The following is a 121,896-nucleotide window of genomic DNA, read 5'->3' as shown; positions in this document are numbered from 1 at the left end:
ACAGAAACTGTTCCAGAAGTAATGGCAGAAACTATTCCAGAACTAATGATAGAAACTATTCCAGAATTAATGATAGAAACAATATTCCAGAAGTAAAATGACGGGAACTATTCCAGAATGGATGAAAATTCAGAATTTATGATAGAAACTATATTCCAGAAGTAATGACAGAAATTCTTTCACAATGGCTGAAAATTCAGAATTTATGAAAGAAATAACCCCATAATTAATGACAGAAACTATTCTGGAATTAATGACAGAAACTATTCTGGAATTAATGACAGGAAATATTCCAGAATTAATGACAGGAAATATTCCAAAATTACTGACAGGAAATATTCCAAAATTACTGACAGGAAATATTCCAAAATTAATGACAAGAAATATTCCAGAATTAATGACAGGAAATATTCCAGAATTAATGATAAAAACTATTCCAAAATTAAAGACAGAAACTATTTAAGAACTGATGAAAACTATGAAATTATGAAAAAAGTAATTAATAAGAATAATAATTCTATAGTGGAAGCTGAGACACCTTGTTTACTACAAAAAACGTGATTGTGAGTGATACACACTGTATATTTTTGTGCGGGGCTCCCTCCCAAAATGTGGGGGCCTGGTGGACCGCACCTGCCACACATCTGTAAGGACAGCCCTGTTGGCTCGTGGGCTACTCGAAATTTTTAATTTGATCCGCAATGTCAGTAACGTTGCAAAACTGCGTACTTCAAGGAAACTTTCTCACACTATGCATAAAAATGTCCATCTGCAAAGAAAAAGGATTTCAATTCCAGAGGGAAAGAGTTTATAGAAATGATAAAATAGTATTGCAATATTTGTTTGTATTCGTGTGCTTTGGGAGTGTTTGCTCATTTATCGATATTATCAGCTCCAAATAACAATAATAAGTAAATAAACAGATAAAAGCTATTTTTATATTCTTGCAAAACGTCTCTACCTCAGCAAGCACTTATATCGCGTGTTGTTTCTCTGCAAAAATCATATCGTTCACACATTTTCGGGTTTTCTGAGATTCAAATTTATTTATTTTTCTTGAATGGTGTCTGAAAATGTGCGGTAAATAAAAAAAAACCCCTTCAGTGGTTTCCTCACGATGAAGGGAGAAAAAATATTCTGGTGTGCGGTGCTTTATCTGGTTTTTGGATTTTGTGTTTCTGGTACAAAATTTTTTTCTTATACTTTCTAATGTGATTTTTACGCAAGTTGAATGATTTGACAATTGATGAATCAACCCTCTTTTTTAACCATTTGACTGCTCAAACAGTTGGAGAGATGTTTCATTCTCTTCGCAAGCCCAAAAATATGCCATTTTTTTCAGCAAAAGTTTTATTTCAAAAGGTTCATCAGCGAAATCATTTTTCCACCAATTCTGAAATTATTCCTCATTGACTCCAAAATTATTCCTCATTGACTCCAAAATTATTCCTCATTGACTCCAAAATTATTTCTCATTGATTCTGAAATTATTCCTCATTGACTCCAAAATTATTCCTCATTGACTCTGAAATTATTTCTCATTGATTCTGAAATTATTTCTCATTGATTCTGAAATTATTTCTCATTGATTCTGAAATTATTTCTCATTGATTCTGAAATTATTTCTCATTGATTCTGAAATTATTTCTCATTGATTCTGAAATTATTTCTCTCATTAGTTTTGAAATGTTTTTTTTGGATGTAAATTTGAAATAACTTCTTATAAAAATTCTAGAAAATTCATTTTTTCTTTAAATTTTTTTAATCATTTCTATAAATTCTGTAACTATGTAAGCCTTTTTTGTTGGCGGGCCACTGCTCAAAGCTTAGAAGACCGCATGTAACCCGCTGGTCATGCGTTCAAGGCCCCTGGTTTAGAGCTTCCGAAGAACATGGTATCCATAAAAGTGGAAAAATAGAAGAATGAAAAGATAAATGAAATAAAGAGAAAAAAAATTATTTAAACTGATCCTAAAAAAAAAAGCAAATGAAGTTTCAAAACTCATAATAAGAAACTGCAATGTATAGAAATATTATTTAAAAAAGTGATTTGATAGTAAAAAAACATAAGTTTAGCAGAGGAATGCGAACGAGGTGTATGTGTTGTTTAGTAGCAGAAACCCATCGCCCCCACATCCTGAAGCAGGGCCCCTAGGCTGGGATCTTTCACGGGCCCCTTTATGATGAATTTATAGCGTGAAAAACAAAAAAAAAAAAAGATTAAAATCACCCCGGGCCCCAGGGCTGGAGCCTTGTCAGCCCACCTCTTGTGGGGGCCATGCAGAAACCATAGGAAAAAATGCAAAAACAATCTTTGTTAACAACCCATTCTTGAACTGCTTCCACCTAAAATAAAATTTTCCTCCATGAAACTGAAATTGCCCGTGTGGGGCGTAGACCTCACGCTTGGGAACCAGGATTTAGATGATCCTAGGTATCCCGTAAAGCACGTAAATTCTGCAATTCATAAATCCTCACTTCTAGTGGATAAAAAATTTCTAAAAACATCATTTTTACAACTTATTTTTCTCCTTATGATTCGGAAAGTGACGAAAATTCTGGTATTATAAAGAAATTAGTGTTTTTTTTTAATTTGTCGTTTTCGAGTTTGAAAAACTTTGCAGGTTTGGTAATGTTCTGCCTTCTGTAGAAATTCAAAATTCAAATGAACTATTCTAAGATATTTTTTCTCTAATGTGTCTTTTCAATGAGGAGTTTCAATATTTTGTGCACAGATAAGATCGAGGAATCTGTGTGTGTGTGTGTTTTTAACGCATTTGCTTATACCGGAGAAGGGGGGGGGGACTGGGATGCATAAGAGGGATTTATGATCCGGCAGAGCAGTATGATTTTCAAGCGAAAGTATATAAACTGGTAGGCTGTGAATTTCAACCAGATGGGGACACCTGAATATCGCTTGGCCGGGATGCTCATGATGCTCTCAAGGTGGCCATCAAATCGACGCGCAGCCACGAGGTTGAAGCCTCGTGAGCATATTGGGAGGCATACTCACGAATCAAGAGCTTTAATTGTAACCATCACCAGAAGAAAAGTATCCGTACAAGAACTCTGACTGAAGCTGAAATAATCATGACGCGAATCATTGAATAACAGGGTGTTAATCTGAGTCGTCGGTGAATATCTTCCGCGTGCGAAATCAAGCATCCATCCTCAATGGTTTAAGTGAGCACCATGATTCCCCCCAGGGCCGTCTTAAGAGCATCATGGGTCCCCGGGCCAAGTGGTTTTTCTGAGACCATACCTTGCAAATTCTAGAAAATTTCAACCGAATCTTATTTTTGTGAGGCCCCCGGGCCGTGCCCGGATGGGCCCATGCGTTAAGACGGCACTGTTCCCCAGCAACTGTTAAAATTTTGAAGCAAACATGGCAGTTTAACTAGGCTGACCATATTTGCTCGAGAAAAATATGGAAATTGAGCATCGAAATACGGGAAAATACGGACATTGCCAATTATCACCAAAATGATGCCAAAAGTAAGCAAAGTTGCCAACTCGTGCTAAAATCACACAAAAGTCGCCAATCGCGGAAATGAAGAACCACTTCTAATTTTAGTGAATTAAAAAAAAGATAAATATATGAGATGAATATTCTTCTTGCCTGTAATCGTAATTATCGTAATATAATTGGAGTTGGAAAGATAATTTTAATCATTTATTTGAAGTATAAAAAGTCAAGTTGGCTTCGTTGAAAATACGTGAAAAACAGGGACATTTTTGCAAAAATGTCGGGACAGCCAAAAAAAACCAGAAAAAACTGGAGACAGCCCCGGTTTTTAACTAATATTTTATTGCTCATAAAATATTTATTAATACCATATTGACTTTGTCTTTGCGGCATATTAATCGAAAATCTATCACCAATTTCAATAAAAGAATCACAACAGTTGTATTTTTTATCTCATAGGTGACAGCAGTGATTCCATTTCAATGATGTTTCTTACATGCATTATAATACTGTACTGTCTAGTTACTTTCAATACTTTCTAGAAGGCATATTTTTACTGATGAAATTATATTTTCACCCGTCTATATTGGTTATGGACAAAGAAAAATTCTCTGAGAAAAGAAAAATGGAAAAGAGAAAAATTCAAATTAAAAAAAAAAATGCATTCAGGAATGCTCATATTCATTAAATAATAATTTGTCACATTCTAAATTCCTACATTGGGGTGCGGAATTTTTATAGAAACTATTTATATCTTCGTGAATATGAGTGCTATTCTCACGAAAATACAAACAAGTATTGCGCAAAATTAGTAAAATACTTTGGGAAGGTTACAAATCATTTACAGTCTTTTATCCCGCAGGGCTGATCAAAAACCTTTTTTTCGTATTTACTGTTTCGCGGTCCCCCAAATGCACTCTGGACTAAATTTTCCACTGAACATTGTGAGTACAAACATAGGGTTTACATGATCGAAATTTCAGAACGATTAGTCCAGCATTTTTCTAGAAATTCTAGAAAAAAATGTCGAAACTTCAAAAAGGAATCAGACTTTTGGAAATATAGTGTATGCCATTTTAAGCGTTTCATCGAAACAAATCATTAGGGAGGGATGTTTGAACAAGCGCCATTAAAGGCATCATCTGAAAGCGATGGGAGCAGTTCAAGGGTTAAAGATGGCAACTGGTGGGGGAAAAATAGAATTTTATTTGCCCCACTAGTTAAGAGTGGTCACTGGTGGGGAAAGACTCGATCTTATTTTTTCCTATCGTTCATAATTTTTCATCCTTTTTTCTCAGATTTCTTTATGTAACCCTACTTATACTGGCTGGCTGTCTATCCCAAACTGTTTGCACAGCAGATATCTTTGCAACCGTCCACGTTAGAAACATGCTTCCGGTTACAGAAGCTTTTCAAAAATGACGTGCAGTTACTTAAAATCTCAAAATTTGTTCACAGTTGTCGTGCACATAAGAAAGTTTTATACAGTTCCCGTGTGCTAAAACGTCCAATTATTGAAATGCAGATCCCGCTCTGAAAAGTCATTTGCAAAAAATTAGACATTTTTAAATGCATCTGTCGAGATATTAAATATATAAAACCACTATGTTTTAGTGACTAATCACTGTGGTGGAAAGTTTCCGTTGGCTCTAAAGTTTCCGCATTAACATTTCACTAATTGAAAGTATTAGCACACGGGGTCAACATAAAAACTAATTTATGTATACGACCCCTTGGAAAATTTAAGACACTTTGAGTGTCCGCACGTTATTTCCATACTTTTTGTAATTGAAAGGATGTCAGCGGTTGCAGAGATATCCGCTGTTCAAAGAGTTTGGGACAGCCTGTGTACAGAGTTATATGATATTTATATAGGAAATAAGACCTGTGACTTCGAAGCCGCTGATATTTGTGCCTTCGAACTTCATTCACCGGATGGAATAACTTGGAAAAGAACTCGAGCTTCAGAAGTACTAATAGGTTCATTGCGGGATAAATCGTATGGAACAGGATTTGGTACGTGCCATTTTTTCATTATCTCATTTTTCCTCAACTGTTTGTTTAAAAATTAGCAGCTTTTAAAGAAATTTTCAAATAACTGTTTTTTGTAGAGAATATGTTTTTATATTACTTACTATAAAAAACTATGAAGTGTATGTTTTTTTGTGTGATTTTAATACAAGGTGGGCGACAAGGTCCTTGAGAGACATTTTAAAAATAAAAATCAACCAATCGCCATTAAAAGGTACGGTTTGCACTAAAATACTCATCATGGCGTAGAGTTTATTTTTTGATGAATAAATAATAAAATAATAATTTAATAATTAATAATAATGAAATAATTTAATTTTAATCAAACTGCTAATTATAATTTTCCATGAGGTTGAAGTGGGAAAAGAAGTCATCAAGTTATAAATCACCTCGCTTATAGAATTATAATACATTTACGGGACCGAACTTGAGTCTGTTAGGATACGCTGCCAGAACATCCGCCGAGAAACCAGGAATTAACGCAAATTTACTGATATAATAAAAAAACCGGGACATCTTGAAATTTTTTTTTTCTTCGAATTGTAAAATTGTAAGATATTCCGTTTGTTGTCGAATTGTAAAATTACCAATTGGCAATTAAAGCCTGGGCCTCGTAACGGTTTAGTTTAGTGTTCAACTTTCTTATCACTGCATACCACTGAAATAAAGTCACAATTTTCACGGACCGGCATAAATGGGAGAAGTAATTATTTCTTTCATTTATGCCGGTTTAAAATTTGCCAAATTATACAGGGTGGGCAAAAAGTCCGTAGAAACTTTAAAAATTCATAAAAACCGGAAAAATAACCAAAATAAAAAACGGTTTGCAGGGTTAGCATCTCTAGGTCACGGGGATTTCTTTGAGACAGGAAAAACAACCTCAAAAAACAGCGAAAGAAAGTCAAAGAAAAGATACGCAAATAACGAACAGAATGCCTCCAAATCGTTTATTACAGCAGTTCCACATGAACACCACCACAGAGGATAACACATTGCAAGCTAGTCCCAAATCCAGCAACGGCAGAGTGCAGCAGGTCCGGATGTATACATGACACCTCTTTTTCGGTGGATCGCATCTTTCAATTCCTACAGATTGGATGGGCCGGATCGATACATCCGGGATTTCAAATATCCCCATATACAACCAGAAGTCTGCCGGTGTCAAATCTGGAGACCGAGGAGGCCATGGGAACCTGCAACGCCTGCTAATGATTTTGTCTTCCCCCAACGTCTGTATCAGGAATGCCTTGACCGGAGCAGCAGTGTGACTAGTTGCTCCATCTTGCATAAACGTGAAAAACACGCTTAGTCGTTTTAACGACCACTTTTCTTATTCCCCAGATAATTTTACATAGGAACAATGCAAAGACCTGGAATTCCTTTATAACGAAATTCCGTTATAACGAAGTGATTTTTTCCGGTCTCTTGGAGTTTGTTATAACGAGATTCGACTGTATATGATTCCATTTTCATCCCAGTTTAGTATTTGTGGGCCCATGACCCCACCAGGCTGTACTACGACCGTGAAAACAAGTCGAAATACGTTGACTACACATAATAACTGCCAAAGAAAGTATTTTTTTGTGGTATGTATACACTTTAATGATCACCGATAAAAAAAAAAAGAACGAAAATTGGCCGTATGTATACAAAATTTCTTTTCCCCTTTTTTCTATATGCACGTGGTGGAAAAAAATACATGCCCCCGTCGAAATTTTTACATGCTCCGGACATGTCGGCCCAGGCGAGTGGTACTTGCTGATTTTTTGGCGCTTGATGGTTATACAATGGTACAAGACTAGAGTAACTGGATTCTTTCGGAACTCAATGATGTTTTTTATGTATGAAAAATTAATTTTCAAACTGTACAGGTCACTACATGATGGTCAGGCCATCGGCCAATGCTCGTGTTCCTGGTGAAAATGCTGCGTGGCTTATCATTCCGAACCTGCCGAGCACTGGCAATCCGATGAGCTGTGTGAAATTCTCGTACCAGATAGTTGGAGAGCACGTAAGATCGCTAAAAATTTACAAAAGAGCACCTGGTGGAGAGTTACCCGAACATCCTCTATGGAAACAGTCAACGCAACATGCCGGTGGTATGTGGCGAATTGGAATGAGCACTGTTGATGCACAGCATGTTCATGATTTTGATGTAAGTTGGACTTCTCTATTTGATCTTTATACTTCAATATATAAAATATCATGATATGAATGTATAATTTCTGAGTTTTAGATAATTTTTTAAATGCAACGACTTTTGTTTGACTTAACTCGAATTGAATATGAATGTACCGTGTTTGATTACGTACGAGAGAAATCTAATATAAATCGAAATTATTTTATAACAATTTTCCAAAAGAATAAAAAGGTACAAGAATGGAATATCACTTTTCTAAATAATCTCCAGATTTGGAAATAATTTTCTTTGAACGAATTGGCAGTTTTTAATCCCTTTCTCTAAGAAAGAAGAGGACTTGCGAAAGAGGATGGTCACTCCGGCATTGTCGTTGAATTGCAGTCCTCCCAATGCCTCCCACCTCAAGCCAACACCTTCTAGACCTTCTGCTTTAGAAGGTATTGCTCAAGCGGACTTAACAAATTCACAGCCACGTCTCAGCCAATGTGGAGACGAGCAGCAGCAAACATCAAGACGTTGCCCGACAGGCTTTCTTCACAGCAAAAGCTAATAATAATAATAATAATACTAAAAATCTGAGGTAGTGGCGGCATTTTATTAGTCGTAAAATTAAATTTTAATGATTTCCAGAAACCATTAAACTTAAAAATCGCCGATCTTGACAGAATTTTCTTAATTCATACACGCACTCACTTATACACATACATTACTCTGTTGTCTTTCCCTTCACACGGGGTCCCCAGTCCCGTCATTTAGGGGGGGGGGGCAGGGGGGGGGGGCCGTTGCCCTCCTCCCCCCCCCGGCTTTCGAAAATACACTAAAAATGGTATATATATATATATATACCATCGGCGGGGCTGAGGGGGGATTGCGCCCGCGGTGCTGTCCTGGCTTGTCGAGCGGTGATGTGTCCTGGTATTGGGGGTTTGGGTGTGGGGATGTGGATGTTGGTTCCGGCTGGCTTGAGTTTTTTCCCTTCACGCCCACGATCTCACGATCAATGAGCTTATATCGCAAATATATATATATATACTGTATATATATATAAATATATATACATACATTGAGTACATGTGCTTTGCCCCCCCCCCGGAAAATGTTGAAATTACGGCCCTGGGGGCCCCCAAGGGACCGCAGCTCTTATGGCCCGAAATAGAGCCAGGCATCACCTTTAAACTTCTGGTTCTGGTTCTGTCTTAACAAATGATAGTCGCAGGGGCTTAAACACGGACTGTAATGGGGGGGGGGGGTGTTCCAAAGTGAACAGCCTTCAGCTTTTCAGCTGTTAATGTTGTGGTTATCGGATTTCGAGGCACGAATGTGAACTGTGATCTACAATTTAAAAAAGTCTCTTCACAGAGAACAATCAGTCTGTACCACCACGAACGTAGCCTCAAGAAATTATTAATGATCAGAACCTAATGATAATAACGTTTACTTATCAGACTTCAAAAGTTACTACTAATCCGGCTTTTGGTAGCTCTTCGGTAACAATTAATTTATCAAACGTTAGGCACCAGAACATATGCACGTGGTGCATTCCAACATTTGCCATTTCGTTAGAACTTCCTCGGGTAATAGGAATATTTACTAGATGCATGTGTGGTTTAGCACCATTATTTCTGAATGTAGCAGTATGGTTCCTTGCATTATCTCGTAGACGAATGGCACGTGGAATGCACCTAGAAGACACTTTTGGGTACTGCAGGGTCCAGGCTCCTTGAACCCCACCCCCCCAGGCTGACTAGTCCACCACCCTTAAGCACTAAGGTGACTTCAGTATAATCACTATAGCCAATCGCTGTTCCTCTATCCTGCTTTTTTAGCGATTTGACGTCACTTGGACCCGTTTTTCATTCAAAGACGGGCACCGCTGTTCTTTCTAGGCTTCTTACAATTGGCTAAAGTGATAAAACTGGCGTCATACTTATGATCAGAGATGACAGGGATAACTGAGTTGGCCTTGTATTTCCAAGAACTCCCGGTTAACTCATCAACTTTTGGTTTTAAGTATGCCATAAATTCAATTTCGAGCAGCTGTGTTAACATGCCCTTTATTGGAATTTGAATCAGGCCAGTGAAAGTCAGTGACAGGTGGTGCACGAATCTCTCAGCTGGCCAGGCACCGATTACTATGATCCACTGATAACCATTGTGAAAGCCTCAAATTATTTTGCATTTTTAGATCGTATTCATGGCAGTATTGTCCAGAGGAGATAATGGTTTTGTAGCACTTGATGATCTACAAGTTTCTGACGGTAGATGTCCACCACCCGGTAGCTGTGATTTCGAGAAAGATATGTGTTCGTGGCAAAATGCTGTCAACGGCACCGAAATTGAATGGATGAGACGTACAGACTCCACACCTACTAATAGCACTGGTCCAGAGTTTGATCATACCACCGGTACTTCGTCAGGTATAACAATAAAAATTCTTAACACGTAATAAATTATACGTAATTGTGATGTAAATGTGTATTACATATATAAATGTGATTACATAAATCCGGTTATTAAGCATAATAGCCGACCGTTTTGGTAAGTTTGATAAATTTCACCAAATTCATCACTTTTACCGGTAATTATGAGTAATACCTAAACATCGTTGATGAATTTGATAAATGCTGAAAAAATTATCGCTTTTACCGGTTATTAGGCATAATACCCAAGTGTCGTTGGTAATGATAAATCGTACTGAATTCATCACATTTACCGGTTATTATGCGCAATCGACATTTGACATGGGCAAATATGATTAATCGGTCCTATTGACGCGATAAGATTTTTATTTGGATGACCGTACACTTGTGAGGTAGAGCATTACTTCAGCATTACTGAAAGAGGTAATTTTTGAATTTTTGGAAAAAATAATAATTTCAGAATTAGTGAAAATAACTTTTAAATCAGTAAGAGAAATAATTTCATAATTTCTGATAGAAATTATTTTATAATCAATAAAAGAATAGCTGCATAATTATTTGAATACTTTTTATAATTGGAATTTGGTTGATCATTGGAGTGAAACGGTATATAGTATCTAGCTTCCACCTATATGGCAGGGGTGCACATCCTTCGGCTCTCGGGCCAAATGCGGCCCGCGGCAGGTGTTCCTGTAGAAAAGTATCAGTAGTAGAAGCATACCATAACATATTTCCTTCGTAAAAATACGGAAGATCCATATGGGGCATCGCGATATGATGAAGGGGGAGGGACGATGCAAGGTTATGGTGTCGCAGGGAATTTTTCTCTAATAGGGTTGTTAATAAATGGAATAGCTTACCCCCGGAGGTAGTAAATTGTAACACAATTGACACGTTTAAAAAGAAATACGATAAATACGATATACATGTTGGGGTAGATCGAGAAGCTATCCATACTTAGAATAAGACAATCATAATATTCTTTATGGGCGTTGTATAATATTTTATCATGTGTATATATTGTTTATAATTTGTGTTAATTGCATTTTTAATTGGGTTGCTGTATTTTTGAAATATATAACATCCATATTTATTATGGACATCTTTTTCTCAGCCACCTCGTTGGCATTTTGCCTGTTGTGGCGTTGTATTTGTATTTGTAAGTCAAGTTGCTAAAAAATGGCCAAAGGTGGGAAATGTAGAGTATATAGAAATAAAAAATAATATACTTCAAACACGGCAATACATTAAAATGTAATTCACCAAAAAAATATAAGTTTGTATAGTTTGTTCAATAAAAACAAATATGTGACATGATCATATTTATTTATATCTGTACTACAGAACCATACTATCGTATGTCTATTTTTGTCAATTTTGAGACATTAATTCTTGTAGTTCTCATTCTGTAGTTTAGGGCCATAGTATTGTATTTTAGATAAAATAATTTTTAAATTTTAGAAATCACTTTCGCGAAAATAAACAATACTATGGCCCTAAACTACAGAATGAGAATTACAAGGATACAGTAATATCTCAAAATTGACAAAAATGAACATACGATAGCATGGTTCTGAGGGTTCTGAGGTACAGATATATATGACTATGATTATTTTTATTATAATTATTCTTAATTACCATAATATAATTTATGTGATGAAAATAACCGCAATCCTTAATTTTAGTAAAGAATAATTATTCAAGCTTCGTTGAAAATATGTAAAAATAGTACATTTTAGAAAAATACCCAAACTGCCAAAATTACGAGGATATCCTGCAAATACGGATAGTCACCCTACACAGTAGTATCCGGAACCGCGAGCTGCAGAAATACTTCATGTCTGACCCACCGACTGAGAAGGTTGTGTAACCCTGCTGTATGGGCCCTATAAATAAAAATATATATTTTTTAATTTTTGCAGGATCATATGCATATCTCCAAGGATCTGAATCAAAAAGAAACCTCGTTGGAATATTGGAATCAGAATACTTCACCTTAGTATCGAGTCGTTGTCTCATGTTTTGGACTCACATGTATGGCGATGACATGGGATCGTTGCTCGTTAACATCAGCTATTTTGAGGGTTATCAAAGAAAAACTTTAAACGATGCAAAGTGGAATTTTCAGGGAAATCAACATTCAAACTGGTTCAAACGTCAATTGACTATCAATGTCGATGATCGTTCCATTAATGATGAATACCAGATCTTATTTATTGGAAAAACAAGACATATTATAGCAATAGATGACATTGAGGTGACTACAGGAATATGCCATGATGAATATGAAACATTTGATTGTCCGAATGGCACTCGTGTAGCAAAATCAAAAGTTTGCGATTTCGAGAATGATTGTCCTCACGGTGAAGATGAAATAGACTGCGGGTCTTGCGATTTTGAACATGGAGACTGTGGTTGGAAAGATGCCGGCTCAAAATTCTACCAGTGGAAATGGGCTAAAGGTGAAGAGAACGGTACAAAAATAGGCCCAGGTTACGATCACACATTCAACCAGAGTCACGGTTCTTTCATGGTATTAGAGATAACCTTTAACTTCAACCAGCTATCAACCTTACAAAGTGAAGGAGGTGAGAAGCGGTTCAAGAAATCATGTGCTTCATGTGTCGTAAAGTTTTACTATAACCATAGGCGTTTAGCAACGGCAATTTTTCACGTTCGCAAGATTCTCGGCAACTCAACTATTGGCACCGTGTGGGAACAATATAATCAAACGATTGAAGGTTGGCAACTTGGTGAAGCTGAGCTTGGCGCTACGGAGGAACCATTTTATGTTGATTTCGGAATACGAGTCGCATACGCACAAACTTTCGTCGTGATTGATGACATAGTTTTTGAGAATTGTGGTCTTCCAGAAAAGAAAGAAAAGTGTTCTCTGAATGAGTACAGGTGCAATAATGGTCGCTGCATTCCCAAAGATTTTATCTGTGATCTGACTGATGATTGTGGTGATAAAAGTGATGAATCGTATGATAAATGTCATCCCTACGCTACTAGCTGTACCTTCGATGGTTTTGATGATTGTGGATGGATAGCCAGAGGAAAACGGTAATCATTTCCGTATTTAACATAAAATCTGTACAAGAAAATGCATTCAACACTTTATGCTACAAATACGAAAGCTCAACGAGGTGACTGAAAAAAAATGGGCTTGAAAATATGGATGTCAAATAAAATGGAAAACTTCAGGAATAGAAAGAAACGCCTATTTCATGAGCAAAAACTATTAGAAAAATAAGGAAAAAACTATTAGAAAAATAAGGAAAAACTATTAGAAAAATAGAGAAAAAACTACTAGAAAAATAAGGAAAAAACTATTAGAAAAACTATTAAAAAAAACTAAAAACTATTAGAAAAATTCAAAAACATTGCTCATAAGAAATTATGTTTGTCTTCAAATGGATAGCTTCTCGATTCATCCCATTATAAACTTCGTATTTCTTTCGAAACGATTCAATTGTGGTAGAATTCACGTCACCTACGAGGTGAGGTAAACTATTAAATTTATTCACAATCCTTTTAAAAAAATTGTGTCCCCTTGTAAAAGCACTCGATTGAAGGTGCCTTAATAACTCATGGTCCATCCCATCCTTCGGGAACGCTTCGATATCTCTCTGAGATGGGAAGCGGGGTGTATCCGGTCTTCAAAGGTCCATCCCATCTTTTCTCGTTAAAATAATTTGTTAAATACCTCGTTAAATAAACAACAAACCGTGATATCCACCTGTTAGGAATATTTCTTTTGCACGCCCGCCTACTTTAGTTCACCGAAACGAAGAGATTCGAACTCGACGTTTACTAACGCCCCAACCAACGAGAAGGTAGTGGGCGGACGATTTTGGGCCAAGGGACACCATTAAGTGTCGATGGTAGTGACCACTAACGGCCACCAGCCATATCACCCATGCTTTAGAAAGCATACGCAACACAAGCGATGTCAGTCTGTAGTTACTCTGTCACTTATACTATTCTGGAATTTTCCACGATCAGTCTGCCATAACAGTCGTCCAGCGTTGAGCTTTCGACTCCCATCTCCCATGGGTTCCCAGAACGAGATTGGCCACGGGAGAGCGAATCGACTGTCCTCCTACAGGTCGATTCGATCTATCTTCCGATTCCTTAGAACTCGCGGGCGTAATAACAAAATTCCAAAGAACGTGGTCGAGACTACTTGCTCCTGGAAAAGGTTGGCATTCTAGTCGTTACTTAGCATTCACCATTCTCCCACTGAGCACTGCTGGAAACTCCAACATTTCGTAGTGACCAGAGCCTACATGTTTGCCCTAGACCCTAACAGTTGGCCGACCAAAATTGAATCGGACCAACTTGGGGCATATTTCTATGCCATCAGAAACCCACCAACGGATTTCTGATGATGTGGCCGACCAATGATTCCCAGTCTTATATAAACGAGAATCTGCATCTTTTCCATTGTTGTGGGAATCCGTTCTATAAGCGAAGACTTTCAAAAGACGAATTTTCAAGAAACATTCCATTGTTGTCACCATTGTTGATGACAAACCCAAAACTTCTGGCATGCGTGCAGTGTTCACGAAAATGCACACAGATTGATAACAGCATGTAAAATGTTTTGTGAAAGGTACAAATCAATCTCTCTCTCTCTTTCTCTCTTTCTCTCTCTCTCACACACACACACACTGAACTCCACTGTTCACGGACTTAAGGATTTACACTTAACAGTATGTTTAGAATGCATGTATTTTATTATTCCGAATGTGTACCTAATTGCTACTAGACTCTGCTGCGAAGCTACATCTCGGGCAACGGGATAACTCGGGTGTCAGAGTTCTGTTAGAGACGCTCATTCATTCAGCCAATCGCTACTATGTTTTTAATTAGGTGATCACTCATAAGGTGCTCAGACGGAATTATCTTTTTTAATTGCCTTCTAAAAAAAAAATTCAGTAATTAAATATTAATCTTTTGTGAAGATCCCTCTGCGTCCCTCCTCCTCTTTAAATCCAATAATGTGTATGCATGTCCTTAAAGGTATCCCCCCTCGTATGCCCTTGGAGGTAGTCAAGTATAGTAGGTATATGTTCGAATGCCGCTAACATGAGCGAAAGCATATAAACTCGGAATAGGCATAAAACCAGAGTTCTGTAATCTTTTAACAACTGCTGAGCAGTTGAAATAATGGAAATAATTGGCGGGCCAGCAAAAAAAGAGAAAAGGTAGGGAGAAATAGATTGTGGACCAGTAAAACATAAATATGTATGAGAAAAGAATAATTTGAAGACCAACAAAAAATAAATTAATAAAAGAAATAATTTGCAGACTGGGAAAACGTGAATGTTTGGTGAATGAAAGTGAATAATTTGAGGTACTGGAAAAGATAAATAAAAAAGATGAGTGGTTCGCGAACCGACGGAAAGTAAAGGGTGTCCCATAAATTCGTAAATAATTTAAAAAATTTTCTAAACATTAAAGGAATTTGTATTTTCTAATGTGGTTTGCAAAAACTTATTCTAACAAAGGGGGATTTCTTTTGGCAAAGAAAAAAAAATTGGTTCAGGTTTTTGTCGATAGAAAGCGCTGCACGGGAGAAAATCACTGGAAATACGCAAATCAGAGTCCTGTAAGATGAAAAGCGTACGATTAAGCGCATTTCTGAACTTTCCTGTTATACTGGCGCTTCATAACGTTTTCATTGTGATGTGGGCATTGGTGGATAGAGCACTCACACTATTGGTGAAGTTGTTTTACTTCAGCCACGAATCGCCGGCTGGAACTTTACGAACGTTTCGGTTACAGAAAACATTGAAGAAAGGATTTAGTCCAATCACTCCAGCCGGACTTTTCTACAGTGCCTTCTATCGGCAAGAATTCGAAAAAGTTTTTTTTCTTCTGCACCAAAAGAAATCTACTTCCGTGAAAATAACTTTTTCGGAAACTGCATTCGAACACACCAATTTCTTAGCATTTTTATGAATTTTTTAAACTATTTACGAATTTATGGGACACCCTGTAAATACTATAAATAGGGAAAAATAATTCGTAGACCGACTTGCTGACGGCTAAGGGAGAAATAGAAACCAATATGGAGGCAGTATAATATTTACATTTAATCTAAAATTATGTATAAGCTGTATGAGTTAGAGAAAATTTCTAGCGGACATTCACCGGTTCGAGGACAAGCAGTTGAAGAAAACTGTTTGAAATAACTTTTTAAAAGACTATATTTTTTCTTCCAGGCAAAACTGGACTGTGGTAGTATCAAGATCTACAAGAGGAAAATCAAATACAGGACCAATAGTTGATCACACAAAAGGGATAAATAGTGCTGGGAAATATCTTCTCTTGAAAAAGAAATCACTTAAATATACAAAATACAATCAATCATTGTATATTAGCCCTAATTATCAAATACGCGCAGGGCACTCATGTGATTTTCGATTCTACTACTACATGTATGGCAAGGATGTAGAAACTCTAAAAATATATTCAGAGTTTGAAGAATACGGATGGACTTGGATAAAACTCTGGGAGAAAAGCGGTAGCCAGGGTCAGTCCTGGAACCGGGGTGTGGTTAGAATGTGGGACAAGAGACCTTTCCATTTAATTATAGAAGGTGTTAGTGGCAATGGAACTGATTCTGATATAGCCTTGGATGACTTTTCATTGACTCGTGGCTGCTTGAAGTATTCAGGAGAACTACCGACACCCAAACCGACTGCGCTACCTGTCAAAAAATGCGGAACAAATCAATTCCAATGCGATAATGACATGTGTATTTCTTCAAATCAGAAATGTGATTTTAATCCGGATTGCAGTGATGGTTCTGATGAATCAAATTGTGGACCATGCAATTTTGAGATAAATATGTGTGGATGGACTGACGGCAGTCATGGTAGCTACTTGTGGAGTCGAAAGAATGGTACATCCGATGATCTGTATGGACCCAAAACAGGAAATGGGTATTTTGCATATGTAGAAAGGGGTCCTAAATCTAACAAATCATATGCATTTTTATTGAGTTCGATGTTACCTCCAACATCTACTCATTGCGTGATGAGTTTTTGGTATTACCTCGACGGGGATAACAGTGGAATCTTGGAGGTATCGTATAGAAAGAATCGTGGTTATACTCTGATCTGGACAGAAAGGAAACCTCAAGGTCCACAATGGAAACTGAAACAAGTCAGACTACCAGCTAATATTAAATTTGGAGGTAGAATAAGATTTGGCAGTTCGGCTCACTGGAACTACACTGATGAAGTTCGTGATGTTGCTATCGATGAGATAACATTCTTGAATTGCAAGCCAAAGACATTGCTGTCAGACTGTAATTTTGACGATGATTCTCTCCACGATGGGTTCTGTTTCTGGGTTCAAAGCGGTGAAATTATGTGGCAGAGAGGCAAAGGATCAGCTGGAATAAATTTCACTGGTCCTTCTTCTGATCACACAACAGGTCATGGATATTATCTTTTCCTCAATCAGACCGTGAAGTTTGCTAACAAAAGCGCCCGTTTGGAAAGTCCTACTCTTTCAATGAATTACCCTGACGGAAGCTGTTTCTCTTTCTGGTATCATATGTTTGGTACTCATATTGGAACACTCAGAGTAATTATGCAAACAAAATATTCCAACACCACGCAATGGTCAAGAAAAAGAAATCAAGGGAATAAATGGCTTCATGGGGTGACATTCGTTGAATCAATCAATGATTTCAAAATACTAATCGAAGCAACGTTTCATTGGGGACCTCAAGGTAACATAGCAATTGACGATTTCAAATTAGCAGATGGCCCTTGCTCTGGAACAACAACCTGTGACTTTTCTGATGGTTTCTGTGGATGGAAAACTTCATTCGATGGACTGGTTGGTTGGATTCGATCTCAAGGTAGTAAGAATCTCACCTTAGAAAAACCTACAGTCGATCACACCACAAATACACCTCATGGCTATTTCATATATATGCCAGGGAAAAGGCCTAATGATCTTGCTCGCTTAGAAAGCCCATTGTATAACAATTTTGGTGACATTTGTGTGAAATTCTGGTATAATATGTTTGGAGATGAAATTGGAACATTAGCTGTTTATCAGAGAACAAAGGCTGAAGGTCGAATGGAAAATTTGCGAAGTCTTTGGATGCGCACTGGCAACCATAATTTTATATGGAAACAGGGACGAGTGACAATGAAAGCATTAAAGACTTTTTACGTAGCGATCGAAGCTCGAGTTGGTTTACGGAGCACTTCGGGCTACATTGCACTTGATGACATCAACATTTTTCATGGTTCATGCTCAGTTCCAGCAACATGCAATTTTGAAATCGATACATGTGGCTGGAGTACTAACAATACGTATACTGACTTCAACTGGGTACGACGCGCTGGCAGTGATGAAAATGTGGGAGCAGGTCCAAAATTAGATCATTCAACTTTCACTGTGCAAGGACATTATATGTATGCTAATCTCTCGGGTCAACCTGCAAATTCAAGCACCTCTTTGATAAGTGAAGATCTTCCTGTCCATCCAACATATTGTTTCTCCATTTGGTACAACATGTATAATGCTATCAATGCATCACTTTATCTGAAGCAAATATCAGTTGGGGGTGGTGGTGGGATTCGAACCGAACAATTCAGAAATGCGGACTCGTATAATCAATGGTACAATGATGAAGTTAATATCACAGTGGAAAACTCTGGTGAGTTCTTCTTTTTGGTTCTTACTGTGAAGACATTACATGATATCAGTAACAGTTCTGATTCAGGCATTGCAGTAGATGACATATTGCTTCGAAAAGACAGTTGTAGTATTGATATATTGCCTACTACTGTACCACCTATCCCTACTACAACACCATACCCACAGACAAAGTTCGACTGCGATTTCGAAAATGGTTTCTGTGAGGGTTTCTGGATAAATGATGACAGCTTTCAAGGAAAGTGGATCATTGTTACAGGCCATTCAGATAAGAAACTCACACGGCCAAGAACTGACCATACAACAAGATCGACCAAAGGTCACTACATTACTCTGACTGACAAAGCAAAATTAAGTTTTCAATACGCCAAAGCTAGGCTCGTAGCTTATGATGGTATTCAACCATCTACAGATGGCATCTGTTTCAAGTTCTGGTACCATATGTACGGCAACAACCCGGGTAAACTTTCCCTCCGATTACAACACTATGAAGACGACGGTAAGTATCTCACAGTTTGGAGCAGATTTGGCTCCAAGGGGCCTTCTTGGATATATGAACAAGTACATATCAAAAGCACTTTCACATACAAAATCGTTTTGGAAATAGCTGGTACATCTATTGGTGACATATCATTAGACGATTTCTCGATGAATCCTAAAAGGTGTCCGCCGAGAGACTACTGTAACGTGGAAACTGATAACTGTGGCTTCTTAAATTACCCAAAAGCTACCGTACTATGGCGGAGAGGAAACCGTTCCTCCTTCTCTTCAGGACCAAAATCTGATCACACTTACGGTACAAAATATGGAACATATTTTTTTGTGAATACCAAGGCAAATATCGCTGCTGGAGACACTGCTGTATTGGAATCTCCATTTTACCAACCTGATAAAAAATGTTTAAGATTCTGGTATTACCTAAATGGTAGCGGAACAGGTTCATTAGAGGTTTTTACCAGACGTGGAGACACCGAAAATATTCTTTGGAAAAGGGTAGCTGATAACATAACTGAGTGGCAAGGATCTGAAGTGATCTTGAAGGATAGAACAGATCTACCATTCACTTATACTTTCAAATTTACTGCTGGGAAATCAGTAAAAAAAGGAACAATAGCAATCGATGACATAGTGGTCAAGGATAACTGTCCGCATTTGGGATCATGTGATTTTGAAGAGGACATGTGCATGTGGACCAATGTTAGAAGTTTGAAAAGGGAACTGAGCTGGATACGAGGTTCTGGTGAAGTAGTAGGTGTTGGACCCGATGAAGATCACACATTTGACTCACAATTTGGAACTTATGCCCATATTGGTTTCTGGACATTCAAAAGATCTGAAAACAGTTTGCCCGCAGAACTCAAGTCACCAGCGTTTCCACCGGCGAAATTCCGATGCATCAACTTTTGGTATTTCCGTAATGGTACCAATCAGCCAACTCTCTCTGTTGTCATGCATGATGCCCTAGAGCGCAAAAGAACCACATTATTGCAGTTGCGGTACGAAAAAATGGGTCGATGGATGAATGATCAGGTTCAAGTTGATCAAGATAACTCATCAAATCACTACCATATCATGTTCTTAGCTGATTTGTGGGAAAAGTAAGAGATTTTTTTTTTTTTTATTGAACTAAGAATTTTATTAGTACATATTATGCCGTTTCATTCGGAATATTTTGAAATTATTTCACAATGAATATTAATGCTCTTCGTCCATATACAAGGTGGATACTATCGACAGCCCAATAATTACACACGTTATTCTTTGTGAAAAACTAAGATGGAAACGTGTTTTCAGTTTTTTGATTCGACCAAAAATTATGGAGTTATATTGCATTAAAAATTGATGACGTCACTTTCGAATCCTGCTAAATTCACCAAACTTGCACCAAACGTTTAACTTGACATTCAACTTTAGCATTGATTGAAATGCTATAACCCTGATAGTAATCAAGAAAGCTAAAGCTAAACTGTGAAGTCGCTTTCAGGTGCTATTCCAACACGCCATTTATGGTTTTTCACTGCGCCGATCACTTAGCAATGCATAAAAGTGAGTGTTGCCATTTGAATCTTTTGAAGTTTTGTTGCTGTGACCGTAACAGTGAGAGGTAGGCTTTAGATTTTCTCTTCATTCTGAAGCGCATACTTTGAAACACCTATAACTCGAATTCCATCTGCAATTTCGTTTAGTTTTGCTGCCGCTAGGGTCTTGGTAAAGGTATTTTATGACTACCATGTACAAACCCTCAGAAGCCAAACCATTTGCTATTGTGAATGTTTATTTAATCCCTTAATCCTTCACCGCAACGTTCAAGGGTATAAGAATCTGACATAACGCATCTTTAAATTTCTTTTGAATTCTACACGTTTGTTTCGATTTGTTTCTTCTTTTTATTAAGTTGTAATTGCTTGTTTATACTTTTTTGCAGACAGAACCAGTTCATAGCATTAGATGACATCACAGTGACTGATGACAAATGTTCAACAATTTCACCGGAAATACCTACATTTAGTTGCGACAATGACGAGACACACATACCTGATGAGCTACGCTGCGATTTTTACCCCGACTGTAATGATGTCGCAGACGAAAGTCAATGCGGTCAAGAATGTGATTTCGAAACAGATGAGCAGAATCAATGTTTTTGGCAAAGTACGAACGCCCGTAACATATCTTGGAACAGAATGAAATCCGCAGAGAACATGAAGCCGAATATGGATCATACAACCAGACAAGGTTATTTTATGAAACTCGTTAACAAGCGAGGTTACACCTACTATGAATCATACGCTGAATTTTACAGCCCTCTACAAGTGCAGTCCTCACAAACTTGCCGTTTATACTTTTGGTATTACATGAGCTCAAAGAATATCGGTGTCCGTCTTTATGTGTACATAGATACTGTCGATCAAAACAGAAAAACTATCGTTTTTGAGTTGAATGGCAATCGCGGTGAAGTATGGCAACTTGCTGAAGCTGTCATCGGAAGAGTTGTTAATCGATTCAGGGTTGGTATCGCTGGATCTCAAATTCGTTATTGTTCTCCAGTTATCGCCATAGATGACTTGAAATTTGATGATTGTCCCATACCAAGGACAACGTCTTCTGATGTTCAATGTGATAAAAATGAATTCAAATGTAAAAATAGCAACTGCATTCCTTTAGATAAAGTTTGTGATTTCACTGATGACTGCGGTGATTATTCCGATGAGAATTCCGTGTATGCTAAATGTGATATGTACCCTGCTAGATGTGATTTCGAGAAAAGTTATTGTGACTGGAAGCGTGGAGAAAAGACCGATTACATTTGGGACAGAACCAGCTCAAAACAGACAAGTCACTATAAGATATTAGTTAGCCGTGACCACACCAAGAATTCAGCTGATGGATATTTTGTGCATTTTTCAAATGGTGACCGCCGTTCAGCTGGTAAAGTTGCCCGTCTTGTCAGTCCCGTCATGAAAGCCAATGACAAGTCTTGCAAACTGAGATTCTTTTACAACTATGGGAAAGCATTTAGTCTAAAGAAATATGATAACAGCAACTTTGTTGATCTGAATGTGTATGTTCGCTATGATGAAACTAATGCGTGGGATACTCTGATGAATATCAAAGCTGCATCTGACCAACATTATAAGCCTGTATCAATAGACCTGGGGTATATATCACATTTTTTTGAGATTATCATTCAGTCAAGGATTCGAGTCGAGCTCGAACCGGAACGTGGTTGGGCTATCGATGATGTATCTTTCACACCTGGCTGTTCAATAATAAATGAATCCCTGCCATACAGCTACATAAACTACACTACAGTTCCACCACCTGTAAGTTGTCGCGATAAGTTTGCATGCAAAGATAGTAGCGCATGCGTAGAACTGGGAAAAGTGTGTGATTTCGCTGTTCAGTGCAGAGATGGTTCAGATGAATCGAACTGTGGAAGCTGTTCATTTGATGATGGTTCAAGCCCAGTCTGCGGATGGCAGAATGAAATATATCACAGATGGGTGAGGCAGAAAGGTTGGCATGATACGTATGGTCCTAAAAGTGACACTAACGGGAATGGATATTATCTATATGCTATAAAGAATAATACGGGCTTTTTAACAAGTAAGGCTGTTTTAAAATCTGTCTCATTCCAGGCAGTAACATCGATTTGTAAAGTAACTTTTTATTACTGGATGAATGGGGTTAAAGGTAATGATGCCGCACTTGAAATTGAGGTTAAGAAACCAACAGGACACATTTTTAGTCTGTGGAGAGAAAGCAACGATCAGGGTTATGCATGGAAGGCTGTATCTGTTACTGTTGGATTACAAGACAAAGGATGGCAGATGTCATTCATTGCCACACATGTTGAAAGCAAAATCGATATAGCCATCGATGACATCAAGTTCACTGACTGCGCTCCAGTTCACGTCCGTGACTGTGCCAATAAAAATGATTTCTCTTGTGGAGGTGAAAAATGCATCGACAGGTCCTTGATATGTGACTTCAGTGTAGACTGCCCTGATGGCTCGGATGAAGCGAAGTGCGATTACCTTGAGAGATGCGACTTTGAGGAAGGCAACATGTGCGGATGGACTCCAGGCAAGAATAATTACCACAAATGGAAAATTGTTACCGGCAAAGAAGTCGCTGCGGGTGAAGGACCCAATCGTGATCATACTGCCGGTGATGAAACGGGACATTTCTTGATCACTAATTTGACGCATTCTTCTCGCTCTCGCACCGCTAAAATTGTTAGCGTGCTTTTCAAAGCAGACACATCTGGTGATTGCAAGATTAGACTTTACTATCATATGACGAAGGAGAGCGGTGGCTCTCTAAGCGTAATCGTTCAAGACGAGGGAGACATAAAGACAAAGTCTGAATTTAAAATTAACAGTACTTTTGGTGACCAATGGGCGAGAGAAGAAACAGTTCTCAGGAATATATTGAACTTCCAAGTCACCATTGCAGGCACTGTCAAATCCAAGTCTAAAGAAGAAATCGCCATCGATGATATATCATTCACTTCTCAATGTGTTCCCGTGTATAAAATATCCTCTATTCAGCCATTCACTGGCTGAACGTGGTCGCATTTGTGAGAAGAGTGGTGAATGAGTCACAACATACGGCAGCACGATTTCAGAAATTTGTAGAAAATTCATTTAAATCTATGTTAACATTAAAAAAATATTTTTTCTCACCATTTAAAAAAAAAAGTCAGTTTGATCTCTCGTATTTTAAATTATTTGAATTTGTGAAAAATAATAAATTTCTAAGATCACGTGTAATAGAGCCACTGCTAGTGGAGGGGGCGGCAGGCGAGTTTGGTGTACCAGGCGCTAAGAGCAGAGGTTCTTAACTTATGGGTCGCGACCCAAACTTGATTCACAGGGACTTTTTTCTGACATGGTTCGTACAAATCCACTTACAGTCCTGTTATAAATGCACTTATTGGAATAGTTACACTAATTTCGAAAAATTAACAGTCCCATGGGTCGCGAAGCTGATCTTGTTGATTTGGGGTCAAGACGAATTTACCGTGCTTGGGTAAACCTCCAAAAGTTTACATGCTCGACCGGGCATGTAGTTAAAATTGATAGATGCCTGAACCAATATTTTACATGCCCGAAAAAATCACTGGATTTAATTACTTTAAAGTGATATAATTTTTTTGCATTGAAATTTTGAAAGAAATACGAATATTTTAAACGAATATGGTCACCAATTAAGAATTTAAAATTTGTCAAACCGCTCGTTTTCCGGGCTGGGTGTCGGAAAAGAAGTCACCGCTACTAAACCACACATGCACGTCACGTCGTCCATATTCCTCTGCAAAACATCTAACGAATTGGTACATGTTGGAATGTGCGTGTTGTGAACCAAATATTAAATTTATTTCTGTGTAATGCTTGTTATAGCGCTGTCATCTGGCATCAATGTTTTTTCCGAACTATGGTGAAGCGTTGGGATTGAGTTTTGTACCGTTGTAGGCCTGATGCTCTCCGTGGCGAGATTTTTTAACGCGAATATCGACTCCCATTCTCGCCTCGAATTTGGGAACTACAGGAAAACCACTTCAGCCTACCACCACTGTGGCACCGTGGTGTTTGAATCCGGGTTCTATATATGTATGTTTATATATCTCTCTTATACATATGTGCCTATAGTTATTCGCTGGGTGGGGGGGGGGGGCGTGTCTCCGTCCATGAATCCCATTACTATTTTTACCGAAAGAGTTAAATTTACTAAAGAGGTAAAATTAACCGAGAAACTTTAGAGACAGGCCCGTACGAAATACTGGCCTGGGGGACTCGCCGAAGATTCTAGCCCTATGAACTCAGTTGTAGTATATGAGGAGGAAAGACGTTGACAACAAATTTGTATTATGATTGCCAAAGAAATTCTGTAGAATTTTACGCATTGTGTAGGAACACTTTATCATCGTCGATGAAAAATTTTAAAAAACGAAAGTGTTTTAATTTTTTTTTTATATGTCCGCGTCGGGTATGTTGTCGGGAAAAAAAATGTGTGTCCGGTCGAAATTTTTACATTCTCCGGGATGCGAGGCAATATATTTGCCCAGCACTGGTACTGAGTAATAATTAATGGGATAATGTACGGATCATGAGTGGCTGGTATACATCTGTAAAGCTGCCGTAAAGTAAGTAATACACAAACCCAGAAAGAAGTACAGGGCCTGACTTTGACAAGAGGGGGAACTCTGGGCAAAACGGGACTTGTTGAATCTGGCCACTAGGGTAAAGTGGGTTTGGTTTTAGTCAGAAGAATTTATACTCATTCTCCTTGAATATTTAAAAAATCTGGGTACGGTCCATGTCCCCACTCTCACTCCCCATATTGGAACAAGGCTCCATAAGCTGAGATCTTGAGCTGGCCCCCAGGACAGAAATTCACGATCTACAGCGAATTTATGGTGTAGAAAAACAAAATTGCGGCAACATTTGTCCCGTCCCGGGATTCCGTGGTGGAGCCCTACCCTTGGTGGGGGGGGGGGGGGGAAAGCAGAAAACGAACAACAGAGAAAAATACCCGGATATAAGAATCAACCACTTAAGAATTAAAATGGTTGAACTAAACATGGTTCTTAAAGCGACGGATAGCGATGGGTACTGTAATGGAAGATTTGCGACACACTTTTTTTGTCACAAAAAGATGCCAGCTTTAAATCGCCAGTTATTGCTAAAATTGTCAAAGAAATTAGAGGAAAACAAATCGACATCGATGGATGTCAAACTCAAGAAAGCTTCCGGGTATGACTTGTTTCTTTCAAACCGAGCATAACTCCGGTCTACCGGAATGGGCACTTTACTGCCGGAAGTGTGCATGTGCACCTAGCAGTTTTAATGGTGCTTCCTGGGGTAAAAATAAGACTTATGTTTTTGCCGTCGTTAAGTATCTCATAATCGAGTCTGTCATCATCCCGCTCTCCGAGACACTCCATCCCTTCGGGAACGTAAAATCCTAAGATGATCTCATCTCTCTGGGCATTCAGGGGTCTTGTATTCTATCTATTTTTTTCTTCTATTTTTTATTGTTTATTGTTTTAATTTTTTACATAAATACAAGATTAAACAAAAAAAATCAGCCAAGGGGTCTACAGACCCATACTGTATGATACATTGCAAATTTATAATGAATAATAAGGAACACAGTTACTTATTAGTAAACAACATCAACAAACTAAAACGGAAAAACGAAATATTAGAAAAACACATACACACGCACACACAAAATGGGAAGGGGGTTTCAAAAAAAAAAATAAATAAATAAATCAAATGTCAAAACAAAACTTTCACATAATTTGTAGTATTTTTGGCAACAGCAAGGAGTGCAATTTTATGAAATACGCATTGCATTATTTTCAGGTAAGTATATGCAAATATAAATCAATATAATGTTGCAATGCTTAAGATCAAATAGATTCATAATTTAACTGATTGAGGAGCATAGGCAAATCAAAAGAAACTCTCGATGTCACTGATTGAAAAAAGATATTGCTTCACGTGTCTTTTGAAAGGTAATAAGTTAGTAATGTTAAGGATAGCAGGTGGTAAAGCGTTGCAAAATTTCGGGATGAGGTAAGTAAAATGCTTCTTCAGAAGAGTTTTGTGGGTAAGTGGTAGAGAGAGTATATATTGTTCAATCTATTTGAGAAACGGGAACTGTTCAGAGGTGAAGCAAATTGTCGTTTAAAAATAATTATAGTAGATTTGTAGAAATAAAGCTGACGTAGGGGAAGGATTCCAAGACTGAAAAAGTTGTTTTGAAGGAGTCAAATAGTCACTTGTGATAAGTCTTATTGCTCTTTTTTGGAGTTTTATTATTGGTGTAAGATTTGAAATGAAGTCGCCACCCCAGATAGCTAAACCATATAACAGAAGGGAATGAAATAATGAGTAATAAAGTGTTAACATGAACGAGTGATCAATATATGGTTTCAGGTAATATAGTTTGTAAATTACATAGCGAAGTTTACTTTGCAGATATTTTACATGAGTTTTCCATCTGAGGTTATGATCAATATGAATACCTAAGTATTTAATCGTGGAAACCTGTTCGAGACTCTGGCAGTTACAAGTTGAAATGTTTTGGCAATTACTATTGTGGAATATCAGATTATGGTTGAAGTTTATATTAGTCGTAGAAGAGAAGTACATAAACTTCGTTTTTGTTACATTTATTTGTAAGTCGTTACTGATAAACCAATTACGAATTATTAATAAATCGGCGCTTATCGAATTTTCAAGTGAATGGTCGTCATCAGTTGAATAAAGCACTACTGTGTCATCTGCAAATGTTATGATTTTACCAGTTAATTCAATGTTGCAAAGATCATTTATGAATATGTTAAATAATAATGGTCCCAGAACAGAGCCCTGAGGTACGCCTTTGATTGTTTCTAATGGATTACTAAGATTATATCCAACTTTAACTATTTGAGATCTTTGACTAAGATAAGAAGCAATTAATTTATGTGCATTACCTCTGATACCAAAAATATGTAATTTATTGAGTAAGATACGACGGTCGACACTATCAAATGCTTTTTATATGTCCAGGAAAATGGCAATAGTCTTTTTGGATGTATCAATTTTTTCTACAATATACTTAGTGAATGTTAAAAGGGCAGTCTCTGTGTTTCTGTTTGGAAGAAAACCATATTGATTGATAGAAAAAAAAATTATATGCGAGAGGAAAGAAAACATTCCATTCTTAATGATAATTTCAAAAAGCTTTGAAAGTGACGACAAAACTGAAATCGATCTAAAGTTGTTGAGATCATTCGGATCACCATTTTTAGGAATTGGGGTTACAACTGCTAATTTTAATGATTCGGGAAATTCGCCATTTGTAATACAATTATTTATTAAGTCGGAGAGTACGTTTAAGATGTTACTAGGAAGTATTTTTAGAACTTTCGAGTTCAACTTATCTGAGGAAGACCCGGTAGCAGGTAAAGTCTTAATAATTTTTGAAATTTCTTCCGGAAAAGTTGGAGTGAGGTATATTGAGTTGACTATGTGTGACTGGATATAGTGTTTATAATCATCATTTATATTAATATTGAGTGGTGAAATGTTAACGAAGTGGTCATTGAAATTTTGGGCGAGGGTGTTGTTGTCACAGTTTGTTGGTAATGAATTTTGATTATTATCTTTGAATATTATTTCATCCAATAACTTCCAGCGTTTAATTTTCGATGTGTTACATTTCGAAAATTGTTCGGAGTAATAATTATTTTTAGCAATTCTAATTTGGGACTTCACCATACGAGCAACATTTTTATAAGCTATATTTATAGAAACATCAAAAGGGTATTTTCGAGATTTTTTGTATAGATTTTATTTTTATAAGATGTTTTAGTTCGTGTGAGATCCAAGGTTTCTGCTTGATTTTATATCTTGTGTGGTTGACGTTTCTAGTATGGTTTTGGACAATCGTTTGAAGTTTGGATACGAATTCTTCGAACAAGTCACGGGGGTCAGTAGCATTTGATGAAAATGTATAGTTTTGCAAATATCTAATTAGCTTGTTGTAGTCAATTATTTTAGCAGAACATTTTAGTTTGCGACCATTACTAATTACATTAATATTACTGAATAACAATTTACAGAGTATAGGGTTATGATCTGTGATATCAGTGGAAAATATAGATGAATAAATATTAGTAATTATTGGGGAATGACGCAAGAAAATATGATCATGTATTTTCATACATGTTCCGGACTGACGTCTGGTTATATTTCGAATCAAAGGTTGAAAACCCGAACTACATAGATAATCCATGTATTCAATACAAATATTCGATTCGGTATTCAAGAGGTCAATATTTATATCACCAATGATCATAATATTTTTACATTTGGTATTATTTAAAATAGGTTTCAATTCATTGAAAAATTCTGTTACTGGGAATAAGTGGGATCTGTAGATAGAGAAAAAATGGTAATGTTTAAAGATGGTTCAACTAGGGCTATTATTTCAGCAGTATGCATAGTTATAGAAGATATTTGTACCTTAAGTTTGAGTGTCTATCCACTGCTGTGTGTGAAACTTTTTTAATGCTGCCATCTATTTTTCAAACTAAGAGAGGGGTATAATGATTGAATATTTGTACCGTTGTAGGCCTGACGCTCTTTGTGGCGAGATTTTTATCACGGGGATATATGGCCTCGCATTCGCGTCTCGAATTTGGAAAAAAGCCAACACAAAAACCAACTTCAGCCCACCACTTCCATGTGTATGCTATAATTAGATACAGAAAGATTAATGTCTGATGAAAGGGCGGGGACCACAATCGGAATTGGATACGAGCTTCCCGAACGGGGGGGGGGGTGCGAATCACCGAGCGTATGCGTAGTGAATGGAGGAGAGGGCGAATGTTCATCTCTGCCCTCTTGTTTATGTCAATATAAGGCAATTTCACTACTGAAAGTTAATTCTCCCCCCCCCCCTTTCCACCTATGGCCAGAACAGACAGCAATCTTGAGAAGGCGGTAAATTTTAAGGAGGAAACAAAAATCTTTTCATAAAATCATCGATTTTTACTGTAGGGAAAAATTATGTTCTCCCTCCTCCCCATGAACAAGGGGACCCTTACTCGGTGTTGTCTTACCGTGGGGGGGGGGGGGTGCAATAGGATACGACCCGGGCCTCAAGAGAAGGGGGAGGAGCTCACAAATATCACATCTGGTAGAAATTTTCGAGAATAAGCATGTTAATTTCTCTCATCGGACCTTAGTACATCTACTTGGCCCGGGGGCCCAATGATGCTCTTAAGACCGCCCTGCCTTTACTCCTAGTTACAACAATGTCTGATGCCCATTTGTTGATCTGCCCGAAGGACTCTGCAGCCAAAGATGCGGCCCCAATCTGAGCTAGCACTTTCATTTTCACAATTACGAAAAAAATTATTTCATATGTTGAGCGTGCGTGGCGGTGAAAGAGAGAAGTGAAATTCGTTTAGGGCTGCGTTCATCAACTCATTACCATATTAGACATTACAAGGGTGATGCTCCCGAAAAAATTCGGTTGAAAAACACTAAATTATTCGCAGGGCCAAGATTGGAAGAGAAAAATTAAAGAGCGAACAGAAAAGACCTCGCTCTCAATAACCCTACATGTCACTGTCCATCTGAGGCCTTCAGTCTTTTTTTTGTTTTCGCTTATCCGACCGCCTCTTTTATTTCAACGTAACAGCGAGAGCATAAAAGGTTCTTGAATTTCACCCATTTCCAAGTAGAACACCACCATCATGAAAGACTGGGGAAAGGGATCAAATAATGCTAGGGTGAACTTGTATTCATTTTTATTTATGGCCACTATCATGACAGGATGAAATAAATTGGATTTTTTCTTACCCGTCTCCTTTACAGATTTTCGCGATGAAGTGTGTTTACAAGCCGTTTTTTTAATATGATAAAAAGTGAGAAGAGTTGACCGAAAACTCATCTAGAGCAGTGTTTCATGACCTTTCTTTTGGCCCATGGCCCCCTTTGCACCATATTTTCCTTTCGTCCTTCCCCCCCCCCCTCCCACCCAGGAGCAAGACCCTTTCCACTTATTGAATTGAGTTCAGTAAAAACTAAATTCCCATAATGAACAGAAATTATATAAATAAGTTCGATCTGGAAAGCTGGGTCAGGTGCGGAAAGGGGAATGTGATCATCCCTCCCAACAGCCGAACTGAATATAAAAAATTTTTGTCTCGTAAAGTATGAGGCGATCCAAATTAACCTACATAATAAATAACCCCTCCCAATATATCACCCTGGATTCGTGCCTATCCTCAGCTAGAATTCAGTGAGCTTCCTTCTTGTGGGGGTTCCATGCAGGACCGTCTCACCATCAGGGGGGGGGGGGGCAGGGGCGTCGGAACTGTTTCGAACCTGTGGGTGCCCGTCTTGAGATTCATATAGGAAATTTCGATTTTTGAATCAATTCTGTGGGTGCTCGAACCCGCTCTACAAACTTCCGTGGGTGCTCGAGCACCCACAGCACCCCCGGCTCCGACGCCACTGGGGGGGGGGGGGGGTCATCGGGCAAACTGATGTTCTGAGGGTCCCATACTTAGCTGGGAGTATCAGTTTCTATAGATTATAGTTCTATACTTACTCGACAAGATCATTACACGCGACCTCATCATGTACGTCTTTTATGGGCATAAGGCCCCCCGGAGCATGCCTTGATGGGCCATGAATTAAGATGGTCCTCGTTTTAATGGGCAGCTCTGTTGAATTCTGATTGTAGTCATATTTTTGTCCACCCCATACTTAACTTCATACACCTATTTCTTCACAGATCTCTGTGGCCCCCATAACCACATTTACAGCTCCCCTTTTATCTGATTTTCACCCGCGTGCCCACCTTATAATATCCCAGGGCAACAAGGGGGCCATATGGTCCTAGGTTGAGAACCACTGATCTAGAGTAGGGGTGGAGAATAGCTGGCCCGAGAGGTGATTTTGTGCGGCCTGCGACGAGGTGAAAAATTACTGTGTATTAAATTTATTTTTTTAATCATTTTATTTAGGCCATCACCTTCCAGAGCAGACCAGGGGTTAATAGAATAGTTACATTTATTATTTCTAGTGACGATAGTAATTGATTTTTGTGAATTTTCCGTCTCAAATTTTTATTTCGATAATGTTTTATGTTTATTCGAGAGACCTTATTCGGTAGAACATAGAGAGAATTTCAAAAGATTTTTTTTTCTTCAAATTTTCAATTCTTTGTACTAACCACTTGCCAGATGGGTTTCTAATTTTTTCTGCACAAAAAATGCCAGGTTTTTTCATTCTATTCATATGTCTATGACTATGAATAATAGACAATTATAGAAAATCCTACTTAATTTTTTATTTTAAAACTTTATAAAATTTTGATTTATTTATCTTTTTTTTTAAATTAATTTTTTTTTTTGGAAAAGTTGTTTGAATATGTTTTTGCATGTAATATAAATAATTTAGTTTTTAGATAGATTATGTGTAACACTGAACTACATTATGTATCTATGTGTAATTAGATTACAAGATTATATATCTAGATATCAGGCACGACATTTAGAGGGTCGGGGTGGGAGGGAGTGATTGCCCACCCCCGCTTTTAGGAAATACACAATATCGGTTGATATAATTTTAAATTTTTATTTTGTGGACAGATTTGTTTCGAGTCAGTTTTCTACGTGCGCCTAAATAAATTAATTTCGTTCCTAGCGTCATCTATCTTTGACACTGAATATTACCATCTAATTTTGACCGAAAACATTTTGGTCATATTTTCCCACTCTACCGTTTTTTTTTATATCTGAGAAATCAATTTTTCAATACTTCATAGAGTAATTGATAATTTTGATAAGTCGCGCCCACTTACGAAATAATCGTACACACTGAAATACCTGAACCATTCAAATAACGTTAAAAAACTTTATATATGTCCATTGTAATGCATTTCTAGTGTTTATTATGCTTCGAATGAAGAAACAGGGCTGGACAAATGGCCCAACATGCCCAGGGCATGTAAAAATTTTGACCGGGCATACATTTCTTTCGGTCGCTCGTTCGAGATCAATTTTCCACATACTGTATATTCCCAATCTCTAACACTGATATTTTCGGAATGACGAGAAGCGCACTGCTTTCTACTTGGATTATCTTCAGAGGCGGATTTAATGGCGCACGCACAGGGCCCCAAAAAATCCAAACTTCACACTTTTTCTAATTTAAGGGGACCCAATATTTTCTTTTGCGCCCGGGGCCTCGACCGACTTTAATCCGTCACTGATTTTTATAAAAGACTTCTCATCGCTTGTTTTTCGGCGTCATTGTATACAGTGCATCCCTCTTATATTTTCAGGGTTCCGAATTTCCCATTAGAAACATTTCCCACTTACGTTTTTTCATGGTTTTTTGAAAAAACATTTTAAGCCGGACCGACTGCGTTATTTGTCTCGAGATTATCTTTCGGCTCGTCATAATGAACTTAATGATTCCGAATTGTAAATTTTTTGTACCATTTTCATCGGCGTGGACTCTATACTATTTTCCTACATACTGTATTTTCTATACTTTTTCCTATTTCCGAGCCAATTTTTACAATCTATTATTGAAACAATAGATTCAATGAGCGCAGTCAGGTTTCAGACAGGACCCTTAATGTTGTAGGTTTTAGTTACTTTTCCCTTAATTATAAATGCCCCTTTTTTAATGCCTATTTTTTAAGGCATTTTAACCATTTTCAGTGCTTAAACTTCCGGGATCTAGTAATTAGCCATGTTCTCATCATGTTGCCTTTTCATACACACGTATTACTCTTAAAGTTTGTTATGGATATTTTTAGTCCATATCTTTCCACCACCTCGTTGGGAAAGTTGCCTTTTTGTGATTTGTATTTGTAGCTGAATGTATATTTGTAATATTCACTCCCCCTCGTAATGTTCACAGTGACAAAACTTTTTCCGAAGAGGATGCCAACTCACAGTGACACTTCGAAATTACAACCGATTATATATAGGCTATGCAGACCCCAATAATTCCAAAGAGCAAAAATGTGTCACATGGGATGGTCGGGTTCATATTGGCCATTGAACAAGAGTTCCACACCCAGACACAATTTTTTTTGTGTGTGTCGAAAACAGAGAAGCAGTCATCTCTAAATTAGAGGTAGACTAACACTCTCAAATCAAAACACCGATATTATATTTCAAGAAGGTAACTCACATAATAAGAATACATGTATCGCAAATCTGGTCCCGTGTAATAACATGGACATAAGGGGGGTACCAAGTAAGGGTGCTTGTGCGCATCCTTTCACATCTACATGTCGTCTGCTTGATTCCTGTGAAGCTAGTCCCTTTTATCTTGGTATCATCACGGGTTTACCCATGATAGTCAATACCAAAGCTGCATTAAGAGTCTTTCTGCATTAAGAGTCTTTCAAGCGGCTTTGGTCAATACTATCTACACTAATCGCTTTTAGCACGATTTTCATCCCAGTAATAAAACTCCTCTTGAAGTCTACCGGTGCGTGAATCAATTCAGTGAGCATCTATTCCACCGGTGCGGCTTCACTGGTTGCCGAATCAGGAGTAAGGGACAAAAATAATTGCGGAAAACATGTTTTGTCTGTATAAACTATTGATGTAATTGAATGGACTGATTTGCAAAAGAAACAGTATACATTAGGGTGGATTGAAAAATCGAAATGTGGATAAAAGAATCGGCTTGGGGTGCAAAAGTTGTCTTTTAAGCATGCTAGCATAAATGCAAAATTTTTTCAACTTCAATTAATTTCTTTCAGTGCCCCAAGACACTTAAATTTTTGCCAAAAATTGATTTTTATCCAAATTTTGAATAAAAAATAAACAAATGAGTTAAATAATCGATTTCACAAGGAAAATAGTATAGGCAGAGAATGAAAAACCATATTTTATCATAAAAATTAGAACTTTGCCAGGTTTCAATTTATACAAAAATTTATACGTTTTTAAGACAAATAAAATTTAACTGGTCGAATGGTAGACGCGTTTCGGCTATACAATGGAAAGGTGTCATCCGGACCTCGTGGTCAGAATTCACACAAATGAGTCTTGGAGGGGTGATGTTTACGTCTGGTCGTCCGGAGAGTTCTCCTTTGTATTTCCTGCGTCCGAGTGGCCTTTGGATGCGAATCGGGGCGCCAAATGTTGCAAAGTGTTGAAAATTCTGTCTCGACTGAGGCTAATAAAGCCTGTCCAAGCTGACGAAATAGGTGGCGTATTCCTTCCATTATTAACGAGGAAATCCTGGCATGTTCTGATGAAGTATCCCTCGAGCAAATTTAGCTCGGAATTGTGTTGATTTCTTAAAAACAGACTCTTTGTGTGAATTCTGACCACGAGATCCCGATGACGGCTCTCCATTGTAGAGCCGAAACGCGTCGACCATTCGACCAATTAAATTTTATTTGTCTTAAAAATATGCCAATTTTTGTATAAAAAAAATCATTTATTGTTTATTATCAAATGTATAAAACTATTTAGTATAGTAAAAGTTGGAAGCCATGGTAAAAGTTAAAAGGAATGGTGAAGATATTCATGTCATACCTGAATACTCTGCAAAATTTATAAACATTTTTCATTAATTTACAATTTTTTAAACATTTTCATAAAAGTATGAATTTTTAACTATTTTTGGGGCACTTGGCCACCACAAGATATGAGTAGATTTGAATAAAAAAATTATGCAACATCTATATATCCAAGACACAACTTTCCCACACCATAAGTAATTTCGAAAAAAATTCTTTTTTTATAAATTTTCATCAAAATGTCAATTTTTAACTATTTTTGGGGCGCTTAGGGCACCAGAAGATACGAATGGATTTCAATAAAAAAATTAAGTAAACTAATACATCCAAGACAACTTTCCAACCCCAAGCCAAAAGTAATTTTGAAAAAAAAATGCCCCTATACTTTTCGATTCACCCTAGTACACATAGTACCATTGATGTACAGCATGAAAATGAACCTATACATGGTAGTATGAAACTGGTTTTTTCGGCCCAATAGCCTTCCTATTTAGCCCACCAGTAAAGAGAAAAAAGTTTACTCATGGGATATGACATAATGTTTTTCTTGAATGTCATTATGACACCCGCCACACGGTCGAATGCCCTTTCGTCAAAGTGGTCCACAAGAATTTTGAATTTCTTATAGAATGGTATGCAAAGCTCTGACCCTTTTGGTACTTGGATTTAAAAAAAAAAACCATGTGGAAAACAAGACAATTCACTATAGCCAAGCAAATCATTAGACACGTATCACCATAGCATATTTCAAGGTATTCATTTCAAAACAAGCAATACAGATTACAGAAATGATTCCGTTATTTTGAATACAACCAAAAACCATAAAAATTTAGACATTGATTCGTCTCATAAAGAAAAAATATTTTCAGCTTTCAAAGATGAGCCCATTAATGTCATTTGCTGCTCATCCACCACACTTTCAAAGGTTATTAAAATGTTAACATCAGTCAATCAATATTGCATAAGAAATACTGAAGGTGAAGAAAACACCCATGATAAAATTTTTGGAAAAAAAAACCCTCAAGGTTTTGTACAACTCCAGCTGAACCTCATTAAGACAAAGTTAAAAAAACACTGACATTATTTATTAAGCATCGACAAAACTTTGTGTTTTTCAAAAACAGCGATTTGATACTAATAATAACCTAAAACAGAATATGTGTAGTTTAAGGGTCTTCAAACTTTTGCATGTGAGGGCATAATAAATAAATTCGCCACACTTCCGTCAAATAAATAGGGTACAGTATCTTTAAACAGAAGGGGGGGAGGGGGGTTCGGGACCCAACCTTTCACTGATGATCAAGCAATTAGGAAAATAGGGGAGGATATGGTTACGTTTGTGAATTTATTTCACAAAAAAACCACTGAATGAATGAACGCCAGCGGCTCTGCCACTGGACTTATCCCGTTGCCGAGATCTCTTCCAGCCCAGCTTCGCGGCAGAATCTGGAACAAAGTGAGAGCACCTAACACTCTGAGTGTGTAGCTAGTGTTGTGCTTGATATTTCAGTGCTGCCATCTATACTTCCAATTGTGAGTGAAGTGTAATGATTGCATATTTGTTACGTTGTAGGCCTGTTCTTCTCTGTGGCGAGACTTTTTAACGGGCAGATAGGCTCGCATTTGCACCTTGAAGTAGGAAACCACAGAAAACTAACTTCAGCCGACCACCACTGTGGCGCCGGTGGGGTTCGAACCCGGATCCTCGTGGTGCAAGTCTGTCACTATGACCACTCGACCACCACAGCAACAAACAAAAAAAAAAACCACTGAATAATACTAATTAAAATTATCAAGCAATTATTTATTAATTTGAGAAATTTAGAGCTCGCTCACACATACTCCGAGGATTTTGAACAATAACACCCAGGATGAATCAGACTGATGCTAAGAAAAAAACATAGATTTTAGTAATTCCTCAGCTTTGCATCAAGGTTTAACCACCTGACCAATACTGCCAAAAAAAAAATTCTGATGCGCTCATGAAACAACTAAAAAAGTTACTCAAATGTTCTGTGACCAATTACAAAGCCATCAAGTGGCCAGTTTTCACAAAAAGGTTGGGCATTCTAGATCCAAAACAACTGCCGTACCCCCTACACTACTATACATTTCACTATGCATGCACCTCTGTACACATTTCTTTGCGGAATTTCTAGCGCCACCCTGCAGTAAAATAATGACTGCGAAACAGAAAATAAAGATGATTTATATAAAGTTCAAGAGCATTGTCAGTTTATTATGGATCAAAAACAAGAAGACAACCTCATTGGCCATTAAGAAGTAACATAACAGATTTGTTTTCACCTTCTTTGATTTGTTTCTAAGGAAAAAAAAATTGAAGAGAAGAATCGGGTATCTGTCATATGAGGCGAAATTGCCATTTTGCCTTTAACACAGGGCATGACAAACCGAGAAAAAAATCCAGGCACCAACCAAATATTTTAGGAGGCATTCATATTTCTTTTGCCTGAGCTAACAAACATACATACAAAATTTTAAGGTGCCAATATTGATTTTTTTTAGTCAGCACAGTAACCTGGTGCCTGAGATTTACAAGCCCTGTTTTAATGCAGGGCTTAACAAATCCAAGAAATGCTTAGGTGCCAGCTAAAATTCTTAGGAGCCAGGCATGGTTCTTTTGGCCAAAAAAAAACCATTAAATAATTTTTTTTAACTTTTCTGGGACTTGATTATTCCTTTCCCGCGTTGAAAGACGTAATGTGATGAGATCAAATTTTGTGCCATCTTTTTTTATGCTCTAATTCAGCAATCACTTACAGAAAATTTTATACACCGATTTTTTGATCGCCATGGCGCCTGGGATTTGTCAAGCCCTGCTTTCACGAGTATTAGCTTTTGAATGTTTGTATTGCCCAAAGATATTACTATTTTTCAAAATTAATCTGTTGAAAATATTTAATACATATTTTGCCAGTACGTCTTAATGATGTTCGCTAGTTTGAGATAGATTGATCAACCTTGATATTTTTGTAAACCAGGGAACCAAAAAGAAGTTTCTTTAGAAGACTGTTCATCCACCCAAACCAATCCCTCTCTGACTAGATCCTGTACAGCCTTTTCAGCACGAGTTTCGTTCCAACCATATGCTTTAACAAGTCCCCCAATGGTCACGAAACCAACTTCACCACCATTCTGGATCACTTTAGTATGATCCACATTCAATTCAGCTGGTACAGACTGGACAATAAACTGATTTCCACTGGATATGACACGGAAACCTTCTCCCAGAACTTTTAATTTATCAATAGCTCTCAACATGTCATCGAAACTTATGTCTTCTTGGCGAACAGCGGTTCGTCTCGACTTGGTAACCTCTTTCCTGAGGTCTTCAAGGCTCATGATACCACCGTTGCGATGTCTCAATGCCAAACACACTTCAACAATTTGAACACCAAGTTCATAATAGAAGTTCCCTACTCCCAGCATGTCCGCCCAGAATCCTTTACTCGAAGCCAATGGATCGACTCCGACTGCGGCACACATCTCTTGGAACTGTTGTCGAAACTCTGGTTTTTTACGGATGTCTTTCTTATATTTTGTAGCAAATTCCTCGAGATTGTCTCGGAACATCCCCATTTGCTTGGTCATTTGCTGAAGTTGGTCCTCTGCAAGTTCCGATCCTTTATCTTTGAATCTTGCTTGAGCGAGTTGATGCTTTTGAATGGCGCCAACACCTCCTCCTACACGTCTCCTCATTATCACAAGTTTTTGAAAGGTTCCTATGTACGAAAAATTCATAATTTTAGTATGATCCACCAACAATCCTATAAGTAGGAGGAACAATACTCATGATTTAGTGATATTTTAATATACAGTAAAACAGCCAATGTGAAATGGACCTACCTAGGAAAACCCAAAACTCAGATTATTCAGACCTTACTGAATTTTGGGATTAGACTTAATAAATTAAATCATAAATGGCAGAAATCACACTGATGTAAAAAAATAAGTTATTTTTAATTACTGTGTCATTATCTCATTTTGATTTGTGCAATAAAACCATTAAATGAATATCGTATAAAGTTACAGTACATGAAATACTGTAACATATTTAGCCAACAGTTTGCAGTATTTCAAAGATTACACACAGTACTTTGAAAAATAGTCTTTCAATGTCTTCTGTCAATGAGAGCTCTTAAATAATTCGGGGAACATTGCTTACGAGCATTAGGCTTATGATGTTTGCCTTGTCACACAAAAATGCTCTAAACTTATTTTTCTAATCGACCTCCTTCTCAGAAAAAAATATATTCCTATCGCCCTTTAATCTTTCCCTTGGTTGAGATAACCCATAAAAATTCATTTTGTATCTGCAGCTTCTAGCATTCCCTTGATCTGTTCCATCGCCCTACTATCCCTTTAAAGGGTGATATCACACATTTTTGGAATTACTACTACACCAGACACCGACTCTCGCCATATTGCAATTGACCACCATTAATGAATTGGGTTGGAAATGAAGGCACCATCTATCTATCGTTGCCTTAAGCTTTTTCAGGGAAAAATCTTATCTACATTCTTCCCCAGGTAGAAATTTAAAAAAAATTACATAGAATGGTGACCCACTCTATTGTGACTCTTGCTGTATAGATTGGACTTCCCAAAACTGAGAATCACTGTTAGTGGAACCTCATGTAAACTGAATTTTAAGAGCCAGTGTGTGTGTGTGGAACTTGACTCCAATTTAATTTGCTGTATACTAATGAACAACTACTTTTTAGCGAACAAATATATCAGTCTAATACACTCATGTGCAAAATTAGTGTACATGTGCTATGGGCGGAGCTGTGACCATGGAAGGGATGATAAGGGCACGAGGCGTTTGCAACAATTCATGTGCTCGTACTCCTCTATACAGCACATTCCCTATGTTTCTCGCAAGAGTTTGGTATATTTTATAAGCTATCAGATAAAATGATTAGCCACAAACGTATGAATGATGGAATGCGATGGAGAATCATTGGTAGATTGGAGGAAGGGCAATCACAAGCACAGTTGGCTATAGAGCTGGATGTTACGCCCAATGTCATCTGCAATTTGTGGAAAGTTTCAGGACACTGGATCTATATCGAGAAGGCCTGTACAACATTGTCGAAGAGCCTTGATACCAATGAGGACTGTTATTTGGCACTTTCATCTTATATCTCACCATCCCGGAACTGAAAACTGTGTTGCTGCAGGAGTGGGACTGATTGTCACAGGGACTCCTCAACTGCGTCGTATCCAGTATGCTGTCGAGCTGTGTGACCTGTCTAACTGTAAGACAGGATCATACTCCATATTAGACTCATTTTTGGTTCGATCTTGCAACATGGATTTTGGACATTCCTGCAATGGAATGTCCAAATAGCTTTACTAACAATCATGCGTGCACACTATGAATTTTGTATGGTACATCTCTTTCTTTGTTATATCTGTGTATTCGTATCAAATTTCATTAAAATCTGTCCACTAGTTTTTCCGAAATTCGACATAATATGCTAATTCTCTAAATTTTGCACGTGAGTGTCAAAAGGTACCACAGTATATTATAAAATATTCTGATGACGGAAACTTCTCTTATGTGACACTTGAATTGTGGATAAGTGGCAGCAGGAAGTAATCACAGAATAGCGGTACAAATAGTGATCCGTGTATTTTCCTAACCAACATCATTCTTCCCCAAAACTTGATTTAGTGATATATATTCAACCAACGCTGCACTCGAATCATGCCTCAACTGTCAGCCCCACCTACAGGGTCCCAGCCCTGGGGCCGTGAAAAGTCTGGTCTGGGGGTCATCAAAGGTCCCTCCCCACATCTTGGATCCGGGCCCTTCGAGAGGGTTACCCTCCCGGGGGGCCAAGTACAATTATGAATTTCATTTCGCACAAGAATTTATCTATACAGGGGCTCGTAAAATGTTTGACAGAGGCTCGCCAATGATCCCACCCCTATTGGTTCCGGATCCAAGATGTGGATGCCATAACTCGAATATATTCTGTTTGTCAAAATAACTATTGCATTTCAAATACTTATAATGATTACAACAATTACTTTATGGTGTTATAATACTAATATTACAAACATATTCAACTATAAACTTTTACTTTTCCGTATTAACGATGAATGCTGTCAACGGTAGGCGACAAAGCCCAAATCTTCAGTGGAAGTAAACATAGACGGCTTTGACCTCAACAATTTTCTAACCTTCATATTTTTTGAAAATAAGTTGCTTGTTCATTTTCAAGTAATAAATAAACTAAATACCAAGTGCAATCAAAATGCCGTAGTAACTTGCCTTTTTATATGATTTGATTATGAATCAGACTAATGATAGACTTATTAATTCTTTTTTTTTGAAGAAGGAAACAACTCTTCACTCAACATAAGAAGACTGCAATGTTTGTTTTTGTTTACATTCACTCAAGATGGAGATCTCTGTTCATGTGTCTTGACGAACTTCCCCTCATTTTAGAGAAATGTTTCATGTCACTCGATGTTGGCCAACTTGTACGAGATTCAAGTTTTTTATTCAGCATTCCTCGACACATATCAGTGGTCTTTTAAAGACTAATGTCTTGGTCAATAATGAATTTCCCAGCAGAACTATTTATACAAATCTACTTTGTGGACAAAAGCACATTGTAATTACATTTGTTTTTATGATTTGTTAATGTAAATACAGTTTAACATGAAGCGATTACATTTTAGTGTAAAGAGTTCAATTTCTTACTTTCACATGTTTTAATATTATTGTGTGATGCCGGAGAATTCAAATTCTTATTTCTGATTATTCCTATGTCTAATAAGCAGGCGCAGTTCGAGGGCGATGTGTTGAATTGATTCGTTGGATCATCCCCTATTTTACATTCCCTTTTTTCATATTATTCGGCTTTTGGGAGGGACGATTGCCTTCATCCCATGAATCCTCTCCTGAGCTAGGAGTCTTTGGCTGTGAGGCAGATATATTCAACTTCGGATAGAGTAGAGGCAGATATATTCAGTTGCTAAGAGAATAGAGTCCGACTCCTTCAGCTGTAAAGGCTGCCTCTTCTTCAATGAAGCATATCTCCAGCAGCAAATGAAGCCAAGGCATCTTCAGCTACTTCACCAAACACCAACTCTGGCCATATCGCTATACTGCAATTCATTGCCATTAATGAGATGGGTTGGAAATGAATGCACTATAGATCCGTGGTCGCCTCAAGCTCAGTAGGGAAAATATCTATATCCTCCCTCTGGCTTGAACATGGGACCCTTGACATTGCCGTCATACCTTCATGGTGGTAGACGAGCATCTTACCATCACGTTACTTGGGCAGATCTTCAGCTGTGAATGAAACAGGTATATATCGTCAGCTGTGAATGAAACAGGTATATATCGTCAGCTGTGAATGAAGCCTTTTTGTAATCCTAATGAGTGCACTGAACCAGGGTTTGACAAATCCCAAGCACCAGGTTGCCATTGCAACTAAAAATTTTATATTTGCACCTAAAATTTTTTGTGATTATTAGCTTGGGCAAAAGAAACATTCTTGAACCTAGATTTTTCTCAATTTGTTAAGTCTTGTGCTAAACCATTATACTGTAAAAGCAATAGTTAGGTCTGACTGTCCATTCTGTGGTCCAGTTCACTGTATATATGCTGTAAGGCTGTGGTTCTCAAACTTTTGTCTTCTACAGCTCTTTTGCCCTAGTGGGCACATATCCAAAGCTCTCCAGAATTGTCTAGCAAAGAACTGATTCATGGTATTGAGTAGCCACACATTAATAAGGACAGCTTCTTGTGACACCCCTGACAATGGTTGAGGACACCCCAATAATGTTAATAAGCCAGTAGATTTGTTTTTGCCGTCTTCTTGATGTTCTAGTCTAACTGTCTTGCCCATGAATTCCCTAAATTTGCCACACATCCAAACCTATTAGTTTGGTTTAAAATTTGTGTATCACCACTTATAAATATGTATCTGAATGCAATATTTGGCTGAAGTTAGATACTGTATGGTTACCATAGTGAATGTGAGGTGGCCTCTCATTTAAGAAGTTTCTCTGCAAAGAGCGATCAGACTAACAACATTTAAATTCAATTCATACATTGGATTTTAATATTGTTAGTCTATATATAATAGTACCCAGAGTGGTGCAGTGGTGAGAGGCTTGTCTACCTCCATGAATATTACAGTCAGGCCTGCAGGTTTGATCCTGGGTAAGAACATAAATAAGTTCTTTACCCTAATGAGCCAGAGGCACGGATAGATGTCCCCTTCATGTCTAGCCCAACTCGTTCGTCAGTGAATTTGCTGTATGGTGACATGACCGCAGTTGGCGTGTGGTAAAGTAGTAGTCTGCACTTAATCTTACCAGTTTTATTTCCAATTCACTGCAGACATATGAGAAATAAACTTGCTTATATGTGCCACTTCTAGACTTGGAAGACAGATGGCAGCACTTGTTGTGCACATCTCAAAAGCAATTATTTTTATGTTTATTACACAGCATTTTTTAGATTGTGCTAGTTTGTTGGGATAGTACATGGAAAAAAACATAGTAGCATTTGGTTAATCAAGTTTGAACACCCACCCCCCACAAATTGTGATTTTTACACTCCATTAGAGAAACAGTTAATGTTGTTCTTCCTGTTTGTAATTGATTTGCATGAATATCAGTGTTGCACGCTATTTTGTAACATTAACTAAATTGCGTGTATTATAACAATAAGCTGTATGTATATATTTGTTCTTTCATCTTAGGACGATTCCTGTTTGGAAGGTCGAGTTGAAAGGAAAAGTAAGAACCTTGTTTTTGTAAATTCCCGACTCTATGTTATACTGCTGTTTGGCAATTTTTTTTTTTTATTGCCAGGCCTGATTTGGTGCTAAGGTTACAGGCAAGACAGAACACCTAAAACGTCTATGTTTTAGCACCAGGGAGGATGATGTTGGCAACATATCTCTGTTTTGGCATAGTCAAAAATGTGGCGATGAAAGGGTATAGGTTACCTGCTGTATGGACCTATTGGGAATTAACTGTATAACCTTCATGTACAGTACAGTCCCGGTACTCCTGAATGAAACAATTTATAACCCAATTATACTGATTATTATGTTTCCATGATGTTTATGATAAAAAAGAAACTTTTTCTTATTTGATGAAATAATTCTTCAAAGTTATTTTGTTTCGACTTTTATAAATAATTTTATTGGATGTCTTTCAATTAACTGCACACTGAAACTGCTGAGTGTCTTTTTTTTTCAGATTGAAATAATTCACATTCGAGGGGGGGATTTTTATTCTCTCTTGGGATATGGGTACAATGTAGAAGTGGTCTTTTGTGTGCACTGGGGTATTCAACTTCCGATTTCTTCCCTCTAATTACTCTCTATGGAATTTATTTGTTTGGCCATAACTAATAATCAATTAGATTGATTTTTTTATATTGCAGTCAAAATCTGTTATAACTAGAGTTCATAAGAAATATTGTCGTTGTAACTGACTTCTCGTTTTAAGCAGATGTCAATTTTTTACCCTGTCAGGCTATAAGTTGATGAAAATTGCAGCTTTATCTGCATCAAAGCTATCTAAAAGGAGTTTCATTGCAGATAAAGTGGCAACATAAATTATTTCATCTGCAAATGAACAGAATTCCAGTCATGAAAATAATGTTTTTCAATTCTCTTAGCATAGAATTTTAGCATTATCAAAGCAGTTTAGCGGTTGTTCTCAGCTATTATATCACTGGTCACTTCTATAGCTGTATGGATTCATTAATATTTTTTCAGCTAATTGGGGTAAGATTTTTAGCATGATTTGTTCAGCCATCTGGAAACTATTTTATACTGAAGATCCAGTCAGATAAGCTCTGGGCATGATCGTGATCACTTGGTGACTGGGATGGACAATAGAATGAAATAGCATATCTCATGTGCATGGAGGGAAAGCATAAAAATAGGAAGAGTAGGTAAAAAATGTGACCATTCTGTGCCCAATCTTTGTTAGAAATACCTCAAATTAATGTTTACAAGAAATCTATGTGATGAGATATAAGTGTCATCTTTAGTTTAATTTTTTAAGAAACAGCAAGAAAATTGTATTTTGAAAATAGTATTATGTCATAGGTGAAGCTTACCAATTTTCAGCTCACTATAACCAAATATTTTTTGTATCTTTAACATTAACATAATGTGACATTATTCGTCTCCTGTCGTTAAAATAAAATTACACAAGTAAAAATTTACAATTAAATTACAAATTTTACAATGTGCATAAGAAAATAAAAAGAAAAGAAAAAATGATATTTGGATAGACACTGTAGAACAGTTATCTATAACGAGATGAAGAAAGCTGGGACAGGGAGGAGAGCCATAACTGAACGGTTGTAAAATGCTCTCCACCCTATGATGACATCTCTATAATGCACATACATCTTACTTCTTTTGATCTGAAAGAAAGATAAAAAGAACAGGAGTACGTGAGTGGGAAGGCATGTAGGAATTGCCCTTCCCCCCCCCCCCACATCAAATGTGGAGCTGACTGATCTAATGTATATGCATGTATATGAACCGACATCATTATCATCATGCCCTCCAGCAATCATCATTGTGCCCTATCCCCCAGACTTTCAAGTCTATCACCGCCTATGCAGAAGTATTGGTCCAATGGGAATAAATATACTTACTATAACAACCAAAAGCTGGTAAGAAAAAGTTTTATGCTACTGATTTTTTTTTTCTGTTAATTCAATGACAAATTGTTAATAATAAGAAAAATGAATTAAATTAAAAATCAATGAATTAAATAAAAGTAGATTTCATACTGAAAAGATTTAATTTTCTTTAAAATGGATAAATAATTCTTCAAATCTTTTTATTCTGAAATAAACTTACTTTTGTTTCACTAACTGCATTTAGTAAGCAATAGCAGTGCCACTATAACATGGTACAACAATAATGAATGGAAATACTAAAAAATTCAAGCGTTTGCTTAAAAAAATCAAATTCAAACAAATATTATGAAATGAAAAATTAATTTGATCTAATACTAAATTGATAATTATTAATAAATAAAACAACAGGTGCATTCGAATGGAAATGAAAACTAATTTTTTTGTGCAGTAAGTTAATACCAAGTGTCGATTAGTTCGTTGGCAATCACTTGCAAATCACTCATTGTCATGAGATTCTCATTATAAGCCATACTCATTATATCAGACTTTTACTGTACTTATATCTGGAATTTTGAAGAAAGTGCGTAGATATGAGTTAATGAATGTTCCTTTATAGTTCGATTTCAATCTCTAAACTGTGAAGAAAAGTGTTCTTTGGAAGGACTTTCATTTTGTATTTCTCTGGATGCAGGTGTGAGCAATCCTTACCCATCAGCATATAATCCTAAAGAGGTTGAGGAAGGATGGTTCGAATATTGGGAGAAATCTGGTATTTTTAAACCTGAATATGGTGCCATAAAAAGCCAACAGGTACATCTTTATTAGAATATGTTTCTCATGATATCCACTAGCAGTTTAAAATGCATACTTTTCATTTTTAATGATTTTCCTTTTTAATAGCCAACTTGGTTTTTAGAAATATGCATCAGATCTTATTGAAAGAAGAAAAAAAAAAACAAAAGATAACTTTCAAAATAATGCAACAGCGAGTTGTTTGAAAGTGGATTCTCCCTTTGCTTGCTTGGCAAAGTGTGATTTATATTTGATATGCCATTAATTCCATTGTTCTATCATTTTTAGTTTTGGTTTTTTAGTACGGGTTTAAGTGAAGTAGGTGGTAGTACTTCATCATTCTCTGGCTATTTGCATGTGAAAGAAAACAGATCCAATTGCCAGTATAATGAGTGGATAAATCTTGTCCCATGTTAACATGTGGTGGTTGTTTTTGTGAATTTCATGTTTCTCTATTATTTGACAGAAAAAATATGATTTGAATATATTTAAATTTCAGAATGATTCTCAATCGAACTTTTCTATAGTTTTACCACCACCCAATGTGACAGGAAATCTCCATTTAGGTCATACTTTGACTGTAGCTATTGAGGATGCTCTCTGTAGATGGTAAGTTGACATTTTTTTATGATTGGATGTCTCTTCTATTTATACCAACGGCACAAAAATGATGTGGGTGAAAAAGAAAATTCAGAGACATTGTACTATAAAGAGGTAGATGAAAAAATTGTAGAACTTGGGTACTCCCCCTCTTTGCTTAAATACTGCAGTTTCAAGCAGTGCTTCTATGCACCCGTGTATTCATCGTGCTGCATTCTCATAGTGAGGATCCAAGTTTGAATCCTGTTGGCAGCAGAAAACAAAGTTGGCTTCCTGTGGTTTTCCAACTTTTAGGAGTGAATGAGAGCCAGTATTTTATTTGAAGAAGTCTCTCCACAGAGGAGAGGCAGATCTACTACTACTACAACGTAACCGAACATGCACCTCGTACACATTCCTCTATGGCAGTGTTTCTCAACTGCTGGGCCGTGACATCAATCGTACTGGGCCGGAGAATATATTCAATACCCTTTCATTTTTCAAAGCATTTCCATGAATAATTAATTGGGTTATTTCACTATTATGGTACATATTTTAATTTTTCAGTCTAAAACTCAAACTCTCCTAGAGTTCCAGAACAAAGGCTTCCATCCGCAATTGTAAATAATAAGAATTTGGAGTATCCCTCTTCCCCCTTATCGCACTGAAAATCCTTCGTTTTGTTGCAAGGCCCAAAGGAAGGGAAACAGGTCTCTGGTACTCTCCCTCGAAACTACTACTTTTAATTACATTTTTTTCCTTTTCATATTTTTGAGTATCCGTCTTCGTGAGACCCAACAATACAGTAAGGGTGGGGAATGTTTTTCTATACTCTCCATCCCTTTTCCCCAAAAATATACTACTGCTTCAGGGCTCTCTTTTAACAACCAGATGACCCTCTTGTTTGCATGTTCACAGTTTGCCATTGTCAACACCACAGAAATGTCCTGAACACAATAATGCCATTAGAAAACTCAGTATCCCACGTTATTTGGAGACTGGAAAAAAAATCTGTGCTACTCGCCAAGCTGCATAACTTCAAAGGGGAATAATTGTGAGTGATTAGGAATTTCTGGGCAATAGAAAACCACCTTCGACCTGTGGACTCATTATTTATGGCCAGTGGTAAAAACCTCTGGCAGTCTCATTATAACGATTTAGTATGTGTTCTCAAAAACAAACAAAGCATTTTATATATGTGTGGCAAATGTCAGCGACTAATCAGTGAAGCACCTGCTGTATACAGAAAATAGTGTGTTTTGAATCGGTCATCAAGGTGCACATAACTAGGGATAAAGAATACTGTTTTCTTTGCAAAAACGCAGTGAATTATGTTGCGAGAGTTTTCGTTTTGATTTTTTTTCCAGTTTCATATTTTTCATCACTCTGCAAGATGATAATGGATTCAATTCATTAAACGGGTTTTAATTAAAATGGTTTAAATTTATAACTCAATTAAAGAAGGGTTAATTAATTAACTGATTAAATGGGTTTTTAATTAATTAATTAAATAATTCGCTAAATTTAGATTTAGCTAGTATATATCGGTACCATTGAAAACTGAAGGAATCAATGTCAAATAAGAAAATATACTATTGAATTTTGATCATCATTGTTGTTTATTAAATTTCATGCACTTTCAAATGATTTCTTCAACTATTGAAGTTTGAGAGTTTTGTAATTTTTTTTTCTGCTGTTTGTGTTTTTTAACAAAACTCGAGTCTTCCAAAAAAAAGTGAAATAAAAATCAGTAAAACTGAAAAAAGACCATGTTATTTTTGCTGATTTAGTGCTTTCAGAAAGTTCTCACTTTCACACCCTACTGGGCTTGAAATTAGTGATAAGGATACGAGAATAGATGTTGATAAACACCACTTCTTGTCCCTCACATTTCCAGCCTCTGATCCGCTTGACTGAAGAATTCACTTTCACAAAGTAAATTATAGGCATGTAAAAAGATAACCCCCCAGATCTATAGAATAATAAAAAAAAAACACTATCATGGTCAAGGTAAAATTCATGCAATGGCAAAAAAGGTGTCAATATGGTTCGATTAAAAACTCAATCTGTGTGTGAGTGAGCTTAGTTAACAGAAATGGTTTATTCTATTGCATGTCCTCTTATGGCTTTGTCACCTACAGACTATTCAAATGTTGTCACCCTTTTCACGTTATTAAATTATTATTCTTGACCACCGAAATATTAAATTTGCTGCCCCTTCAAACTTATTGCCCTGAGCTACAGGCCGCTTAGGCCCCTGTAAATACACCACTGTCGTTTGCTCTGTCGGAAGTATTTGATTTTTTGGAAGTGAATGAAAATGTACTTATGTCCCACACCCTTAGCTCATTAGCTCATGTTGAATCCAATTTTCTCCAGTTCGGATTGGAATAATATTATTTTCAAATTTCATATTTTGGTGCATTGGTTGCTCTGAAATAATCATTATTCAATCCTCCACCCCACTCACCATGTCATTAAAAGTAGGGAAAAGCAATACAAATCTTCCCACCCCTTTTTTTTGCCTACGTATTATTTTGAATGAATACAAAACAAAAGCCTGCTTTTTGAAAGGAGTGATCCAAATCGAGACTCACTATATACATATAAATTGATCTTTTTCCCAAAAAATTACCTCTGTCGCAATTGCTGAAGTTTTGGGGTGCATGATATGATAGAACAGTGTTCTGTTTCCATTTGTGTTTACTGAATTGCGATAGAATTTATTTATTTATTTCATTTTTATATATTCATGATACATTCCATGAACAACATCACATAATTTGTGGTTACCTTTTGTTTCTGATATATTATACACACAAAAAAAGCTAAACACAAAAGTTACAGTCTTACTGGATTGAATATTAAAATTTGTGTGTGTGAGACATCTATAAAAAACAAACATTGGCGCGCAGTTGGCGAAATCATATCAAGGCTAAGGGTGATAGATGACTACTTGTAGGACAATGGGACGAAATTGCTACTGTACATATACTTACTGACACAGTAGACCCTCTCACACAATAGAGCTATATGGATCACACCTTGCACTCGCACACATGTATACCAGTCTTTTCATTTATAGAAAAATAAGGGTACTCAATGTATTTTATAAAGAGATAATACTGTGGGGAGAGGGGGGTGTTTTCAGTAGACAAATTATCTCCCGAAAATTCACTGAAATGAAAGGGTGAACATCAATTCTAAAGATAGTATGAATAGAAACTCATGGAGAAAGAGTGGGGAGAGGGAAAGTGGTCGGAATTTTTACAAGTCCACTTCAAACACAAAAACTAGGTATTTTCATGAACCTCCCAGGTCTTCTATCTGTGCATTTAAGAGTTAACATGAAGGCAACTTACTTAACATAAAAATTTGAAAATTTACCTTCTTCACTTCAAAATGTGGAGACAGATGACAGCATCAGCAAAACCATGAAACAAAGCATAACTCTGACAACATAAATGTATTAGGGGCCAAACACACATGCATTCAGAACATATATCCTGGCTTGTACAGATTAGTTGGAAATTCCTCAGAGAAATGAGTATGCATAGGTAAGTAGTAGTAGTAGTCCGAAGCAGTGGTAGATGTTTCCACTTGCCTTATGTTCCCACTTTTTTGATAAAATTTTACATTTTTGAATTCACCCTAGGCAATGAAAAAAAAAATCTATAGTGATATCCCAACTTACATCAGTAATTCATTTCAAGACTGACATCTAAATCAAGTTACCAAGATACACTTTTCCAATTGTAATTCCCCTCTCTCTCCTCTGGAGAAGGTAATTCTGCAGATTTTACTTGTTCTTCCTTATCTATTAGTCTTTTTTATGTGACTCTCTTTTGGAAACAATTCTTTGTAAGAATGCGATGTGAAAAGCCTTCCAAGCTTTGTTCGAAATATGTCTGATTTAGACATCATCATTCTTAGGATGAGGCAACGTAAATGCAGGTTGACGTAAGTTGAAGTGTTACTGTATATAAAATGGGATGTCACTCTCTCTGTATATGCTCATTACAAATCTTCAATTTTCATGAAATTTTGTATGCACACTAAACAGGACACAATTTGAGCAATGGGCTACTTGAATTTTTGGAAAATGCCAAGTTTATTAATTCTGAAAATGTCAAAATATGTTGAAGATTGGTAGAAACATTGTTTTTGTATGTGTTACAGAGGTGACAGAAATTCAGTTTCTTCTAACTAGCAAAAAAAAAGTTTTTAAGATGAAACTAATGCTTAGAAAATTGCTTCCTGCAGGAAGAAAATATGTTTTTTTCAATGCTTTTGGGGAGACGGACTCTCTCTCTGTTGATCATGATCAACTCTGAACTTTTTCTTTCTGCCGATTTTGCTTTGAACATCCTCAGAATAAAAATTCGTTAACACATAAATTGTTAAGATATTGGCATTTAGTACTCAAGACATTAATTGCAATCCCATAACAAAGCAGGACATTGAGTAATTTTTGGTTTCTTGCATTTAGTGATGATACAGTGAAACCTTATTGTCACAAAATTTGAGGGACAGAAAATTTAATTTTTCTCTAATAAGACTTTGTATTATGGGAGGGGGGACAATTATTATAACCTAGATTCATTATAACAAAATGTAGGATTGTGAAATAGCAGACGGTTGCACCACACATTAGACTACAGAGTCGATCTTTGGTTAACAGAAGAAGTACCTCGTCAATTTAATTTTGTTGCAGACTTATACGATTGATTGATTTTATAGTTGCATTTGTTTTATGTAGGCATAGGATGAAAGGAAAAGTTGTTATTTGGGTTCCTGGTTATGACCATGGAGGAATCGCCACTCAAGCAGTAGTAGAGAAGAAAATATTTAAAGAAAAGAAGTTGAACAGACATCAAATCAGCGAAGACCTTTTGTACAAAGAATCATCAGAATGGAGAATCAGGTTGATTGAGTTATACTCTTCGTACAGACAGTTTTATTTTTCATAATTCATTTCAATGTGCTGTATTTTCAGAAATTTGATGTTATATTGATCTTGCTTTGAATCAGCTATTTGATATGATCAAATTATTTGTAAAGAGCTGCTCATATTTTAGTTCCAGCATGTTTTTGATTCATTCTTCAGACTTGTGGAGATGGAATTCATGTCTACTTCTAGCTAAAACAATTGAATGTTCGTTTTTTCTTTAGGACTGAAAAAATAATTGAAGAACAATTGAAAAGATTGGGTGCCTCACTTGATTTTACTCGCTCATCATTCACGATGGATTCTGTAAGTGATAGTTATTTTGTCTATTATTAAATGATCAAATATACAGTAATATGTAATGCTATAATCAGACAAGTACCACTTGGCTTTTCTAGAAAAATTAATTTCCTAGCAGTATAACCACAAATACTAAACCATACTGCCACCTCTTGTTTGATCCGTGAAATAGTTGTTTTAAGGAGTTCTTCAGCTCTGTCTATGTTTTCATTTGAACAACTTCTAAGAAGACTTCAAAAGCTATGATTTCTTTATGCCACATTTTTCAGTTAAGGTTCTTATTTTCTGTGTTTGCTTCTTATTATTCACTGTTTAAAATAGCTGTGCAATCAAATTTGCTTCCAAATATCAGAACTAGTTTAACGCCACCTCACTTAAACTCATAATTTTATCTGATCGTAATGATGAATTGAACATGTGAATAATTGGTTGTTCCATTATTTCCTATTCCTAATCTTTTTTATGGCATTATTATGTATATAAAAGGATTTCTAAGATGTTATTGTTGTTGAATTAGAAAAAAGCATTGTTTCTTCTTCTTTGCGAAATTTTTTTTCCATTGCAGTTTCTATTTATAGCATACATCAAATGCTGTTGTAAATACTTTCATCAAATTGTTTGACGAGAATCTCATATACAGGAAAAAAAAGATGGTCAACTGGTCATGTGCCATGCGTTCAGTAATTTCTGACATTGAAGTAAGTGAAGTAAATATTTGTATTCCATCTGTGTTTGTGAATTTTTATTAATTTTTCTTCTAGACCCTCTTTTAGAGAAACCTGCGATTATTGAAAATTCGTCCTATAAAATTTCAATTTAGCTTGTGAAGACAGTATGACCTGTCATTATAACAAACATTCAGATTGCTATGCATAAGCTTACATACCATTTACTAAAACCACTGTCAAAAATGTAACTAACCTTAGAACTTAAACTCATCGGCCATACAGTTGATGTTCGTTATATATATACTATATTATATTCTATATTCTCTACTTATATTCTATACCTTATTGTCATCATTCCATTATAACAATCGGTATGATAAGTCACAAAGTTTTTTCTATTTACTCCATGTTATCTTTCATCCAATATAATGAGCTTAAAGGTCCATTCAGTCATATAAAATGTCCAAACTTAGCTTTGTCCCTCCTCTTTTCTTTTGCATAGGAATGTATAAAGTCCATGATTTTTTATTTGCCTAAATCGTGTGTGTGAACTTGACTCTTCATATTGGAAAACTTGGTGAATGAATGCATGAGTGTAACTAATTATTAGTTTTATTATTGTGTTCTAACCTGATGCATTTTTACTGCAATCTGTTCACATGAAAAATATAGTTTTTTAATTTTGCCCAAATATGAATTCTGATAAGAAGCTGATTTTTTTTTCAGATGTTCACTATAATGACCTCCCAATATACCGTCCATTTTTGGGGAATGAGAGTGGGGGGGGGGGGGGGTGAATGCATATCAATGGTATCAAGCTTTTTTTTTGCCTTCCAACACATGAGATATACTGTATTTCTTCGTACAAATTGAGATGATTGAATATAGGAAGTGTATAAACAAAGGACACTTAGAACTCAGTCACATATGGGTCCTTTTTAAAATTTGTTTTTTGTTATACTGTATAAATCAACCAACATTTGTTAATGCATTGATTGCATTCAAAATGTGTAGAAGAAGTATGGATGTCATAGCTGCTGATTGTGAGAGTGTGATTTAGGGATTATCATTGCCCTTCTACAACAAATTACGTTCATAGATAGGAGCTAGTCACTCTGATGAATCACTAGACATGGTGGTGTAAGTGATGACGCAATCACACATAGCTGTTACTAGTGGTTCTAACAGATGTGCATAAAAATTGTCAGCATAGCAACAGGGGTAGGATGATTAATGCTTGCTAGGATCATGGTATAATGGGAGCTGCATTGTATCAGCTATATGCATAAGTATACATATTTTTCTGAGATATATTTTTCATCTTATTTGTTCTAGTTCAGCACTGTATTTTTTATTCTCACATACTTATTCATATCTCAAATTTTTATAAGGTCAATCATGTGGAAGTTGGTAGCAACAAACTGAATGTACCAGGTCTTTCTGAACCTCTTGATGTTGGCTTCCTAGACTTCTTCTTGTACCCACTGTGGGATTCCGGTGTGTTGATGCTTTAATTTTTTTTATTTATACAGTGATACTTCCAACTCTGAGTGATCTAAGTTGAATGCAAAAAGTAATTGCCAGACTTCATCAGTTAATACGCGCAGAATCATGCAAGGGAAAATTAATTTAACACATAAAACTTTGGCGAGCCAACAGCTTCATTTGACTTTACTGTGTACTGCATTCATCTTACACACAAAACTACTTTTATTCTATACATAGAATACAATGGACTAAGCCAAGCTAATTGATTTCCATACAAGTATTCTTTTTAGAGAGCATAAAAAAATACAGGATATTCATTATTGCACATGGGAAAATTTGATTCAAGATTCAAATAACTCTCAGGAATCAATTAACAATACTAGTCAAGGTACTATTTTATTAGAGCAGTGCTTCAAAATGGAAAATATCCGGACCCCCCCTCGCGGGTAGGGGGGGAGGGAGGGCAATTAAAATGATCTAGTGAAGGAGGCTGTAGGAGGTTATGGATATCCATAACCATGAGTTAACTTAAGTTGAGAGGCAATGGGGAAATTTTTTATGAAGAAGGGGGCAGTAGAACAAAAAGGCTTGGGGAAACTTTGTATTAGGGTTTTGATGCTGATGCCAGTATTAGTTTTTTATTCGATGCATTATTCTATTGAATGAATAAGATTAATATGAAAAATTATCTTCAGAAAGTTTTGAAAAGAAAGGCAAGGACGTTATGTGTATAGAACATTTTAGTTTGATCAATGTTAATACAGTAAAAATCCTGATGATACTCTCTATAAAGATTTCAATCTCTGGTCCCCATACATTTTTCATAATGTTGATATATTCCAATCTATAACAATAAATCCTTTATAACGATATGTTTTTCCTGTCCCTTGAGTATTTTTTTATGTACAAAATTCACTGTATCAATCAAAAGATATACACACATTCACCATGAAATGTAGCAACAATTTCAATAAGGCACTAACAGACAGATTTAAGCCAAACAATCAAAAATATAATTTTGATTCACTGATATGAATAAAATTTGGTATTTTTTTCATATTCAGATATTGATTTGTAAATGATTGCGATTATATATTTATGTTCAGATGAAAAAGTTTGTGTGGCAACCACACGACTGGAAACTATGCTTGGAGATTCAGCATTGGCAGTTCATCCATCCGATGATAGACATAAGAAATTCATTGGAAAGTTTGTCAGACACCCATTTAGTGGTGAAAAAATTCCTATTTTGAGTGACGAGAGTGTTAACAAATCATTTGGAACTGGTAAGATCTAGTTAGTAATTCAGAACTCATCATATCACATAACATAATTCATTGCTCTTCTAGTTTTTAAATGAGTATTGAAGTATTGTGTACTATATATATTTTATGTGTGATGTATAACAAGGACTTTACAATCTCTTTAAAAATGTTTCACACCAAACGTTTTGTGTGGTAGTAATGAAATTATGTATAACAAGGACTTTACAATCTCTTTAAAAATGTTTCACACCAAACGTTTTGTGTGGTAGTAATGAAATTTGATTATATACAGGGCGTCCATAATTGAAAGACCCAATATTAAAGTAGCCTACAGGCAAAATCAGTCATCAGAAAAGTGTGAAATTGTGGAGGACTTCACATGAAAAGTGATGGGAATTTGTTTCAGGGGGAGAAAAAATTAGATGCACATTTCGCCACCAGGGGTCGTTTCACTTTGAGCACCTGTAGTAAACATGTAAATTTATACAATGTCACGCAGCAGCTGTTATAAAACCAAGAAACATTCGCGGAGATCTTGTTTCTCAATGTGTTTGCTGCTACAATGTCGATAAGTTTACCAGATCATGCTTTTTTGGTCAAATTGTTTTACCAAAACAGCAGTTCCGCAGTAACTGCTCTTCAAAAATATCAGACTTGGAAGAGGATTCGAAAAGGTTCAATGAATGTTAAACCACAGGATCATTGGCTGTTTGTCCTGGAAGAGAAAAAACTCATTTCTATAGATGCAGTACAGGAGGTTTCGTTTCAGGTGGAAGGTGACAGAGCTTCAAATTCTCGTGGTAGTGTCAGGCTTGTAGCACAGACGTTGTATAGGCCATGCTCAACTGTCCATAAGATCATGCGGAATATGCTCCGATATTATCCGTACAAACTTTCATTTGTGCAGCAGATGCTTCTACATAATTATGACACTTGACTTGGGTTCTTACTGCAGTTTCTAGCTCACGTTGAGGTCGTTTCAGAATGGCCTTGGAATATCCTCTGAACAGATGAAGCACGTTTTCATTTCGATGGTGCAATATTCACAACTGCTGAATTTTGGAACCAGAAAATCTGCACGCTATCTTAGAGGTTCTGTTGCATTCACCAAAAGTGACGGTATGGTGTGGATTTACTGCATCATTTATTCTCAGTCCCTACTTCTACGAGGAATTACATTCTACAGGTCCAGTGACATGTTCCATCACCGGGAAACAATATGCATTGCTGTTACAGAACGAAATTGTTCCTGCTCTGCAAGCACGTCACTGGCTTGCAGACACAATATTTATGTAAGACAAAGCTCCACCACACATTGCAGTGTGTGTTAATAATGTTCTTAAAACACATGTTACAGAAGAATGTGTCATCAGCCTGCACTTCTCTAATCTATGACCTCCCTGATCCCCGGACAATAATCCATGCAATTTTTGGCTTTGGGGCATTTGAAATGTCTGGTAAGTTGCGACAGTCCAAGAACTTTACCTGACCTTAAAGGCAGCATTTCACGCCACGTGCTGATCATTTCCGCGCACTCACTTTGGTCAGTTGTAGAACATGCCACAAGTAACAATTGTTAAAATTGTAAACTTTTGCCTAAATGTGTCGTTTCTTAATAAAAGGCCTTCTGGTGGCAACATTTGCAACTAATTTTTGTTCCCCTGAAACAAATTCTCTTCACTTCATGAAGTCCTCTACAAAATTTCACAATTTTCTGATGACTGGTTTTTTGCTGTAGGCTATTTTAAAATAGAATTTTTTAATTATGGATTCCCTGTATATGGACTTTATTTTGATAAATGTGAATTCCCATATGTTGAAATGCTTTTATAACTAGTTTATGTTTTTCAATTATTATTTTTTAACTTAAATTTTGTATCTTATCATGATGATATGACTATGTTCTTGAATATGGATCTTTAGTGTTCAAGTTGTATATTTTTGGCAATGCCATCAATTTGTGATATTTGAAACTTTTGAAGGAGTGAAATTTCTATCCAGGAAAAGTTTGTCTGAGAGTTAACTAATTTATTTTCTCTCAAAAACTTGTTGCTGTTTAATCAGGCCTAATTTCATCTGTTTTCAGACTTTTGCTTTCTAACGATCTAAAAAATGATTGAATTTTTTTTTTCATGTTAAAAAATATACTTTTCTTTCTCCCTCTCCCTTTAAGGAATAGTCAAGGTCACTCCAGCTCATGACTTCAATGATTATGAACTGGGACACAGGCATAATCTATCTGCCATAGATGTATTTAATGATGATGGGTTAATCAGAGATGGTATAGAGAATTTTGGTGTAAGTAATTGTTAACATAATATGTAATTTTTATGTGAGTAATTATGAGACGTGCATTTCATAAAGTGAAGCAAAACTGTAACAATTTCTTGCGATTCTAACTAATTATTAACTCTAGAATGACAGAAATTTTGAACTACCTGAAATGGCGAAAAGCAGCCATTTTGACTGCTATATGAAACATTCAATATAAATTATTGGTCTTTACCAAAACATAAATTGGCATCTGTTAATTTTCTTTGACATATTTTTGCAATAAATCCTTTCCTATGCTCATTTTTATTTTGAATTTCGGACAAAATATCCAGTTGCATGACACATACTTTTGTGTTTTGTTACTGCAAAAAGAGTTTCTGATTGTAATTCTTTTTGTGCTCTTTCACTGTTTCATTTTTACGTGGCAGTTCACTGACAAGGTTTAGAGTATAATATAGTGAAAAATTTACAAAGACACTACACATACGTGAAATGAAAAGCCCTGAATAGCTGCATAATATTCAAAATTCTAAAGTGTGTACCTAAGGCAGCTGTTTAATGCCAATCTCATTATGCTTAGGAAAATATCTATGGTATATATAATAGAGTTATAAAATATCTTAAGAGTTTCTGGCAGTAATTTCTAGATTTTCCCACAATTTTTCAACTTGTTTGTGCATGGTAATCAAGACTTAGATTTTATTTGCTTACCAACTGTAGATCTAGGGAGTGATTTGTCCATTCATCACTATCTTCAAGGAGAAGAGTTCTTTGGTCCACAGAGTATCGTTATATCATGATTTCACTATATCCTGAGAAAAAAAAAGTTAATTCTATTTTTTTTTAAAATCTTTTATTGGGAAAAAATATTAAATTGCATGGTCTTATTTTATCTCATTTGTGTTTTCAGATAACAATTTTTTTTATAGGGCATGCATAGGTATGAAGCTCGGAAAAAGATGAAAGATAAGCTTTCAGACCTCGGTCTCTATGTGGAAAGAAAGGCACATCCGATGACCTTGCCAATATGTAGCAGAACAGGAGATATCATAGAGCCTAGATTGAAATCACAGTGGTATCTTGACTGCAAAGTAATGGGTATAAAAGCCACGAGGGTAATTAATAACTTAAATTAATATTTTTAATTAAAATTGCAGAAAACTTACAAAAAAAAAAAAAAAAAAAACAGAAGACAGTACGAATTCATTAAAACCTATAGTGTTCATTTCTTTGATTTTTAACTGTAGAACTTTTGTTAAATTTCTAAAGCAGCCTGCTAGAACATAGTTTTTCATTATTAGTTCCAATTTCTTGTGTCACATCTATTGATTAAAAGAGAGAATTTCAATAACAAAAAGTAGATACGTTACCCAATGGTACACAGGTGTACACTTACATTTACTATCAGAATCTCGTTCTTTAAACCTTTGGCACAACCTTGGCCATATTTGGCATTTTAATGCATCCCTATGGACCACCAAGCTATATGTTCTCAAAGAGGCTAAGCATTGAAGACGCCTGATCAATATAAACCTAATTAAAAAAAAAATTATTCAAATACACATTCTCCAAGTTCAAAAAAGTGTTACTTATCTATATATATAAAATTGATTTTCTGTATGTCTGCCTGTCTGTCTGAATGCATGTTCTCTATACAAATCTATTTCGACCAGTCTCTGTAAAATTTTCTGACACACAAAACTGGGCCCGACTTGAACAATACTTTACAAGTTTGTCAGAGCTGAGTGAATGCTCGAAATAGGTGAAAAGCTATCAGGCATCAATGGTTTTTGGGCCTCAACAATGACTTTCGGAATGTTTACTTTGGCTACTTAACGATGCCTTTTGGACATACATATGCCTCCACAGTGTTTTGCTCCTTCTTTAATGCTGCCAGTACATGGAGAAAATCCATACACTGGCGTGAAACATAAATAAAACTGGGTACTGTAGCTAGTAAAGAATATTATCTGAAGTTGGTTCCAGCCGTGTCTCTTTTGGTTATTATGCATTCATCTTTTATAGAAGATAATCTTCAATTAATGATTAGAATCACATGACAAAGCAGAGAAGGCAGAAATTGACCATTCTTAGTAGAATTGATTAAAATCTAGTGAATATTATCAATGCTCAATCAGTATAGAACCCCATCCTAAAAAAAGCATCTTTTTCTTATGAGCATGGGAAAATTATGGATAAGCCTGTAGAAATTAGCTGGACTGCAAAAATATTATAAATCCTGTATTGTAGAGCATTTAGTTATACAGATTTGTGACAGTAAACATCTTTTAAACTGTTAAAAAACAAAAAAAACGAAATAGCTGTTATGGGTATGGGAAGGTTTTTTTTTTTTATGGCCAAAAATCCTCGAATCATTCTATAAAAAAAGGAAAGTTTTTGTAAATTCCCCCACTCGTTTTCTGAATGTCCTTGACTTAATAACGAGCCCTATGACAATTGTTAAATCCAAGTTTTACTGTGTGTATCTGTATCTTTTATAGTAATTCTGAACATGCTTATGTATTCATTCTAAATATTTCTTTAAGAGCTCATGACAGGGTATCTCATAAATTTGTAAAAATTTCTAAAAATTTAAGGAATTGGTAAATTTAAATACGGATTGCAGAAAAGTTACTCTCACAAAGGGGGTCATTGTTTTTGGTACAGGAAAAAAAATCAGTTCACATTTTTATTGAATGAGAATAGTACTGCACAAAAGCAAGTCACTGGAAATATGAAAATCATAGTCCTATAAAATGCAGGGTGTACGATTAACAGATCATTTCTGGATTTTTCTGTTAGTAGCACTTACAGAAGGTTTTTATTGTGATGGTAACATTGGTGGAATCGCTGACTGAAGCTGTACGAACATTTCGGACACAGAAGTGATTGAAGAAAGGTTCAGGCCGAATCACTCCTGACAGACTTTCATGCAATGCCCTCTATCAACAAAAAAAATTTTTTTTAACATATTTTTATAGTATTTTTTCTTTATCAAAAGCAATCCTCCTTTATTAGAACTTTTTTGCAAACTGCATTCAAATATACTAATTCCTTCAATTTTTATGAATTTTTAAACTATTTACAAATTTATGGGATGCCCTGTAAAGAAAAAAAACATTGTATCCACGCTTCATTTTTCAAACATTTTAATGTTATTCTAAAGGCGGTAAAAGAAGGAAGGCTTGATATTGTTCCAGACTATCACAAGAAGCTTTGGTTCGATTGGTTCAATAAATTACAGTGAGTTTTTTTGTTTTTTACATTTTTTTGTTTGTTTGTTTTTTTGATAATTTCTATTTCAACTGTTAAATTTTTTCTTTCCCATATTGCCATTATATGCATTAAAATTTTTTTAAAAATATGTTTTTGTGCTTTTAATATAACAGGGATTGGTGTGTATCGAGGCAGTTATGGTGGGGCCACCAAATTCCCGTTTACAGGATAAATCATTCCAGTTTATCACAGGTAAATGTCATTAAAAATTTTTTCTTTTACCTTTTTGTAGTTGAATTGTAAGTCTGATTGTTTATGTCATATATTATTACCTGTGTGATATGTTACATAATTTTTTTTATGTGGTAGATTGTTTAAAAACAGTTTGTATTATAAAAAATTTGTTTCAAAAGTATTGTGTATGAATACTTTTGATGTATGTTTTGAAACAAACACATGTATATAATATACAGGGTGATTCAGAAAGAATCATCTAACTCTAAAATTATATATTAAAAAAAAATATTATCACAGAATGATTAGTAATATATGAATATAGTGGGAAAATATGTCTAAGTTTCAGTATATAAACAATTACTGATGCTGGCATGTCTTTTAATGAAACTCTTTTTATGAACAGGAACATAAATGCAAGGATATACAGCAGGCAAAATGCCCAACAAGGTGGCTGGGAAAAAGATGCCCATAACAAATACGGACGTGATATATTTCTAAAATACAGCATCCCAATCAAAAATTTGATTATAAAAACTATATATGATAAAATACTACATAATGCCCATAAAAAATATTTACGGTTACCTTAGCTAATGCTGTTTTACTGGCAGGAAGGCTTCTTTTCTTTGATGGCATTACCCTTTTGAAAGTTTCTAAGCTTATCGTTTGGCGAGGGTTGAGAAAAAGGGTGTTACAAACTGTAAAAATTACATAACTTATAAGTGCTGAAGCGTAGTGATGAGCCAAAATGACTGAAATTCTGCCTTCACATACAAGAGTCTATGGAAGCAGACATATTTTGCAAGATTTTTCGTATTGCTTTGACATAATACATGTGACTAAAAAAAGTCATATTTGAACATTAGTAAAAAAAAAACTCAGACATTTTCCCTTTATAATCATGTATTACTTATTATTCTGCATTGTTGATTTAGGAAAATATATCATTTTGAAATTGGATGAATCATCCTGTGTAATAATTTTTATTTCAGTGCGTTTTTTGTAAAACTTTGAATAGGGTAAAGAAATGTGGGTGGCTGCAGGTAACAAGGAAGAAGCTACAGAGAAAGCCGCACATAGACTTAACGTATTGTCTAACGAAATATCTGCTGAACAAGGTGATTTTATTTTTTAATAGTTCCTTAAATCCTGTTATTAAAAAAACTGTGTTAAAAAAAGAAAACACACCTCAGTGAGCATTTATGAATTCCAATCAGTCCCTGTATTTTGCTGTTACTCATAAGGGGTCATTCAAGTATTACGTCAGCATCGGGGGGGGGGAGAGTTTCGGATTTGCTGACTTTTGATGACAAGGGGGGAAGAGGGATTTGAAGGTTGCTTACGTCATCAACCACCCCTTTTTGAAGATATGAAATATTCTAAGCTGCTGACGGGGGGAGCTGTTTTGCTGACTTTTGCTGACAAGGGGGGGGGGGTCAAAAATGACTGAAAATCTGCTTACGTAATACTTGAATGGCCCCTAAATACTTACTATATAAATACTATATAAAGATACTCTCGCCTATACAAGGTGCATAGGTAACAGGGCGTATGGGGCGTTTTACTGGCAAACCGTTAACCCTACAGGCATAATTTTCCAATTAGGAAAAAGTGTCATTCATGTTGCAAGGGGTTGTATAGTTATTAAAATAAAAAATCAACTTTTCTATACAGTCCCTGTGTGTACAAAAACCCATAAAAAAGTTGTTGCCCTGTCTTTCCTGATGCCGGCTAAAAAAAAATCCATGTTTCTAAGTGTAATAAAGCAGTGTATGAGAACTCCCTTCTCCATCAACTACCAACATCTCCTCGAACAAAAGTAACTCCACTCATATTTGTGAAAACAAACAATATCTTTAATTACCAACGGAGAGAACAAGAAAACCACATTCTCTCTCTCTCGAGCACACACATCATATATATCAGAAAAACCCCCCGGCCTTCGTCAACAGAGATGCACCCCCCTACGTCTCTTCTTCTTTTTCTCTTCCTCCGGGCCCCCCAACAAGAATTCACTCCCCCGCAGTCTCTTTTTTCTCGATCAGTTCTTTCTTGTAAGACCCCTAGGCATGACACCTCCCCTCCAGTTTACAATTACTGGACAATTGTCCATAATTCGTAAACTCATCCACCAAAATAACCAAGGTTCATTCATTATGTTACTCTGAGCCATGATCGGAATTCAAAAAAAAATACACTATATGCAGATAATACATAATACGCAGATAACATATAAATACTTCACATGCCAACATAAATACTTCACATGCCAACATAAATACTTCACATGCCAACATAAATACTTCACATGCCAACATAAATACATGAAATGCAAATGACATAGAGAAATCCATAAAATGCAAATGACACAGAAATACATGAAATGCAAATAACACACAGCACAACGTACGTCTTTTTTTTTCCTTCGCTTGATATACAATTCACATTTTTTTTTTTTTCCCAACATCCACATTCAATCACATATAAGGTGGATCATACTGGTAAATATAATTTGCTATGACATTTTTCCCCTTTTCGTGCAACATCATTAGTAGAGCCTGGATAGAGCATCCGCATCTGTATTTTGGCTTCCGGCTTTGTGACTTATAGATAGTTGAAACTTTGAAAGAGCCAGAGCCCATCTCTGCAACTTTGCATTTCTGGGCACCCCTTCGCATAGAAATTTGAGCGGATTGTGGTCCGTGTACAGGTGGGTCATCCTACCTAAAATCCAGTGCTCAAATTTTCCCAAAGCCCAAACGACCGCATAAGCCTCTCGTTCTATTGTACTCCATTTACTCTGAGTGGGAGTCAGTTTCTGGCTCACGAAGGTGATCGGTCTGACTTTGCCATCGACACCTCGCTGCGCTAAACAAGCACCAACTGCTGTTTCTGATGCGTCGGTATGGATTTCGAATGGTTTCTCTAAATCGGGCGTGAATAAAGAAACCACACTGCACAATGCTCCTTTTAGTTTCTGAAAAGCGGTGTCTGCCTCTTCCGTCCACGGAACATCATTCGGTATTGACTTCTTCGTTAGATTGATTTGGTGTTCCTTGAGCACACAGTCTTTAATTTTAGTATAGTTATCCAACTCATCACCAGTCAACATAGTACTCAATCCCTTTATCCTTCCCTTTAGAGTGTACAACATAATCTTACCCTGATAAGATTCCGGGACTTCATACAATTTGAACATGGTCTCTACCTGGTGAAAGAAAAATGGCCATTCCTCAGACCGCTCTGGTGGCTCCAGTAGGACTCCCTTGATAACCTTAAACAAATCCATAAAGTTATTGCCAGCCCTATTCACACCGTTACCAGACGCTGAAACCAAATTTTCTTCTCCCCTTTGAGCACCATTCTGAATTTCCAGTTGTCTTAATCTCATCTCATTTTCTTGCCTTTTCAACTCAAACTCCCGTTCTTCTCTTTTCGATTTTTCCTCACTTTCCTGCTTTTGCAACTCATACTCCCGTTTTTCCTTTCCTAGCCTTTCATCGACTATCGCCTTCGCTAACTCTCTCACCGCCTCTTCGTCAAATTTGTCAGACCTCAATATCATTTCTTTAATATCATACACCTTTGTATTTGGTGGTACCGCCACTCCTATCTCTTCCGCCAAAACAAGTAAATCTTCCTTCCTTGCCTTACCGAAACACGACATGATTTATTTATTTATTCTTTTTATCTTCTTATAATTATGCAATAATAATAACTATGCATACATAATTCATACAAAAAAAAAAAAAAAATTCTATATATAATATATATGCATACGTAAAACTGCTATTACTCCTGAATACACTACAAATGGCTCAGAGAACACAAGTATAGGGATTCACTCACCCTGTGTATGAATGACCTTCGCTAGATATTGATCACAAGACCTTGTCTTTTCCTCGAGATTCGACGTAGAGAGTTATATTGCCTCACCAATCACATCACCGACGATTGCACACTGGTCGGATATCACCATCAACAATCGCTGACTATCCATAGTTATTTCCCGATGTTGAATCACTGATGCCATCACCACAGACGATCGCTGACCATCCTGTTGACGAAACCGCACTCGTCGCGCATCAAACAACAATCAAGCCTAGCGCGTCTTCCTCCCTGGAAATGGAAACCATGACACCGGAAATTCACTACGAAGATACAGCGTTCTCACGGAAAGTTTATTCTAAATTGGTTCGAATCCATTGCGACTGCGACACTATGAGAACTCCCTTCTCCATCAACTACCAACATCTCCTCGAACAAAAGTAACTCCACTCATATTTGTGAAAACAAACAATATCTTTAATTACCAACGGAGAGAACAAGAAAACCACATTCTCTCTCTCTCGAGCACACACATCATATATATCAGAAAAACCCCCCGGCCTTCGTCATCAGAGATGCACCCCCCTACGTCTCTTCTTCTTTTTCTCTTCCTCCGGGCCCCCCAACAAGAATTCACTCCCCCGCAGTCTCTTTTTTCTCGATCAGTTCTTTCCTGTAAGATCCCTAGGCATGACACAGTGTTCCCGCATTTAATGCTGTTTTTTCAAAACTTTCCTCTGTTTTTTGAATTCCAATACCTCAGTGAATATTGCACTTAAAAATGTAGAATTTTTCTAGTTGGCATTAAGAGAGACAGGGCAACAACTTTCTTATGGGTTTTCTGGCACGTGGGGGCCGTATAAAAAGTTAATTTTTTAATTTTGATAACTATACAACCCCTTGAAACAAGAACCACATCTCTGTAATACATGTCGTTTGGATACTTTTTCTAATTAGAACTATTCCTGTAGGGTCAACTGTTTGCCAGTAAAATGCCATACGCCCTGTTACCTATGCACCCTGTATAATTATTACTCACTGAACTCAATGCATTTTTATAGCGTTAATACAGTCGATGCTGATTATAAAGACCATCCGTTATAACAACCCTTGCATTATAATGACTGTTATGGCATATCCCAAATTTTTTCCTATTTCTAACATGATTTTTTTTATCCAATATAATGACCGGTAAATATCATTCAATCCATTAAAGCAACTGGTCTCAGCTTAGCCTCCAGCGTTTTGCAAAGAATTGAACAAAATCCTTTGTTGAGTGTGTTTTACCTTGTAGAAGTGAAAATGGCAGATGGCTGAATTTTTGTGTTGATGTAAATACCATGTTGAAAGTCTGCCTGCTCTCTGTGGAAAGACCTTTAAATGAGAGACAAGCTCACATACTTATAACACTGCACAAACCGTTCATATTTTATAGCTAATTCCTTTAATCTAATTATTTTATTAAAATGGTTAAAATGGATAACACAATAGGTTTGTAGACGTTTTGAAATTAGTGTATTCTAGAACCTTGTTAACCTCTACCTTTCGCCTGATTCATTTGTTTGCTACGTAATTGAAAATTTAATAAATAAAATAGCATCTCTTTCTATTGGTTTTTATTTACCTCATCTGTCCAGAAGGTCTGCAAATTATTTATCCCATTTTGGCTGGTCTGTGAAATAGTTCAACTACTTTTTCTGGTCCATAGTTGTAAAAAAGTCAAAGAACACTGTTTAAAACGAATACCCAGTGTTTTGCTTCATAATTTAAATTAAGGAAAACTTGTGTACAGTGTTACATTGCAAGTAAAACAAACAAAACTTAGATAGTTAAAATGATCATTGGTTTACTGTTGTTTTTCCTCTTATTTTTTCTGCATTGATGAAGATTTCAATTCGACATAACATTAACAAAGCAGTGATTGAGAAACATAATAATCAATGCAATTTAAATATTTTTGGGTGTTAAATTTTTTTCTGGGAAATCAAAATTTTAGCATTACCTTTCTCAAAGAATTTGTGAAGTTCAATTGATCTAAACTTTTTTTTGGGGGGGGGGGGGATATGAATATTTTTGCATAATTTTCTTTTTTCAAATTATGTGAAGAAAAAGAAATTGGCATTTTCTTACGTTGGAGGATTTCATTCTTTCTGCTCTATTTCAGATAAAGATGTTCTTGACACATGGTTTTCCTCTGCTTTGTTCCCTCTCACAGCTCTTGGGTGGCCCGAGAAAGTGAGTTATGCTCTTTTCAATCAGCTCTCAACATGACTAATGATAATTTGTATTGACCAAAGTATTATTTTTCATATGATTCATATTTGCAACAGTTTTATCATCATTGAAAAGGGAGTTCACATTTGACCAAGGGTGATGACATTTTTTGAAAATTTCAATATTTTATCTGCAGTAACCCTTCCCCCCCCCATAAAAATATGTACAGTATTATATTGATAAATAACATGTGAATATACTGTATCCTGTTTTATAAACATCTTGATTTGTTTTAATGTGAATAACTACAGCAACAAAGTAACAATATTCTCTCTGAGACATTGTGGGCCAAATTGAACTTTTCACGAAGTCTGCGGGCCATCAAGTCAAACCATGGCAATCTTGGTTATTGAACTGGGCTCTACAAATTTATCGAACACTTTTATTTACTCTGAATTTATTTCTTTCATTAAATTTGGATTTTTATTTATTTTCAAATAACTTTAATTAATTAATTCTTTTTGATCAATTATTTCGTTTATTAAATCTAAAATCTGTCGCGATAATTCTGAAAAATTATTTTTTCATTAATTTTAAATTTTCATTGATTATGAAATTACTTTAAAAATTCTTAATTTTTTTCATGAATTGTTATTTTTCATTACTTTCAAAAATTCTGAACTTGTAACAAATTCTGAAATTACTCTTGACAAAGTTTTTCTTAATATTTCTGATTTCTATCAGTAGTTCTGCAATGGCATATAGTATATATATATTTTTTGAATACCAGAATTGTATTTATATATGATATGTTTGAACAGAATAAACATTGATAATTTTTGTGACATCCAACCAAAATGGTTGTTATTATTTTTGTGTTTCTAGGCAGAAGATATGAATAACTTCTATCCCCTGTCACTCATGGAGACTGGTTATGACATAATGTTTTTTTGGGTTGCTCGAATGGTTATGCTTGGAGAACATTTGACTGCAAAACTTCCTTTTGATAAAGTAAGCAGTGAATTTATCAATTTATGTTTGAACTCATTGTAGAATCAGTTGGATAAACAAAAGAGAAAATTTTTCTACCGCTATTCTGTGGGAATAGTTGGAGGAAAGCTACTCTCAAAACGGCTCCATAAAAAAAACAGTTGTCTTTTGTGAAAGATAAATGACACTCAAATTAATACATTGCAAATACTGTGATACTTTGGCTAACAAAGATAATTCATTCTGGAATCATGCTTGCTAGCTGAAAACTCTATAAACTGAGGCATTCGTTAGCTGAAATATCACTGTGCAATGAAACCTATCTAAGATCGATGCTGGACACTCATGAGATGGAAACCTGTGTTCAACGGATTCAAAAAATAGTCTATTTATTGATTTATGATATGTTTTTATGTGTGTCTGCACCTTTATAAAATGAAATATTTCAGTCTCTAGACATTTCGTTTCACACAGGTTTCATTGTAAAATCGAAACAAAGATGTGATACAAACAAAGAATCTGGGTTTGAACCCATAATTACCAACAAAATAGTAATTGGGGGGGGGGGGAGGGCAGGTACTCTACCACTATTCAACAATGTATAATCATAGTGTAAGCAAACCGTTTAGAGAATAGAGAAATAAAAAAAAAAAACTAGAATACATATATAAATAATAAATAATGTGATCATCACGTATTCCCAAGAGATTTTTACGATCTGTCCAGGGAATTTGTTAGCATGTTAGTAGACATCCATGCCCGAACCGGGATTTGAACCCAGACCTGCACAGTCAGAAGCTAGAAGCTATCTCCCTAACCACTGGACTGCCAGGTGGCATGATTATGGCATCTATATGCCACTTTAAGAACTTCATGTTGAAAAATTTACTTGAAAAAAAATCCAGATCATCTCAGGATGATGGAGCACGCTGCTATGCTCGTCATTCCTAACAATATGGCTCTTGAAAATGTGTTCATTGTGATTTCAATAGGAAGTACATATTTTCTCAGCATACCTGTCATCCTAAAAAAAGATGAAATTCTTTTGTTTTGATTTCTTCATGTTCAAGTGAAAAGAGAAATGAACATTTCATTAAATCTTGGATGCACTGCAAAATAAATTCTTCTTTTATTCAGGTTTTACTGCATGGAATGATCTGTGACTCACATGGACGTAAAATGACAAAATCACTTGGGAATATTATTGATCCCTCAGATATCATTGATGGTATTTCATTGGAGGTGAGTATTTAAGATATGTTGAGAGGTTTTTTTTGGTCATTTAATGTATATGTTATTTTTTTCACCTGCAGAATCTAATTCCTATTAATATATCTACTAGAATTTGTGTAAACTAGCTGATGAAAGTTACAAGAGAGGTACTCTATCATCAGATGAACATAAAATGGCACTTGCAAGCTACAAGCGTAGTTACCCTAATGGCATCCCAGAATGTGGAACAGATGCTCTCAGGTTCTCCCTTCTCTCGCATGATGTATTGGGTTAGTTTAATTTTACTTTTCTTGAGATAGGGGAAAATTTGTTATTTCATTTCATTAATACTTGTAACATGTAATGAATTTGTAAAGTGAAAAAACCTTTTAAAAAATAAATAAAAATGGGAAAAACGCTCCACTCTTGAGATTTGAATTCCTTGCTTTCCACTAACCATTGAGATGCAAAAAAGATACAGCAGTAGACCTGGAATATAAGTATTAATTAGATATTTCTCTCCATCAAATATTTGAATCATCTGGATAGTGGACACCAATGTGTCGTTACTACCCTCTGTATCCACTATGATGGGTATACGTTGTCACACATGAAAGCAGTTCCTGAATGATGCTTTTAATGTTTCTTGATCAGACTGTATTATAGTCAGTGCTCATTATAATGAATCCCCAGTTTGTCCTGTCGAAAACAGACTTTTTATCGAAAGGAAAACATGTAAGGTAGTTGTAGGCACACGTACCCCTCCAGAAAATCATGTTATTAATTTAATTCTTTAAATGTGTATTTGATACCAACTTAATACCATTGAATTTTTTTTTCAATGAATTTTTATAAATTAGGAAAGAGAAATTTTCGGAAGCACTAAAAAAAAAACAAGTCCAGTAAAATATGGGTCATATGGTCAAGGTTCGGCAGCACTTTCCATGGAGAGAGCTCTGTATTATTTTTTTCTCTTGGGTGGCTTTTTGTCTCGTGCCATATGAGATATTTATATGGCCCATATCTTTATAACCCCTTTGGTTGTATAAGAACCAGAAAAGGGAAAAAAAGGGGATGGTTAGTACAAGGTTATTATACTAATATTAGGGGTGCAAAAAAAGTGCCATGAATGCTCATGTTGCCATCTACTTGATTTTAAATCATTACACAGAAACAAACTTTACGTCAGGTTGCACTACACGTACACGCACATTCCCGCATGTACCGATTCGTTCGGGGGGGGGGGTGCATGTGTGGTGTAGCAGTAGTAGGTAGGGGCTCGGGGATCCATGATGTTCTTAAGTCAGCCACCTCGTTGGGCGGTTTGCCTGTTGTGGCGTTGTATTTGTATTTGTATTTGTATCTTCTAAGTTAGAATATATTTGAATAAGAAATATATATATTTTATAGTATTATCATAAAAATTTATATACTTTTTAAATTATAGTATAATATTCAGGCGTCTGTTCAGACATTTTTTGTAGGGTCCAGTCTTATGAAAAGATCATTAATTTTGTGAAAAATAAGTAATTTTGCGGGAAGCGAACTAATCTAGTTAATCTACAAAAAAGAAATAAAATTCAAAATTTATGGTTTCATTAATTTTTATTCTAAAGGTCAGTTTTTCAGGTCCAGAATTTTGTAAAGGGTCTGTTTTTTAGATTTGGAATTTTGTGAAGGGTCCGTAAAAGTGGCCCAAATTTTGGCTGGGTGCAGACCTCTGATATTGGAAAGATTCTGAAATTTCACAATTTGTAAAAACCATTGCTGATGCCAACTGCTAAACTTAAATGATATTCAACGTTGTTAAGACATCGCTTAAGCTCACGGCACAAACTATTTACATAAATGTTGTGTTGATAGAGCATTATTATTTTTGTACTGCATAGGTATACAGATAATGTGAAAAAATAATTTGATGAACAAAAATAAAAGTTTTCAATGCAGTGCCATACTTTACTAATTGTAAATAGTACATGTCCTCAAGGCCAGAACTGGGGGAGGGGAGGGGGCAGAAAGAGCGACTGCCCCAGGCGGCAAGTTTTAGGGGGCGAAAAGAACACCATTATATATAAAATTATCAAATTTTAAATTGGTGGGTTCAACAAAATCATGTTTGTCCTGGGTGGCAAAAATCCTAGTTTGTGACCTGCATGTACTTGACTGCATATCATTACCAATAGATGGCGGCATATTTTTCGACATCTGCACCCCCCACCCAAAATATCCGACCACGAGCCACCACTGGCGGTTAAGTAGTAGTTGCAATCTACAAATTTCTTCTTTACCTCAGGTGAATAGCAGTGACATTTCTCTCTGAACCTTTGGTTAGCTCTACTGCTACTATTTTACTACTTACCAACTCCAGTCATATTGTCATGCAACAATTTGCTACTGTTTGAGTTTGGTAGGGAATTTTTCTCGCTAGAGAAAGTCCCGATATACTTCCATACTTGTCTTGAGCATGGAGGGGACTTTTGAGAGGGCATATTGAGAAGATGTCATATATCGGTAGTCATCTCAAGTTTGGTAGAGTAGGAACTTTTCTATGTCCTTCCCCGGGATCGAACAAGATTATCTGATGGTAGCCTTCATGGGAGTAGTCAAGCATCTGAGCCACTTTTGCTCACCTTATTATCATTATCCTAAAGCCATCCTACTCTCTCAGGGTAAGTTGTCTTTAGACAGCCTCACTGGATTGTTACTGGTCATTACTTTACTCTCCATGAGCTTGGCTATTAATATCTGGGCTGATTACTATTCATAGTCATACCAACAATGTGACGAATAATTTACTAATGAAAATACAGTATTTGCCATATTTCTTTGGGTAAGTGCAATGAAATAACAATTTGTTCACTGTAAACACTGCATTAGCATACATAATAAACGTAAGAGCATTATAGATTCTCATACAATTACTGATTTCTTGTATTTTACGAGCAAATTCTAGTTTAAAAAAAGCTTGGTAAATGTTCAGAACTAATTCTAGGTATTATCACAAAAATTAGAAACTTTGCCTGGTTTTAATTTATACAAAAATTGCCATGTTTTCAATATAGTTCTAGGTAATCAAAATGCAAGTTCATTTGTTATTTGAAAATGTAATTTTTATGAAAAGTTCATAGCAAACAAAATAACATAAGCAACAAAAATCTGCAAAATGATCGTTTTTAAAAAAAAAAAGCTTCAAGGCTGTAATGGTACATACATATCTAAAAATGACAGTCAACTTAATGCAAATTACTTTTAATTCATGATTTACTCATAATTGCATTTTCTCTCTCTCTCTTTTTGGTATAAACAAACAGCCTTTGCTTCTGAAAGAATTCCCTTAAAGCGAAAAGAAAGACATCATGGATTTCAATTTTGTGACTGCGTGTATTTTGATATTCCTTTTTTTTTTCCTCCCAGATCAGCGAATAAATATAGATGTGAAAGAGATGAGGATCAGCCGTCATTTTTGCAACAAAATCTGGCAAGGTGTCAGATTTTTTATGAAAGCCATAGAAAACTGCATTTCGCACGATATTTTGAGCTCAATAGCATCCAAGGAAGTAAGCATTTGACATCTGTGATAATGATATTTAAATACACAAGGAAAATTAAGGAAATGACTTCTTATTGCTATCAATTTAAATATAAAATTGACATATTTATTATTGAACTGAACAACTTTTTTCCGGTTTAAAACATTCTTTGGTTCAAAAGATGGTATTTTTTTTGGCCCGAAATATACTGAAATTGAATTTTTTGGATGTTATGCCAAAACGAGTATTTGGAAAGAAAAGTGATTTTGTCCCCTGTGGGAATCAAACCTGGGTTCCCTTGCATACTGGGCAAGTGCACTAACCAATACACCATTACATAATTGAAAAGTGCATCTCTGGTGTATTGGTTAGCACACTTGCTCGTTATGCAAGGGGATCTGGGTTCGATTCCTGGAGGAGACAAAAAATCACTTTTCTTTCCAAATATTCATTTTGACGCAAAATTCAATTTCAGTATACTTTGGTTCACTCGTGCTATCTCAATTCTCTCAAATCTATTCTGCATATCGTGAATATCCTAAATGTAGACAACTTCTTTTACATGCATTGAATGTTATTGATATATTTTTTCTTGTCTTATGAAAGACTTCAATGCCAGAGATGAAGGAAATGGACAAATGGATATTAAGCAGATTATCCAGGATGGTTACTCATGCTAACAATGGATTTGAATCTTATCAATTCCATGAAGCAACATCTGCAATGAGGCAGTTTTGGGTTCAGAACTTCTGTGACATTTATGTGGTGAGGTATTTTATTTAATTTTACTGATGCTTTGTATAGGTTTTCACTTACATTTTTTAGAGTTTATAATGATATCATGAATTGTTCAAGTAAAAAATGAATACTGGAAAATACTTCTCAGTAATTTATGTTAAAAGTGATGTATTAAAATGTATAAAATTACATGTAAACCATATATTTTTTTCTTGCATGCTACTAATTATAAGATAGAATATATATATATATATATATATATATATATATATATACGTATAAAATGCTTGAGGATGCGCAGCCTTGCAAAGCGTGGCAAAAATAATAGTAATAATAACCCCAGACCCCTCTCTCTCTTGAATTATAATTTTTTATAAGTATTTCAAATAAAAAAGTGATTTACACGTTGATCAGTTCCCGAAACTCATCTTTTCTTTCTTTCTTTGGTTGAATGTTCTTTCAACCTTTTTTCTTTACGTAGCCAGGGGAAGGAATTTTAGGGAATCCCCCACATTTAAGTGTTAGAAAATGAATGCTATAGACGGAGTCACATGATTGAGTTTATTGTCTTATAAGTTTAGTTTTTTCTGTTGTGCTGCTGTGCCATCGTGTGGTAATATTGACTAAGAATATCATGAGGATCTGGGTTCGAACCCCACCACCAGTACAGTGGTGGTTGGCTGTGAAGTTGGTTTCCTGTCGCTCTGAACATCAATCTTTGAATGAAAGCTGATCTCTCTATTAAAAAATCTTTCAACAGACCTACAACGGTACAAATATTCAGCCATTCCACCTTGCTCATAGTTTGAAAAATAGATGGCATCACTAGATACACACTGAAACTATTAGGTACATATGCACACTTTCGACACAACTCATTTTATAATAAACTGGAGTTGTGCTTGGTTTGAATGCAATAATTGACATAACATTATAATTTTCTACATGTATAGATTAAAGTTCACACAATTGGTGCTGCAAGGTGTTAATACTGTACCTGATGTAGGAAGAGGCTAGTAACTCATTAAAAGTGGAATCCATCTGATTTGCATTTTATTTCAGTATGGGAAGGATGTTGCTAAAAATAGCTCACCTTATTGGTGATCGAATGAGCAAAAACAAGCTTAGGGAAGAATATACACATTTAAATGTTGAGCATGAAGGAGTCAACCACAAATTAAATCCATATGTATAAAATTATAATGTCATGTCAGCTATGGCATGACACTTCCTCACAAACATTTATAGCTTCGGCTTGGCCCATGATATTTAAGCTTGCAGCTATTAAATCATATCGCTCTGTAATCCATTCCTATAATCTAGTTTTTTACTCTAAACAATAATTTTTTTCAGGAATATGCCAAGATGGTTTTGTCATCTGATGATGAGAGTGCACATGTTCTAGTCTGTAGGGTCATGCTTACGTGCATTGAGTCATTCCTTCGCAGTATTGCACCCATAATGCCATTTGTTTCTGAAGAACTGTATCAGAGGCTTTCAGAAAATACACATATCAAGACGGTTCCTAGCATATGCGTCGCTGCTTACCCCGAGTCAGATTCTGTAAGTGTATATTTAATGCAATGTTAAAGCTTTCCAATTAATTATTTTCAAAGCTATAGTTTCAAATTGCTAATATTACTTATTTTAATGCATCAACGATTTAGATTTAAAAATAAAGTTACGAATGTTTAGTTCCATTATTTTTTGTATCAGAATTTATTCACAAATATTATTTCTCTCCTTTACCTAGTATGCAGTGTGGCGAAATACAGTCTTGGAAGCAGACGTGCACACAATAATGGATTTAGTACATGTTGCCCGGTCCTTGAAAACTCAGCAAGGAGTCACTAAAATGAGGCCGAAAGGTGATTTTGAGAATACTTTTTTCCAGATATTCATATTTATTGTTATCTTAAACTGTATCCTTCAATTACAAAAAATGTTTCACATGATGTCACACATCTTAGAAGTGGTGTCAGTGTCAAACACCAATCAAGCTATTTCAAACAAGATATACAGAAACCTCTGCTTCTATTTTGGGGCTATTTCACCGAACACCAACTCTAGCCATATTGCTTCATTTCAATTTACTGTCATTAATGAGATGGGTTGGAAATGAAGGCGCTGTCTATCGGTGGTCGCCTCAAGTTCATTAGGGAAAATATCTTATCTATATCCTCCCTCGGGTTTGAACCTGGTACTGCGACAACAACCTTCTTGGTGGTAGACGAGCATCTTACCACTTCGGTACTCAAGCAGTTCTACTTTGGGACTGCTGATGGCTCGTAAATAATATTGAGGCCATCAAGATGGCTCCATATATATATATATATATATTATATATATATATATAGCGTACCAACCTCTCGATGAGTATAAAAAACAAGCCTGCCGTTCGGAACCGGCAATAAGTTGTAGGTCCCGGTCTGTCTAATTAGCCCTCGTGTGCAGAAAATGACTGTGGTGCGACAAAAATGATCAAATGATATATATATATATATATATATAGATTGCTGATACAAGATATACACAATGCACTCTTGCATTCGCTCCAAGGAAGAGACATTTATTTTGCTTCTATAGCATAGTGTAGAACACTCATCCAGAATGCAAGACGGTTTGGGTTTGAGTCCCAATACAAGCGGAAGTGAATTTTTGTTCCAAAAATCAGCATCTCTACATAACAGTTAGTTTTTGCTATAACAGAGGAGAGGACATCTTTCTCTACGTAACCTGCTTCAAAGACTAATGGCTTGAGAATTAGTCACTTGCATGTACATATATAGATACAGATAAAAAATTTAGTCTGTTTCTGAATTTTTTGTGTGAAAGAGGGAAACGAGTTGGAGCCAGAGGTTTTTTATTCCATATCAAATTGAAATAAACGGTATTTGAAACAAATCTTGAATTCACAGAATATGTCTTCTTTCACTTAGAATTCCTTATTGCTATTTGAAGTAACTCCATCTTTTTTTTATAGTCACCATAGCCGTCTGTGAAGAGAATACTCTTGAAGCACTTTCAAAGTTCTCGCATGTTATTGCAGCATTGGCTCGTTTGGAGTCTGTTACATTCCACTTGACACAGGGTCGGGAGTTTTTCGAAAGACAGTCTCAAGACTTCCACTGGGTCTCTCAGGAACATCAGCATGGCATTACCGTCATCATGGAAATGGAAGTATGCAGTGATGTGGTTGATTTGAAATCATCATAAAGCATGTAGCTGTGCATATGCAGAATGTTATTGATGTTTCGTTATTATAACATTGTTTTCATAATTTGTAATGTTTTCATTGATAATAAAGTTTTTAATGCTGTAGGGCCTTTCGGAGTCGAAGAAAGGAATTGAGACCAAAGTAGATGATATTCGACAGGAATTGGAAAAGCTGAGTAAAATGCTGTCAGATAGTGGATACAGGAAAAAAGCACCTCTAAGTGTGCAAGAAAAGCATGTAGCGAAGGTACATATTTTTGTCAATTTCAATAAATTACTCAAATTGAATTTATTTTAATTCAAACACCAATGTAATTTCTAGAAAAAATTGGAATTTGCTGTCATTTTCTGAATTTAAACTACGGTGATACCTCGGCTAACAAAAATAATTCATTCCAGAATCACATTCATTAGCCGAAACATAATTTACCACAGGTTTCTGTAGGAAATGGTTTAATTCGTTTTGAGTGAGAGATGCTTATAAATTTAAGGATAAGTTTTATAAAACAATAATAAGCATTGTAAAAAAAAGGCAACAAAAGCTGACAGACTTTTAATTTTACATTGTTTACATGACATAGTAGGAGTTTTCTGTTCCGCTAAGTTAGCATTTCCCAACCTTTTGAGATTCGCGGCACCCTTGGGAATAATATTAAAAACTTGGGGCACCCTTCCTTGAATACAGGAAAATCGGATGCACCTCCACGTTAATATTTCTTGATAACTTCTAATGTATAGGAGGGGCACACCGGAAAATCGATAAACCCTCCCGAATTCCCAAGAGAAAGAGACATCACATGCTGCTGTTTGTACAGTCCACGCTACGCAGGTAAGCCTCCCTCCATACCGGACACCCCCTTCCTTGAATACAGAATACAGTTTACTTCAACAAAAATCACTGAGTAAAAGTACATCAGTAGAGCTTTGTTCGATTAATCATTAAAGGGAAACTTGTGATTGATGCTTAGAGAACAGATACTTGAAATCAGGCCTTACAGTTGGCAACAAAACACGTGAATTGTCCTCAGGGTCTTGACAGATGGCAGCACTACACATAACGAGCATTACACAGAAACAAACATAACGTTATGGGTCCACAACACATACACGCACATTCCGGCATGTATCAATTCGTTAGAAATTCCATAGAGGAATGTGCAAGAGGTGCATGTACAGTTGAATAGTAGTAGTAGTAGTAGTTCTTGCTTTGCATTTTATTGTCGCCATAGCAGAGAAGGCTTGCTCGCAAAGATATGATGTTGAAAAGGGCAAAAGTGCGTTAATTGCTTTCTTCATTAGATTAGGATACTCTTCTCTCAGTCCAAGCTAGAAATCGATCACAGACGCCTCACTCTTGGTGAGCTTACCTTTGAGTGTGGAATCGGTGCAAGAATCAATAAATTCATTTTGTTCGCAAGCATTCTATTTCCTCCTCACTGTCTGCAAAATCAAATGGTGAGAAAACCCAGTCGAAATTCTCAGTGGAAAGCGTTGGAAAGTACATATCTGTTGCATCTTGCAATTTTGATAGATGTTAACAAATGAGGTTTTATCAGCTTATCCGAAAGTGTGTGTGTGGGTGTCATTCTCTGTTATTACTTCCAAGGCTTTGGCAGCTGGCTGATGCGAAGATAAAACCAAGAAAGAAAATTGGCCTTGCGGGGAATCGAGCTCACGTCCTCTCACTTGCTGGGTGAGCACACTAGACCATTAAACTAAAAAAACCAACAAATCCTCTGTCCTTAGAGATCGTGTGCACTGATTGGGGCGTACATGGACAGCTAGGCCCAACTAGGCTAAAGCTCACATTGCTGATACTGCCACCAGATGGCGACTTATTTGATAAGTCTGTCACGCATGAGAGTAATTAATTTGACTTAATTTGTTTTACGACCTTAAGTGGATTGTAATATTTTTTTGGTTTATCTCCATAATATCTCGCGCCACCCCTTAGCCAGTATCACGCCACACTGGTTGGGAAACACTGCGCTAAGTGGTATGGTCAGCTCATTTCTTTCTGTCTCATACACACAGATGGGAAAGATCCTCTCTTAGAATGTTCAGACCTTCAGTTTGTTGCTAAGAGTTTACTGTGTGTATTGAAAACATTCAAGAGTCTAGGCCTTTTTTTCCCAAATGCATTTCCTTTCAGCTTAATCTTTCATTTTAAATGAAATGGCTCAAGTTTGCTGAAAGAGAAATGGAGGAATCTGGAAAGTGGTTCTGAGACCAGACATAAATTCATTGTGTTCGAGTAACATTAACTCTGATGATGAGTGTCATGAAAATTCAGCTCACAACACAGCTGTGTTGTTAGCATGTGCATCTATATATGGTAAAACCTCTCATTTTGCGGGCACCAGAGGGACAAAAAAATTCATCCGTAAAAGAGGGGGGGGGGTGACCATTAATCAGGGGTTCGAAATGCATATTTTTATAAAACAAGGATAAAATATTACTTAGCCGTAAAAGAGGAGTGACAGCATCTGAGAAGTGTCCATTGGGAAGGGGTATAGTTTACTGTATATATCTCACATTTCTGTCAATAGATGGCGCTGCAAAAATCACTACTACTAAACCACACATGCACCTTGTCCATATTCCTCTGCGGAACCTCTAACGAATTGGTACATGCGGGAATGTGCGTGTACGTGTAATGAAACCTGACGTGAAGTTTGTTTCTGTGTAATGCTTGTTATGTGTAGTGCTGCCATCTGTCACCAGTTTTTCTAATTATGAGTGAAGTGTAATGATTGAATAATTTATCGTTGTAGGTCTGTTGCTGTCTGTGGCAAGACATTTTAATGGGGAGATCGGCTTGCATTTGCACCTCAAAGTTGGGAACCACAGGAAACCAACTTCAGCTGACCACCACTGCGGTGAGGTTCGAACCCGGAACCTCGCGATGCGAGTCCGTCGTTATAACCACTCGACCACCACGGCGGCAAAAATAAAAAAATCACTGGCTTTTAATGACGCCATTCTTTAAATCCTTGTTCTTGGTTAATTGATAACGTCAATCTTCTATATCTCACATTCTTGTTAATGGATGGTGCAGCAAAATTCCACATTAAAATTTTGCCATTCTGATCAGTGGATGGTGCTGCAAAATATTAATTCGCTGAATTTTGATGACGTTGTTCTCCAAATCCCTGTTAATGAGGTCAATCTCACATACAAGGAAAGGTGGTGGTCTGCACTTGAATTTGGCGTGTTCTTTGCTGTTTACATCCTGAACTATCCATCAGAAAGCTAGAAAACTTTAGGAACCCCTTGATGAAGGGATAAGAAGGTAAAAAAAAAAGGGGCAGGAAAGCAAAAAAATTGGTTACAGAATTTACCACTAGAGGGTGTTTTTCATGAAAATTGCACAGTGCACATGCTATTTTTCTTTTACAAATGTTTGACTGAATTGCTGAAGTTTCTTGGCAGAGTATATATCTAAATATGTCCCACAGAACCATTTCTATTCTCGCCACTCACTTAAATGACATTGAGTCTTCAAGAACATACTCTGCTGGTGAAATTGTTCTATGAATGCAGTAATTTTGCACAAAAAAAAAAAAAAAAAAAAAAAAAAAAATTGCATGCAAAGATTTTCTGTCTTTGAAAGGGACCTCAGAAATTTTCTCTATTCCTTCATTCAGACGTTTTTAAACTTTGTGTGATAAGTGTTCATCAAGTTTGGAATACACCCCCGATTGAGGTTTTTAGAATTAAAAAAGAAATGGAAATGGCCTAGGTAATTTACCCATAGATAACCGTGAGTTTATTGTATTATGTTTGTCTGAAAAATCTGGCATTTCTTCTGCCACATATGTGTATATTTTTTTTTATCGCCCTTCTGTTTTTATTTCTTTAGCTCTTTATCTCTTCCAAAAGGGTATCCCAGAAGTAACATAGAAGACCCATAGTGATCAGTAGAAATGCAGAAATGGTAGCTTTATAATCCCTAAAACATATTACAAGTGCAGTTAAAGTTTTGCTGAGGCTATTGAGTGGTATATTCCAGCATGGCACTTTTGGGAAACACGACGCTGCACCAATATGAGATGCGAGGAAAACTTGACTCAATCAAGAACTAAAGCCTAACCTTTATATGTGAACGGTACAGTCGCAACAGCGTTCTGTACCACAATTCATTTAGCAGAATTCTGTTGCTATTATGAGTTTGACCTTAAATCATTGTTTAGCCTACATGTAGATCCTATCGTATCCAGAAAATTTTCTGCTTATAAATGAAGTCAGTGAGTGAACAGAAGAGCAAATGAATTAGTGTGTGAGCAATAAAGAAAATGAATGAGTGGGTGAATAAAAATCAGTATTTAAGTGAGTCTATGAATTACTAGGCCACTCACTCTAACACTCACTCACTAGGTTGTTCACCCGCTTATTCACTCACTCTCTCATTCACTAAGTTGCTAGGTCACTTACTCATGTCAAACTCTTGTCAGTGAATTTTCCTTGCATGGCGTTGAATTTTCTGGTTGTGAATTATTGGCAGTGGATTTTCTGTAAATAAAAAACTAGATATGAGGGGTTGAGAATCAAAGTCACTGGAGTGACACTTTCTGCAAAGCTATTAAAACATAATTTCAAGGAAAACATTTCTTTTGGGAGCTTTTAGGAAAAAAAGTTTTATGAAAAATTTTACTCTAGTGACCTTAACCATTTTGGTTTTCAACACTCCATATGGAAGTGTTGCTCACTGAGAACTTCTGGTGCTAAATCTGGGAGGGGGGGGGGCGCACTATAACAGGTTTGTTCAACTATATTTGTTGATTAATATGCTCATTTTAACCCAGCCGTTTGCGTTTAAAATCATTCATTGAACCAAATACAATTTTTTTTCTTATCGTTGATGTAGTTTTTTTTATTTTTAAAATGCATATTTATAGAAAGCATCTTTGGAGGCTGAGCTCCAGAAGCTACAACAGTACTCGAAGGCTGATTCTGATGCAAAAGACGAAAAAGCATCTGAAAATCGAAGTTGAAAGAGTTGGTATCTACAGTTATGTTCTTTTCATGGTTTGAAAGTTGTCTTTGCTCACATGCAGCATCACTTTCATCTAAGGTATAAAGATAAATCATGTCACAACTTCCATTGTTACAAAATGTGTTTGGTGATATTTTGACATGCATTTGAAATATGTTTTTATAGTGTGTCAGTTATGTTTCTTCTGCATTCTATGTTCTCGTAACGATAATTTATTTATTTTGATCTATAATCATGTGGATATATGTATGTACTATCTGTATACTTCAGAAAGTTTATTTATGAAACCTGAAATTTTTTGGAGATGTAGGATGAAAATTGTATAAACACAGCGAATACTGAATCAGTAGAGTAAATTCCGAGAACATGCAATCTTGAAATCACATTTTGATGGGTAATAAAATTTCTATTGATTTCACCATTTAAGCCATTTCAGAAATGATTTCTTCAGCTCTAGATTGATCTCTCATGTATTTTTTTTGCTATTGAAATTTTGCAATAGAACAAGTTTTCCATGTTTATGTTAATTTAGGTTATACAGGGTGCACAGCATTTTACTGGCAAACTGTTGATTCTAGAGGCATACTTTCAACTTTCAATTAGAAATAAAAGGTACGTTGCAATGGGTTGTATAGTTATTAAAAGAAAAAAATAAACTTTTTATACAGTCCCCATGTGCCCCAAAACCCAATTAGAAAGTTGTTGCCAGGTCTCTCCTGATGACGACAAAAAAAAAAAAAAAAACTTCCACATTTCTAAATGCAATATTCATTTAGATATTCAAATTTGAAAAATACAAGAAAGTTGGCAAAAAACAGCATTAAATGTGTGGGTAAAATGGCATTCCCATATTTAATGTTGTTTCCTGTTTTTTGAATATCTCAGTGAACTTAGAAACATGGAATTTGTTTAGTTGGAATCAGGAGGGAGAATGCAACAACTTTCTTATGGGTTTTTTTGTTCACATAGGGACTGTATAAAAAGTTACTTTTTTAATTTAATAACTATACAACCGCTTGAAACATGAATAACTTATTTGAGTACTACACATTATTGGGATACTTTTTCTAATTGGAAGTATGCCTCTAGAATGAAAGGTTGACCTGTAAAATGCCATATGCCCAGTTTGTGTGGTATGTACCCCTGTACATACACATATATATAATCATTACTACTTCATACTAAATATCTATGAATTGATACGAGCAATTGTCTATTAATTGTAATTACCAAATGATTATACATTCTCTAAATGATAGAGCCCAAAATGTTATTTATAATAATGCTGCTCATAAATGTTTTTATTTCATGCTGTTACCAGTTTGCTTCAGGAAATCCTGGTTTTAAGTCTTTGCGCTCTTAACCATGATGCATATATGTCACGGTAAAAGCACGAAGACTAGTAAAACCTAGGTGACTAGAAAAACAACCTATATGCTCACTTTCATTTCAAACTTTTACAAAGTCAAAGTAATGTTTAATGGATAAATTAACCATTATGAACTAATAAGTTTAACTCTCATTAATTAACTTGAATTAATCAACCACCTAGAACTCAATACTTCTGATGATAATGAAATAATGACCAATTATCATTAATTAGTTTAAACTTCATACTACTCTGAGAAAATTAATTTGAACTGTTAAAACCCGTTTTTTCAATGAACCAATTGACTATTGATGGTCATGATGATTATTGATGGATGGAGTATAATAATTAGGTAATTAATAACTAATTGTTTAATCAGTGTCAGAAACGAATAAGTTCATGGAAGTTAATTTGTTTATTATTTATTAACAAGGAACTAATGAGTACATGATGATTGATTTATTCATTAAAAACAGGCTTCGACTTGGTAAATGTCTGAAATGAAATTGTTTACAAGTGTTTTTCTGGCTTTCCCTTACTCGTCTTTGTAAAACCTAGGTTTTTCCAGTCTTCAGGCTTCCGTGGTAAGATGCTTGTCTTCCACTATGAAGGTTACCATCAAGGCCCATCGTTCAAATCCAGGCATAGAACTCTAGAAGCAAGTTCTTTACCTAATGAGCCTGGGGCGACCACCGATGGATAGAGCCTTCATTTCCCACCCAACTCCTCTGGTTGGAAATCGCCAAATGGCGATATGTGACCGGAGTTGGTGTGTGCGGTAAAGTAATAGTCTTCAGGCTTTTATCGTAACATATATGCAATCCTCACGACATCCATATGATTTACTAAAAAAAATGTTTCTATGGAAGATCCCTGTAAGTTATAGTGAGTGACAAAAGAATAGTGACTGATGGCATCAAAGAAAAACCAAAAGAATATACCTCACAAAGACAATACTGTTTTAAGAAATCAGTACAGTACTGGATTTATTTATATATTGATGATGAAATTCAAGAGAATTTTGTTATGGATGAAAAGGTTATTTTACAGCATGAAATTATTGATTCATTCACCACGAGGCAGTCGATACAGTCCACCAGAATACACCAACTTCCGTTCCTTGACTTTCTTATCAAGAAACTGTTTCATACCTTGGAGGGTGAATTCATTGGTATTCGTGCCTTGCATAGCAAACATGCGCAGCATGCTGTGAATCCTTTCTAAAGATAGAGACTCCATGTTCGTCAGCATGCCAACTATATATGACCAGAAAGTCTGAAAAGGGGAGAAAAAACCATTACAATAACCTATGCTTCAAACAAGCACAGAAATGATAATTTATAAATCTAAAATGAAAAATTATGTACATCCAATAAATGGTTATTTACTAAAAAAAAACTTTTTTTAAAGCAATTAACACATGTATAATAATGATTGTCAAGTACAGTATTATCAAAAGTTTGCCTATCACACTAGCCATCTCAAAAAATAATGGCGTGTAAAATACCTTGCGGCCATGTTTAAGGAAACAATGTTTACATATGATTTTATTTTATACTTTTGAGCTGAGCTATTCCTAAAATAGTCATAGCTGAAAAGTCGAAGCCCTCTATTATCTCATAGAATTTTCTGAGTATCAATATCTATTTAAGTCAGTTTCCATAGACAAATTCCCTAAATTTGACAGCCACTTCAGATCATTTATCAATGAAAAATGATCTTGATCCAAATTACTACAAATTATTACAATCCAAATTGATCACTAGCAGAGATGGCAAAAGAACAGAATTACTTAAAACGTAATGTATATCTATGGAACCCATAGATAGATATTGGGGGGGGGGGGATCATCCCCTTCCCATGAAAAATTGCATTATTGCCATAGGTGGGAGGTTAGAGGTGGACAATCATCCCCCCCCCCCCTGTTTGAAGAACCTGTATTCACTTGTAATGTAGCCTACTGTTTGTTCTGAGAAAACCTTGCTGAAGAGAATGGTTGGCCATCAAAAAGAGGTCACTTCCCAGGGAGGTTTTATGGTAATCTTGCTTACTACCTTTGGATAGCCACATAGCATCAAACATAACTGCCGCTTGAAGTAATAAAAACCTCTCCCCCCCCCCCCATTTTGGTATTAGCCCTCAATTATGGAATCTGAGCTTTATCTTCATGTAGAGTAAAAATACAGAACATGGGGCCATTCAAGTATCACGTCAGTCAGCATCCAGCATCGATGGGGGTGGCTTCGGATTTGCTGACATTTGATGACCGGGGGGGGGGGGGGCTGTTTGAATGATGCTTATATGTCATAAACTACCACACTACTAAACCAGACATATTCCTCTGCGGAATTTCAAACGAGTTGGTAGAATGTGTGTGTATGTGTAGTAAACCTTCAGTGATGTTTGTTATGTGTATAGTGCTGCCATCCGGCCTGTTGCTCTCTGTGGTGAGACGTTTTAACAGGAAGATCGGCTCGCATTTGCATCTTGAAGTTGCGAACCACAGAAAACCAACTTCAGCCAACCACCACTGTGGCAATGGTGGGACTTGAACCAGGGATTCGTTCCATAAAAAAATTGAAGTATTCTTAATGGCATCTTCACTAGGAATACCAAAAACGAGAAAAACCTTTCCCTAGTTTAAAGACACCTGAAGTAACATTCTCCCATTGATAGGTTTTCTGTAGACCTCCTTGTCTAGTGGACTGTCCCCCATGTCTTGTCTCACTTACGCATTTTCCTTGAGTGATTTGCTGGACTTAAGTATATAAGCGAATACATGCTCTTCAAACGGGAAGGGGGTGTGTTCACAAAGGGTATGCATGGTGATTGGGAGGGATTGCCTACTTCCACCATGATGCCCGTGTGCTTGTTAATGATTCAATTTTTCGTGAATGATGGATAGTCACCCCTCTCCTCTACTGTCTATGCTCCTGTATGATATCGGCGAGAAAACAAGTTGCAATGATTTACAGGACAAGCAAAGAAACTGCTTGTGAAAACAATTTTCTTGTATGATAGGAAGCTGTGACTGCAACTGGCTTGTGCGTAGATCGGCCATTAAAAAAAAGTAGCAAACATATTTGGTGTATTTATTAAAAATTTCCCTGAAATAGTTGATCGCGTGTGGGCCGACCTTGCACTCTGCAAAATATTTGTAATGATTGGCTAGAGCCAAGACCAGACACATCTGTTGGTTGATTGGTTCAAATGGTTGTTTTTAAGCAATCATCTTGCTCTTGACCGATTCACATCTTTGGGATGTAGAGAAACCATGATGAAGACGAGAGCTCAGTACTTTGCACCAACTAGCAACTATACCACTCCAATTAATGCTTAACTTAAACCAGTAATTAATAAACTTAAAACGCAAGCTGAAATATACGTACATCTCTGATTGATCCCAATATTATATGAGGTGGGGGTAGAGCCAACAAAATTTTGCTTTTGCTGACGGAAGGGGGGGGGGGGTCAAAAATGGCAAAAAATCTGCTGACGCAGTAGTTGAATTGCCCTATACTTAGAACAGCATAAAATTTACCTGCAGCTCTTCCTCCCTCTGATCATGAGAAGATGTTGCAACAGACTCCATCTCCTCTTCTATCACAACCACAGATTCTTGTGACGTCCCTTTGTGCTCTTCCACCAAAGCGAAGACATCCGGTTCCCTTTCCTTGAGGATACCATGGCTTTGCCAGTATGTAATCTTCCTCCTTAGCACTGATGCCTGTATTTGCATCTTGCTGCTCAGCTCTTCTATTGTCCATTCAGCTGCACAACGTTCATAGAGAGATGAAACAGTCAGGGAATAATTTGAAATGCAATAAAATTAATTTATAAAACTCATTAGAATAGCTGTTTGAGAAATCAGTAAGCTTACATTTTTCTTGAAAATGCCACAATATTGTTGCATGAATCGGGGTTACAGACAGTTCCAATTTCTTATCCTTCAGTTCAATTTCGATATTCATCTGACCCAAATGAGGCTTCCACACCAGGGTTCGATTACCTTTCAATGCCTCGAAAGCAGATGTATACATCTCTAGATGGTGCCAGACATATTCGGGCAGCTTGAATTTTTCTTCCTTGAATGGAGGCCAAAACTGAGCTGATAATATCATAGCATTGATGGGAAAATCCTGTTTAGAAAAAAAATAAAAATATTAAAAGACATGCTTCACTATGTACTGAAAATTTCTGAAATTGGCATTGAAGCCACTAGACTCTATTCAGAAGCCACTGATATATATATAGGCGGCACTGCTATAGAGAGATTTCATGCCGCAAAACCACAATGTTACACATCTAATCTACATTAGAGCAAATGGACCCCCAACTTTCAATATTTAATGTAATGAAAAAGCCAAAAAATTAATCTGAAGAGGAAAAAGGTTTTATTACACGATTGTCATAAATTATTGGAACATACTTGATCTTTTATTTCTTTAACATCTTCAGAATTCAAACGAGTATTGATTCGTTTGGAATCAGCAATGTCTTTCAACATAACATCACAGTAATGCATCTGCGACTCTCCAAATCTCAACTTCAACAACTCAAGGTATCGGAGCTCTTTCTTTGTATTGAATGAAAATGAGTTGAGTAGGCGATCAGCCAGCAATGTCCGATACTCATTCACAAAGACTTCTTTGGTGCCGTAGATGTTCACCAGCATACTAATAATGTCTGAAGATCGTTGAGCTTTGGCGGCTCTGCCTGCGATAATAAACAGCCATTCATTTAGTAGAATATAATTTCACCACTACAAATATTAATTCCTCTACAGCAAAGTATTATTTCAGGGTTCCCAGCAAACTGGAAAATCAGGGAAATTAAAGATGGTAGGGAAATATGCAAATATTTCATAAAAATCAAGGAAAAGTACTGTGATGTGAAAAAACTGAAACTCAAAAAAGAAAAATTTGAAATTAGGAAGGTTAAAATTTTGAATATTATATTCCTTTCTGTTTTGGTCAGGAATATGATCAAGCAGATTTCACAGGGGAACCCTGTATTTATTGATTCAGTATCTTGTGTCTTTATATTTTTCTTGAATTTTAATGAACCAGAGCGGTAGATTGGTAACTTGTGTGATAAAATCATTCCTGAGAGTTTGCTCACATATTGAAACCCAATTTATATATGTGTTCTATGCTTCTAAACAGTTAATAGTTGTAAAAAAATTAACTTGTTGAAAGCTCCCGCCACCTTTGGACTTTCTCACCCCTTTCACATTTATCAAATATTTACTCACAAGTTTGAGTATTTTTTTAGATATTTTCTGTTCTCAATTTGGATCATTGGGTATTTGCATTACAGGAGAGCCTAAAACTTCCATGAACCTCATTTTGACTCTGTAAAAACCAAAAATTATGAAAATATAACGAAGAATGTACACCCCTCAGATAACAGTCTTACTTGGATCAGCATCAATCGGATCAGGCTTCCACGATTTCCAGTCGACGCTTTCTTCATCACTCATGTAGTCGTCTTGGAGTACCAGAGGAGCATTTTTCACTAATTCGCTCGCAAGATCTTCACATGTGTCATCAGTCAAGCTGCTGACGATGCACCGAACAGTGTCATCTCTTGTCCTATATGAACAAAATGTTTTGAGTAAAGTAATATCTGGTTCGCCATCAAAAAAATTCAAAATTATTTTACATATTTTTCAACTTTACTTCTTGTTCTATAAGAATTTCAATATTATAAGAGATTTGAAAAAAAAAAAGCATCACAAACTACAGCTGCTGTAGTGGAAAAACTTATGGAGGATTCATATTTTACGGCAAATGTGAAAATTCATGACTGAAGTGGTTTTTTCAAACTTCTCTTGTGTAATTTTCTGGATGTAATCAGTGCCAGTGTATAATCATGCGAATTTCACTGCTTCAGAGGGGGGGGGGGGGGGAAGTGATCTCATTATCCACATGTGCAAATTTAGGGTTATTATTTTTTAACACCAATAATGAAATCTGATGGAATGGAAGGTGTTGATAGCATTTTTTTTTAAATACACAGCTGATGCTCATTATAATGATCCCCCCCCCCCCACATCCTTCTGTCTAAAAGAAATGGTATATTGGGAGGCCATTATATTGAAAGGAAAATGTGTTGGATAGTCATTGTATGAATACATTAGGGACTTATAGCACAGCTCACTGTAATGGAATGGTTGCTAGTATAATGTATGGTCGTTACAACGAGTGTATACTGTAGGATTTTTTTTGTTTTTGTAATATTTATTTATATAACAGTTATTGTATGCCCATACTGAGTTGGCTTCTGACCTTGACATGAGAAGGGAGGATTAATTTTTCAAGGAGAGGAAACAAGGGAAGGGGGAAAAACTCACTACTAGTGCAAAAGATGCCAATGGAAAATACCAACCTGCTCCTTTTCACCGAAAGAAGATGAATGAAATCACCCATCCTGACGTTTCATGATGTAGCCAGAGGCCAACTCAGTGTGGGTATAAATACCAATCCCCAAGGGTGAAAAACTGCAGGCAATATACAGTGGTCTATTAATGCTGAGAAGTTCAGATGTTTTTAGTTCAAACTTTTAATCTGTGTAATTATATAATTACATTAATACTCAGAAAAATCATCAATGCAAAAGGCAAATACAAAGAAAAATCACAACCATATTTTTATGGGCATCTTTTTATCAGCCACCTCGTTGGGCATTTTGCCTGTTGTGGCGTTGTATTTGTATTTGTATTTGTATTTGTATGGGATAGACCAATCAGCTAGCTCCATTTCACAAGCAGCCAATCAGGATGGTATGGCAGACACACGCAGGTGCTCAGCTTCATTCTGGTCATGATGTTTGACTTGGACAGACATTTTTTTTCTTTCCGCTGAGCAACTGAGAGGAGAGTTAAGATTTGGTAATCAATCCAAGTGGGATCCTCGGTCAGCTTGATATTGTATCCTCTGAAGATGACACCCACAGCGTGTCCAAATGCATAAGGAGTTTTGATTTTTCCTAGGATTTGCCTTTTTCATTGATTATTTTTCTAAGCATTCTTAGGCAAATTTTACTTAATCTTCCAAATTACACTAATACAGTTATCACACTCATTATGACATAACAATCACACCTTATTGTGACCATTCTTTATGAAGATCCACATAATAAGTACGAAATGTTTTCCTATTCATCCCATATTATTTGCCATCCAATATAAGGACCTACAAAGACCACCCAATCCTATACAATAAATTCAGATTAGTCCCCCTGTCTTTTTTTGTAAAGAAATATCCGAAAGCTGTATTTTTCATTTGCCAAAACTGTGTTTGACATTTGATATGGGGGAATTCTGTACCAGCGGAAAAAGAAAAAAAAATCATGATTCTAACACCATAAATATGTTTAAGGCCACACACATTCCAGTATGTATGGATTCATTAGAAATTATGCAGAGGAACATGTACGGGGTGCATGTATGGTTGAGTAGTAGTAGTGATACATAGGTGGCGTGCACATAACAAATTGTTAGCATTTTATTATTTTTCCACCTGATGCATTTTCACTGCAACTGCTTACATTACAACAAAATTAATAATATGGTTTTTATTCCATCCAATATAAATTGTCTTAAGAAGCTAAATTTTATTTATTTTCAAAATTTTCGCTATAATGACTACCCAACATAAGGCCAGTTTCTCATGGAAATACAAATACAACGCCACAACAGGCAAAATGCCCAACGAGGTGGCTGATAAAAAGATGCCCATAAAAATATGGTTGTCATATGTTTCAAAAATACAGCAACCCAATTAAAAATGCAATTAACACAAATTACAAACAATATATACACATGATAAAATATTATACAATGCCCATAAAGAATACTTATGGTTGTCTTATTCTAAGAATGGATAGCTTCTCGATTTACCCCAACATGTTTATCGTATTTCTTTTTAAACGTGTCAATTGTGTTACAATTTACTACCTCCGGGGGTAAGCTATTCCATTTATTAACAACCCTATTGGAGAAAAATTCCCTGCGACACCATAACCTTGCATTTTCCCTCACCAATCGATACTGGTGTCCCCTTGTAAAAGCAGTCGATTGGCGGTGTACTAAAAGTTCATGGTCCATCCTATCCATCTCATTGAAAATTTTGAACACTTTGATCATATCTCCTCGACACCTGCGTTCATCCAATGTAAACATATTCAAAAAATGAAGTCTTTCTTCATAACTCAAGCCCCGTGTGCCAATAAGGACACGCGTAGCTCTTCTCTGCACCCCTTCAACCAAGTCTATGTCCCTCTGTAGGTATGGTCTCCAAAACCTTACAGCATACTCCAGTCCAGGACGAACTAAGCCTCGAAAAAGCGGAAGAATGACTTTAGGAGAACGCGAAGAGACCTTTTTGAAAATGAGACCAAGCATTCTATTCGATTTTTTGACAACCGCTGAACAATGTTCAGAAAACTTAAGTCGCTCGTCAATGAGAATTCCCAAATTGGTGACTCTAGTTGAAAGAGTCGATGGAACGGGGGATTATTATAACGAATGCAGACTGTACTAGTTTACAAAATTTTCATCTCTATGTAGAAAAACTTTGTTAATGGGAAACCAGACTCAGGCAATTATTTCGCTTTAACTAAACTTTGTTATCCGTTAAATTAAAAAGAAAACAAAAACACAGAATCTTGTTGAATCAGAATCGGACCTGAGATATTTTGAGATTGGCTCCCCAACCAGCTGGAGAATTACACTTGATGGATCCAGAATCCTAAGAGCTTTGATGCACGAGATGTAAGCCGTTAAGATATCAGCTGTATTCACACCTGCAACCAATAACACACATTTTTGTTAGTACAAGTACATACAATAGCATGCATAAGTACAAGTATTCACTGGAATAACAAAATTTAATGAAAAATTCATCATTAGAAAAAAAGATAATGCAGGGAGGAAAGATTATACATTTGAACTTCTCTGAGTGGGTAGGTATATTGTGCTTTTAGCCCTATACCACGTATACAGGGCTGAAAACACAATATTCACATACAGTGAGTCTTCAACAGAATTGAGATTTTTCCCCCGTTTAACACAGGTTTCTACTTAATGAAGGTTCAATTGACATAATGTGTAAAATTATGTAACAATTTAATGTGTAATTGAAATAAAATGAAAATGTATATGAAGCAAATAATTCAAAAACGGATAAAATTAATCTTTACAGATATATTTATATAGATATATATTAGAGATATAATATATTAACACTATGAAAAGTGCTTTGGAACCAAAGAGTAATATCGTTATAAAGGCAATAATCCTTATACAGGATTTTCACAGTATAAAAATTCCATATCGACTGAGAGAACATTATTTACTTTGTGTCTGAAGATTTACGACTGAAAATTGGCATTCAGTTAAGGTTAAGCAATTTCAGTATTAGTTAACAGTATTCACTTTTCTGAATTTACTTTTGAATATGTTGCACACAGGACCAAAAAAAAAATCACTTGACCAGTTTATCCCCATATTGAGTATTATTCAATTACGGAGATATTTGTGCACAAACAGGGTGTCCCAAAATCAACTGATGGTTTTCAAAATTGGATAGCAAGAAAACGGTGACAGATATTAAAGTCATTCTTGCAGAATATAAATGTGCGAAGTCAGGAATTGTAGATTACCTCATTCATGTTGTGAAGGGTTGTATAGTTATTGAAATGGAAAAATTAGTTTTTTATATGGACAGTCTGTGCCTGAAACCCAATTAGAAGGTTGTTCGCTGTGTCTTCTGATGCCAGCAAAAAAACTTTCATGTTTTCAAGTGCAATATTTGGTGAGATATTTGAATTCAAAAATTAGAGGAAAGTTGGGAAAGAACAGCACAAATAAGCGAAAGAAACATTGTCCACTAGTTTTTGTTATTCTTTCCCAACTTTCCTTCAATTTTTGAATTCAAATATCTCTGCGAATATTGCACTTATAGAAGGTGAAATTGTTTTTGTGGGTATCAGGAGAGACATGATCAGATCTTTCTAATTGGGTTTTTGGACACAGGGTATCCATATAAAAAAACAAATTTTTTATTTTAATATTAATACTGCACAAAAACGATTATTTATAATGATTTTCCACAAAGGAATGACATTATTTTAAACAAATATAGTAATCTATAGACCTTTTACTACTAAACCAGACATGCACCTCATCCATATTCCTCTGCAGAACTTCTAACGAATTGGTACATGTTAGAATGTGTGTGTATGTGTAGTGAACCTTGTGTGAAGTTTGTTTTTATGTAATGTTTGTTATGTGTAGTGCTGCCATCAATTTTTTGAACTGTGCATGAAGTGTAATGATTAAATAGTATACCGTTGTAGACCTGTTGCTTGTACACACCTGTTACTGCCATAGCCCGAAATTTCCAAAAACTCCAAGTTCACAAACGGGCCAATTTCAATAAAAATGGCCCGCCAATGTCAGAACTTCTGGCTTTGGCCGGGCAGTTTGCAACGTATCTGAAAAATACATGCCATGACTGTGATGGATGGTGATCCTTGGACAAAGTCCAAAAAAAGGCATGATTCTGTGTCATCGCCAAGTTGTCATAATTTTTTTTTTCATGATAATTATGGCCCCGTTGGCTATGCAACCCTAACAGTCAAAGGAATCAGAATATTGATGTCTCAAATAATACCGTACTTAAATTTTTTATTTGCTATATCATTTATTATCATGCTTCCTTCATATATTATCACGTTTTAATATCAATTTTTTTGTGTTATTGTTTAACAATAATTGTTAAAAAACAATGACAAACAAATTGGCTAGTAATCCAATAATACAGTTGTCAATTTTACTATTGGAGTACTAGTCAGAGAGGGGTTTAGGGGTTGTCCTCTAACCGTGAACATGGCAGTAGAGGGGTCCACAGCTCTCATTATAGTGATTATCTCCATATCGATTCGCACAAGATACAAATCATATCACAGCCACGATGCAATAATAATTTTTTTCTAAAAATTTGACAGAAAAACTATATTATTAGTCAATAGTTTTTTCGCATGAATTTCACTTTTTTCTCTCTCGTCACATTTATCTAATTCAATACAGATACTATATTCAGCCATGTATCACATGTTGGCTATAAAAAGAAATGGATATGGTGCCTATTAGATGGTCTTACATCAGCACATTGAACATTGGCCATGGATCTCCGACCACTTCACGAACTGGCTGGCCAAACCAGAATAATTTTTGGAAATCACACTTTAGCCACACCTCTCATCTATTTTGCAAATTGGCTGCATCTTTGGCTTGCAGTAACATATATAAAACTGATTTCCTGTGTGTGTGTGTGTGTGTGTGTTATCTGCACACAAATCTACAATTTTAGACAAATTGTTGCCAAATTTTGTATATGCAACAAACAAAATCTGGCTTGAATGATAGGCCAGTGTTTCTCAACTGCCAGGTCCTGAAATCAGTCAAACAGGGTTGTGAGATGTTCATTGTTTCATTTTTGCCCATTTATTTTCCATTACTCCTATGTATGGCCTTTCCTTAAAATCACGAAAAAAAGATCAACCTTAGAAAGGTTGAGAAGCACTTTCACAGGCTAATTTAAACTTTTGTCAAAGCTGGGCAAAAAAATTGTAGGGAAACAATGGTTCTTAGGCTTCAACAATGACTTTTGGAAAGTTTAATTTGGTTATACAGTGGTTCTCAAACAATGTGTTTCAGACATATTTTTCCATTTACAATGGTTTGTCACTTCTTTAACGCTCTCATCCTATTGAAAAAACACAGGCAAGCACCGGGTATGATAGCTATTTAGTATAAATAAGAAAATAACTATGAACTGAAACATTTCAATGCTCCATCCATGGAGTAATTTCCATAATGCAGTGTATTTTCATTTAAATAAAATTCACCTGGATGCAGCAATCGCCTTTTAATCGTGGTTTTAAGTTCTTTGACTAACTTCAGACGAATGTCTGTGACCTCCATGCATTCACGTAAATCTTCAACAGCAGCTCTAGAGTCTGGAAACTCTATAATGATGTTGAAAAGTTGATCTAGGCGGATTTCTGCATAGGCGCAATACATTGTGTGCAATAGCCTTTCCTGCAAAGGGGAGAAAAAAAAAATTAACGGATGATAATTGTTTATCCTTCTTTCCCATTACAAATAATTTCAAAACCCACGGGAAAACACCGATAACTATAACATGTAATAAAAATTAATGAAATTGACTCCCCTTCACTGACCACCGATTTTCAACCACAGTTCCACAGGAACTTTGAAAACACAGTGACAGAAACATTTGATGCCACACTCAGTTTCAAACACTTCCAAAAAAGGGCTACCCTGTGCTGAAGCTCGAACAGCTGCGTCAAGACTTGACCCCGGGACAGCCACCTAACTTTGGTGTGCAAAAGCAAAGCATTACAATTTAACAACCTGTAGTTGGCAGGATTCCCCTTAATAAAGTTGGCAATTTTGACTGCTTCATCAAGAAGTTTCGCAAATTTGGAGGAATAAGTTTTGATGCAGGGTTCTGTCTGTGAATAGAGCAGTGGGTCCATTTCATTTTGGGGTGACTCCTGCCATGCATACATGAAGGCCTGAGTAGCAACCTTCCGTGGATGTTCCCCCATCTGTGGTGAGCTCATTGCATTTTGACCATTGAATTCCTTTTTCAACGAAATAATGATCAATTGCTTCAAATAGGTCATACAACCCCTTCAATGGGTGACAAATGAAAATATTTTCTTCGAATTCTCTTTCAAGTACTTATCAATTACAAGTAAATTACAATTATCAATTACAATTGCGCAAAACGTCTGTACTTTTGTCGACTTGGATAGAAAAGAATTCACAATCTTTTCGTGACTTACAACTGCTCACAACATCGTCTGGCATGTCCTGTATTTTTCGAGACACTGTATTATTTGACAGAGGTATTAAACTCATTATATGAGCACTTTCCTCAGTAAGCATGTATCTGACAGCATCTTCGATGCACGGTGAAATTAAATTTTCACCAATGATTATTATTTTCCTCATCTCGTAATATGACAGCTAATGTAGGAGACCTCTCGGTAGCTTTGCCAGAATGGCTTTTGGCAGATTCAAAATATGTTTTCACGTTTACAGGCGCACAGTACTTCATTTTGGTGCTTTAGTCAACTTCCGCTTCCACACAGATTAAGATTTTAGCCACTTTTTTTCACTCCAGATTTATCCATAGCGTAAATCATGTGTGAGTAGTAGGTGATTGATAGACAAGTTGCCGTAGAAAATTGTGAGTGCAACACGCACACACTTCAATACATACACCCACAACAAAAGTTAAACATAACACAAATTAATTCTTTGCTTTTATGCACACCCTGCCATGCGTCAACAATCAAATCTAAAACGCTGAAGAAAAGTGAGCCCAGAGGAAGGAGTATGCGAATGCGGATTATAGGTTGGGTGCGGGTGGGAAAGCCGATCCCCCCTTATAGCAGACTCAACCCCTCCGATATAGAAGATTTTATTGATAGGGGTGTGTTCTGCTACCTTGCATGGCATTGATTGGATGAGCATTGTAAGAAATGTTAACTCTCGCTCTGATGCCTAAACAGGTTAAGATATCGCACCTTGAGTATCAAAGGGTTAATGATTCCCTAGTTTGTCCTCGTTCTGTTGTGAGGACAGGCTATTCATTTGATGTTTAATCATATTGTGCAGATCCTTGATTGGAGAGAGGTATGTGTGATGGGGATGAAGGAAGTGTTGGTATGATACCTTACATAGTCTGTTTACTTTTGCTTTTTCTACAATGAGCGCACATTATCTCATCTGAAACCACTCTTGGCATGCTTCTTAGCTAGAGTGGTGTGACAGGATTAATGTAGTTGTATGCTGTTGCTATACCTCAATGTTTCCCAAAGTCTGTGATTCCTTTGGGCGGGGGATGATTGGAGAGACCAGGGGTAGAAGATACAGACACAACTTGGACACAGTTGGCTAAACATGGTGGGTGTTAAAAAAAAAAAAATTCAGTGTGAGAGAAAGGGGCAACAAATAAGTTTATACGGGACTCTGCTGTACCCAATATTTGTACTGAAGGTGGTAGGCTACTGATGCAGATGGCACTCCAAATCATAAAGCTAGATGTCAAAAACATGATTACAAAAAAAAAGAGAGAAAGTCAATAAGCACAAACCTTGTATTCATTGAATTTTTTCTTTTCACCTTCCAAACTGTTCTCATTGATGAAAAATATATCTGCTAACCATTTCATTGGAACATCTTGCAACCACTAGAAACACAGAAAAATAGAATGTGAATGAAAATGAGTCTTTCTGGTTAGTGAGAGTTTATATCCAGAAAACATATTTTCTGGATTTTATGATGAGGTGAACTCAGAAAGAAAAGTCATCTGGTCGGTCTCTGCAGGTACTCAAACCCAGGCCTCTTGCAAACCGGGCAAGCATGCTACTATCTACGCCACAGAAGACACGGCCCTGCCTTAATTATTTCATGCATTGTAGACAGTAGCATGCTTATTCGGTTTGCAAGAGACCTGGGTTCGAGTCCTGGCTGAAATAAGAAACAGATGACTTTTCTTCACCTGAACATAAAATCCAGAAAACAAGAAAATGTCTGTTTTCCTCTCTGATTAGTGTCTGTTATGCATGGAACCAAAAAGAGCAAAAAAAAAAAAAAAAGAAGAAACACCACCACCACCTCCAGTGGCAGAACTGCTTTATGTCAAAACGAAACAAAAACAGCAAACTTACACCTTTTAGAATCGGAAGGAAAGTCACTTCATATTTCTTCACACAAAGTTCTCGGATATAGGACCCGACATCCTCTTGAGCAAGATGAATGGGTATTCTATCTACAGCATTGTCATTCAACTGAAGTTCCCATCTGTTGGTGAAAAAATAGTAAATTAATATAAGATTCCACATAGAACTACTGTAAAAGATCACCATCTACAAGTAGATCAGAGATTTTCAAAGCTTGTAGAGCAGAGGTTCTTAACCAGGGGTCCACAGACCCCCTTGGAGGAATTAAGGAGAAATTTGAGGGGGGGGGGATTAGTAAGCTTGAATGAGAAAACAGTTCACTCATGGTTTTACATTGTACATACTGAATATTATGTTGTCAAGGGATCCACAGATTTCATCTGATTTCTACAAAGGGTCAATAGAATACTAAAGGTTAAGAACCCCCATTGCAGAGTGGCACCAAATGTGTAAAATGACACCAAAAATGTGAACAGCCGAATGGAATTATAAATGATGTATGCAGACACATAGAATGACACTGAAATTACGGGCATAAGGAACAGAAATAACATAAATCGTAATTTCAGTGGAATTATAAAAGATGTATAGAGACACATGGAATGAAATTACGGATGTAAAGGATAGAAATAACATAAATTGTATAGGTGCCAATTCCCAGACATGAAAAATCTGTAGGATTTTATCATGTGGAGAATTGTGGAGATTGTTTGGGATTTCATAGGATAACTGACCATATGACCTGCTTTCCTGGGACATTTCCATATTTTTGTGGAATCCAGATTTTGTTCAAATAAAAATGCCTCATTTTTTCCGTATTTTCAATGAAACCTACTTGAATTTATTCACCGAAATCAAGGATTAAAATGATGTCAGCTATTAAACAAAAATTACGAATATTGTATTGTACATATTTTGTCATATTAAACATTTTTCTAGAATTCATTTTAATCCACTGTGATATGCACACAGTAGCACTTCATTTCCCGCGATTAAAGAGTTTTTGGCAATTTTAGCAGTAATTGATTACTTTGTTTGCCCACATTTTTCCTGAGAAAACTTGTGGCGTCGCCGCTGACGTGTGGGAAAAGAAAGCCACTTCCTCAGAGCGAGGATTGATGTACGCGTTCAAAGCGCCATCAGGTGATTATTCTAGTTATTGCGCAGTTCGTTTCTCGTCATGTATATAGGATGTTGTCCGTCCCTTGTGTAAGATATGTCTCTGTAACTACACGCAACCGATGCATCTCATAATTCCCGATAAACTGATCAGTGTAAAATTGTGAAGGTCTGAAAGAGCATTTTTTTTCTCAAAAAAAAGTTAAAGAAAAAAATTAGTGTATTTTTTTCCCTTTGTGGGGCCTCCTTCCCTAATTCGGCTCAGGGCCCCTGGAGCATTGCCCCAGCTTAATTACAGGCCTGGACAAATGTATGAAGACTCGTGATGCATATTCAAAATGGTGACAATGTATGCACACAAAACATAAAATGGCACAGAAAATGTGGATAACAAGATGGAATAATAGACACATAAAATGGCACAATATAAATAAGAGCATGAAATTTCTTAAAGAAGCATACATAGACACATAAAATGACACTGAAATTACGGACGGAAGGGGGAAGGAACCCATAAAACATTGATGAACGGTAAAAATGTACACACATTAAATATAAAATGACACTGAAAATATTGATAACAAGATGAAAAAATATATATACTCGTACATATGCAGACACACACACATATCATCCTTCTCATGTTAAAAGCAAGAATGTGCATAGTCTTTGGGGAAAAAATGTGGGAAATGACAGTTAAATGCTTATTCTACCATTGTTACTCTATGGAACTTATTTTTCTGAAATGTTTTTTAACGTGTTTCCATAGGGATACACATTTGCATTTCAGGCAAAACTTAGATAGCAAAATAAGGTACCTAACCAGTGGATAAAAAAAAAAGGTGAAAATTTGCATATTCAGGATTCTAGCATGAAGCGGATGATAAAAAATGACATAGAAAATATGAACAACAGGGTGGAATCGTGAAAACAGCATATTCACACTAAAATGATGCTGAGATTATGAACATAAGGGGTGGGATAGTAAAAATGTATGCAGACATGTAAAACATGGATAAAATGGTGTAATCATGAAAATTTATGCAAGCAAAACATAATATGACACTGAAAATGTGGACACGCCAACATAAACAAGCCTGGTAAAAATAGCTATGTACATAAAACGATTACATTTGCTTATTGGTTTCGATAAATCGTAACATCATTTCATCACAGCAGCAAGATCGGGGCTTCTGCTCACATCCTGTGCATGTCATGCGATCCTCAACACGAGCGATACCTATGATTAATTGAAAGGAAAAAAATAAATTCAGTTACTAACCATAAATAACATGAAAGTTATGACAGCAGCGATTTTACATTATTTGTGGTGATGAACACTTGCAACTGGTAACGCCCACCTAAGCACAGATATATAATATTAATTTTTTTTGTATGATGTTTAACAGCAGATATTACAAAATCTACTCTTCATTCAGTGCTCATACACATTTTTTTCTTGTTGCTGTATTCACCTGGAGATATCGTACCAATTTCATATACTGTAAGTTATACACAATATACTGATAAACTTTTCCTCATTATTCAATGGTAGAAATAGCTTACGAGAAGGTCCTTTCCATTGGCCATAGTATACTTTGAAAGCACTTGCATAGTAATCATTCAGCGTTTGCCAGAAATCTTGTTGAGGCTCTGTGTACATCACAGACCGTAGTATTATTAACATTTCTTTCCGGAGCGACCTAATGTGAGGTTTCTGATTCGGCTTCAGTTCGAATGCAATCTTGACTATTTCAGAACTCTGCAAAGTATAAAAAGTCATAACAAAAAAAAGAAACCTACAATATAATTGAGAAGGTGCATTAACAATGAAAACAAATGATAAAACAATGACACAAATACACGACACAATAATAAAATACACATCTGTCATACCTGGTAAATGTTAAAAAGAAAGAAGTTGTTATTCAAAACTTAATAAACTTTATAGCTTACTATAAAGTTTTTTGACTGATATGTGATAATCAGGGTTACTAATGAATTGGCAAGTTTTTAGTGACTTCTAAAGGTAGTTTTGTTTATTTAACTAGACTAGATGTGGCTTCAGCAACGTTTCTCAATCTATGATCTGCGATGATGGTACAGGTGGTCCCCAGGCAGACTTGATAATTTTAATCCTAACTGAATGAAAAAAGTATATAAAATAACAAATATCCCATACTAAATATGAAGTATTGTTGCAGCCCAAAAAATGGAATTTACGACGAGTTACCTAATTATTGCTACAATTGCGGGAGGGAGAGGAAATAAAGAACAGGTGCAAATCGCAGTAAACAAAAATGTATTTCAAGAGGGGAAACATTCATCATGACTAGAGGGACTATTTTGAATAAGAAAAAATGTAAAACTGTAAGTTGAAATACAACAAAATATGGGACATTGGCAATGGTCACCAAAAAAGTTGCAATTATTCAGAAAAAAAATGTGATTGTCACATATATGCAAGAATTGTCCAGGGAATTAAAGTAGACATCCATGCCCGACATGCACAACCAAAAACAAGAACACTAACCACTCGACTGCCTCAAATGAAAATTTTCCCCAGCTTTTTGTTTTCTTTGTGACATTTGGAAAACACTGGTTCAAATCCTACAACACCAATTGCCACCTATCAAATTTTGTATTGAGAAGGTTAAGAAGAGTGTAGCAACATCACTCAGAACCTCCTTTCAGAACCTCAATTAGAATTGTAAAGTATTTCACAAACTAGGTTTATTCAGGAAAAAAGAAGAGGGTTTTTTTGTTAAATGTCCTTTTCCTAGCTATTTTTTTTGTGAGAAATACATAATTGAAAATTATTTTCCCTTTATCATGTGTTTAGACACTTCAGAGACATCTATTATTTCTGTTATTAAGCATGTTTTCAACATGAAATAATAGATGTCACTGAAGTGTCTAAACACATGATAAAGGGAAAATAATTTATAGTGACAATATATTTAACTTGCCATAAACTTAGTTTTTGGCAAGTGTTGTAAAACATTTAAAAATGTCTTTCTTCTGGCATTAGGTTAGCAGAAGCAAAGGTTTGATTAAAAGTTAAGGGGGGGGGGGGAAGTAAACAAAATAAAAATTTCTTTGTTGAAACATCAAGCTACAGTAATATTTCATCTAAAGACTGCTATCAGAATGTAACTCGCGCTCTAGCAAAATAGAGACATATTAGAAATTGGTTCACCCCATAAAATTGACGAAAAAAGAAAGAAAAGAGAAAAATAAAGAAATAAAAATACAATTGACAAAAAAAATTGTTTAGAGTATTAGTGCTTGTCCAAGTTGAAAATTATCTACCAAAATAGATGAAATATGCCGCAAGTGCCAAGTTATAAATATCAAGTTAAGTGCTGAAACAGGCACAATGCCTTGCTGGATTTGCCTATTGCTTAACATGGTTGAATTTATTTTTTCATTTATTTATGTTTTTTCACCATAAATTTTTAACAAATTTCTTTGTTGACTATATTTCCTTTATTAGGAGATAAAGAAGTGTCCTCAAAAAAAATTTTTTTTTGGATTTTTTGGTTGTCATTGTTCTTATAATTTTTTTTTTTTCAATTTTTGTCTAATTTCATGAGAATGACCCATTTACATTTATAGTAACACATATATAATTATCATAATTATTATAAGTTATGAAAATGATCATACATGAGTTTAATAAAGTTTGCAAATTCAAGTGAGCTTCGTCGAAAAAAAAGCAACAAAAAACAGAACAATTATAAAAAAGTATGAACGTATAAAAATACTGGAATGCCCAGTAAAATGCTACTCATAATGTAAGTTACTGGTCTGTTGAATCATTACAGATATTTTACTGGTCCTTTGGATCAGAAAGGTTGAGAAATTTTGCTTTAGTGAATATGAGTAAAGTATGGTTGCTTGTTTTGGCAATGAGCTCAATTATGGTATCTTGTTCTATTAAAAAAAAAAGAAAAAAGATTGCTTGTGCAAGCGACAATTGGAGACGGCAAGAATGACATTGGTATGTAGAATGGAACTACGGTTAAGAAGCAAAAATTTTGTACAAATTTTGACTCTGTTAATGAGCGATGACTCTGTTTGAGCAAAACTTTTGTGTTTTGTTTATTTAGTTTCAGGTTATCACAAGTGAGATGATGGTTTTTTGCTTTTGTCCACACACGTACTACTACTACTAAACTATACATGTACCTCATCCATATTCCTCTGCAGAAATTCTAACAAATTGGTACATATTGGAATGTGCATATCCGTTTTGTGAACCTAACGTGAAGCGTTTCTGTGTAATGCTTGTCATGTGTAGTACTGCCATCTGCCACCAGTTTTTCTAACTATGAGTGAAGTGTAATGATTGAATAATTTATCGTTGTAGGCCTGTTGCTCTCTGTGACGAGACATTTTAATGGGGGAGATCGGCTTGCATTTGCACCTCAAAGTTGGGAACCACAGAAAACCAACTTCAGCCGACCACCACTGCGGCGATGGTGAGGTTCAAACTCAGGACTTCGCAATGCGAGTCCATCATTATGACCACTCGACCAACACAGTGGCACAAACATACTGTGAAATTGTGGGTAGTATTCTCTCCTACGGTCTCTGGTAGGCATACCACACTTGAAAAATCAACACATGCAAACATGACTGTTTATGATACGAAACCAAACTTATATGTAGCATTGTAACCATGTGCATATGCGGTGCATTTAAATGGTTTTTTTTTAAATTCTACTTGGAGAAAACTGAAATTGTTGCATTATCGAATGTGATTTTGGGGGGCTTGCTCATGAATAGGATCCACCACTTGTCGTAGAGATTGTGTCCTTGAAGAAGAAGACGGTTACACGGAAGACTTAATTTGTTCTGTGCACGAGCACATCTGCAGAATGAATTACACTTGTTAACCAAAGTTCCACTGTATATACAGTAAACTCGCGGTAACTCGAACTCTGATTGCTCAAATAACTGTTTAAGTCGAAGTTTTCACTTGACCCAAGAACTTTTTCCATATTTTAGTGTTTAAATTTTCCCTTAACGTGAAGTTTTCTTCCTCTAAGTCTTGGGAATGAAATAAATTTAAATATGTAATAGCATTTAGTAGATAGAATTTAGCATTTATCAACAGAATTTAACATTTAGCAATAGAAATCAGCATTTAATAACAGAATTTAACATTTAGCAATAGAAATCAGCATTTAACAACAGAATTTAACACTTAGCAATAGAAATCAGCATTTAACAACAGAATTTAGTATTTTATCAATAGAAATTAGCAGATTCATTTGTCTGCTTGCAAAATGTGAATGACTTTCTCACGAAAGAAGAGATAGACAGTGAAAAATCACTGAATTATTTGACTGAAAATAATCTTGTATACCTTTTTATTCATATAGTTTGTTGTACATATATGTGAGTATCATGTATGTTTCCTTTTACATTATAAAATATGTACCTATGTAAGTTTATTTCTAAATATTTTCATTCGATAATTAAATATGATTAAAATAGAGTAACTTTTCTTCTTGAATTTTTTCATTTCCAATATTATGGTTTTACTAATACAATAATAGTGCTGTTACTTGAAGAAATATTTCTTTTTCCAGTTCTGAAATCGGAGATTCCAATAACTCGAAGTTTTTAGTTGGTTGCTGCACATTCAACTTATTGAAATTCGACTGTATGACTAAATGATGAATGGTACGTACTCCAAATAAACTTTCTAACCCATTCTTATTGTTATTTGTTAATATTATGATAATACAAGGTGTGCAAAAATGATTGGCCTATTCTTAGGATGAATTTTTTTTAAAGACAGGAAAGCAAGTGTATCGTTTGTTGCACTGCGTTCGGGTGCAGCAAATGGTACACTTCAATTGTTTTCTGTTTTTCTAAATTCATTTTTTAAACAGTAACTATTCATCAAATGATGTACCTCTATTTCGTGGGCGATTGATAGATACTCTTCCACGTCTCTATGCAAGCTTCCTACAGCACATGGGAACTTGAAAAACGCATAATCTTGATTAGCATTGAACGACGCCCAAAACTTTCGCAACACCACAGTTTCCAAGTCATACCGGTACATGTCTGAAACCCAATCATATAAACAGTTGACAATGCTGGTCTTGAAAGAAGCATTCAATACTTTCATATTGATGAACTGATTCGATTTAAATGATGTGCATCTGGAGGTTGCCTAAAAAATTGGGGGAGGAAAATAAAAGCTGTATTAAATTACGTGAAAACCATGAAAAGAAAAGACTTGAACTAAATTCCTTATGGCTATAGTATAATCCCCTTTTCCTTGCCTCGGCTTTGACAGTATCTGTTCTGTGGAGTTTGAAAATATCCCATACCAATAATGCCAGTTTCTCGAAAACTACTACAAAAATGACTACTGATTGTGAGGGGGTTGATGCTTTCTCATCAAAATCTTACCCGAGTATAAGCCGACCCCCCCCCCCCACTTCAGGAATGAATTTTTCCACAAAAAAATTCGGCTTATACACATATTCGGCTTATACACAAGTACGGTATTATACAGTATATATATTTTTTTTATATTTGAACAAGTTAACACATTATATATATTTCATTGTATTATTCATCATATTATTATTGTGTTGTATTGCTGATTGAATGTCGTTTTTATTAGTTTTTTTGTGTGAACAAATTATCAGAGTTTCCATTATTCTTATGGGGGAAGTTTGATTCTCAATTGTTTATAAACAATTCAGATAACAAGCACATTGGTTGAACGAATTAAGCTCGTTAACTGAAATTCCACTGAATATTAATCCCATGATTCAAAAGATCTCTCATCACATATTTTTTTTACCAAGTTGTCATATTTTTTGTGATAATTATGGTCAGTTATTGTTAGCTACGGCAACAACAACGATCAAAGGAATCGGAATAACAATATCTTAGGGATAGGTGTATATAGGGTCTCGACCCCTTATTAGTCTAAGACATAATTTCCCAAACTTTTTGTCCCATCGCCCCTTTTTCAGAAATCTTTTTTCTCTCATGGCCCCCCCCCCCCCGCCCGACTCATGCGATCTCATAGGGGATCCTATGTTATACTTGTGGCCTCTATCACCGCCCAGGACCATTCCATCGCCCACTTTGGGAAACACTGGTCTAAGAAGTGTGTTTTCATTTTCGTTTTTTTTTGGTTGCGTGCGTTTCATTCTTGGCGACTTTTCGACATTCTTTTGGACCTTTTTCTTGCCAAAGAAAAAGAAATCGCCAAAACACAGCCAAAGAAAAAAAAGGGATTATATTACAGCTGTTCTCTGAATTACCGTGAAATGATACAAATTTCTGGTCAAATGATTGACAATGTTTTAAAATTAAATCATTTTACCTGAGGAGTTTCTTTAGGCCATTTATTGGAGACATGGCTCCATGTCTTCTCTAATAAGTCTATAAAATCATCTTCATACGCCGCCATGTCCGAGACCATGGCTTCGCTCTCCACGTCCATCATTGAACTGGACGAAATCCCACTTCGGAGGGATTTTTATTCCCAACAACAAATACGATGTTGAATATGGCGCTGTGGTACACCGAGATTGTTTGTAAACATATATACCTCTTCTTCAGTATTATACAGGGCTACCGTTACCAGAGTCGCTCTCCTGCTGTTTATCACTTATTTAGAGAAACGTACTGCCATCTACTCAGACGGACAACCCTCTACGCAGAATATTTATTTTTTAATTTTGTTCTACACTTCTAAATGCAGCAACAGCTAATAAATCTCGTGTAATAAATTCTCACGTAAGTCTTCACTTTGAAATGTCCATAACCGACCGGCTCAATGCGTATGGCGTATCTTTGTATCAGTCAACCTAAAATTCATGGTTTTCAGTGTTGATAATACGCGTCCAAATCAATTCAGCGACGCATTTTTCACAATCTGCAAAAACCTCGTGGATTTGACAGTTGGAAATGATGTCTAAATGCCAAAGATTTGGGGTTCGAGTCAAAATGAAAATGTCAAATAATTGATGAAATTGTGCGCTTCGTATAAATGAAATATTTTAATATTGAAAGCTATATATAGAGATTAATATTGTTACTCTATCCAGCCGCTGTGGTGGTCGAATGGTTATAGTGACGGACTCGCGATGCGAGGATCCGGGTTCGAACCCCACAGTGGTGGTCGGCTGAAGTTGGTTTTCTGTGGTTCCCAACTTCAAGGCACAAATGCGAGCCGATCTCCCCGTTAAAAAGTCTCGCCACAGACTTTTCAACAGTCCTACAACGATAAATCATTCAATCATAACACTTCACTCATAGTTAGAAAAACGAGTGGCAGATGGCAGCACTACATATAACAAGCATTACAGAGAAACAAAAAACTTCTCGTCAGGTTTCACTACACGCACATTCCCGCATGTACCGATTCGTTGGGGGTGGGGGTGCATGTGTGGTGTAGCAGTAGTAGGTAGGCCCTCCAACCACACATTTTTGGCATGACACATTTTGGCTTCAACATTTTTTGGCACAACAACAAACAACAAACACGTTGTATTTGTATTTAATCGTAACCATAGTCAAACGTCTCATAAATGTGAAATTTTGTCATAAAACTGAGAGTGAGGCCCGAATCCCTTTGCGCACAAGTGGAATTTCAAGGCATTTACGCACAACAGAGCCCCTCTTGGCCATTTTTCTTTTTTTTCTTCCCCCCCCCCTCTTTTTTCTTCCTTTTGTTTCCTTCCGAAATTTATAAAAGTAAAATGACATAATCACTATAAAAAGTACTGTTTTCAGATCAAATTGCAAAAGTTCAGTTACTTAAGTAGAAAAATATCAGATTTTTTTTGGTGGGAATATAGTCAAACCCCATTATAATGAACTCCAAGAGACCGGAGTAATAAAGAAATTTCGTTACAAAGGAATTTCAGATTTTTTTATTGTTCCTATTAGAGACATACCGAACTAGAAAAAGTATCCAAATCACGTGTCCAACTAAGATACGTCATTCATGTTGCAAGGGGTGGTCTAGCAAAAAACCGCATTAAATGCGGGTAGAATGGTTTCCTCTCATTAATTTTTTCCCCAACTTTCTTTGAATATCTCACTGAATATTGCACTTAGAAACGATGAATTTTTTTGTTGGAGACCGGGAAACAACTTTCCAACTGGGTTTTGGGGCACAGTGTGTCCACATAAAAAGTTAATATTTTTATTTTAATAACTATATAACCCCTGGCAACATGAATCAAATATCTGAGTACAACACATTATTCGGATACTTTTTCCAACTGGAAGTATGCCTCTAGGACCAATGGTTCGCCAGTAAAATGCCATATCCGGGTTCGAACCCCACCGTCGCCGCAGCGGTGGTCGGCTGAAGTTGGTTTCTTGTGGTTCCCAACTTCGAGGCGCGAATGCGAGCCGATCTCCCATTAAAAAGTCTCGCCACAGAGAGCAACAGGCCTACAACGTTAAATTACTCAATCGTTACACTTCCCTCATAGTTAGAAAAACTGGTGGTAGATGGCAGCACCACACGTAACAAGCATTACACTGAAACAAACTTCACATCAGGTATCACTACACGTACACGCACATTCCCGCATGTATGAATTCGTTAGAGGTTCCGCAGAGGAATGTGGACGAGGTGCATGTGTGGTTCAGTAGTAGTAGTAGCCCCGCTACCTATGCACATTGTATATTAAATATAGTACAGGCTATTATGTGAGATATTGTGTTGTGTTTAAGCCAACTCGCGCGTTGCTTCGTTCGCCTGCGAAAGAGCGGCCACATTATGAACCAAAAAGCCACTTGAAGGTAACTTAGGTAACTTGTTATCCAACGAAATATCAGATTTTCACCGTATCAAAATTAAAGTCAACTTTGCTGACCTTTGATGATGGGGGGGGGGGGGGAGTTTGAAGGTTGCTTACGTCATCAACCACCCCTTTTTGAAGATATGAAATATTCGAAGCTGCTGCTGACGAAATTTTGCTGACAGGGGGGGGGGGGAGGGAGAAGGGGTCAAAAATGACTGAAAATCTGCTTACGTAATATACTTGAATGGCCCCTTATTTATATTTTCCGATGGGTTTGAAATCCTGATAATTAATCATTATTATGTTCACATTAATAAGATTCATGTGAACATAATAATGATAATACCGGGACATAATAATAAAAATCATATACCGGGTGACTCGAAATGTTACGCCGTCCGCCAAAGCAGTTTTTTTTTGCCTTGTAGCAGCATTTTTTCCACACTCCACTTTATAGTAATGTGCTGCCATCTAATGTCAAATTTAAAATGTTTTTTTATCTCATGTGGTGATGATGAAGCTTAAATTAAAAGAACTATATTCTTTATTCCGCTCAGTTCCTTATAAACAAAGCTCATAAACTGAACTGTATATTTGAACTGAAAGTTCGGTTATTTTATTTGAGCATAAGGATACGTCCAAAACAAAAAACCTCTTAATGAGCAGACGACAGACAAGACGTCGGTTCCCTACAAACTAAGCTCACAAACAGAACTGGAAGTTCAAACTGCCAGTTCAGTAATTTTTTCGGGACACAAGGAGACGCCCAAAACAAGCAACCTGGAGAGAAGCAGACGACAGAGATTATATATTACAGGAGGGAGCATCCAGCCACCGCGACTGCAGCGACATCAAATGCAAGGAAATCACGTCACTCGGTGAAAACAAACTTCCCGCCTGGCAATTTTTCCAAAGAATCGGTCTCTAAATATTGGGTTTTAAAGATTTGAAAAAAGGATAGAGAAGAACTCATCTAAAGAGAGATGAAAAGTAATTATTTTTACTTAATACCGGAATAATTTCTTTCATCATTTCTTGAATTTTCCTTCATTATTTTTTGAATATTCTTTCATTAATTCTGGAATTATTTCCTTTATTAATTATTATTTCTTTCATTACTTCTGAAATAATTGCTTTCATCAATTCTGGATTTGTTTCTTCCATTAATGCTGGAATTATTTCTTTTATTAATGCTGGAATTATTTCTGTCATTGATTCTGAAATTATATTTCATTAATTCATTAATTCTGGAATTGTCTCTTTCATTAATTTTGGAATTATCTCTTTTTCATTAATTTTGGAATTATCTCTTTCCTTCATTTTGGAATTATCTCTTTCCTTCATTCTGGAATTATCTTTCATTAATTTTATTATTATCTCTTTCATTAATTCTTTCACTAATTTTGGAATTATCGCTTTTATCAATGCTGTAATTATCTCTTACATTAATTCTAGAACATTTTCATCCATTAATGCTGAAATTATCTTTCTTTAATGCTGAAATGATAACTTTCATTAATTTTGGAATTATTTCGTCCATGCTGAAATTATTTTTTAATTTATTGTTTTATTAATTATTATTTCTTTCATTACTTCTGAAATAATTGCTTTCATCAATTCTGGATTTGTTTCTTCCATTGATGCTGAAATTATTTCTTTTATTAATGATGGAATTATTTCTGTCATTGATTCTGAAATTATATCTCATTAATTCATTAATTCTGGAATTGACCTATTTATGCCATAAGAAAAATAACGGGGGATCGGTTGTTTTCGCCAAGGCACGTGATGTTCCGACGAAAGATGTTGGGGGACACAGTTCTCAGCACTGCCAAAGCGGAGACCGCTGACGTCATACTCTCTCCGGACGGGGCTAGCCCCGCTCTCCGGAGGCTTGATTTACATACTGTTGGTGCTGCCATTTAATCTCGAAATTTCAGGCAACTCATGCGATGATGACCGAGAGAGAGAGAGTTCTTCGTTATTTTCTGGCATAAAATTTTTTTATGAGACGAAAATTTTGGTAAAAAAAATTGTACATTTGCAACAATCGATTTTATGTAGAAAAAATAATTATTTCTTTCCACAAAAACATTCGGACAATATGGATGATCGAACAAATAAGTGAAAATACGGATTATGTGGTCTTCAGATAGGGTTACCAGATTCAATTTACGAATTTTTTCGAGAATTTTTCAGGTAGGGCCTCCAAAAAATCCTTTGGCTCGGGGGCCTATGATGTTATTACGACGATCCTGTCTGTCAGCCCCACTCTTGTGGGGGTCATGGAATTCTAGTACCTGATTCCTTTACTTCTATTAATTTACATTAATTAAACAAAAACATCAATAAAAAATGCGAAAAATGATCAAAGTTATCGAATTGCAACGTATATTTGATGAAGAGATGATGAAGCGCTTTAAAAGTATGACAAAACTTTACGTCTGTTCAATATGGTTCGAGCCACGATGAAGTGTCAGCAGGTGGACCACGTGCTAATTATTATTAATAATTTATGAATTTTGTAAAATTAATTTAAATGCCATTCCCTCTCAATGGATCGTGTGTGATTACGATCGAGACTATCAACGCGTTCCTGAAATAATGAAAAAAAAAATGAGTGTGATAGAATTCGTTCTTTTCGTGAAAACAAAATTTCCCATTCAAGATTTATGTTCGTAACTCGAAAATTTTGTAAGTCGGGGAGCAACTATATAAAAATTTTTTAGAGGGGGCCGCAATTTTATTTATTTATTTTTTGCATTGGGCCGTGAAATTCTCCTAAGCCCGGACTGGTCTCCGATTTTTGAATTTAAATATCTCAGGGAATAATGCAGTTAAAAACATGTAATTTGTTTGTTGGGCTCAGAAGAGAAAGAGCAACAACCGTCTAATTGGAAGTTACAGGACGGGGGGGGGGGGAGGAATCGTATAAAAATTTCATTTTTTATTTTGTGTACACTGTACTTTCATCCTCAAAACTCGCACAGGGTAATTTCTGGTCACATTTTGAGAATTTTTTAAAATTAGAACCATAGCACTACGACCAACGGTTGATGAGATAAAGCTGTAACAACAATCCAAGGAGAAACCATTGAATCTTAGAATGGCCATAATATTACCAATAGGCAGGGCCCCAAGTAGTTAGGGGGGAGCAGGTGAGTCTGGTGCTCCGAGCGCATTAAAAAGAGGGCGCAGATTTAACCATTCAACCCAATTCTTCAGCATTACGTGGGGGTGGGGGGGGGGAGGTGCCTAAATGAGTGGTTGCCCCGGCTAACCAAGTATCCAGTTGCGGCCCTGCCAGTAGGTATCTTATTTCTGACGAATCACCGTTAAATATTGGGTATTTTTTATTTTAAGATACATTCTCAAGTTCGTAATTTACACCTGGTAGCATTTGTTTTACTTCTATAGATCAAACTACACAGTTGATCCACTAATGACCCACAAAAATCATGTCCTTATTGTGTAGAACTTGGTTTACTGCGTGGGCCCACCTGAGCAACTTCTGGCAACCAAGTGACAGTTAGATCTGGTTCCGATTTTCAAGAGTAAATATGCAAATAGGTAGGTAGGAATTTTTAGCTAGGTTGTAATGCCTCTCTCAGAAAAATCGCTTTGTATGTGGGCGTGTGATAATGTTAAGACAGGGGCGTACTTTATGAAAATTGTGAAAAGCTAATCGAAAAACTTGGCAGTAATGTGGTCTAGTTTGCAATATTATTAGTTTCTCATCTTTTGTGCCATCCTTGTGATAATGATCTTCGACAATACAATCAAGTGTTCTTAAAATTTTAGGATCTTCTATCGGATGATCGATGTTGAAAAAAAAATCGTGCATTAAAAAAAATACCATATGATATCTTTTTGTGGTGCCCCTTTTGTACTGATGCCTTAAGCACGTGCTTATTTTGCTTAATGGTTAATCCGGCCCTGTGACTGCGCACATGATTTCTCTGGAATGAATGTTTCAAACAAGTATTTAAATATTTTTCACACGTATTTTAGTTCATTTTTTTAAGTCTATAGTAGGGCTACAACATGAACCTATATCCTTGCATTATTGTTGAAAACGATGTGAAAGGATGAATACCAGGCCTCTTGCCCGGCATGCAAGAGGCCTGGGTTCGAGTCCCGGCGGAGACGTGATGACTTTTCTTTCCGAGCTCACCTCAGCATAATATCCGGAAAATAACTGTTTCCTTAATTCGAAATAGTTTTATTCATTTTTAATACGACTATTACACATGAACTCACGAAAACTATTTTTTAAACGCCTTTTTTCATGGTTATAATATTTATTTTCAAATACGACACACTTGTCAATGCAAAGACAAGAAACCAAATTTTATGGAAATACAGATTTCAGGTTTCTCTACCATGTTTCAAATTAGAATAGTCGAAAAAATAAAAGTAATATTCCATATTACTCGAATGTACTCTATGTACTGAACGTGCTGTTTTTTTTTTTGAGTCGAAAAATACTTCAATCAAAGATATGAACTTTCTTCGATGTAATTTATTTACCATCGGGATTTAAGAAAAAAACTTTAGTCAAAATAATAATGTATCCCTCATATTATCAACAGAAAAATTGAAATCAACAATGTGTGTGGCACCAAAGTATTTTCAACAAAAAATCACACTGCAAAAATATTTTCTTTTCATTCATAAAAAAATTATTTTTTCCCCTACAACACACTTCAAAAATAAACTATGCAAAATCTGATTAAAAATTAAACTAAAACTAAAATGTAAAATTTTGACTAAGATCATTAATTTCGTTGAATGGTTGTCAGTACAGGCATAATTACCCCTTGACATTGGCGTACACAAAGAGGGGGGGGGAGTTGGGGTTATAACCCCCCCCCCCCAATAGTGTTATTTTGCAGAAAAAACGTAACCCCCCCTCCCCCCCTGAGAAAATTCTGCGTACGCCTATGCCCCTTGACAACTCATATATATCGATACACTTGCATATGTTTTTGATACATCGCATTATACATTATATTGTATTGTGTTTTTGAATGAATTTTATTGAATAAAGTTTGTGACTGTTTAAAAAAAAACATCTCAAAATATAGCTTTTATTTTCCATTTGGATTACCCATCAGGCATTATACGTAGAATGGAATTCCAAACAAAAAATAAGAGAAACCACCGATTGTTAACAAATATTTACTCAGCGTGCTGCAAAATGTATTTATTTGATGTATAAAATAATGAACTAACTGTATTTGAACCAATAGATCTGTTATCTTTCTAAAAATCAAGCCCAATCCGCGACTAGCACTTTGCGAGCACTATACGTAAGGTAATTTTAAAAATTTATTACAAGAAAAGAGGAGGCAATGGATCACGTAAAGCGTTCACCCGCAACATGTAAAATATCTGAAAAGAAGTTTGTCGGTGGGACAGGGCCGTCTTAAGAGCATCGTGGGCCCCCGGGTCAAGTGGTTTTTCTGAGGCCCTACCTGGTGGTAAATTCTAGAAAATTTCAACCCGATCTCATTTTTGTAAGGACCCCCTCTTTTCTTGAGGTCCCGGGTGACGCCCGAATGGGCCCATGCGTTAAGACGGCAACTTTCCCTTGTGGGAAAGAAGCTGACAATGCTCCATTCCGATATATGATTATCATTTTTTCTTACATTATAAATTCTTTATAGATGGTCTCGTGAAACTCCGACTGAGGCTCAGCCTAAGATCCCTGCATACTGAATATTATTCTGTTAAGGGGTCCGTAGCGTAAATCTTATTGTGAGGGGTGTTCCTGACCCAGGGCCGTCGTAAGAGCATCGTGGGCCCCTGGGCAAAATGATTTCACTCAGGCCCTACCTGACAAATTCTCGAAAAATTGAACTACTATTTTTCTGAGGCTCCTCTTCTCTTGAGGTGCCCGGATGGGCCCATTCGTTAAGATGGCCCTGCGGTGAAACAGAGATGGACTCTTTTCAATTTCTAAATTAATTTTTGTGCTCAAAACTACTCAAAAAAGAAGCCAAATTCCAAGCACTATTTTCTAACACAAGTCACTATACGCAGAGCTGGAAAACAAAGAATTGAAAAGGAAAAGAAACCTAAAAACGAATATTAAAAAGGAATTTTGTGGTTTCACTCGCAAACAACCGAGTGATAAGCTAAGAAAGTTGTTCTTCATCACATTTCAGGGAAAATCTGATTTGAGTGAGTTATCACTTGTAACCATTCCCTTATGATTCCCGATGTAAACAAATATCATGAAATAAACAACACCTCAGGATACACACCAGGCATTTCTCTACATTACTGATATGGTTTTCTTTCTGATACGAAAACTTCATTTTTGATTTTTTTTCCCAGCTAATTTCGCGATTTGGATCCTTGTGTGACGTGGCGAAAAACTGTACCAAATCCCGCATTTCTCACAGTGAAATCGCACGTTTAACATTAGTTTCTATGGTGGTCAGTATGAGCTTGTACTTCAAAAAAAAAAGAAAAGATTATGACATCTATTTGAACAGCCTTATACGTTAAACTGTGTTGAAAATTGTTGTCACTTGAAAATAATTCGTCAAAACTATCCGAATAACCAGTTATAAGTTTTAATCGATTCGAGCACTGCTTTATATTTCTTCTCGAATATATTATACAGTGTCATATAAAATACAACCGGAAAACGGGGTAAATTCGGAGGAATCAACCGTCTGCCTAGCTTCACATTTCAGTCGGTGGGACAATGTCTAAAGAATGCTCGAACATCAGAAAACAGTCCCCTTGTTTTCTTTCTCTCGCACTCGTTCAGATCCTCGAAAGAAAGTGACTGCCACCACTTACCATGGATAACCGAAACGATTACTATTCAACGCTGATTCGTGAGGCTAACGCGCGCCTAACCGAACACCCCCATCTTCCGATTGTCCCCACCCACTACCACGACCGTACTTGGTTTTGCGTCTATTTAATGTGACCATATTTTGGGGTACAAGAAAACGGGACAATGATCGCAAAAAAAAAAAAAAAAAAAAAAAAATCGCGAATTATCGATGAAAATCCGTCGAAAACTACTGGTATATCCAACGGAATGGCCGAATGGCTATACAATTTGAAAAATATAGTATCTATGGACATTCCTACCAGTCCCATGTCCACCAGCACTTTCAATTTTTAGCTAGTGTTATTTCCATAGTTACAATGTGTGTTGGGAGTTCTCTTTCCGCACTTTGACGTTTAATTCGTGAATGATCTTTTCGTACAAAAAAGCTCCTTATATATTATTTCCGAAATCGTCATTCAGCGTAAACAGATGGGATGTGCATTGTTGTCTTGTCTTTCTTTCAACAATGTAAATTAGTTTGCTATTGTTTAAACATGAAACATGGTATTAAATCCTCAACAATGCCACAGCAACAATACCACCTTATCACCCTGAAATTGAGAAACGCTGATTTTTTTTTCTCATATACAAAAGATATTTTTAATGTACAAAGGAAACTACTCTCGATAACGGACAGAAATTTTTGTTCGCTAACAGGGAATGTCTGTTAATACAGAGTGTCCTATAAATTCGTAGGTAGTTGAAAAAATTGAAGAAATCGGTAACTTTGAATGCGGTTTGTGAAAAAGATATTTTCACGAAGGGGGATTTATTTTCGCATTGGAAAAAAAAATTAGTTCAAATTTTTGTCGATACAGAGCGCTGCACGGAAGAAAATCATAGAATTCGATGGAATTTTTTTTTTTCAATCACTTTTGCGCACCAAACGTTCGTGAATCTTCAGCCGGTGATTCAAAAAACCGAATAGAATTTAATTTACTTCGTCGTTTCCTCAGCCCAATGAGGCTGTCTGACGACTTACAAATAGCTTTTCGGAGGCGTGAAGAAATGATGATTCACGGGGGTGATTCAGCTGGTGACTCATAGTTCAGGTGAAACAACTTCACCAATAGTTCTTTATCCGGAAATGAGCTGTTAATCATACACCCTGCATTTTATGGGACGCTGATTTACATATTTCCACTGATTTGCTTTCGCGCATCGTTCTCTATCGACAAAAATTTGATTTTAAGTTTTTTCCTGTATAAAAAAAAAACCGCCCTTGATGAGAATAAATTTTCCGCAAATATCACATTCAAATTTTCCTATCCCTTAAATTTTTATGAACTTTTAAAATTTTTACGAATTTATGGTACACCCTGTACGTAGCGAAATATATTGAGGCCGTGCTTTCCAAGGGTACTCTTGAGTGAAAAACTGTTCTTCCTAAAAGATAATAGAATAAGGTAATAGATAAAATATGTAGTGAGTACACATTCATGTCTACGTTCCAACAAGAGGCGGATTTATGGGTTCGTCGCCTGTGGGCTCTACAAATTTGCCGAATTTCATCCATTCTAGTTCAATTTTCTTGACCACTCATTCCTCAAATTTTCCACGCTTTCCAAAATGGGAGTTCGCTTGGTTCTCCCCCATCCCTGGTAAATATGCCTGCGTCTCCAAGTCATTCTTTTGGTCCCACACATTCTTTCACACTCCCTTTAGTTCACTCATTTCTTTCCTCTCTCATTTGGTCACCTTTTTCGTCACTCCCATGCTTACAGGCTCCCTAGGTCACTCTCTGGGTTGCAAACTGAAAGTGGTCCCTCGCTGTCTAGGTCACTATTTTGGTGACTCCCATTGTTGCGCCCTCTCGAATGCTCTCTCCCATGCTCACACGTTCTCTAGGTCACTAACTCACCTGGCACATCGCTCTCTAGATCATTCTTTGGGCCTTTTATATAGCTGCACACTTGTTCTGGTCAATCACATGCTTGCGCGCTGTTTTGGTCACTGTCATGGTCGCTCTAGGACCTGGTCCCTCTTTTGATCACTCACACTTACTCCTTGCAGACACTCTGGGTTACTATTTTTATCGCTCACTGACCTGGTTCCTCGTTCTATAGACAGAGGTGTGTTCATAATTTTGACACCGTTCACCCATTTTATTCAAATTTTCTTCAATTTTCTTGCGAAATTTCTTAAATTTGCCGCCCTGGGCCGCCCGCTCAGCCACGCTGAAATACGCCTCTGGTTCCAACCAGTATTTGACGGTAATTAATTAATGCATAACAATAATAACAAACACGAATGCCACTAGTTTATGGCTTGAAATCTTCTTTCAAAATGGGATAACTTCGGCAAGTGAGCATAAGTTCCAGCAATGTGCACGTTATCCGAATCGCTCGTATATCGAACCAAACTTCCCCTTAAGGGATAATGAAAACTGGGGTAATTTATTTCAAAATTATTCATTTACATAAAAGGACTAACATAAACGACATTTGACCAATAATGCAACATAATAAATAAGACTATACAAATACACTTACAAATACGTACAAGGCCACAACAGGCTAAACGCCCACAACGAGGTGGCTGATAAAAAGATGTCCATATCTAATATGGATTTCATATATTTCAAAAATACAGCAACCCAATTAAAAATGCAATTACAAACAATACATATATAAATGATAAAATATTATGCAATTTCCATAAATAATACTTATGGTTGTCTTATTCTAAGTATGGATACCTTCTCGATTTAACCCAACATGCTTATCGTATTTCTTTTTAAACGTGTCAATTGTGTTACAATTTACTACCTCCGGTGGTAAGCTATTTTATTTATTAACAACCCTATTAGAGAAAAACGCCCTGCGACACCACAACCTAGAATTATCCCTTACCAATTGATACTGGTGTCCCCTTGTAAAAGCAGTCGATTGACGGTGCACTAAGAATTCACGGTCCATCCCATACCGTTGAAAATTTTGAACACTTCGATCATATCTCCGGATACCGGCGTTCATCCACTGTAAACATATCAAAAAATGAAGTCTCTCTGCATAACTCAAGCCCCGTGTGCCAATAACAACCCGTCTTCTCTTCACCCCTTCAACCAAGTCTATGTCTAGGTATGGTCTCTAAAACCTTACACCATACTCCAGTACAGGACGAACTAAGCCTCGGAAAAGCGGAAGAATGACTTTTGGAAAACGCAAAGAGACCTTTTCGAAAATGAAACAGAACATTCTATTCGATTTTTGACCACCGCTGAACAATGTTCAGAAAACCTAAGCCGCTCGTCAATAAGAATTATCAAATCGGTGACTCTAGTTGCATCCGGGATAGTGACACCATTCAACTCGTAAGAGAACCGTGGGTTGTTCGAACTAAAATGAGCGACCATGCACTTATCAACGTTAAACGTCATGCTTCATTCATTTGCCCATTCTGCAATCCTGTATAAGTTGGTCTCTCTGGAGTAACTCCTTTCGCATTGATTTCCGCCATCAACTTCACATCATCTGCGAATTTGCTAGTAATCTTATCGATAAGAAGTGAAAAAAGTATGGCCAAGGACACTTCTTTGAGGAACTTGAACAACGAGTTTAGGTGAACGGGGAATTCTCTTGTTGGACAGACGTCCAACAAGAGAATTCCCCGTTCACCTAAACTCGTTGTGACCTATCTCTTAACCACGATTCTATCCAATTAAGCATGTTGCCTCCAAACCCAATCTGGTGTAAACGCTTCAAGAGTCTGCTATGTTGGAGGACCCGATCGAATGCCTTCTGGAAATCAAGGTAAACAACATCTACATTTTCGCCCTTACCCAAAGCCTTAGTCACATGATCATAAAAGCAAAAGACACGCTTTTTTAGGATAAAGGGTATGACGTCGTGCAAAACAAAGAACAGCTTCGTACAAAATTCTTCCCATCGACTTATCACCAATGAGAAAGATACAGGACAATAAAGGCAAGGAGTATAATCTGGCGGTTGATTAAAATGAACACTAAATAGTTTTGGGGGGGGGGGGAACTGAACATTCAATCATGGCTGCAAACGCTGAAAATGACCGGGGGAAGAGTATATAATAAAAATAAGACTTCAAAATATCATGAAGAAATACCGCAACTACCGGAAGTAAAGAGGCGAGAATTACGGCCGGCAGGCAAGCTGGAGTCCTGGAAATAAAATCACACTTGAAAACTATTAGTGATCTTTTGGACATGCAGAAAAACGAATTGGACATATGGCTAAGACAGAAAAAGTTAGATATGCAGACAAAGAATTTTAATAGAGAAACAGATCAATTGAAAAATGACCTTGAGGAACTCCGAGAGGAACTTGCGACTGTCAAGGGTCAGACCTATGCTGAAAAAGTGAAAGAGCCTAAAAAGGTTCAGGGACGATCAAGTGTTAGAAGTAAGAGTAAAACAAGGAGACACGTAGTAGCTATAAACCCTAAGGGAGAAGCGTTACCGGAAAATACGCGAAAAAAAAGCACAGGTTAATTTGCGATTAAATGAGTTGAAGATGCTGATCAAACAGACCACCAGAAAAGGTGGCATGTTTCTAGAGTTGGACAAAAAAGAAGACATCGATAAATTAATGGAACACTTTGAGAAAATAGACGCTCTTAATAAGAATTATACATGCAAAAAACCAAGGGAGAAGAAGTTGATAATATATAATGTAGACAATACAATTACGGACGAAAACTTAATTAATTATTTAGTTACACAATTTAATACACAAAATCAATTGCAGGATGAGGCAAATATAGTTGCGAAACACAAATTTGAGGATAAAAAGAAGAATAATATTGTCAATTAGATAACAGAGGTGGAACCTAACACATTTGACTTTTTAACCAAACGGAAAAGAATATGCTTAGGGTGGACAATAGTAAATTGTAAGGAATACTTTCGAATACAGCATTGCTATAAATGTTGGAAATACGAACATGTTAGAAAATATTTCAGACATACAGAAAGATGTAGAAACAGTGGAAGTGAAGGACATAAATCAATACAGAACATGCTGTGAATGATAAAAATTGTCCTATGCAAGTGAAAGAAATTCAGAGAGCCAAGGAAAAAAAATTATTATATACTTCAATAGACACGAAACAATATTGTTTGGACATTTGAATCTCAATCACTCGATTGCAGCAACAGATGAAATGAACCAGGAGGATTTGATAAATAGGATCAACATCCTTAATATAAAAGACCCATACACAAAGGACAATAAGTTTCCGATTATAATCACTAGTTAACCGAATCGCTCTCTCTTTAACCGAAGTTCTACTGTATAACTTACGTAACTGACTTCAGCTAAAGAACTTGATAGAAGAAGAAGAAGAAAACATGAAAAAACTCCACAGTCTTCTTTAAAGGATATATATTTTTCCACTAAATCTTCAGCGAAAGTTTCTTCTTATTATCAGTTGAGTTTTCCGAAACATTCCTCTATGGTTTTTGTTGAATGAACGTCTTTTTTCTCCTCCGAATCAGTCGCTA

General features: G+C 36.2%; 4 protein-coding genes across 4 annotated transcripts; 2 read left to right on the top strand and 2 right to left on the bottom strand.

The window, feature by feature from the left end:
• Positions 1-1,002: 1,002 nt before the first annotated feature.
• On the top strand, positions 1,003-23,935 carry LOC149068696 (MAM and LDL-receptor class A domain-containing protein 2-like). The gene is made up of 7 exons (XM_089250701.1): positions 1,003-1,181; positions 5,342-5,482; positions 7,369-7,652; positions 9,823-10,054; positions 11,980-13,123; positions 16,291-20,349; positions 21,177-23,935. Exons 1-7 carry the CDS (start codon positions 1,118-1,120, stop codon positions 23,815-23,817), a joined length of 8,565 nt encoding a protein of 2,854 aa, XP_089106827.1. The 5' UTR covers positions 1,003-1,117; the 3' UTR covers positions 23,818-23,935.
• Positions 23,936-36,063: 12,128 nt separating this feature from the next.
• Positions 36,064-41,512, bottom strand: lsn (vacuolar-sorting protein SNF8). The gene is made up of 2 exons (XM_089250901.1): positions 41,437-41,512; positions 36,064-39,066 (listed from the first exon to the last, which is right to left on the bottom strand). Exon 2 carries the CDS (start codon positions 39,041-39,043, stop codon positions 38,300-38,302), a length of 744 nt encoding a protein of 247 aa, XP_089107027.1. The 5' UTR covers positions 39,044-39,066; positions 41,437-41,512; the 3' UTR covers positions 36,064-38,299.
• A 228-nt stretch (positions 41,513-41,740) lies between these two features.
• LOC149068694 (valine--tRNA ligase-like) lies at positions 41,741-82,909 on the top strand. The gene is made up of 25 exons (XM_089250689.1): positions 41,741-41,973; positions 44,080-44,116; positions 46,684-46,802; positions 47,284-47,393; positions 52,123-52,287; positions 52,536-52,617; positions 53,190-53,309; positions 54,671-54,776; positions 55,874-56,053; positions 58,206-58,330; positions 59,236-59,421; positions 61,473-61,549; positions 61,696-61,774; positions 62,778-62,877; positions 67,752-67,822; positions 68,687-68,812; positions 69,929-70,033; positions 70,134-70,293; positions 73,418-73,560; positions 74,140-74,298; positions 75,625-75,834; positions 76,025-76,139; positions 77,255-77,451; positions 77,594-77,734; positions 82,386-82,909. Exons 1-25 carry the CDS (start codon positions 41,809-41,811, stop codon positions 82,479-82,481), a joined length of 3,174 nt encoding a protein of 1,057 aa, XP_089106815.1. The 5' UTR covers positions 41,741-41,808; the 3' UTR covers positions 82,482-82,909.
• A 1,902-nt stretch (positions 82,910-84,811) lies between these two features.
• On the bottom strand, positions 84,812-107,344 carry mr (anaphase promoting complex subunit morula). Its single transcript, XM_089250916.1, has 13 exons — positions 107,125-107,344; positions 105,688-105,951; positions 101,325-101,520; positions 100,890-100,998; positions 98,628-98,760; positions 98,051-98,146; positions 95,769-95,961; positions 92,543-92,660; positions 89,271-89,446; positions 88,282-88,568; positions 87,733-87,991; positions 87,394-87,623; positions 84,812-85,127 (listed from the first exon to the last, which is right to left on the bottom strand). Exons 1-13 carry the CDS (start codon positions 107,245-107,247, stop codon positions 84,918-84,920), a joined length of 2,394 nt encoding a protein of 797 aa, XP_089107042.1. The 5' UTR covers positions 107,248-107,344; the 3' UTR covers positions 84,812-84,917.
• Positions 107,345-121,896: the final 14,552 nt, after the last annotated feature.

This window comes from Pholcus phalangioides, unplaced genomic scaffold, assembly GCF_987345545.1.
Source record: "Pholcus phalangioides strain wild (caught in Gottingen) unplaced genomic scaffold, Ppha-v1.0 ptg000024l_1, whole genome shotgun sequence".
Classification (NCBI taxonomy): Eukaryota; Metazoa; Arthropoda; class Arachnida; order Araneae; family Pholcidae; genus Pholcus; species Pholcus phalangioides.
The sequence above is the reverse complement of the archived record's forward strand: the minus strand, read 5'-3'. Positions and strand labels throughout refer to the sequence as shown.

Excerpts from the sequence above, each read along its gene's own strand:
- LOC149068696 (XM_089250701.1), top strand. The coding sequence starts at position 1,118 with ATGAAGGGAGAAAAAATATTCTGGTGTGCGGTGCTTTATCTGGTTTTT. Across the intron at positions 1,182-5,341 it reads TTTTGGATTTTGTGTTTCTG|GAAATAAGACCTGTGACTTC; the intron begins GTACAAAATTTT and ends ATATTTATATAG. Across the intron at positions 7,653-9,822 it reads AGCATGTTCATGATTTTGAT|ATCGTATTCATGGCAGTATT; the intron begins GTAAGTTGGACT and ends TTGCATTTTTAG.
- lsn (XM_089250901.1), bottom strand. The coding sequence starts at position 39,043 with ATGAGGAGACGTGTAGGAGGAGGTGTTGGCGCCATTCAAAAGCATCAA.
- LOC149068694 (XM_089250689.1), top strand. The coding sequence starts at position 41,809 with ATGTTTCATGTCACTCGATGTTGGCCAACTTGTACGAGATTCAAGTTT. Across the intron at positions 61,775-62,777 it reads ATCATTCCAGTTTATCACAG|GGTAAAGAAATGTGGGTGGC; the intron begins GTAAATGTCATT and ends AACTTTGAATAG. Across the intron at positions 70,034-70,133 it reads TTGATGGTATTTCATTGGAG|AATTTGTGTAAACTAGCTGA; the intron begins GTGAGTATTTAA and ends TATATCTACTAG.
- mr (XM_089250916.1), bottom strand. The coding sequence starts at position 107,247 with ATGATGGACGTGGAGAGCGAAGCCATGGTCTCGGACATGGCGGCGTAT. Across the intron at positions 98,147-98,627 it reads TCCTTCCGATTCTAAAAGGT|TGGTTGCAAGATGTTCCAAT; the intron begins GTAAGTTTGCTG and ends CTGTGTTTCTAG. Across the intron at positions 95,962-98,050 it reads AAAAATTCAATGAATACAAG|GAAAGGCTATTGCACACAAT; the intron begins GTTTGTGCTTAT and ends TCCCCTTTGCAG.